This window comes from Hemitrygon akajei, chromosome 32 (genome assembly GCF_048418815.1).
Source record: "Hemitrygon akajei chromosome 32, sHemAka1.3, whole genome shotgun sequence".
Lineage (NCBI taxonomy): Eukaryota > Metazoa > Chordata > Chondrichthyes > Myliobatiformes > Dasyatidae > Hemitrygon > Hemitrygon akajei.
In genome coordinates, this window is record NC_133155.1 from 36,096,805 (window position 1) to 36,240,983 (window position 144,179).

Here is a 144,179-nt window from a genome sequence, read left to right on the forward strand (position 1 = left end):
TCTGATCCGTAGTCCAGGTGGCATCGCTGTGGTGCCGACCAAGGATCTGATATTTTGGCCATAGTGTGCATGAGGGGGTCTGTTGTCAATGAACACCGTGAAATGGCGACCCTCGAGAAGAAAACAAATAGAGATCGAGACCGAGAAGCTCACGGTCAATGGTGGGGACAGAGCTGCCGGTGACGAAGGTGAGCAGCTCCCACAGCATCGTCTGAAGCGTCAGTAATAATAGCCCTGGGTGCGTTGGGGAGGAGGGGTTGGAAAGAGCTTGTTTGGTTCCATCAAATGCTCCGGTCATGTCCGCTGACCAGTCAAGCGCGTGATGAGAGACGTTGCTTCAAGGGCACTATACAGGGGAAGCAGCTTTCAGAATGACACAGTGATAGAAAGTTGCCATACCTAAAAGCTCCTGCAGTTTGTTTGTAGTGTGTCGGTGGACATCCCGTAACAGCAGGGACTTTTAATGGGAGAGGTTTCACACCTTCTGCAGAGACGTAATGGTCAAAAAAGTCAACGGTTGACAACCCAAACTGGCATTTAACAGGATTAATAATCAACCTGTGCTGGCTTAAATGCTCAAAGTGTGTGTGGAGATGAGACACGTGTTTGGACTTGGATGCACTAGGGACAAGTATGTCATCCAAGTAAACAAAAAGAAAATCCAGGTCTTTGAATACAGAATCCATTGGTCTGTGCTGTATCTTTCAGCTCAAACAGCATGAACAGAAACTCGGGAGGGTAAACGGAGTTATCACAGTCATCACGAGGAAATCTGCAGATGCTGGAAATTCAAACAACAACACCCACAAAATGCTGGTGGAACACAGCAGGCCAGGCAGCATCTACAGGGAGAAGATCTGTAGATGCTGTCTGGCCTGCTGTGTTCCACCAGCATTTTGTGTGTGTTGTTATCACAGTCATTTTGGGATTGTCCTCTGAGCACACAGACACCTGATGGTAGCCCCTAACTCAGTCAACTTTAGAAAAAATGAACTTTCCGGCTAAATGCGCCGAAAAATCTTGGATGTATGGAACAGGATAACGATTAGGGTTGGTGACCTGTTAACGCGTCGGTAACCGCCTCGAAGATCCTCTGCCTTGTCCTGACCACGTCCCATCAAGGCCCGCCTACGACTCCTCACCACCCAATCATGTCCCGAATTCTCCTGCCCATCATCAGGTCACGTCCCATCAAGGCCCGCCTACGCCCCCCACATCACCCAATGACGCCCGGAAGGTTCTCCGACTGGTCCCGCCAAGCCCTGCCTACGACTCCTCACCACCCAATCCTGTCCCGATTTGTCCTGCCCATCATCAGGTCACGTCCCATCAAGACCCGCCTACGCCCCCCACATCACCCAATGACGCCCGGAAGGTTCGCCGACTGGTCCAGACAAGCCCTGCCTACAACTCCTCATTACCCAATCCTGTCCCGACGGTCCCGCCCACATCCCGGCCCTGACCCCCAGAGTCCCCGCCCCCCACATCCAAGTCGCCGCAATGGCCACGCTGTCGTCGTTGGGCCGTTCGGTGCCGCTGGTGGTGATCCTCGGCGCTACCGGCACTGGCAAGTCGAGGTTGGCGCTGGAATTAGGCCGGAGGCTTCGCGGGGAGATTGTCAGCGCTGATTCCATGCAGGTAACGGAGTCAGGCGGTGGGTGATTAGAGAGAGCCGGGATGAGGGAGTGAGTGGCTGGGATAAGTGGTAGGATGGGAGATATAGGGGTGAGGAGTGAGATGAGGGAGTGAGCGGGTGGTAGGACAGGAGATGTAGGGGTGAGGGATGAGGAGTAAGGAGAAATGAGTGTGTGAGGGGAATGAGTGAGGGAGTAGGATGGGGTTAGGGGAATCGGATTGAGAATGACGTAGGGTGAGAGATGGGTGAGATGGAGTAGGGTGAGGGTTAAGGGGAATTAATGTGTGAGGGGAATGAGTGGGGGAGTAGGATGGGGTTACAGGAATCGGGTTGAGAATGAGAAAGGTAGGGTGGGATGGAGTAGGCTGGGGGTAAGGGGAATTGATGAGTGAGGGAGTAGGATGGGGTTATGGGAATCGGTTTAAGAATGAGGAGGTAGGCTGGGGGGAAAGGGAGGAAGGTTGTGAGAGATTAAAGATTAGCTTTAGTTTTCACTTGTACATTGAAACATGCAGTGAATCAAATCAAATCAGAGAGGATTTCGCTGAGCAGCGGCAAATGTTATCACGCTTCTAGCTCCGACATAGCCTGCCCACCACTTACTAATCCAAACCTTAAGTCTTTAGAACGTGGGAGGAAACTGGAACACTCGGAGGAAACCTGCGTGGTCATGGGGAGAATGTACAAACTCTTTCTACAGACCGAGTGAGGAATTGATCCCTGATCTTCCTGCTGGTGTGGAATAGAGTTAGGCTAACCACTACACTACAGTGAGAGGTGGGAAGAACAGTTTGGGGATGCAGTTCTGGTGCATTGGAAGAGAGTTGAAAATAAAACATTGTTGTTGAGGTGGGTGACTGCAACTTCTGTTGGTGACAGAAACCTTGGAGATGAACACTGGGGAAGGCACCACCTGTGGCGGGGGGGGGAGGGGAGCGCTGGAATGGGCACAGGGGGTTGAATAGCTTCCTATTAACTCTTCAATTACTGGCAAGGATTTGGAGGTTTGGATTCTATTTAGGGTTGGAAGGCGAGCAGTGATGTCATGAAGGGTTGTGACAAATGTCAGCTTCAGGAGACAAGCGAAGAGATACCATGAGCTGGAGCTGTACAGCGATGCCGGTATGGTTGATGTGTGTATTGCAGGTTTACAGAGGTCTGGACATCATCACAAACAAGGTGACAGCCGAGGAGCAGCGGCTCTGCACTCATCACATGATCAGCTTCCTCGACCCGCTGGTCTCTTCCTATTCGGTGGTGGATTTCAGGAATAAGGCACTGTCCATAATATCCTTCATGCTGTGCAGGCAGAGAGTTGTGATGTTATCTGTAGTGGGAATGTCTAGTGATTTCAGTTGCTATGCTGTGGGAGGTTTATTTAGCATTTTAAATCCAGATTCGTTCAAGATTCCTCTTCTGTAGCCAGGTGAACAAAATGATTTGTTACTCCAGATCTAACGTAGCATGAAAAACACAAGAAATATAAATATCAGAATCAGAATCAGACTTTAATCGCCAAGTACCTATGCACATACAAGGAATTTACTTCCGGCAGATGTTGTCGCTCTGCTCATAACAATAATAATGATAAATATAAATGAAAATATAGATTATACATACAGGTAGTGCAATCCAAGTAATAGTTAGCCGACAGTTAACCGGCAGTTAACTGTTCAGCAAAGTGACCGCAGTAGGGAAAAAACTTCTCCGGTGCCTATTAGTCTTAGTCTGGAGGGATCTGAAGCGCCTACCAGACGGAAGCAGATCAAACAGTCCATGCGCAGGATGGGAGGAGTCCTTTATGATGTTCCCCGCCCTCTTCTTCAACCTGGAAGAGTACAGGTCCACAATAGAGGGCAGGGAGGCTCCAATGATGTGCTCGGCAGTCCTCACTGTGCGCTGTAGTCTGGTTCTATCCTGCTTGATGGCGGCTCCAAACCACACAATGATGGAGGTGCACAGGACAGACTCAATGACTGCAGTGTAGAAGTCGTACAAAAGCAGTCGTACAAAACACTGCAGCAATAACTGAGTGAAGCCTGAAATACATAACAGACTGAGTGTACATGAAGTGACAGGAGCTTCAGCAATATCTGTACCGAAGGTGACGTGAGTGACTCTTGGCAAGCGGAGCTCTTCTGGGTGGTAGCAGGATGGTGAACACAGTCGGACAGTGACTGTCGGTGTAGATATGAGGTGTGGAGTGTAAGGGTAATGTGGTAGTGCCAGAGGGGGAAGGGCGCTGAGGGTCTGGAGAGGAGTGACTGATATGGATGGAGTGGTGGTGGGGTGGAGGTATTGATTAGCGTGACGGTTTAGGGGAAGTATCTTCCTGAGATCAGTGGTCCTGGCACGGATACTTGTAGCCTCTTCCCTGACAGGAATGGGACAAACAGACCATAACAGGTTGGGCGGTTTGACCTTTTTCTCACACGTTATATATCCCTGATGGTGGGTAGGTTAGTGTCCGTGATGTGTTGGGCTGTTTAAACTCCGTGCAGTTTCCCTACCGCGCAGTGATGCAGAGCATATTAGGATGCTCTCAATTGCACATCTATAGAAGGCTGGGCATATGATGTGCATAGTCCAGCTCTTTTCAGCCTCCTCAGAAAGGAAAGGCATTGCTGAGCTTTTTCAACGTGGCCGATATGTCCATGAAAGGGTGTGTGAGATGTGCACGCCCAGGAATTTGAAACTGATGCAAAGAGGGATGTGAGTGATGTGGGTTCTCCTGAACTTGATGACCATCTCCCTTGTGTTGTTAACATTGAGGAAGTGACTGTCAGCCTGTCACCAGGCCTCGAGCTCTCTAAGCAGTCTCATTGTTGTTTCTGAGCCCCAAGCAGCGTCGTGTCATCGGTGAACTTACAGTGTGATTGATTCCTTGGCTGTTCGGCCGTGCTTTTTGACAGGAACCAAATGTCCTTATAGTTTCTAAAATCAATCAGATTTTGATATGAGATACTGCTCTGTGTTATCAGAAGTTTGTAAATTTTGGAAAGATGTTTGGAAGCTGACATTTTGAGAGCAATTCCCGAGGACGCTGTGGCTCTGGGAGGCACAGATGCTGATGATGCATCTGCTTGGCCTTTGAAATTATTTGGGATATTCTGGAGCCCACTTACAGAAAATTGGAGATGAATTTTCACGGGAAAAGACTGGCACAACAATGGAGGAATTGAAAACAAGGATGAGGGTTTTAACATAGTATTACAGAACCAGGAGTCATTAAAGATTTTTAACACAAGAAATTCTGCAGATGTTAGAAATCCAAAGCAACACACACAAAGTACTGGAGGAACTCATTAGGCCAGGCAGCGTCTATGGAATGAGCAAACAGTTGACGTTTTGGGCTGAGACTCTACTTCACGACTGGAAGATGCCAGAATAAACTGCTGGGCAGAGTGGAAGTTGGATAGCTAGAAGGTGATGAGTGAAACCAGGTGGACGGAAAAAGTAAAGGGCTGGAGAGGAAGGAATCTGATGGGAGAGGAGAGTGGACCATAGGAGAAAGGGAAGAGGAGCAGCATCGGGGTAGGTGATAGGCAGGTGAGAAGAGGTAAGAGGCCAGAGTGGGAAATAGAAGGGGGTGGAGGAAAATTCTTTTTCCAGAAGAAGAGATTTATATTCATGCCATCAGGCTGTAGGTTACACAAATGGAATATGAGGTGTTCCTCCTCCACTCTGAGGGTGGCTGCATTGTAGCACAACAGGAGGTCATGGATCGACACGTTAGAGTAGGAATGGGAATTAGAATGTTGGGTCAATGGGAAGTTCCACATTTGGCGGATGGAGCAGAGCTGCTCCTGTCAGATTCCGTCATTTTCAGCCCTTTACCTTTCCCACCCACCTGGCTTCACCTATCATCTCCTCCTTCCCCTCCCCCCACCATTTTATTCTGGCGTTTTCCTCCTTCCTTTCCAGTCCCGAAGAAGGGTCTCGGCCAGAGATGTCGACTGTTCATTCCATAGATGCTGCCTAACCTGCTCAGTTCCTCCAGCTTTTTGTGTGTGTCATCATCGATCCGTGGACACAGGTGTGAAGTTACAAGTAAAGTATTGGTTGGAGACTCATTCATGGAAGGTGGGAGGCCATCACCTGGAGATAGGTAAGACATAGATGTAGCAATAAGCTGAGGTGAGGATGTTTGGGGGGTGGGTGGAGGTAATTTGGGTGATGGTGCAGATACGTGGGTAAGAAAGACCCATTGGGACCATATACAGAATATGTCGCCAAACAATCAGAGTCATCCTCACAGTTGCCAGGAAGATGGGGGTATATTTACTCAATGTTTACTTGAAAGAAACATGAACAGAACAATTGAGAATACGTTTTTGACTTGAAGCAAATGCATTGAGTTTCATGATCTGAATATTTAGTTTGGGAAGGCCTCTGCTCATCCCTTTCTGATGTCAGGCAGTGTAATAAACCGGAGATAATGGGGTCAAAAGAGGTATTAATGAGTTAAAACTGGATGTTCTCTGAAAACCAATGTCCATTCAAGGAGTGTTCTGTTTTGAAAATATTAGTTAACAAACTAAACTCAAAGAAGTGAAGTCAAATGGCAAATCAGTCCTCAGCTTGCATCCCTCTGAAGGGATGTTGCAGATCAGGAATCCCCTGTGGTTGGTTGAGAGTGATCTAGGTTTCATATGTAGGGGTGTGGATTCAAATCTGCTCCAGACACCTCAGTATAAACCTTCCAGACTGAATTGCCAGTGCAGCAATTGCGAAGAGGCAGACGGTTCGAAGTGCTGTCGTTTGAAGGCAGTACCCTGGTTATCTTATTCAGGTTAGTTCATGGCACCCTTTTGAAGAGGGCAGCGTTTCATTATCTGAAGATTTAGTTCGAGAAGGCCTCTGTTCATCCAGTTACTATCACATATTTTAAAAAAGCAGATTAGCTGCTCATCGTTGGAATCAGGGTCAAGTTTAATATCACCGGCATACATCATGAAATTTGTTTTTGTATGGCAACAAATTTGTATTCCACTGAAATTTGTTAAGATTTGTATTTGCAGCTGTTTGCTCATTGTAAATTGACTGTCATGTTTCATTGTGTGGAAAGCTCTTCGGGAGGTTGTGAAAGGAATGTGAAAACTTTTTTGTCATAGTGGAAGCTCTGGTCTGTGGTTTGTAACGAGGATATGAATTGTCTCACCTGGTTGTTTCTTCTTCAGTGCTGGTAATTTTAAACATGACAATCCTCTGGCTGCAATGCCTGGTGTGCTGTACTTGCTGGGTTTGACAGATCTGGTCCAATCCATCTGTGAGTTTAGTCATGTAGCTTCTGATATTTATGTCAATTCCAGTCACCAAACTTGAATTAGTGTAACTTTCCATTAACTTTACACATTGAAGATATCATGAACAGAGAAAAGATCCCGATTATAGTAGGAGGAACCAATTACTACATTGAATCGTTGCTGTGGAAAGTGCTCGTGGACACAAAGGTATGGAGAAGGCTATCACTCAGCTTCGTAGAGGCGGATTGATGATGGACGATGGGGTGGGGATGTGCAAATGAAGACACAACACAATGTTATATGACACTCGTGATAAAGGGGTATGTTAAGCTGTGCTATTGCTCGTTGTTAAAAGATGGGGAAATGCAGTGGGTAAGTGACAGATACAAAGTCAAGCCAGTCAGTCTCTCTAAGGGAGGGTAGCCTATCGAGTTTTGTTATTGAGACACATGATTCTGATGTTTTCTACACATTCAGATACCATTTGGAAAATATACCACAATGATCCATTTTTAGCTTTCTTAGCAGTTGTTCAACATGTCTGAAAAATTTATAGAGGATAAACATATGAAAGTCTGCAGGTGCTGGAAATCCAAAGCAACACACACACAATGCTGGAGGAACTCAGCAGGTCAGGCAGCATTTGTGGAAATTAATAAGCAGGTCGGAGTTTTGGGGCGAGACCCTTCTTCAGGACTCTGGGACTATGGGAGAATCAGAAAGCATAGAATGGGCTCCTGGTGCAACTTCTCTGCATTGTGCAAGGACTGGAGACAGTGTGATTAATGCCCATATGAGGTGATGGCAATGATTGACACTGCTGAAGTCGTGAAATTTTTAAAGCTTGAGAATTCTGAACACTGGCTCTTGATTGGTGTCCTCACTATGTGACATTTTCACTGTCTCCCTGCCGCTGTTTGATTTCTGGCATTCATTTACTTGATGGGTTTAATTTGTCCTGCTGTCTGTGCTGCAGGAAGGGACTGTTTGCTCTGCTGCAGATGGAGACTTCGTGACTTCATCAACCACAAGGAAAGAAGAACTAGAAAAACTTGACTTCCAAGAGCTGTACGCACGACTGGTTGAAGTGGATCCTGAAATGGCCGAAAAGTTACACCCACACGATAAAAGGAAAGTGGCAAGGTAGGCCAAATGTGAGTGACGTTTAACCAGTTGTTTATCGGTGGAATTTATATAGAATGAAAATATTTAAAAGTTAGCTCTGTGACCTTTTCTGATTCAGCAAAGAACCTTTGCGTACAGTACTGTGCACAAGTCTAAGGCACATATATATAGCTAGGATGCCTAAGACCTTGGCACAGCACCGTAGTTTTGTGTATTGTGCTTTACTGCTGCTGCTGCAAAGCATTTCATGACGTGAATGATGATAAAATGATCTGGGTCTCTGTGAATACATTCACAAACAAAGGAGTCACTGTAAGTGTTGAACCATAAAAAATCACTTTATTAGTGATATAAAACATGCAATCCAAGAAGGAAAGCAAATGGTTAATGAAGCAGCAGTGCAGAATAGAAAAAATATACTTATCAGCCACTAAATGAGCTGGTCTGCAGAGTGCCAGAGGGAGCCACAGATCCGACAAACTTTGACACGGCTTTCTCTTTCACTCGATGTCCTTGTCTCCATTTCCAATCTTCAGCACTAATCATGACTCCGCATAAGAGAAGATTCCCTTTGCACAAAGAAAGTGCCCCTTTTTATACCCTTCAAGATCCCTTCAAAACTCAAAAATAATTCTTACCTCTGTACTTTGAGACATAAAACATCGTTTGGTCCCTGCACCTGCACAGTGACCTTCTCTAGACAAACACGTACATCTACCCTCAAGGCTGTAGACTTGTAGTCCTTTAATATTCTTAATACAATCACATTCCCAGGCGAACACTACTTTGTCTTACAGACTTTCATTTCATTATAGCATGTACCAAGGAGAAATCATATTTAACTCTTTCCTTATAAATACGTAATTTGATCCATTGTGCATCCCACTGTCATGCTTTCATTGAATTACGAGGCCTGTCCATGGGTCAGAGCTGACATGGAAAAAGTAAAATGCAGTGCCAGATGGACTGTCAGGTATGACCTGAGTTGGAAGCTTTGAAAACACAGTCCTGGCTGCCACTCAAAGTCAAAGTGCCTTTATTATCAAAGTATGAATTCTTTATACAACCTTGAGGCTTGTCATCTTACAGGCAGCTGCAAAACAAAGAAACTCAACAGAACCCATTAAGACAAAACACTGTAAAGCACCCAATGTGCAGAGAGGAAAAAAAGAAAGAAATGAAATGTGAGAACGATAGAAGTAAGCAAATAACATTAAGAACTGAAGTTCCCAAAAGTGAGTCCACAGTGATAGTTGCAGGTGATGGTCACAGTTTGGTGCAGAGATTAGTAAACTTCGCAGAGTAAAGAGTTGAAGTTCAGCACAGAGACGATTTGAACTGACCCATGCCTAGCCTCTGGTCCCAACACCCCATCTTTTCAATCTTGCCCCGCTGCTTAAATTGTCCAAACCTTGCACAGACCCAGACCCTGCCACTTTGGTATGTTCTCGGGCCAGTGCCAGTACCCAACTTTTCAATTTGACTTGGCAGTTAAATTGATGAAACCTGGGGTCTTTCCTTGCTCTCAGGCCCAGGTCTCGACTCTGCATCCCCTCGGCTCTGTCAAATTGAATTGCCTCCAAGTTCGTTCCAGGAATGGCCAAACATTGGCTCATTCCCCGCTCTCCAGCCAGTACCCCACTGCCTTGATTCAATTGGCACACACCAGCCCGCAGCCGTCCTGCACCTTCGAGACTTCAGTTCAGGTCGTACAGGAGGTTCAGAAGATCAACTCCACCAGGAAAGTTACAGTCTAATTTTTACAGTGATCGTTTAGCAGAAAAAGCTGTCATAATTGAAGTATTTAGTAGTTCTCTATGTTTTATTTGCCACCAACAAGCAGTCGTCGAGTTTCACCAGAGCCATCTTAAACCGGAAGTTCCAGTGGATATTCAGGAGAATAGATGAAAGAAGCCATCTTTTGGATGTCACATTATGTAGGGGAGGCATGTTATGCTGTCAGGTGCACTGATATTGTCATTTACTCTCTCATTCTTCAGCTGGTTGAGTGGAGTGCGGTGATAGGTCTGTGGGTCTCTCCTGAAGGCCTGACATGAAAAAGGCAGAAAAATGTTTCCTGAATTTAGCATTTGGAGCATTCCAAATGTTTCTGTGGCATCACCTTGCATGGCTTCTGTGAGAATGAATTGGTGCTTGGAATAGGGAAATGACAGGTATGGAAGGACTTTGGGAGTAAGATTATCTGTGTAAATGTTGAGTGGTTTGAGGAACCTTGGCTATGACTGTTACAGGCAGTACAAGTGAAGAGTGCTTCCAAGTGTTACAGCTCACATTTCTACTGTGAGGCAACATTCTGCGTGTCCATTAGCGAGAATTGCACAGTGGCTGCTCCTTCAGTTCAACCTTCAGGAAGGCCTTCTGGGCTCCCTAGCACAAAGACTTCCTTCTCCCCTCCACCATCTCGCCAGTCTCTGGTAAAACAGTGGTGATGGGGAAGGTGTGGGCACTCACTCTCTTATATTGCCTCCAGCTAGAAAATCGTAGATGTGTTGCAAGGCTCATGGAAAATGGGGTCTGATGTCAGCACGTGCAGTAAGTGCCAGCAATTGCTAATTGTCCTCTAACTTTAACTACGCAAGTTATCTGAGCCAGACTCCTTTTAAGTGCAGAGTCTGTTAATATTTCTGTAAGACTAAAGTGCTGTATTGTGATAGAGCATATTGTAAACCTGGTGCTGAGGAGTTACTGTAAGCTGCTACATGGAAGTTAATGCATTATTACTTTGCACAATGACTGAGGACTTGCCTTCAGCTCACTCTTTCCAGTCACACAGGGTCAGTGGACACCACCTGCTTCATGCAGCCTAATTATAATCACTCTGCTTTTTGTAAGCTAAAGTAAGTGTTGAATTCGTGGTGGAGAAACTGGCATTTGGTCCATTTGGATTGTGCCGATGTTGAAGTTCCTATGTGCTCCATTTAGCCTATCAACGTATCAAAGCTCTCCGCTTCTTTTTGGATTCCAGACCTAACCAATTCCCCTCTACCACCACTCTCCTCCATCTAGCTGAATTAGTTCTTACTCTCAATAATTTCTCCTTTGGCTCCTTCCACTTCCTCCAAACCAAAGGTGTAGCCATGGGCTCCCGCATGGGTCCCAGTTATGCCTGCCTTTTTGTTGGCTTTGTGGAACAGTCCATGTTCCAAGCCTATATGGGTATCCATCCCCCTCCCATCCCCCTCTTTTCCTTTGCTACATCGATGACTGCACGGCTGCTTCCTTCATGCATGCTGAGCTCGTCAATTTCATTAACTTTGCCCCTAACTTTCACCCTGCCCTCAAATTTACCTGGTCTATTTCTGACACCTCCCTCCCCTTTCTTGATCTTTCTGTCTCCATCTCTGGAGACGGCCTATCTACTGATATCTACTATAAGCCTACAGACTCTCACAGCTACCTGGACTATTCCTCTTCCCACCCTGTCTCTTGCAAAAATGCCATCCCCTTCTCACAATTCCTCCGTCTCCGCTGCATCTGCTCTCAGGATGAGGTTTTTCATTCCAGGATGAAGGAGATGTCTTCCTTTTTTAAACAAAGGGGCTTCCCTTCTTCCACCATCAACTCTGCTCTCAAATGCATCTCTCCCATTTCCTGCACATCTGCTCTCACCCCATCTGCCTGCCACCCCACTCGGGATAGGATTCCCCTTGTCCTCACCTACCACCCCACCAGCCTCCGGATCCAACGTATAATTCTCCGTAACTTCCGCCACCTCCAATGGGATCCCACTACCAAGCACATCTTTCCCTACCCCCTCTTTCTGCTTTCTGCAGAGATCGCTCCCTTTGCAGCTCCCTTGTCCATTCATCCCCCCCATCCCCTCCCACCGATCTCCCTCCTGGCACTTACCCTTGCAAGCGGAACAAGTGCTACACCTGCCCTTACACTTCCTCCCTCACCACCATTCAGGGCCCCAGACAGTCCTTCCAGGTGAGGTGACACTTCACCTGTGAGTCGGCTGGTGTGGTATACTGCATCCGGTGCTCCCGGTGTGGCCTTTTATGTATTGGTGAGACCTGACGCAGACTGGGAGACTGTTTCGCTGAACACCTACGCTCTGTCTGCCAGAGAAAGCAGGATCTCCTAGTGGCCACACATTTTAATTCCATGTCCCATTCCCATTCTGATATGTCTATCCATGGCCTCTTCTACTGTCAAAATGAAGCCGCACTCAGGTTGGAGAAACAACATCTTTTATACTGGCTGGGTAGCCTCCAACCTGATGGCATGAACATTGACTTCTCTAACTTACGTTAATGCCTCCCCCCTTCTTACCCCATCCCTGATATATTTAGTTTTTTTTTCTCTCTCTGCACATCACTCTGTCTGTTCTCCATCTCCCTCTGGTGCTCCCCTCCCCCTTTCTTTCTCCCTAGGCCTCCCGTCCCATGATCCTTTGCCTTCTCTAGCTCTGTACCCCTTTTGCCAATCACCTTTCCAGCTCTTAGCTTCATCCCACCCCCTCCGGTCTTCTCTTATCATTTTGCATTTTCCCCTCCCCTTCCTACTTTCAAATCTCTTACTATCTTTCCTTTCAGTTAGTCCTGACGAAGGGTCTCGGCCCGAAACGTCAACAGCGCTTCTTCCAATAGATGCGGCCTGGCCTGCTGCGTTCCACCATCATTTTGTGTGTGTTGCTGTAACAATTTCTTTCTACTTTGTCAGTTGGGATTTGCTGCAGGATAGAGTCTTCCACACTTAATTATGTAAGCTATAGGATTCTCCTTGAAATCTCGTGTACTTTTGTTTGTGACACTGAGCACTGGACTCCATGGATGATGAAGATGTTTTAACATCTTGGCGCGTGGCCAAGTGGTTAAGGCTTTGGGCTGGCAATCTGAAGGTCGTTAGTTAAAGCCTGGCTGGAGACAGCGTGTGTGTCCTTGAGTGAGGCACTTAACCACACACTGCTCCTGCACGTTTATACGCCAGCGGCGGCGGTTGGTGCAGTATAAACAAGACAAGACACTTGGTGGTTAGAAAAGGCTCCATGTTTGTTGTAGCCTGACTATCAGTACTTGGCTAACGCAAACTTTCCTTAAACAGGAGCCTGCAGATCTATGAGGAGACTGGAATTCCCCACAGCAAGCTCCTCCTGCAACAGCGGGAAGAAGAGGGTGGCGGTCCCCTCGGTGGCGCTTTGCGGTTCCCACAGCCCTGTATTTTTTGGTTACATGCTGACCTTTCAGGTAGGAGAAGGTGGTGAGTAAACAAAAATACTGGATCTCATTAGTGTTATAAGAGTTGCACTCTAGTAACTTCCGAAATTCCCTCAGCAGTGGGTATGGCTAGGAGCTTCTCGATCACATAGTTATTTTAGTAATGTGAGCTTTAGCTGTGGAGGTGACTAAACTTCGTATTCAATTCAGCTGCTTACGTTACAATTTAAAACTCTTCATGGATGGCACCCAAGGTCAGGATTAAACCTGGTTCCTTGCATCTGTGAGGCAGCTGAAACACGAGCTCCCAATATTCTGCTTTCAATTCTGCTAGAAACAATAACGTTGTTTGCTTAATGGATTACTTGGTGCACTGCCCACTAGCCTTTGGTAAATCGTGTGCAGAGAATACCCAGACCCCTCAGAATTTAAGAGCTTGGCAATTTCTCATGACTTGGATATTCTGCTTGTTTATTATTGCTACCACAGCCGGAAAGTTCCCATTTTCCCATATTTATTTCATGTTTTAGCTTTTTTTAATACCAGATTTATTTCATTACCCATATGTAAATTCCACAATTAATTTGTGGGGATTCAAATTTGTCTCTATTTGTCTCTAATTAATTTGTCTTTATTATCAATAGATCAGACTTCCAAACACTCATCTGGAAACTTAGCCATTATATTACAGTACTCAATCAGAATGCCAGAGCATTGGCATCTTGAGAATGTAGATATGGGTAGAAATTAAAAATAATTGGATGTACACCATGGCGGTGAGCAGAATGCTTTCAGATTCAGGTTTATTATCACTGGCATGTGTCATGAAATTTCTTAACCTTAGCAGCAGCAGTTCAATGCAATACATAATATAGACTAAGTAGAAATAATAATAAATCAATTACAGTATAAGTATATTGAATAGACTAAAAATTGTGCAAAAACAGAAATAATCTATATTAAAAAAGTGAGGTAGTGTTCATGGGTTCAGTGTCTATTTAGGAATCGAATGGCAGAGGGAAAGAAGCTGTTCCTGAATCGCTGAGTGTGAGCCTTCAGGCTTCTGTATCTCCTACGTGATAGTAACAGTGAGAAAAGGGCATGCCCTGGGTGCTAGAGGTTCTTAATAATCGACGCTGCCTTTCTGAGACACCACTTCTGGAAGATGTCCTGGGTACTTTGTAGGCTAGTGCCCAAGATGGAGCTGACTAAATTTACGACCCTCTGCAGCTTCTTTCGGTCCTGTGCAGTAGACCCCCCCCCCCCCACCCCCCAATACCAGACAATGATGCAGCCTGTCAGAATGCTCTCCACAGTACTTCTATAGAAGTTTTTGAGTGTATTTGTTGACATACCAAATCTCTTCAAACCCCTAAAGGAAGTACTGCCTCTGTCTTGCCTTCTTTATAACCGCATCGATATGTTGGGACTAGGTTAGGTCCTCAGAGATGTTGACACCCAGGAACTTGAAGCTGCTCACTCTCTCCACTTCTGATCCCTCTATGAGGATTGTTGTGTGTTTTTTCGTCTTACCCTTCCTGAAGTCCACAATCAGCTCTTTCGTCTTACTGACATTGAGTGCAAGGTTGTTGCTGTGACACCACTCCACTAGGTGGCGTATCTCGCTCCTGTACACCCCCTCGTCTCCATCTGAGATCTACAACAATGATTGTATCGTTAGCAAATTTATAGATGGTATTTATAGATGCCTAGCCACACAGTCATGTTTATACAGAGAGTAGAGCAGTGGGCTCCTGAGGTGTGCCAGTATTGATCGTCAGCAAGGAGGAGCCAGTGACCTGGGTTAATTCCACCGCTGTCTATAAAGTTTTTATTAATGTTTTGCCTGTGATCACTTGGGTTTCTTCTGGGTGCCTCAGTTTCCTTCCACGTTCCAAAGACGTACAGTTGAGGGTAGTAAGTTGTGGGTATGTTATGTTGGTGCCAGAACCCCCAGCACATTTCAGACTGTGTTGCTCGTTGATGCAAACAAGGCATTTCACTGTGTATTTCAACATACATGTGACAAACGAAACTAATCTTTAACCTTTTCTCTGAACCCTCTTCTCTGAATCTACAAAGTGATGCTATGAAGGATTTTCTTGGACGGTTGGCCGATTTGATCAGAAACGTTTCATCTACTTCTAATACTAAATTTTCTCCTGCCTTTGATATCTATTGCAGAATGTCCATTCTAAACACTTCATGTTGAAATCTGTTAAGTTTTATTGAACAATATATCCAATCTTGTAGCATTAAAAGATCGATGTCTTCTTATGACCTATTCAACTTGTACCATAAATATGACATTAACCTGAAATTTCAAGCTATCTGCCTTGCCTTCACCCTTTCACTGAACCTGTCTGTGTCCTCTGAATAACCTCAGCATCTCTTCACAGCCCAAGCTGAATCCCATTTTACTCTTATCAGCAAACTCAAAAATCCCATCTGCCAAATCTCTGCTTTGACTGTGAACAGTTCAGGCCCTAGTGCCACATAGTCACAGACCCTCAGCCTGAAAATAATCGGTTTATTCCGACTTTCTTTCTGCTTTGTTAATTAAGAATCGATTCTCACCAGTATAGTACTCCTCATCCCATTTGCTCTAATTTTGTTTAGTAATGTCTTCTGTTACAATTTATTGCAGATATTTATATCCACGTACACTTCCCCTGATCTGTTATGCTAGTCACAATCTCCTAAAAACCCAGCAAGTGGAAAAGGAAGGGCGATTTTGTTAGTAAAAGTGAAGGCAGCAATAATGAGAAGTTACTTTGATCCCCTGAGTCAAGAGGTCGAATCAGTTTGGGTGCAGCTATGAAACACCAAGGTATGGAAAATATGAGTCATCTGTAGGTCTCCAAACATTATTGACAATTTCAGGGATGGTAGAGGTCATAGAATAAACCTTTTTTTTTCATCTACACGTCCAATTTGCCATTATTAGGTCCTTATCCTTGACTATTCAAGTGTCTGTCTAAATGTTTCTTAAAAGTAGTGATTGCATCTGATTAACCCATTTTCTCTGGCAGGAAGTTCCAGATAACGACCGTTCACTGTGTTTTGAAAAACTTCCATCTTAACTTCAATCTACACCTTTTTATTGATACCCCTACCATAGGAAAAAGATTTTGACTTCCTTCTGTACCTGTGACTCCTAGTATTTTATATATTATTTTATCAGATCTCCCCTCTGCTCCAGGAGAAACAAGCCCAGGGTATCCAATTTCTCCCCATAACTAAGGTTGTCCAAATCCAGGGCAACACCTGTGCATTCTCTCCAGTGCAACCATGTTCTTTTAATACTGTGGGGACCAGAACTGAACACACCATTACAGGTGCTGTTTAACACCCAACTTTATGCTGAATTGGGGAAAGGCGATTACAGTGTTAATAGACAGAAGCTGGGGAGAGTAGATTGAGAGTAGGCAAGTTCACATCTGATGTGGGAGGCATTTCAAGGCCAGCTGGCCCAAATTCAGGATTAGCATCTTCTAGTGTGGAAGAAGAACAAGGAAGGCCAAGTTCAAAAACCTTGGATGATGAGAAATATGATTTTAATAAAAAAGATAAAGGAAGTATCTGAGTGTAGGAAGCTGAAATCAGTCAGGAATATGAAGGAAATAGGAAAGAACTTAAACAGGGAGTCAGGTGGGCAAAAAGGGCCTGCAAAATGTCCGTAATCCCACCCATGAAAGACACTCCCAAAGGCAATTTAAGCACACGTTAAAAACAAGAGGGTAGCTGGGGAGAGAGTATGACAACTCAAGGATATAGGAGGAAATTATCCATGGAGCCAGAGGAAGTGATCATGATACCAGATGAGTACTTTGCATCACTGTTTACCAAGCAGAAGGATAAAGACAATGGTAAGATCAGGGAGGTTTGATAGTCTAGGGTAATTTGATATCAAGGAGGAAGAGATATTGGGTCTCTTGGAAAAAAACTGAGCTGGATGTCGCTGGGAGGTTATTTACGGAGGCAAGAGAGAAGATTACTGGGGCGTTGACAGAGAGTTTGTATACAGTAGCCACAGGCAAAGGACCAGAGACTAGCCAGAATTGTTCTTCTGTTTGAGAAGGGCAACGTAAACAAACCAGAAATAGTCAGGTGAATCTTAAGTCAGTGGTAAGGAAATTATTGGAGAAGATTCTGGGTATAGGGTTTACACACAGTTGAAAGATGGATAGTCAGCATGTCATTTGCAAGGGAGGTCATGTCTTTTAAACTTGATTGAGTCAAAGTTGAGTCAAAGATTGAGGTTCAGACAGTGAAGTGGTTTTCATGCACTTTTGTAAAGCAGTCAACAAAATCTCTCATGGTAGGCTAATCTGGGTGATTGAGGCACAGGGTCCATGATGTTTGCTTGGTGCACTGGATTCTAAATAGCTCCCACTTTCCCCTGTATTGATGTGAGGGCTCCATGAATTAGCACCCATTTCTCAGACAGTAATCTTTGAAATGCTTATCCAACTTTGGATAACTTTGGAAAATTGTGCCCAAGAGGAAGCCATCAAGAAATTGTGTCCAAGTTGCAGAATCAACTTGGACACCTCATGATGCTATCCAATGATGCTATCATTTGGTCAGTCCCATTCAGCTTAAAAACATCTAACACTGTCAGCTTTCTCTTTTGAAATATTTGAAACTTCAAGCCTAATCCTGGTTAAAATGACATGTCCCTTTCAGCCAGTGAATTCTAGATTGCAGGCTTGTAATTGGGTGGTCAATAGTTTGCTAAGGAGATTGGAGGCACAACTATATTTCATGGGGGTACATCTGTTGAGTGTTGTATAATGTGAGGGTGCTGGAGACAGGACAGCGAGTGAATGGAAGACTTAGTTGAGAGAGTGGCCTTGATATGCAAATATACAAGTCTGTATGAATTCCCTGGATCTGGACCAAGTGATGAGTATGGAGAGAAGTAGATGAAGGTTGGGTGTTAAAGTTGAAGAAGTTGGATGTTCCTATTTCTGAGCGTAAGAGGACATGAAGTTGAGATGAAATTGGAACATTTGAGGTAGAAATTTTGATTTTAGACTTTGAGGCACTGAAGTTTAGATGTGTCTGTTTTCATCTGGGGCTAGTTCTGATTAATGTGTGCTGAGAAATTAAACATTTCACTTGTTAACTTCAGGTAGTCATGGCTGGTCAGTGATGTGTCATGTGCACCTTCAATAAGTGGGAATGCTGTATGCAGCATGCCCCTGCATCTTTAGTAAGTGCATCTTCAGTAAGTGGGAATGCTGTCTCCAGTATGTCCCTGGATCTTTAGGATCTTCAGCTGAGGATTTGCTGCAATTTGTGATTCACACTCATTGACACACCAGGGAGGAGAAAAGACTAAGAAATGCAAATTAATGTTACTTAGTGTTGGAAAACTGTTAACTCTTGGATGTCTTTTGTCTAGTTCTGGACGAGCGCTTGGACCACCGAGTTGACGAGATGCTTGCTGCTGGTCTTCTGGAAGAACTGAATAGTTTTCATAAACAGTACAACCAACAGAAAATAGCCAAGAACAGGTCAGATGTTGTCCTCTCATGGATATAATTAAGTAGCAAATTTATCCTATTGGGAAGTCAGACACAAAGTTTTTAGAATCTTAGTGAATCGTACAGAATGAAAACAGGCCCTTCATCACATCACGTTCAAGCTAGCTCGTAGTTGGGTGCTGAGGATGTAACTATGAACTATGAGGATGTAACTAACATGGATAGAAAATTGGTTGGCAGACAGGAAACAAAGAGTAGAGATTAACGGGTCCTTTTCAGAATGGCAGGCAGTGACTCGTGGGGTACCGCAAGGCTCGGTGCTGGGACCGCAGCTATTTACAATATACATTGATGATTTAGATGAAGGGATTAAAAGTAACATTAACAAATTTGCAGATGATATAAAGCTGAGTGGCAGTGTGAAATATGAGGAGGAAGTTAGGAGAATGCAGGGTGACTTGGACAGGTTGGGTGAGTGGGCAGATGCAGTTTAATGTGGATAAATGTGAGGTTATCTACTTTGGTGGCAAAAGCAGGAAGGCAGATTACTATCTGAATGAGAAAACCACTGAAATATAGTTGGAGGATTAATTTCTTTCCAATTCAATAAAATAGATCTTCTAGCCATTAATGTAACAAATGCAATCATTCATCGAGATGAAGAGGATAAATGACTATTATCCACCATTGGAAAAACAAAAATTGCAGTAATAGGATGCGGTTGGAAATTGATATTCAGAACTCTTGAAATAATACTGAAAATATCTTTCCAGTAATTTTGCAAACAAGGGCAAGACCAAAACATATGGGTCAATGAAGCAACATCAGAATGACATCTGTCACAGGTTGGATTAACATGAGAATAAAATCGAGCAATTTTATCCTTAGACATATGAGCTCTATGTACAACCTTAAATTGTATTAGGGCATGTTTAGCACAAATAGAGGACGAATTGACTAATAGTAAAATTTTCTCCCACTGCTCAGTGGATATAAGACAATGAAGTTCTTCTTCCCATTCCTTCTTAATTTCTTAATCCTCCAACTATATTTCACTGGTTTTCTCAAACTATCTCTTGTTTGAGCTTAGAAAAAATTAGAAGTGTTGTTTTTGATCCTTCAGTTAAATTTGAAGAAACTTGGAGACCATTTATTCAACATTTTCATATGAGTTAAATTGTCTTTTCCTAAACCTCACTTTTATTATCCTTAATTATTTGGATGGAGTTTTGGAGTTATTGGCACTACTATATATATCTAATATTATGCAATGGCCCATGTTAGTTAGTGGGTTTTTTTCTTCTCTTTTTTTGGGGTTTTTTTCTTTTTATTTCTTTTGTTCATAAATACTATGAGTTTGGGAGGCTATATATATTGATTATTATATATCTGAATGTCTACTTAAACTATTAACTATGTACTCTCAAACACTTTGTATTCATGTTTCATTTATGTTTGCTTAAAAATTAATAAAAAGATTTAAAAAGAAAAGAAAGATTACTATCTGAACGGTGTCAAGTTAGGAAAAGGGGAAGTACAACGAGATCTAGGTGTCCTTGTTCATCAGTCACTGAAAGTAAGCATGCAGGTACAGCAGGCAGTGAAGAAAGCTAATGGCATGTTGGCCTTCATAACAAGGTGAGTTGAGTATAGGAGCAAAGAGGTCCTTCTGCAGTTGTACAGGGCCCTGGTGAGACCAAACCTGGAGTATTGTGTTCAGTTTTGGTCTCCAAATTTGAGGAAGGACATTCTTGCTGTTGAGGGAGCACAGTGTAGGTTCACAAGGTTAATTCCCGGGATGGCGGGACTGTCATATGTTGAAAGGTTGGAGCGACTGGGCTCGTATACACTGGAATTTAGAAGGATGAGAGGGGATCTGATTGAAGCATATAAGATTATTAAGGGATTGGGCACGCTAGAGGCAGGAAACATGTTCCTGATGTTGGGGGAGACCAGAACCAGAGGCCACAGTTTAAGAATAAGGGGTAGGCCATTTAGAATGCAGTTCAGGAAAAACTTTTTCACCCAGAGAATTGTGGATCTATGGAATGCTCTGCCTCAGAAGGCAGTGGAGGCCAATTCTCTGGATGCTTTCAAGAAAGAGTTAGATAGAACTCTTAAAGATAACAGAGTCAAGGGAAATGGGGAGAAGGCAGGAACGAGGTACTGATTGTGGATGATCAGCCATGATCATATTGAATGGCGGTGCTGGCTTGAAGGGCCGAACGGGGTGCTCCTGCATCTATTGTCTGATGTTTTTGTGATCCGGAGGCTCTTTGGAAGTCAAGAATGAGACATAAAATTTATTTCTTGACATTTTATTAAGTGTTACATAAACAAATGGAAAAGTAGTCCTGGTCATCTGGTACTCAAACTAGAGATAACTAGTGATAACAATTAACCAATAAAATAGCCTGCTTCAAATGGTGTGACAGCTGCTGCTGAAAACTAAGAAGTTTCTACAGAAATGCAGAAGAAACTGTAGCACATTACTGAAAAAAAAACTCCACTGAATATAGGAGATAATATAAAATTACAAGCAAGCCTAGCTAAGTTAAACTACAAGAAAAGTAACATTCTACACCCCAATTGATGTATACTAATTCTGTGTACCAACATTCCCCTCTTTGCAACAGGAATTTGGGTGCATTCAAATACTTATTAATTGTTGTAAGAGTACCTGCCTCCACCAGCCACTCAGGCAGGGTATTCCAGAAACCAGCCACCTTGTGAGTGAAAAAGTTATTCTTCAAATCTACTCTTACCATTAACCTGAACTTCCACCCTGTCATTTGAGAGACCTGTCTTATGGGGAAAGGTTGTTTACTGTCTGTTCTATAATAATTTTGTCGACCTTTATCTGGTTGTTGCTTATTGTCCTTTGTTCCAAGGGAAACAGATTTAACTGGTCCAGTCTCTCCTCACAACTGAAATACTCCATCCTAGGTTACATCTTGATGGTTTATCTCTTCACCCTTTTGGTAAAATTATATCCTCCTTATACTTACAACAAGAAACCCCAACAGTACAGTATTTGTGGCCGAACTGATATTTTACAGAGTTGTACTAGAACCTCCCTGTCCCATATTCTCTGCCTGTCTAATAAATGCAATTATCCTCTAGCTTTGGAAAAAAAAATTAAAAATGCTGAAAGTACTCTGGTCAGAGAAACAGTTAATATTTTAAATTTAATGTTCTTCGTCAGAACTGGGAGGGAGACAAAAGAAGCTAACTGAGTTGCAGGGAGGATAAGGGGAGGGAAATTTCTCTACTGGCTTGGAACCCAGGGATAAGCTGTAAACAAGTTGATCGGGTCATTGCGTTAATGGGAGCAGTTCTAGTGAGAACGTAAAAATAATGCAGAAGGTAGGAAATACGAAGTTGGAAGCTATGCTTTGCAGGAGAGTGGGGGAGGGCTGGGAGGTAGGAGCAAAAACAAACAAGCTGAGCTAATACCACAGGTGGATGACTGATACAGAGAAATCAAGTTATCCGAACTTGTAAAATTAAATGAGTCCAGAAGGCTGCGACATGCTCAGGTGGAGGATGAGGATGAGGTGCTGTTCCTCAAATTTGTGTTGTAGCAATACAAGAGACTACAGACTGAGGTGACAGTGGAATGGAAAATTAAGATGGCGGACAACAGGAAGCTTCAGGGTCGTCCTGCAGAGCGAACGTGCAAAATGGTCACCTAATATTTAGTTGTTTTTTTCCCAGTGTAGAGGAGACCACCTTGTGAAGTATGCTATGTTGGAGGATATGCAGATGAATCACTGCTTGACCTGGAAAGACTACCTGGGGCCCTGGGTGGTGGGAAGGGAAAAGGTGAAAGGAAGTGTTGTGTTACCCGTAGTTGCAAAGGAGTGTGCTGTAAAAAGTGGTGGTGAGTGGGAATGGAGGAGTGGACCAAGATGTTGTGAAGGAAATTGTTCCTCTGAAATCCTGAAAGGGAAGAGAAAGGTGTGTCTGGTGCTGGAATCTCCTTGAAATTGCAGAGAATGATCTGTTGAATAGAGAGGCTGGTTGGGTGGACCAGTGTAATTGTAGCACTGTTGAAGAGCAGAGACACGAGAAATGGAGAAGATGCAACCAAGAGTGTTGTCAGTGGGTGAGGAGAAGCCACAGGAAGAAAGAAGGCATTTGATTGGAAGATTTCATCTTCAGAACAAATATGACAAAGTCCTGTCAGGAGTGAAGTGGGATGAAAATAGATGTGGGAGCTGTAGGCTTATGATGGATGTTAGTTGTTTGGCTTTCACCAGCCATGGGGGCGTGGAGACAGCCAGACAGCCAGCCAACAATGGATGTGAATATCTAAATGGAAGGCACTCCTGGCCATGTGCCCTGACTCATTGGATTGCTTTAAGTGGAGTATTCAACAGATCACAGTGAATATTACGTGGTTCCATTGTTTAAAAAGGGTTCTAAGAGTAAACCTAGCAATTATCAGCCTGTAAGTTTGACGTCAGTGGTGGGTAAATTAATGGAAAGTATTCTTGAGATGGTATATATAATTATCTGGATAGACAGGTTCTGATTAGGAACAGTCAGCATGGATTTGTGTGTGGAAGGTCATGTTTGACAAAACTTAGTGAATTTTTTAAAGAGGTTATGAGGGTAAAGCAGTGGATGTTGTCTGTATGGACTTCAGTAAGGCCTTTGACAAGGTTCCACATGGAAGTTAGTTAGGAAGGTTCAATCGTTAGGTATTAATATTGAAGTAGTAAAATGGATTCAATAGTGGCTGGATGGGAGATGCCAGAAAGTAGTGGTGGATAACTGTTTGTCAGGTTGGACGCTGGTGACTAGTGGTGTGCCTCAGGGATCTGTACTGGGTCCAATGTTGTTTGTCATATACATGAATGATCTGGATGATGGGGTGGTAAATTGGATTAGTAAGTATGCAGTTGATACTAAGATAGGTGGCATTGTGGATAATGAAGTAGATTTTCAAAGCTTGTAGAGAGATTTAGGCCAGTTAGAAGAGTGGGCTGAAAGATGGTAGATGGAGCTTAATGCTGATAAGTGTGAGGTGCTACACTTTGGTAGGACTGATCAAAATAGGACATACATGGTAAATGGTAGGGCATTGAGGAATGCAGTAGAACACTGTGACCTAGGAATAATGGTGCATAGTCCCTAAAGGTAGAATCTCATGCGGATAGGGTGGTGAAGAAAGCTTTTGGTATGCTGGTCTTTATAAATCAGAGCATTGAGTATAGGAGTTGGGATGTAATGTTAAAATTGTACAAGGCATTGGTGAGGCCAAATTTGGAATATTGTGTACAGTTCTGGTCACCGAATTATAGGAAAGATGTCAACAAAATAGAAAGAGTACAAAGGAGATTTACTAGAATGTTACCTGGGTTTCAGCACCTAAGTTACAGAAAAAGGTTGAACAAGTTAGGTATTTATTCTTTGGAGCGTAGAAGGTTGAGAGGGGACTTGATAGAGGTATTTAAAATTATGAGGGGGATAGATTGAGTTGACATGGATAGGCTTTTTCCATTGAGAGTAGGGGAGATTCAAACAAGAGGACATGAGTTGAGAGTTAGGGGCAAAAGTTTAGGGGTAACACGAGGGGGAACTACTTTACTCAGATACTGGTAGCTGCGTGGAACAAGCTTCCAGTAGGAGTGGTAGAGGCAGGTTTGATATTGTCATTTAAAAAAAAAATTGGATAGGTATATAGACAGGAAAAGAATGGAGGGTTATGGGCTGAGTGCAGGTCGGTGGGACTAGGTGGGAGTAAGCGATCGGCACGGACTAGAAGGGCCAAGATGGCCTGTTTCCGTGCTGTAATTGTTATATGGTTATATATATCTCTTTGAAGTGCTGCCATGGAACTTTATTGGACCTAATTGAAAGAGATATTGGCCTTAATTTATCGTCCCTTCTGAAAAGTGGCCTTGCTTGTATTGTAACAAATTTCTAATAGTTTCATGTAGTTTTTTGTGCAGCAGGTTCAATTTTCCAATATCTCATGAATGGTGCTTCTACTTTTATGGCCCCCACTTACATTTTTTGGGTTAAGATTATAGTGAAGTACTGTAGCAGCTTTGTCATTCACTGATTCTAAAGCAACATGATTTTGGGAGGACATTTTTACATGATTCTAAAGCAACACCATCATCTGGTAAGCTGATATCCTGTACAGCTGGCCTTACTAGAATTCCAAAATGGACCGTTCTAGCTTACATCCTCAAATGCTTTTGTCTATGTCAGAGTGATGGATGTATCCCCTCGGCATAGACTAAGTGCTCCATCCATGAGATGTCATAGGAATCGTGTAGGAGCTGAGTCATTCATTCCATCCTGTCCTTTGTTTTCATTAATTGGTGATGTTTGTATCTTTTTTACTTTGGGATACAGCCAGGACTATCAGCATGGCATTTTCCAATCGATTGGGTTCAAAGAATTCCATGAATATCTGATCTCGGAAACTAGCTCCAGTGAAATAAGAGAAAAGCTACTGACCCAAGGTACATTCCTGTGCTTCTGTATTGAAAGAGTAATGTTCAGCTGCACTTGGCTAAGCAATACATGAAAGCTCCCTTCTGGGTGTACAAGGGAAAGAGATATATTTAACAAGTAGCGAATGTAGCATCCATGCTCCACCGAAGCTAGATACACAAGTGCACATATGTATCAGGAAGTTTCTACTGAGCTCCAAGGCAAACTGGGTATCTTTTCCTCTGGCACAGAGGGCATCAATAAGATCGGTTAATCTGCAATGTATGTTACGTTTCACCTTGTGAAATGTGAGCTTCAGTAACAAAATTAGCAATTATTACCCTTTCCAAATTGCTGTGGTGAGATGGCAGTGAACCTTTGGACCACAGCAATCCTCTAGGAACTCCCACTGCATCGTTGGCTAGTGAGTTTCATGGGATGGCGTTCAGACTCCTATTCTGAATATAAGAATGTCAGAAACGGAGGAGAAGTGAGTCATCCGATTGCTCCAAGTTGATTTTTTTCCCTCAACACTGTTTTCCGGTCTTTCCCCATGTCCCTTGATTCTCCTTGTGTTTGGAACTCAATTATCTGTCCTTTGAATAAAGATAACAGCCACAGCTGTCTAGAGTAGAGAATTCCCCTCTGATGGAAGACATTATTTAAGTCATGATAGCTTACTTTTTATTCTAAACTCATTCGCCCCTCATCTTAAACTCAGCAGCCATGGCAAGCATCCTCCCTGCATTACTATTATGTCAACACATACAAATAGCCGGCTGGTGGCACTGTGGCATCAGCGCCGGACTTCGGAAGTGAAGGCTCCCAAGTCGGCCCGCCCCGGGCACACTTTCTATCCGTGCCGGGTTGAGTGCTGAGCTAGCCACTCGGCCTCGTAAACAAAAAACAAGGGTCGAGTCAGGAGCGTTCATACTGTGACCCGGTTAACCCGAAAGGAGACCGGTCATGACACTACGCGCCAGGTAAGAATGGCTGACTGTCTGGTGTGACAAGCTATGAAATGAACACATACAATATGATGGAGGCACATAGCAGATCAGGCAACAGAGGAATACTCAGTCGACATTTCAGGACAAGGCCCTTCATCAGCACTGGAAAGGAGGGGGAAGAAGCCAGATTAAGGTGGTGGGAGGAGGGGAGGGAGTGCAAGCTGGCAGGGGATGTGTGAAAGCAGGTGAGGTGAGGAAGGGAGAAGCCGGGAGGTGATGGGTGGAAGAGGTAAAGGATTGAAAAGGAAGGAATTTGATTGAGGAGAGTGGACATTGGAAGAAAGGAAAGGAGCAGCAGCACCAGGGACCCCTCCTCATCCGAGCAGTTTTTGTCTGATTCTGTTGGAGTGGTGAGTTTTTGATCATTTACATGTTGTCTCACTCATGGCAGGAATCACAGCATTGAAACAAGTCACAAAGCGTTATGCCAGAAAACAAAACAAGTGGGTCCGGAATCGCTTCCTGAAGAGTAAGTAACGGAATGTTTGAGGAAGAAATGTAGAGACCAAGTATGTTTCTTAAACATCAAGTATGCCTTAGGACTTCTGTGAAGTTCTATATCACAACATCCCTATTTAAAACCTGCTCAAGCATCCAGGCTTCATCCAAATGTCACTGCTTCATGGGGCTCTAGAAACCTATTGAATAGTAACTTTGTAAAGGAAATTTGAAAATTAAATATGAATTATCTGTAAAACTGTGGGGAGCAGTAAATGGTTGGGATGAACTGAATGTGTCAGTCAAAGAGCCAGCACAAGCCATAACTCAGAATAAATCTGGTTTAACATCATTGACATAAATCATGAATTTTTTTGTTTTTTTATTGGCAGCAGAACATTGGAATACAGAATAATAAAAATTGTATACAGTACATTAAAAAAATATTCAGCTCCTAACCCTTTGTTCACATAAGTGAGTATTACAACCAGGGATATTGATCAATTTAACTGAGAATTGTTATTTGTGAATCCCATGCTCTTTTTTTTTCACCTGGAGCCCAAAACACAGGGCAGATTGGAAAGCATGGAAAAATTCAAAATTCAAAAACTGAAATATAAGCAGTTCAAAAGTATTCATCCATCTACGCTCTGTACTTGAACCACCTCTCTCGCAGCTTTTACAGCCGGTAGTCTTTTTGGATAAGTCTCTATTAGCTTTGCAAAATGTGATGGAGCAAGATTTGCCCATTCCTCTTAGTAAAATTGCTCAAGCTGTGTCCTGTTAATTGGGAAGTAGCAGTGGACAGCAATCTTGAGGACGTGCCAAGAGGTGTTTGATTGGGTTAAGGTCAGGACTCTGACTAGGCTACTTAGAGACATCAGTTTTCTTCATTTGAAGCCACTTCATCTTTGCTCTGGCAGTGTGCTGTGGGTCGTTGTCCTGCTGAAAGATGAACTTCCTCCCCAGTTTAAACTTTCTGGCAGAAGCTAGCAGGTTTTTATCTGCCATTTGCGATCTGTTGATTTTGAGTTTTGATAGATTTTTTTTTAAAGTCTTAAATGTTTCCTGAAGTAGCCATGGCTGTGACTGTGGACTTCAGCTGTAGTAGTCCTGATCAAAACTATTTGATGATTCCTGTGGGAGCTACATGCAAAGCTTTGCTGCTCATCAGCAGCATCTTAATCTTAACTCATGGAATTGGGAAAAGAGATTTTACTCATAGATGTGCTGTTGGATGTGCTGGTTTATCACTGTCACGTGCTGAGATACAGTGAAGAACTTAGTTTTGCAAGTCAGACAGAGATCATTTCAAAGTAAGTTCAGAGTACGAGGGAAAAGCAATAATGAAGTGCAGGTTATGGTGTTACAGTTACTGCCACAGAGAAAATGCAGCACAGGTAGACAATAAAATGCAAGAGCCATGATGAGGTAGATTGTCAGCTCATGAACCATGGAACACTACAGCACAGTACAGGCCCTTCAGCCCTCCATGTTGTGCTGACCCATATAATCCTTTTTTAAAAAAGTACTAAACCCACACTACCCCATAACCCTCCATTTTTCTTTCATCCATGTGCCTGTCCAAGAGGCTCTTAAATACCCCTAATGTTTTAGCCTCCACCACCATCCCTGGCAAGTCATTCCAGGCACTCACAACCCTCTGTGTGTAAAAAAAAAACACAAAAACAAAAAAAAAACAAACAAACAAACAACTTACCCCTGATGTCTCCCTTAAACTTTCCTCCCTTAATTTTGTACATATGCCCTCTGGTGTTTGCTATTGGTGCCCTGGGAAACAGGTACTGACTATCTACCCTATCTATGCCTCTCATAATCTTGTAGACCCCTCTCATTCTTCTACGTTCCAAAGAGAAAAGTCCCAGCTTTGCTAACCTTGCTTCATATGACTTGTTCTCCAAACCAGGCAACATCCTGGTAAGTCTCATCTGCACCCTCTCCATAGCTTCCACATCCTTCCTATAATGAGGTGACCAGAATTGAACACAATACTGTAAGTGCAGTCTCACCAGAGATTTGTAGAGTTGCAACATGACCTCTCTACTCTTGAACTCAATTCCCCTGTTAATGAAGCCTAGCATACCATAGGCCTTCTTGACTACCCTATCAACCTGTGCAGTGACCTTGAGGGATGTATGGATTTGAACCCCAAGGTCCCTCTGTTCATCCACACTTAAGTAACTGACCATTAATCCTGTACTCAGTCTTCTGGTTTGTCTTTCCAAAATGCATCACCTCACACTTGTCTGGATTGAACTCCATCTGCCATTTTTCTGCCCAACTCTGCAGCCTGTCTCTATCCTCTTGTAACCTTCGACAACCTACAGCTCCATCCACAACTCCTCCAATCTTCATGTCATCCGCAAACTTACTCACCCATCCTTTCGCCTCTGCATCCAGGTCATTTATAAAAATCACAAATAGCAGGGGTCCCAGGACAGATCCCTGCGGCACTCCACTAATCACCGACCTGGTGTCCTTCGTATATTGTCTTGTGTTTGGCGTTGTCGTATAAAAACCTGTCTGATCAGTATCAGTATGAGTAGAAACTCCTCTAATCGTTTGGCCATGATGGAGGTAAATAATCTATCATCTACATTAAGAACGGATATTGGTCTAAATGACCCGCATTCCATTTTATCCTTGCCTTCTTTCGCTATAGCTGAGATTATCGCTTCCTTCCAATTGGGTGGCATTTGTGCCTTTTTTAGAGCCCAGTACCTTCTGCTTTCTTCCTTTGAGCCAATCTTTTATCCAAACAACCAAGGTCCCACTTATCCCATGCCTCATGACTTTCTGGATGAGTCTCTCATGAGGGACCTTGTCAAATGCTTTGCTAATGTCCATGTAGACCACATCCACTGCCCTACCCTCATCAATTTCTTTTGTTATGTCTTCAAAAAACTCAATCAGACTCGTGAGGCACGATCTTCCCTTCACAAAGCCATGTTAACTATCCATGTGTAGACTGTACTTCTCCAAATGCTGGTAGATCCTATCCTTAAGAATCCTTTCCAGTAGTTTGCATACCACCGATGTAAGACTCACTGGTCTATAGTTCCCAGGTTTCTCCCTATTACCTTTTTTAAACAAGGGAACTACATTTGCCATTCTCTAGTCCTCCAGCACTTCCCCTGCAGCCAAAGAGAATTCAAAGGTCATAGCTAATGCTCCTGCAATCTCTTCTCTCAATTCCCACAACAACCTGGGGTGTATCATATCCAGCCCTGGGGATTTATCAATCTTAATGTTTTTAAGAAGATCCAGCACTATTTCTTCCTTAATCTCCACATTATAACACACAGGCCTGCTCTACTTCGACCTCATCCTGATCAAGATCCTTTTCACTTGTGAATACTGAAGCAAAGTATTCATTTAGGACCTTCCCAACCTCCTCCGCTTCCAGGCACACGTTGCCCTCTTTATCCTTTAGCAGTCCCACCTTCGTTCTCGTCATCCTCCTATTCTTCACATACGCATAGAACACCTTGGGGTTCTCCTTAATTCTACATGCCAAAGCCTTCTCATGCCCCCTTCGAGCTCTCCTAAGTCCTTTCTTTAGCTCCTTCCTAGCTACCCTATATTCCTCATGAGCCCCTACTTCCTGCTTCTTATATCTAACATGCTTCCTTTTTCCTCTTGATGAGTTTCTTTTCAAATTATGTAAGTGGGATAGAAGCTTGGTGCACGTTTTCAAGCCTTTGCCTGATGGAAGACTGGAGAAGAAAGACTAGGGTGTGAGGGGTTTTTGATTTGGCTGGTTCTTTCTCTGAGGCAGCAAATCGTGTTCAAAGGTTCACTTATCAAAATTAAGTATGCAGTATACAACTGAGATTCGTCTTTTCTAGATAGCCACAGAACAAATGAAGCATGGAAGTCATTCAAAGAGAAATATCAACACCCCCCCACCCACGCAGGAGAAAAACTAACAAAGCACAACAAGATCATTGACCCTTAAACCCCCTCCTCACACACAAAACAAACCTAACAGAACGCAGCACAAACATTGACCCACCCCAAACTCCCTCCCCACACACAGAACAAACCTAACAGAACGCAGCACGAATATCGACCTCCCCAAACCCCCTCCCCACACACAGAACAAACCTAACAGAACGCAGCACAAACATTGACCCACCCCAAACTCCCTCCCCACGCACAAAACAAACCTAACAGAACGCAGCACAAACATTGACCCACCCCAAACTCCCTCCCCACGCACAAAACAAACCTAACAGAACGCAGCACAAACATTGACCCACCCCAAACTCCCTCCCCACGCACAAAACAAACCTAACAGAACACAGCAAGAACATCGACCTCCCCAAACCCCCTTCCCACACACAAAACAAACTAACAGAACGCAGCACGAACATTGACCTCCCCAAACCCCCTTCTGACACGGAAAACAAACCTAACAGAACACAACAAGAACATCGACCCTTAAACCTCTTCCCCTGCACAACAAAACGAGAAAGAACAGGTGAAAGCACAGAACATAAAAATAATAAGAATGAAAACCACAGTCCATAAACTCAATTGACCAATCGATAAACAGAGGACCTCAGTGACATCCTCCAGCATCATTGAAAGAGAGAGACACCTCTCGAACGCAGAGGCCTACCCGCTGGCTGCGGCGAGCCGCCACACAGACTCATTCTCTCGCATCAGAGGGATCTCATAAGTGACCAAAAGGCAGGTAGTTAGCACGGAACCCTTGCTTGCCTTCCACATTCACGTCAACGTCCCAGACTTCCTCAGCGCATTATTTGGTGATTAATGGAGTAGAACATCAGTTTGTGTCTCTAAGTTTCTTCACCAAGAGACTGTTCGAGTTCGCGCTCGCTTCCCAATATGCAAAGTGCTGTATCTCTGAATGGATCTGCAAACTGTAAATCACAGGCCGCCAGCAGTCCTACAAGCCCATTTAAAATGAAGAAGAAATGTAAAATGAGCAGTTTTGTGGACTTTCTGGAAGATGTCGACTGGAAGAGCGTTGTATGCTGGTGCCATGTGGACTGAAAGTCAGTGTAGAAGCTATTAATTTATCTTTTAAAAGTGGAATCCGCAGGGTGAATAGCACACTTGGTCATTGTATGATAGTGAAATGATCGCAGTGGTAGGACACAAAGTCTTTGCACTCTATATTTAAGTAACTGGTATACTCTGCAGTAATCCATGGTTTTACTTTCATTTATGGAAGGTAAAGAAACAAGAATAATGTAAGTATACTTAAGCAAGTGATTGTGGCACTAAATTCAAACAAGAATAAAAACAATTTGAACTGAGGAGTTAAAGACATAAGATTGTATTCCTTCTCTTCTCCACCCCACCTTCTTATGCTGGCTTCTGCACCCTTCCTTTCTAGTCCTTATGTCACGGTTCGGCTTGTAGCATCAACTGACTATTCCCCTCCGTAGATTCAAGTTTTGAAAGCCTTGCCTGCTGCCCAATATGCCCCCAACCTTGATGCCATTCATAAATTTGCTGATTCAGTTTAGCACACTATCGTCCAAGTCATTAATATAGATTATGAACAGCAATGGAACTAGCAGCAATCCATGTGGCATGCCATTTGCTTATTTTGTTACGTATGCTGTATGTTTAGATAAGGATTTTTAATTTGAGACACAGGGAACTGCAGACGCTTTAATTTGAACCACAAACAATTTCCCTGATAACCCTCATCAAAGAGCCTTGGTTCGGAATGCTGTTGTTCGCTTCAACTGTTTGCGTAGTTTGTACTTTTTTTCTTGCGCATCAAGTGCTTGTCTTTTATTTTTACTTTTTATTCTTTATTTTCTTTAATTGTGTTCTTTCAGTTTCTTGCTTTGTGGCTACCTGTGAGCAAGCAAATCTCATGTTTGTATAATTCATACATTCTTTGATAATGTACTTGAATCTTGTTGCAGTAATGGATCCCACAACTCACCTGGGTCATAGAGGTGCTGTACGGACGAGTGCTGCACCAGTTTCCTCCATCTCTCACGGTTGTGGGCAAGTGCCTGGGCTGTAGCAAAGCTCTCTCCAGTCCACTCTGCAATGCTGTCTGCCCATCTCTTCCTCTGCCTTTTTCTTTTTTTTGCACTGTTCCCTGAAGAATGTTTGAGAGTCCACTTGATCTTGTTATGTGGCCATACCATATCAGTTTCCTCTTCTTTACTGTGGACATTAGATCTTTGTAGTGTCTTGTGCTGAGTGATGGTTCTTTGTACTTCTGTATCGGAGATGCTGAGGGGCCTTCTGACGCATCTCATTTTTACTGCCTGGATCTTGCAGTTCTGCTGTCAAAGTCCAAGATTTACAAGAAAATGGTGAGCACAATCAGAATCAGGTTTATTATCATCGGCATGTTAACTTTGCAGCAGCAGTTTGATGCAAAACATAATCTAGAAGAGAAAAAAAACAATAAATAAACAAGTAAATCAATTACAATATATGTATATTGAATAAATTTTAAAAAGTGTTAGAAAACAGAAATACTGTATATTTAATAAAAAGTAAGGTAGTGTTGTTACGTACCCCGTAACTGGGTGTCTTACCAGCAAAGATAGAAATGTCCGTTGGAGTCTGGTACTATTTTCCAAACAGTGTTTATTAGTAAAATATACAAATCAATATCAACAATGCAAATATACAGAGAATACACGTTAGTAATACTAAACCTAAAAGTGTGGGTATAATAATAATCAATAATAAACAAGCTCTATCGATGTCTAGGGGATAATGAATTGTCATATGTGAATATAAAGTTCAGTTCAGTTCATACAGGTTGAGGTAGTTGTTGGTTGATGTGTTGTAATTGTTGGAGAGAGAGAGAGAGAGAGAGAAAGGGCGAGTAAACAGTGACAGCTACAGTCATTCAAACCTTCCTTTACTTTCTTGATCCGTCGATGTGTTGTTGTGGCAATTCAGGTATGACCCCTCTGTCCTTTAGCTAGACCGTTCTTCTATGGTGGACTCGTCACCCAGGCAAGGGTGGACACACACACAAGCCCCCACCGGCCTCGCTACAAACACTGTGAGTTAAAATTGACCGATCCTTCGTTCGGTCTCCGATGCCCCACACTTTCTCATGGGTTCCGACACTTAAGCAGTGCTCACTAGTGCGTCTCTTGGTGTGTCTGAGGGGTGTCTCCCCAGACCTCACTTTTATCCCTACTCGGGGTCTCAGGTGTCAATCAGTTTTGAATGGCTTAGCCCATCAAACCAGCCCACTCCGGCTGTCCACTGAGGAATTTTAATGAACAGAATAGTACCAAGTAAACAGCCCTCTCCGGAGCCGTGAGTCTTACAGGAGTCATAATATGGTCTCTCTCCCCCGGTGTTATCTCGCCCTTGTCTGAAGCAAATGTTCCAGTCCCAGTATGTTTTGTTCCATCTCTTTCTCTCTCATTAGCAGCCTGGCAACAGTAACGGTTTGTAATTCTCCCAGGGGAGGGAGACATGGGCAACTTTGCACCCTTCTGCCCATCAGAGCTGTTCATCCTTCGTAACAGTGTTCACGGGTTCAATGTCCATTTAGGAATCAGATGGCAGAGGGGAAGAAGCTGTTCCTGAATTGCTAAGTGTGTGCCCTCAGGCTTCTGGCATGCCCTGGGTGCTGGAGGTCCTTAATATTGGACACTGCCTTTCTAAGACACTGCTCCCTGAAAGTGTCTTGGGTACTTTGTAGGCTAGTACCCAAGATGGAGCTGACTAGAATTACAACCCTCTGCAGCTTCTTTTGTTTCTGTGCAGTAGCCCCTCCGTACCAGACAGCGATGAGCCTGCCAGAATGCTCTCCACAGTACAACTATAGAAGTTTTGAGTGTATTTGTTGACATGTCAAATCTCTTCAAACTCCTAATGAAGTATAGCCACTGTCTTGCCTTCTTTATAACTGCATTGATATGTTGGGACCAGGTTAGATCTTCAGAGATCTTGAAACTGCTCACTCTCTCCATTTCTGATCCCTCTATGAGGATTGGTATGTGTTCCTTCGTCTTGTGAAGTCCACAGTCAGCTCTTTCGTTTTACTGATGTTGAGTGCCAGGTTGTTGCTGCGGCATCACTCCACTAGTTAGCATATCTCACTCATCACCACCTGAGATTCTAACAACAATGATCATCAGCAAATTTACAGATGGTATTTGAGCTACGCCTAGCCACACAGTCATGTGTATATAGAGCGTAGAGCTAAGCATGCACCCCTGAGGTGTGCTAGTGTTGATCGTCAGCGAGGAGGATATGTTATCACCAATCCACAAAGTATGTAATCGATGAGGCTATGATGTATTCCATTGGGCGCATGCCAGGACTAGCATCATGATTCATTGTGCTCTCCAAGAGTGTTCACAAGCACCATTTGTAGCTGGCGAACTCAAGAAAGCGTAATCCTCACTCATTGGTTATGGCATTACAGGAGGGCCTGCAGAATTCCTTCCAGTCTTTCAGTGTGTCTGCACCCATCTTGGTATTCTAGTCCCCCTGGATGATTAGAATATCCTTTTTGTCCACCCTGTCAATAGTGCCCTGGAGTTAGAAGTAGAATTCCTCCACTTGTCCATCTTCATAGTCCGTTGTTGGTGCATAGGCCTGTATTACTGTGACATTGAAAGGTGCTGCTCTAAGATGGATGGAAATAAGCTTACTGGAAACTGGGCAGCTTCTATGTACTGAGTTCTTGATGCTCTTGTTGACCAGAAATCCTGAATCCTGAAACTTGGCATGTTTGTCAAGTTCTCCACTGTATGTGGTCTCCTCAGTAAGATGTTCACGGAGGTTTCTCCATCTGACTTCAGAGCTCCACAGTGTGCTCATAGGTGAGTTCCTGCATTTTCCGTCCTTGGGCAAGTTCTCGCATTCCTTGTGGCTAATGATGTGTAGTCTCTCCCACGGATCCCAAAGTTAACAAATTTCACGTCACATGCCGGTGATTATAAGATTGATTCTGATCTTCTGTGGTGAGGTTTCACCAGTAGCATACTTAGCACCTCCGCCCTGGTGTGCAACTGATGGCGCAGTCCTTGGTGACCCAGGCAGCGACCAGTCTGGTATGGGGTCTGTTACTGTGTCCATCATGTATTGAAATTAAATTTTTCTGTTTCCTGGCAGTCCAAGAACAAGGAAACCTCATGTTCAGGCAATTTGATCTTTTAATCTTGACATGAGTACATCTTCAGTTTGATATAAGACCATGAAACATAGGAGCACAATTAGGCCATTCAGCTCATTGAGAATGCTCTGCCATTCCATCATGGCTGACTTTTCATCGCTCTCAACATTCTCCTGCCTTCTCCCAGTAACCGTTAACACCTGACTAACCAAGAATCTATTCAACGTCAGCTTTAAATATACCCATGACTTGCCTTTTACAGCTGTTTGTGGCAATGAATTCCACAGATTCAACACCCTCTGTCTAAAGAAAGTTCTCCCCGTTTCTGTACTAAGTGGATGTCCCTCTATTCTTAGGCTGTACTCTCTGGTCCTAGATTCCCCCACTTTAGGAAGCATCTTCATGTCCACTATAGTTAAGGCCTTTCATTATTCAGTGGGTTTTGATGAGCTCTTCCCTCATTCTTCTAAATTCCAGTGAGTACCGGCCCAGGGCCACCTTGCATGGTGCTTCATTCAGCCCTAGAATGCAAACTTCCATCATGAGAACAGGTGAAAAAGTACTTTAGCTGTAGTGTCTCAGTTAGTTTGAAAGGATCTTTGATGTTTTCTTGGCTTCCATTGGCCACAAGGAAAACTCCGAAAACAATAAATAGGCTTTGTTCCTTTAAATGAAACATTTGATGGTAGAAACATAGAGAACATAGAAAACCTACAGCACAATACAGGTCCTTCGGCCCACAATGCTGTGCCGAACATGTACACACTTTAGAAATTACTTATGGTTACCCATAGCCTCTATTTTTCTAAGCTCCATGTACCTACCCAGGAGTCTCTTAAAAGACCCTATCGTATCCACCTCCACCAATTGCCGGCAGCCCATTCCATGCACTCACCATTCTCTGAGTAAAAAACTTACCCCTGGCATCTCCTCTGTACCTACTTCCAAGCACCTTAAAACTGTGCCCTCTTGTGTTGGCCATTCCAGCCCTGGGAAAAAGATAGGAATGACTTGCTTTCTCTTTTGAGTGCCTTAAAAGTTAGCTTCACAGGCATGCTAAGTACAAACTGTCACAAACTAGAGAAAATCTGCAGATGCTGGAAATCCAAGCAACACACACAAAATACTGGAGGAACTCAGCAGGCCAGGCAGCATGTAGGCCGAGACCCTTCAGCAGGGTGAGTCAGAATTAGAAGGGAGGGGGAGGGGAGAGAGAAACGCAGGTGATGGATGAAAGCGAGAGGGGGCGGGGTGAAGCAAGGAGCTGGGAAGTTATTGCTGAAGAGATACAGGCTGGAGAAGGGGGGAATCTGATAGGGGAGGACACAAGGCCATGAAAGAAAGAAAAAGGCGGAGCAGCACCAGAGAAGTGATGGACAGGCAAGAGAGGAAAAGGGGCGGGAAATGGTGGGGGGTGGTGTGGGCATTACTGTGTTCGAGAAATTAATATTCACGCCTTCAGGTTGGAGGGATGAGACCACATTCAGGTTAGAGGGATGAGACCACACTCAGGTTAGAGGAGCAGCACCCTGTTTTCTGTCTGGGTAGCCTCCAACCTGATGGCATGAACATCAGTTTCTCAAACTTCCAGAAATAGAATTGTATTTATCTTCAGCTTCCTTTGTTCTACGTTTTAAGAATTTCTTATATAATACATTTTTCTTTTTACAAGCATTTTGTATTCCCTTTGTTAACCAAGGCTTATCAATATACTCTGTCAACTTTTTTAACTAGTTGGCAATGTTTATCATACAAATTAGTTATTACAGAAACACATACTTCATAGGCATTATCTACATATACTGTATTCCAATCTTGTTTAATTAACTCCTTAAGAGATTTAATGGTACCTTCTGTTATGTGTCAAATTAACCTACTAGTTTTCATTTCATTATTAATCATGATGCAGCTCTCAAAAGCTACAAAAACAGGCAGGTGATCGCTAACATCGTTTATGAGTAAACTCCTATTTTTCCATCAGTAATATTTGTAAATATGTTATTAATAAGTGTAGCGTTATTTACAGTTATCCTGCTTCGTTGTGTGATTGAAGGATATAAACTCATGCAAAACATTGTATTGATAAAATTTGTTATTTGTGTATGTCCATGAGGATTTAACAAGTCAATATTAAAATCCCCACAGACAAAAACCACCTTTTTGCCTTTTTGGTAATGTTATCATATAACCCAGCCAACTTATCTTTAAATGTATCTGTTGGATCCTGGGGTTCTATATATACAGCTTATAATTATATTTTTGACCTCTCAACTTTAATTTCTGCAGTCACACATTCCATAATATTGTCTAAGCAAAAGACATATTTTCAACGATTTCACTTTTGTAAGATGATTTGATATATAGTGCAACCCCCCTCCCCTTTTAATAAGCCTATTAATGAAAAATAAATCATATCCTTCAATCTCAACCTTGGCAATTTGCTCTTCTTTTAGCCAAGTCTCAGAAACAGCTATTACAGTAAAGTCCTTATGATATGAATTCAAACAATCCTGGATTTCTAAAAGATTCATGCAGAGGCTTCTACTACTAAAATGTATTATTGATATAGTTCCATCCATATTCACATTTCTTTTGAACTGCTCTTCAGTGTAGTAATTGCACTGTCGGTACATGCTGTGATAAAAATGATTGTCTGGATCAATGACATTTTCAATATTATAGAATCTATGCTCTCTGTAATCAAATGTTTTAAAATAGAGATCCTCCACCTCTATACTTCTGATTCAGCTGTATTTGTCCAAGTCAGAGAGTTCTCTTACCACGATGACTTTAGCTTTCTCTGTGCTCCATTCAGCTTAATCCGCACTTTACAGTTCCTTGTTCAGGTCGCTTGTATTCTGTTTTGTTTTCTGAGGGTCTGGGCCTGTCTGGCAATGTCGGCGTTCTTTGTTCGGTGTTCGTTCAGGTACACTTCAGTTCCCTTCTGTCTTCTGGCCTGTCGCAGTAAATCAGTCTTAAATTTCCTGTTTACAAACCAGATTGTAATAGCCGGTTTTGTCTTGCCGAAATAGCACTGCTTTCTATGCTAATATTGTTAGCTCCAAAAAACTGAAGCACCTGTTGCTCCAGGGAGATTAATTCACCTGGTGGAGCGTCCTCTCCCTCTCTACCTCTGGCTGTAATCCTCACACGAGTGGTGTCTGGTATCAAGTCCACTTACAATCACATCGTCCATTCTGGTGTACTGTTCCAGTTCATCTACTCGTCATTCTAAATCTAAAATTTTCTTGTCCTTCTACAGAATTATATTTTTAAGTTCATGAACTTCCTCCATTAGTTCAAGCAGTTTTGTTTGCTGTTTGGCCACTTTACTGATCTTTTCCGACAAGAAGTTAGGAGACTTCTTCAACTCCTCCATCTCGTCGTCATTCGGATGTATCTTGGGTGGCATTTTTTTACTGCAGTAACAAACAACAGCAAACACTCGACAGACCTTGGAAATTGAAATAAGTGCTTTCACAGTAGTGCGTGGTCTCGACAAGAGGATAAACACAGATAATGATAGGGCACAGAGGAGTGTTGTTAAACAAATAAATCTTGGAAAACAGTTCTATAATTCCTTGAGTAGCATTACAGGTAGATGCAATAGTAAGGAAAGTTTTTGGCATATTGCCCTTTATAAATCAGAGTATTGAGTACTGGAGTTGGTACATTACTTTGAAGTTGTATACGATTTTGGTGTAAAAGAATTTAGAGTATTGTGTACAGTTCTGCTTATATACCCACAAGAGAGATATCAATAATATTTAAAGAGTACAGAGACATTTTACAAGGAGTTGAGGACATGAGTTACGGGGAAAGGTTGAATAGGTTAGGACTTTATTCCCTGGAGCGTAGGAGAATGGGGGGGTATAGATAGGCTTTTTCTACTGAGACTAGGTGAGACTAAAACTAGAGGTCATAGGTTAAGGATGAAAGGTGAGATCTTTAAGGGGAGATTGAGGGGCACTTCTTCATTCAGTGTGGAACAAGCTACCAGTGGAAGTGGTAGATATGGGTTTGATTGCAACATTTAAGATAATTTTGGATAATATATGAAGGGCTATCATTCAGGTTGGACTAGGCAGAATAATAGTTTTGCATGATTTAGAAACTAAAACTTAATGTTACTTTTTCCAAAGAGAATTTGCTACGAATACAATTACAGTCTGTTACGCGTTTGAAGTGTTCATGTAAAGAACTGGAAACGTTTCAATGGAAGAAATGGGATTAGGAAATAAAATGGGAGAATTGACACAACATGGGAGATGGGAAGAAAGGCTCTTGTGTAAAGATAACAGTGTTTAATAACAGTAACATTTCTTCAATAAATATGTAGACATACAGAATCTATCCTCAGTCAACTCTCAGTAAAGTATTTACAGACATTTTATGACCATCGTCCTGTATGATTTTATTTCCAAAGGGCCAGGAGTGAACGTTCCATCAGTGTATGGCCTGGATGTGACTGTTGTCAGTCAGTGGGAGGAGATGGTGTTGCAACCTGCACTCCAGATCATTGAGAGCTTCTTAAAGGTATGGAACACTGTGTTAGTGTTTAATGAGGGAGATGTGAGGTGTATATCACAGTGATACAGACCAGGACAAGCTGTAAAGGTATGGAACACTGTGTTAGTGTTTAATGAGGGAGATGTGAGGTGTATATCACAGTGATACAGACCAGGACAAGCTGTAAAGGTGTGGAACACTGTGTTAGTGTTTAATGAGGGAGATGTGAGGTGTATATCACAGAGATACAGACCAGGACAAGCTGTAAAGGTATGGAACACTGTGTTAGTGTTTAATGAGGGAGATGTGAGGTGTATATCACAGTGATATAGACCAGGACAAGCTGTAAAGGTATGGAACACTGTGTTAGTGTTTAATGAGGGAGATGTGAGGTGTATATCACAGTGATATAGACCAGGACAAGCTGTAAAGGTATGGAACACTGTGTTAGTGTTTAATGAGGGAGATGTGAGGTGTATATCACAGTGATATAGACCAGGACAAGCTGTAAAGGTATGGAACACTGTGTTAGTGTTTAATGAGGGAGATGTGAGGTGTATATCACAGTGATATAGACCAGGACAAGCTGTAAAGGTATGGAACACTGTGTTAGTGTTTAATGAGGGAGATGTGAGGTGTATATCACAGTGATATAGACCAGGACAAGCTGTAAAGGTATGGAACACTGTGTTAGTGTTTAATGAGGGAGATGTGAGGTGTATATCACAGTGATATAGACCAGGACAAGCTGTAAAGGAGGAAGGCAGCAGAAAAGAAATTATAGACCAGTTAGCCTGACCTAGTGATTGGGAAGATGTTAGAGTCAGTTGTTAAGGATGAGGTGATGGAGTACTTGGTGACACAGGACAAGATAGTACAAAGTCAGCATGGTTTCCATCAGGGAAATTCCTGCCTGACGAACCTGTTGGAATTCTTTGAGGAGATTACAAGTAGGATAGATAAAGGGGAAGTAGTGGATGTTGTATATTTGGACTTTCAGAAGGCCTTTGATGTGCTGCCACACACGAGGCTGCTTACTAGGTTAAGAGCTCATGTTATTACAGGAAAGTTACTAACATGGTTAGAGCATTGGCTGATTGGTAGGAGGCAGCGAGTGGGAATAAGGGGGCCTTTTCTGGTTGGCTGCCAGTGACTAGTGGTGTTCCGCAGGAGTCAGTGTTGGGACCACGTCTTTTAGATGATGGAATAGATGGCTTTGTTGCCGAGTTTGCAGATGATATGAAGATTGGTGGAGGGGGGCATGTCGTGTTGAGGAAACAGGTAGGATAGAAAGAACTTAGACGGATGAGGAGAATGGGCAAAAAGGTGGCAAATGAAATACAATTTAGGCAAATGCATGGTCATGCACTTTGGTAGTAGAAATAAATGTGCGGACTATTTTCTAAACTGGGAGAAAATCCAGGAATCTGAGATGCAGAGGGACTTGGGACTCCTTGTGCAGAACACCCTGAAGCTTAACTTGCAGGTTGAGTCGGTGGTGAGGGAGGCAAATCACATGTTAGCATTCATTTCAAGAGGTCCAGAATACAAGAGCAAGGATGTGATGCTGAGGCTTTATAAAGCACTGGTGAAGCCTCACCTTGAGTATTGTGAACAGTTTTGGGTCCCTCATTTTAGAAAAGATGTGCTGGCATTGGAGAGGGTCCAGAGGAGGTTCACAAGGATAATTACAGGAATAAAAGGTTTTTCATACGAAAAACGTTTGATGGCTCTGGGTCTGTAGTCGCTGGAATTCAGAAGGATAAGGGGGGGATCTCATTGAAACCTTTCGAATGTTGAAAGGCCTGGACAGAGTAAATGTGGAAAGGATGTCTCCCATGGTAGGAGAGTCTAGACAAGATGGCACAGCCTCAGGATACAGTGGCGCCCTTTTAAAACAGAGATGCGGAGAAATTTCCTTAGCCAAAGGGTGGTGAATTTGTGGAATGTGTTTGCACATGCATCTGTGGAGGCCATGTCATTGGGTGTATTTAAGGCAGAGATTGATAGGTTCTTGATTGGATATGGCATCAAAGGTTATGGGGAGAAGGCCCAAAACTGGGGTGGAGAAGGAGATGTAAAAAAGGGTCAGCCATGATAGAATGGCGGAGCAGACTCGATGGGCCAGATGGTCTAATTCTGCTCCTATGTCTAATGGTCTTGTGGTAAAGACTGTAGCCTTCAGTAGCAAAACACATTGTGGTAGGAAAGCAAAATTCAGCATCTGATTAGAAAGGAAAAGGACGGAACCAAGCTTCACTCAGAGATCACATTTCCATTGAATTTTGGCAACTTGTGACAATTGTGTTCTGTAATTAATGGCACGACAAGCAGAGACGCTGCTTCAGGTCCGGCATCCCAGGTGTAATCCTGACCTTGGGTGCTGTCTGCCAGGAGTTTGCACACTTCTCCTGTTCCCAAAAGCACAGGGGTAAGTTAGCTGGATTCTGTTAATCATCTGTAGTGTGGGTGGATGGTAGGAGATTTGACAGGAGCTAGAGGGTGAACGAGAGAACAGGAGGCAAGGAAATATTTAATTTTAATTACAAACCCCATTTCCAGAAAAGTTGGGATATTTTCCAAAATGCAATAAAACCAAAAATCTGTGATATGTTAATTCACGTGAGCCTTTATTTAACTGACAAAAGTACAAAGAAAAGATTTTCAATAGTTTTACTGACCAACTTAATTGTATTTTGTAAATATACACAAATTTAGAATTTGATGGCTGCAACACACTCAACAAAAGTTGGGACAGAGTTAAAATAAGATTGAAAAGTGCACAGAATATTCAAGTAACACCAGTTTGGAAGACTCCACATTAAGCAGGCTAATTGGTAGCAGGTGAGGTATCATGACTGGGTATAAAAGTAGCGTCCATCAAAGGCTCAGTCTTTGCAAGCAAGGATGGGTCGTGGCTCACCCCTTTGTGCCAAAATTCATGAGAGAATTGTTAGTCAGTTCAAAAGGAACATTTCCCAATGCAAGATTGCAGAGAATTTAGGTCTTTCAACATCTACAGTACATAATATTGTGAAAAGATTCAGAGAATTCAGAGACATCTCAGTGCGTAAAGGGCAAGGATGGAAACCACTGCTGAATGCGCGTGATCTTCAAGCCCTCAGGCAGCACTGCCTAAGAAACCGTCATGCTACTGTGACAATTATAGCCACCTGGGCTCGGAAGTACTTCGGAAAACCATTGTCACTTAACACAGTCCGTCGCTGCATCCAGAAATGCAACTTCAAACTGTATTATGCAAGGAGGAAGCCATACATCAACTCTATGCAGAAACGCCGGCGAGTTCTCTGGGCCCGAGCTCATCTCAAATGGACCGAGGGACTCTGGAACAGTGTGCTGTGGTCAGATGAAACCACATTTCAGCTAGTTTTCGGAAAAAACGGGCGTTGAGTTCTCCGTGCTAAAGATCAAAATGACCATCCTGATTGTTTTCAGCGAAAGGTGCAAAAGCCAGCATCTGTGATGGTATGGGGGTGCATCAGTGCCCACGGCATGGGTGAGTTGCATGTATGTGAAGGTACCATTGACTCTGAGGCGTATATTAGGATTTTAGAGAGACATATGTTGCCATCAAGGCGACGTCTCTTCCCGGGACGTCCATGCTTATTTCAGCAGGACAATGCCAGACCACATTCTGCACGGGCTACAACAGCGTGGCTTTGTAGACACAGAGTGCGTGTGCTTGACTGGCCTGCTGCCAGTCCAGATCTATCTCCTATTGAAAATGTATGGTGCATCATGAAGAGGAAAATCAGACAATGGAGACTACGGACTGTTGAGCAGCTGAAGTCTTATATCAACAAGAATGGACAAAATTTCCAATTGCAAATCTACTACAATTAGTATCCTCAGTTCCAAAATGATTAAAAAGTGTTATTAAAAGGAAAGGTGATGTAACACAATGGTAAACTTGCCTCTGTCCCAACTTTTGTTGAGTGTGTTGCAGCCATCAAATTCTAAATTTGTGTATATTTACAAAATACAGTTAAGTTGGTCAGTAAAACTATTGAAAATCTTCTTTGTACTTTTGTCAGTTAAATAAAGGTTCATGTGAATTAACATATCACAGATTTTTGTTTTTATTGTATTTTGGAAAATATCCCAACTTTTCTGGAAATGGGGTTTGTATTTTTTATTTGGAGGGGTAAGAATATTAATATGATTGTTCTGAGACCTGGTAAAAACCCAATGACTGTATGTGATAGGTGTGAGACTGTACTTAAAGTAAAGTTGTCCTGAAGGTATTGGGTCAGTCTCTATTCAAGCCATCAGCAATTGTACTGAAGAAACACTGAACAAAGTGTTACCAATTATTTCTATAGAAATAGTGACTATTTTTTGTAAGAATATGTAAGCCTTGGTATTGTCAGTAGAATAATTACAAAAGTAAGGTTTCATTAAACCTTTATCAAATGCTGGTCACGTTTCAGCTGGAGTCTGCTGTTCATTCCAATGTCACACTTGGCCAGACTCGGATAGTGTCAAGGGGAAAGACTTGAGTTACTTGTGTAGATTGGAGAAGCTAGGGTTGTTTTTTTAGAATACGGAACAGGCCATTGAGCCCACGATGTTGTGCCAATCAATGCCAGGTTATGCTAACCATCCTGCTGTTTATCATCCACAGCTCTCTAATTCTCTCATTCATGTGTCTGTCTAAAGTCTCAACCAGACGGTTTGCTTTCACTACTACTCCTGATAGCCTATTTCAGGTACCTACCACGCTCTTTTAAATAAAATTAAACCTCTCATCCCCTTAAATCTCAGCTTAAAGTCATGTCCTCTGGTGTTTGACCTGTCCACCCTGGAGAGAAGATTCAGACTGTCTACCCTATCTATGTGTCTCACCTATTCCTCCAATGCTTAGAGAGAACAACCCAAGTTTGTCCAACCTTTCCTTGTAGTTTATACACTCTAATCCAGTCAGCATCCTGGTAAACCTCTTCTGCACCCCCTCCAATCCTTCCATGATGGATCATCCAGAACTACACCCAGTATTCCAAGTGTGGTGTCACTGGAGTTAGATAGATAGATAGATAGATAGATAGATAGATAGATAGATACTTTATTCATCCCCATGGGGAAAATCAACTTTTTTTCCAATGTCCCATACACTTGTTGTAGCAAAACTAATTACATACAATACTTAACTCAGTAAAAAAAATATGATATGCATCTAAATCACTTTCTCAAAAAGCATTAATAATAGCTTTTAAAAAGTTCTTAAGTCCTGGCGGTTGAATTGTAAAGCCTAATGGCATTGGGGAGTATTGACCTCTTCATCCTGTCTGAGGAGCATTGCATCGATAGTAACCTGTCGCTGAAACTGCTTCTCTGTCTCTGGATGGTGCTATGTAGAGGATGTTCAGAGTTTTCCATAATTGACCATAGCCTGCTCAGCGCCCTTCGCTCAGCTACCAATGTTAAACTCTCCAGTACTTTGCCCACGACAGAGCCCGCCTTCCTTACCAGCTTATTAAGACGTGAGGCGTCCCTCTTCTTAATGCTTCCTCCCCAACACGCCACCACAAAGAAGAGGGCGCTCTCCACAACTGACCTATAGAACATCTTCAGCATCTCACTACAGACATTGAATGACGCCAACCTTCTAAGGAAGTACAGTCGACTCTGTGCCTTCCTGCACAAGGCATCTGTGTTGGCAGTCCAGTCTAGCTTCTCGTCTAACTGTACTCCCAGATACTTGTAGGTCTTAACCTGCTCCACACATTCTCCATTAATGATCACTGGCTCCATATGAGACCTAGATCTCCTAAAGTCCACCACCATCTCCTTGGTCTTGGTGATATTGAGACGCAGGTAGTTTGAGTTGCACCATATCACAAAGTCCTGTATCAGTTTCCTATACTCCTCCTCCTGTCCGTTCCTGACACACCCCACTATGGCCGTGTCATCAGCGAACTTCTGCACATGGCAGGACTCCGAGTTATATTGGAAATCTGATGTGTACAGGGTGAACAGGACCGGAGAGAGTACGGTTCCCTGCGGCGCTCCTGTGCTGCTGACCACCGTGTCAGACCTACAGTCTCCCAACCGCACATACTGAGGTCTATCTGTCAAGTAGTCCACTATCCAATCCACCATGTGAGAGTCTACTCCCATCTCCGTTAGTTTGTGCCTTAAGATCTTGGGCTGGATGGTGTTAAAGGCACTAGAGAAGTCAAGGAATGTAATCCTCACAGCACAACTGTACAGCTGCAGAAATACTTTCTCACTCTTACACTCAATGTCCCTACCAATGAAGGCAAGCCTACCTTTACCACCTTCGCCACCTTCAGTGAACCATGGACCTGAACCGCAAGGTACCGCTGTATCTCATTGCTATTATAGTAAAGGAGAAATGGTACTTTCTCCTTTCATGTGACCTCACAAAGAGCAACATCTCACTCTGCCCAGTTTGTATATGTCACATTGAGATTCATTTTCTTGCAGGCATTTACAGGAAAATAAAGAAATACAATAGAATCAATTAAAAACTATAAATAGCAAAAACTGATAAGCAACCTATGTGCAAAAGACAACAATTCACACAAGCAATAAAACAGTAAGTAAATAATACTGAGGACGTGAGTGTAGAATCCTTGGAAGTGATTCTGTAGGTTGTGGAGTCAGTGAGTGAATTTATCCAGACTGGTTCAGGATGCTTGTTACAGAACGTTGGTCTCTGTAACAGCAACGACGTTGTCATTTCATGTACTGATCCAGGCTCGAAGTTCACCCTCATTACTCATAATACTTCTAACATTGAAGTAAACGCTTTCCAGCTCATCAATCCAATCTTCCCCTTGTTGTCCTTCCTTTCCATCTTGCTTGTCACACCATCTCTCTTGCCCTTAATACTACCACCTGCTGCCCTGCTGTTTTGGTTCCAGTCTCCCTGCTAGTATTGTTCAAAGCCTCCCATGTACCACAAGCAAACCTCCCTGCGAGGATATTGGTTCCCATCCAGTTCAGATTCAAACATTCTTGTTTGTACACATCTTGTCTGCCCTGGAAGAGAGCTCAATGATCCATAAATCTGAAGCCCTCACTTCTGCACCAGCTCCTTCGCCGTATATTGAACTGCACCATGTATTGCACGTGAGTTTTGAAATATTCTATCTAAGTGTCTAAAATGCCTGCCTGTCATTGGCACCAATATGGACCATGACCTCTGGCTGCATATCCTCCCCTCTCAGAATGTCCTGTACCCACTGCAATATCCTTGACCTGGAATCAAGGAGGCAATGCACCAGCCTAGAGTCTCGATTGCAGCCACAGCAACACTTATCTGCACCCCTTACTATTGAATCCCCTGTTGGTCTGTCCTTCCCTCCTCTGCCTCAGAGCCAGGCATGGTGCTACTAACCAGGCGACTGCTGCCGCTGCCGCCGTCTGTAAGGTCATCCACCCCAAACAATAACCAAGAGGTATGTATACTTGTCAGTGAGGGGAATGGCCACGGGGGATCTTGCACTGTCTGCCTATTCCCCTTACTTCTCCTGATGGTCACTCTATCTGTAACCTGTACCCCATTAAATCCTCATTAATGAGCTCCTTCCTGAGTACATCTATCTACACTTCCAGTTCCTTGACCCGATTTGTCACAAGCTGCGGTTGGGTGCACCTCCTCCTGATGGAGTTATTAAGGAGACCATGAGATTCTGACTTCCCACATCTTCCCGCATTCCACTGCCCTCGCTGCCATTTTCTTTATGGTAAATCAAAAGTCACAAGTCAACACAAAAATTAAAATTTTAGCAGTTCTTACCTGTTACTCACATGTCCCTTCTTGATGAAGCCTCTTGAGTCAAAGCCTCAGCTTCCAATTTTTACACTGGCCACTGTCACAATGACCACTCCAAAATGGCCATTCCACTTTACCTTGCCTGTTATTGGCAGATTGCCATACACAGCCAATACGATTTTTAAAAGCTGCAGGCTCTTCCCCTCTGCTGTTCTGGCTGCTGTAAGGTTTTTTAGGCAGTGAAGTTTCAAGAGCTTTAACAGGTGACCAAAATCAAAGTATTAGAATATTCAAATTAACATTTATTATCATAGAATGTATAAATTATACAGTAGAGTACAGAAGAGTTTTTTACTCAATGGCAGAGCGATTGGTAAGTTAGAAGTAGCATTCATGGTAATTCATAAAATCTGGGGGTAACAAGGTAATATTTTTCTACAGTGCAACTTGGAATGAAAATCAATAGAAGCTGGGAATCTAAACTAAAAAGAGAAAATACTGGGAATACCAAGTAGGCCAGGCAGGAAATAGAAGGAGAAATTGTCAAAGCTTTAGTTTGAAACCCTTCATAAGAGCTGAAAAGGGAACATAAGAAGCTTTGGTGGGAGGGAGCAAGGGTTGAGAATGCCTTTGATAGATTAAAATGGGTGAAGGTTACCTGGTCTATGTGTGAGTGGGACTGGATAGAGAGCAAGAATATAGACAAAAGAATGAAGCAGTTAAAAAATGTAGAGCAGGAGGACATGCCCAGCAATTCAGTGTACGTTTGAGCTCCATTGCCAGAGAGAAAACAAAAGGAAGAACAAAATAAGCTGAACCCGTTTTATAGACAGATGTCTGATACAGACAGAAATCAAATTCCCCAAGGGCAGAGAATTCAGTTTTGAGTCCAGAAGGCTACAAAATGCCAAAGTGGAAGACACACTGTTGTGCCTCAGGCTTGAGTTAGGTTCACTGTCACAGTGTGAGAGAGCACAGACAGAAGGTCAGAGTGGCTGGGAATTAAAGTGACAGGCAACAGTAATATCAAGAGTTCAGAGGAGGTTCATGAGAATAATTCCAGGAATGGTAGGGTGATCATATGAGGAGTGTTTGATGATTCTGGGCCTGTAGTCGCAAGAGTTTAGAAGAATAAGGTGCTATGTAATTGAAACATATTGAATATTGGAAGGCCTGGTTAGGGTGGATGTGAAAAGGATGTTTCCTGTAGTGGGCAAGTCTAGAACCAGAGAGCACAGCCTCAGAATAGAGGGTCAACTATTCAGAACAGAGATGAGGAGGAGTTTCTTTAGCCAGAAGGTGGTGAGTCTGTGGAACTTGTTCCAAAAGGTGGCTGTGTAGGGTAGGACATTGGGTGTATTAAAGGTAGTTTAATAGGTTCTTGATTATTCAGCATGTGAAAGGTTAAGGGGAGAAAGCAGGGGAATGCGGTTGAGAGGGAGTTGGATCAGCCATGTTGAAATGGTAGAGCAGACTCGATGGGCCAAATGGCCTTATTCTGCTATTATAGCTTATGGTTTTACGGTCAGCTTTGCAGGCAGAACATAACTGTTGTGCAAAGTGATCACCCAATCTGCATTTGGTACAATCACTTGCATTCCTTCCAATCTAATGGGCTTCTTTGGTGTTGACAGTGTGGTCTCCTCAACCCTGGAGAAATCAAAGGCAGAGTAGTGATCACCTTGGTACAGTGCAAATAAGGAAACTTGCTCCCACATCGAGTGGTAGATGTGAAAAATATAAGCATTTTTAAGGGAATGAACATGAGAACAAAGGAATGGGAGTCAGAGTACTACAACGCAGAAATGGGCCATTAGTAAATATTGTAAATAGTGATATAATTTGATGAGGTGCAGCAGCAGGAAATACTATAAAGAGCAGTTGGCTCTATGGCCTGACTGGTAGTTCTTTATAATCAAAATCCCTGCTTTCTTTCTACCCCTGTGCTTGTCCTTGCCTCACATTTGCCGCCATTTCTATGAGCTTGGCTGCATAATTCATTCTCTTTCTTTATAACCATTTCTGGCTCCATTGCTTAAAGTTTAACATTGGCTGCTGCTATTTGTTGTTCCTGAGTGCTGTAAATTTACATTGAACTCTTCAGTAATTTGATACAACACTGTTTTCTAAGCCTGATGCAAATGATCCAGTGGTACTCTTCAGTGTGCACCGATGTCCTGCTCAAACAATCTTACAACTAGAATCATTAAGCTGGTCTTTTATGCTTTTGCTGTTTGTCACTCTGCTGGCTTTTCTAACTCGTTATGCTTGTGGTGTAATGAAATTAGGACACCTTGAAATGCAGACAGTAAATTCCTTAAATGAAGAAATGCTAAAGCCTCAGTAAAAATGGTGGCAGAGAAATTGAGCATGCTTTGCTCCAGAGGACTCTTCAAAATGTATTGATACCTCCAGTGAATGAAAGCCAATTATTTAACTTGGTGTGCTGATCCCAATCTCCTCTTTGTTACTGGTCAACTATTTTGTGTTGACACAATGAATGGTGTTTGACAGCTGCTCTCCATGACCACAGGGAGAGACGCCTGTAGCACTGCCGCTAACCATGGCTCAGGACCAGAATGATGGGAAGAGGAATCGTCGAGTCTGCGAATTGTGTGACAAAATCATCCTTGGTGATCAGGAATGGAAGGGTAAGAATTACCTAACATGCATGATGAAACTCAGTGAAGGAAGGTTGGGGAACCGAGGGTGAGGAACTAGCTGGGTAACACTGTTCAATGAACTCTGAATGCTTACTTGCAGCTCACCTGAAATCCAAGAATCATCAGTACCACTTGAAGAGGAAGAGGAGGGCAGAGGCACAATTAAACACACACACTTACTCTGACTCTGAAAACACTGCATAAGAAGTGTAGAGGTTGTTTCCAATCTGCAGTTGAATCGCAAGAACTTGTCCAGGGTGTGAATCAATCGGTGTGAAAGGTGTGGACAGTATCCAGCCTGAACCTCTTGCCTTTTAGAGACTGAATGCAGAATGACTCCGGTATCAAAGGATATACAGTGCGGTCATTCCTCCGTACTTATAATCAACACCAAATTTGGTGTTGATATTCTGGGTTGTAATTCCTGAAGCTTCCTGGTGGATCAAATTTTGGGTAAATATTGCACAAACTTCTTTTGAAAGTTGGAGTTAATTGATACTGGCTTGATATATTCCTGGAGATTTTCTAACATCTCCCATCTCCAGCCTTGCCATTCACTCGAAACACTTTCTCACCACTCTACTATTATTTTAACTTGCAACAGTGTTGAAGAAAAGTTAAAAGATGCATTTTATTCGAGGAGGTCCAGAAGGTGAATCATTCATTTTGAAGAGTGACTAACCATAACTTGAAACTAATCAGCAGTAACTGATCAAATATGATAGAAGGAACAGATATTTGGAATTGTGGTATGCTCAGGACTTCCTTCCACATGCCTGTACCGATGAACTGTGTGAATAATGGCCAGTCATTAATATGAAAAATAATGCACATTGACTAAAGCTGAGTTCTCTCAGGGGGGTGGTATGTGTTATCATTTTGTGTCTAACCTGAAAAGAAGATGAAGGTAACAAGGACTGATAATGGAAATACTGAATTACTCTGAGCAATGCATCGTCTATTGGATTCAAGTGGAGAGTGATGCCTGTAACAGGGAATAGATTGTCAGATTGCACGAACATCAACTGAATTCTATAAATGGGACCAAGCGTACAGTCCAAGTCGAGGAAATTATTTCTATGGAATATTTTTGTTCTAATGCTCCATTTCTGTTCTGCATGTGCTGAACTTTTAACATCTCTTTTTTAAAAAAAAGATCCCACTAAGTTTAAGAAATTCCCATTAATGAAGAGGGCTGTCAGGTACACCCAAACAGCTCCAGAATCACAAGGTTTTCATACAAAGTTTAAATTGCCTCCATCTTAATTAGTGTACCTTGGAACTCAAGTCACATTTCGTTCTGTAAATCTGTACGATACTTCCTCCAAAGTCATTGCATCTTTCCTCGGATGTGATGACTAATATATTCATGGTACTCTTTGTGTTGTCTTACCAAGGCTGTTATAATCTGTCTATAAATTCTAACCATTTGAATTGTAGTTACATTTTCTGCACTTGTTCTAAACATTATATATATTTACATAAAATGGATTTCTTTATATCAACTTGTTGGGTTTTATATTTTGAGAGCAGTTTGCCCCAACCTTTGTAAATCCGATCTCACATTCGGCTGTGTTTTCCCCCTTTTTTTTCAATCATGCTAATATCTTTAGATATCTACTTGTACAGTGCTTTGTAATCCAGCTCTATTTGTGGCATTGATCAATTTATTTTCAACATACTCCCCAATGCTACAGTATGGACCAATACTACAGAGGTGTAGAGTTCAGCAGTCCATCCAGTACTGGGGTAATCCTCAATACCACAATATAGTTCATCTCGTAATTTGTTGATTTTTCCCAGTAATAAGAAAAATTAAGAAAACAAGTACACAAAGTGAACCAAACAAAAATCAAGAATTAAAAACTCTTCTCGTGTTGTGCTGCGGACTGGAGTCAGTGCAGGGCAAATAAATTAGACAGGATGCACCCAGACCCAAAGATTCTGGACAGACTGACTTCTAGCAAGAAGTCTCCCCATTGGAAGTCAGAATGATTACCGGTAATATTTGTTTTGCAATTAATCTGACTGAATCCTAAATGTCTTAACGAGTACACGAACATTTTTTATATAGTATAGAGAGGAGCTACAGGGAGATGGTAAACCTGAGTTGAAGTCCACAGGTAGTTGGGTTACTGTCAGGTAAGGAAAGAGAATAGACAGTGCAGAGTGCTCCTGTGGACATTCCCTGAATAATAATTATACCGCTTTGGATACTGTTGGGTGAAGTACGATCTACCGGGGGAGAGCTGCAGCAGCCAGGTCTTCTAAAGTGCAAAAGTTCAAAGTAAATTTATTATCAAAGTTTATATATGTCACCTTTTACAACCCTGAGATTCATTTTCTTGTGGGTACACTCAATAAATCCATAATAGAATAATTACTATAATAGAAACAACGAAAGCCCGCACAAACTTGGGCATTCAATCAAAATACAAAAGACACAAACTGTGCAAATACAAAGAGACAGGTTTGTGAGGGGCCTTCATGATAGAAGCTGCTTTCCAGCAGCAATGCTTCATGCAGATGTGCTCAATGTTGGGAGAGCTTTCCCTGTGATCCACTGCTTTTCACAGAACTCTGGATTCGTTCTCCTGACCCAAACTCCAAAATGGGATGTTGTTCTTGTTATATTTTAGTGTTGATATTATGCACCTTGAAGTGAGTGAAGGTCAACTATCATGGAAGATAGGGTGCCTGAATGGATTTCAAGCCAGGTTAAGGCATCGAGATACGAGGCTACCTCTTCAAGCACAATGTTGGTGAATGTACAGTCACTGGAGAAGAAGATAGAAGAGGACCTAATGGCAAGATTGCCATATTGGAGGGAAATAAGGGATTGCTTCCTTCTGTTTCACTGAGCCATGGCTCACTCCGGAAATGCTGGACATGGCAATCGAGCCTGAGGGATTTTCAATCCACTGGATGGACCACCGACTGCTGATTTGAAGAAGGCTGTGAAGAAGGTGGATGACTGTGTTTCATGATAAACACTTCGTGATGCTTTGACATTGCAGTCTTCTTGCACTCCTGTTATCCTGACCTGGAGCAGCTAATGATTAAGTGCTGACCATTCTACTGACCAAGAGAATTCTCTTTTGTGATTGTGACCCCAGATTACATCCCACCAAAGGCAGATATTAAGCAAGCATTTGATATGTTGGGTGCCATTATTAGCAAACAAGAAGCATCTATTGGATCACAGCCTAGCCCAACGTCTTGCACATCTTTGCCGTGGACTTCAATCAGGCTAGTTTGGAGAAATCTCTTCCCAGTTATGATCAGCATGCCAGCTGGCACATCAGGGGTCCCAACAACTTGACCACTGCTACACTACCAGCAGGAATGCCAACTGTTCCATCACTTGACTGCCTTTCAGGAGTCTGAACATCTGGCTATTCTCCTCCTACTTGTGTATAGGCAGAGGCTAAAGACTAAAGCACCAGAGATAAGATCAACAAAGAGGTGGTTGCAGGAGGCAGAGGAGTAGCTACGGGATTGCTTCGAGTCATGTTCAAGGACTCATCAGAGATTCTGAATGACAGTTGTCATGGACTGAAGGAGGAATAGGAAATCTGGGTAGGTAAAGTAGTTTATGGGACTAAAATCTCAAAAAAGAAAATTGGACTTGTCAGTTCCAGTTGACCAGGGATGAAAGCAATTCCATTTTATTTTACATTCTGCTTTGGCACAGATGATACCTTACAATAAAAAGTAGTTCTGAACTTTTGATATCCCTTTGAGCAGTTATATTTCAGATAGACTTCAGCAAGTTGGAAAACAGGGTAGGCAAGTCTATAAGAAATTCTGCTGTTGATGAAACTGAAGCTTAAGGTTACGTTGATAACCACTCCCCAAATAGATAATATTACACATGAAGACAAGCCTTCAATAATTATGTATTCAATTTGTTGGTATTATCATCAATGAGCATTTCACAATTTTCACAATATTTTAGAAAATATGAGTAAGGGCCCCTAGTTCTAGTTGTCCTGACACAGCTACCACTGATCTTGGTGATTGCAAGCAGATCTTAGGGATCGTTACTACCTCCTCATGCACCGAGCCCTGTGGTCTCTCACCCCTGGAGTGTGGGGTGTCACACCACCCTGATCCTGATTGCTGTGGGCTCCACAATACAGCCTTAATACTTCCCAAATCGAATTTGATGATCCCCGTATTCGTAATCCTGCAATCTCAATATTAACTAGTGCTTTAGCCCAGATACATGCTATCAAATTAGTTGTCACTTTTACTGATCAACATGCTACTGAAACTACAGATGAGTGATGCAGCTTGTTTCACTGGTTTCCTTTAAAGACCCATACCAAGCCCTGCTCCAGCTGAAACACTAGTTAAGCCATTCACATTGGTTACAAATTTGACTCTACAGCAGTAAGTGCCGTTTCCAGGTGGATCAGTGGTGTTCACGTGCACCACTGGGTAGGCCTCCAAGATCAATGTTGCTTGAGTATTGGAGAGGATATATTGGTCCAGGATACACTTCACTCATGGAGTGATTATTTCCACCATCAGCTTCCTGACCACATACTTTTGTCCAGATAAATTAGTGTTGGACCAGCTATATTCTAATTTGTGCCTCTCTGCTTGATAAGGTGCCTAAGGCCCCACAGCATTCTCCCATCTATAATCTGCAGCGTCCAGCCGAGGCAGAGGAATTTCGCAAGCAAGTTAGCGTCATGTTGAACCAAAACAGTGAACGTGGCTTTCGGCAGCGAGTTGTTGGTCACAGTCCCCATCTGCAAAAAGCCAACCAGGTAGGTTCTGAGGCAGGGTCTCCAACTGTGAACTCAGACTGTGGCACCAAGGCTGATAGCAGTGACTATGATGTTCTGCTAATGATGGGAGAGTGCTGGGACTGGACCACAGGAAGAGCCAGCAGTCTGGGAATTAATGAGGCAGTTTGGGCCGAAACTCCTGACTAGCCGACTAACTCTGGCATTTTGTTTTCACTGACAGTATTCGGAGAACTCAGTTCCAGTCTGGTGGGGAGAATTATTCAATTGGGAAGAGTGGAAGCAAGCTGTTCAATGTTTTGTGGTCATGGTCATATATAACATAGATGCCATTGGGTGAGGCTATACTATCCCAGTGGAGGTTATCTGCTGATTCACAATAGCATTTGAGGCAGGTGGTTGGGAATATTCACACAAACCTGTTCTCAAGTGTTGTTACAATCGTCACAGACCTGGGGTAATGAAACAGTCACGCCGGGCACAATTCCAATCAAAGGCTGAAGTTTGTTCCTTCAGGAGTGAAGGGCTCATCAGATGTTGATAAGGCCCTACAGTCACGGCTTTTTCCTCTGTATTGGTTCCCTTCCTGTTTACCCTGTATGCCTCAGACTTTCGATATAACACTGAGTCATGTCACCTGCAGAAATTCTTTGATGACTCAGTATAAAGGGAGGCCGAGAGGATGAATACAGGGCCCTGGTGGAGGATTTTGTCAAATGGTGCAAATTGCATCATTTGCAGCTCAGCATCAGTAAGACAAAGGAGGTGGTGATGGACTTTAGGAAGACTAAGCCTGCATTGCTCCCTGTTACTATTAATGATGAGGACCTACAAGTACCTGGGGGTGCACCTGGGTGACAGACTTGAGTGGAGCACCAACACAGAGGCTGTGTACAAGAAGGGTCAGAGTTGCCTCTACTTCCTCAGGAGACTGAGGTGCTTTGGAGTATGCAAGCCTCTCCACATGTTCTACTAGCTGTTGTTTACAATACAATTTTCTATGTGGCGGTGTGCTGGGGTAATGGGATCAACATGGGTGTTAAATCCTCTCAGTCCTGCTGAAGAGTCTCGACCTGAAACGTCGACTGTACTCTTTTCCACAGATGCTGTCTGGCCTGCTGAGTTCCTCCAGCATTTTGAATATCTCGATGTACTTCTCTCACTAGGAAGCTGTGGAGCATTTGTTCAATGTCTGCCATCACTGCAACAGACTCTGTTCTGAAGTGCATGAGGACCCGAGCAGGCTGTTAGTGAAGTCTGGACCCTGCGAGAACACATATGCCTTTGAACTGCATGCTTCTATCAAAGACAATTCATATTTGTGCAGGTTTCTGAGGGTGGTGAACACTGAAGTTTGGCAAATCCCAGTTTTCTTTGTTGGGATCTGGTGGAGGAGGTAGCGCAGTATGATTGTTCCTGAGGAGCCTTTCCATGAACTCCACGTAATGATTTTTCATTTCTGGTTCCCTTTTCAACATGTGACTGAGGGACATAAGTCTGCTTTCTGTTTTTTGATAGGGGTTGTGGAGAGTGAAAAGGAAGGAGAGCTATTCAAAGGGAACTACAGAGGCATGAGAGAGGAGCTAACCAAGTTGATTGGAATGGGATACTTGCAGGGCTGATGGCAGAATGGAGTTTTTGGGAGTAATTCAGAAAGCACAGGATAGATACATACCAAAGATGAATGTATTCTAAAGGGAGGATGAGACAACTACGGCTGATAAGAGAAATCAAAGACAGCATAAAAGCAAGAGAGGGCATAAAATATAATAGAAATTATTGGGAAGTTAGAAGATTGGAAAGCTTTTAAAAACCAGCAAAATGCAACTAAAAAAGTAATAAGGATAGGAAATTGAGAAGAGGAAAAGAGTGGGAATAAAGGGGACCTTTTCTGCTTGGCTGCTGATGATGTTCCACAGGGATTGGTGTTGGGACCATTTATTTTGATGTCAGTGATGGTTTTGTGGCCGTATTTGCGGAAAATACAAAGATAGGTAGAGGAGCAGATAGTGTGGAGGAAGCAGGGGGTCTGCAGAAGGACAAAAACAGGTTACAGCAATTGGCAAAGAAATAACAGATAGACTATAATATAGAGAAATGTATGGGCATAAACTCTGTTAGGAAAAATAAAGACAAAGACTATTTTTTAAGCAGAGAGCCAATTCAGAAATTGGAGGCAGAAAGGGACGGGAGTTCTTGTGCAGGATTCCCTGAGGTTAACTTGCAGGGTGAGTCAGTGGTAAGGAAGGCAAATGCAATGTTAGCATTCATTTCAAGGGGACGAGAATATAAAAGCAAGGATGTAATGCTGAATCTTTCTAAGGAAATGGTCAGAGTGAGTGGAGTATTGTGAGTAGTTTTCAGCCCCTTATCTAGGAAAGTTAGTGCTGGCGTTAGGGAGAGTCCAGAAGAGTTTCACGAGAATGATCCTAGGGATTAAATGATTAATGTATGAGGAGTGTCTGATGGCTCTGAGCCTGTACTCACTGGAGTTTAGAAGAGTGAGGGAGCTTCTTATTGAAACTTATTGAATATTGAAAGGCCTAACTAGAGTGGATGTGGAGAGAGTGTTTCCTAATGGAGGGAAGTCTAGGATCAGAGGGCACAGCCTGAGTAGAAGGATATCCCTTTAGAATGAGATAGGAGGGATTTCCTTAGCCAGAATCAGTGGAATTCACTGCCACAGATACCTGTGGAGGTTGATAGGTTCTTGATTAGTCAGAGCATCAAAGGTTATGGGGAGAAGGCAGGAGAATGTGGATGAGAGGGATAATAAATCAGCCACGGTGGAATAGCAGTGCAGACTCAATTGTACAAATGGCCTAATTCTCCTCCTATGTCTTACGGTCCAATGTAAAGTCTTACATTTTAGCAGTGACAGTGGGAAGTGAGAAACTGAAGAGAACAGGAATAAGGAGATTCAGGAGCAGAGGGATCTGGAGGCAAGTTTCCATTCAGCAGATGCGTTGAGAAAGTGGTTGAATAGCAAATGATATCCTGGGCCTTGTAATGAGTGGATCAGCAGAGAACACACACAAAATGCTGGTGGAACACAGCAGCCCAGGCAGCATCTATCTCCCTATAGATGCTGCCTGGCCTGCTGTGTTCCACCAGCATTTTGTGTGTGTTGTTTGAATTACCAGCATCTGCAGATTTCCTCGGATTAGCAGAGAGCAGCTTGCAATAAGTCACCACACTCCAGCTCCATCTTTCACAGAGTCCTGGTGTAGACAGAAATCTGTGAGGGCCCTTTATTCAATACAGGACCTGCCACCACACCGTCTGTGTGCAGTTCCGTCTACAATGTGGACGTAAAGGCTTGAGAGAGAGTGCGAAAGAGGTAAAGGGAATCTAGTAACTTGGTAACAAAGGGACGAGGGTTTGAGGAGAGAGGACTGGTGCGAGGAATAAGCTTGAGGTGGATGTGGAGAGGGTAAGTGTCTGGAGAGGTGTGGTTCAGGTCAGGGTGGGTACCAAGCTGCTTGAGGAAGTGGGAATGTTGGGATGGGTGGGGAAAGGACTGAGGGGAATGGTTGGAGAAGGCTGTTTTGGGGGATGATGGGGAAGTTGTGTGGGAACAGGAGGAGAGAAGGGTAGTGGGGTTAGGGGGAGGTAATGGGGGTGCCATTGACACCACTGGAACCCTCTTCTTCATGTCCCTCCAGCAAGGTATCCCAGGGGAACCAGGATATTAAGGTGCTCCCGGTAACCCGGGTGAGCCTGGAGCTCAGGGCTGGGCCGGACTGATTGGGTACCGGGGCTCCAATGGAGTGCAAGGAATTCCAGGAGCAACTGGGCAACAGGAACTCCCTGGGCAAAGCAAACCCCTGTCAAATGAAGGGGTGGAACTGGGCAGGGAAATGGGCACAGAAACCCGCACAGCCCACAGCTCCCTTGTGTCTGACCTCCTCCACCGTCTCCTGAGGGACAGGATGCTGAGGGTGCTGTTGCTGCAAAGAACTCCCATGTCTCTTAATTCACACACAGCCCTGGTAACTTCGGATGGTTCGCAGTGGTTTACTTTCTGCCCGTTCTCCTCTGTACTGTAAACCCACAGCGGTGTTAACTGACAGTCAATGAGCCACAGGGAATTGAAACGGGATGAACCCAGGCCATATCCGGATGGGAAGTATTTGATGGGATCATGCAGTGGAATCCTTACACTCCACCTGCTGAAGTCCAGGCCACAGTGTTAACAGGAGTGACCACAGGCTGTTCAAATTGTGTAAGAGCTGAGACAAAGCCCCACTCTCCCCTTTGGATCATCCACTTGTTTATCCCCACATTACTGCTGAGCTGTGAAAATGGCTGGTCTACTTTATGCATCAACTCTGTAACTTTGAGAGGAAGTTTTTTACACTGTGTCCAAAGTTCCTGAATTGTTGTAAGTAGCTGCATGGACACCGTCTGCCAGACGGTGGCAGTGCTGAGCAGTTACTAGTGTCTCATTCCCGAGCTCAAACTGAAACAAACCCTTCAGGATTTAAAGCAGAAACCGCCGGGCATTTTCAGTGAGTCATGTGCCAAAAATAGCTCTCAAATAAAATACTCCCATAAAATTGATGGGAATCATCAGTAGAAAGAAAAATGGTGTTAACGTTTCAGTGTGATTATTTGTTCTGATGTCATTGATCCGAAACATCATGTCTGATTTTTCCACCACAGATGCTGCCTGACCTGCGAATTATTTACAGCTTTTTCTATTTAACTTCAGATTTGCTCATCTGCAGTTACCACATCTCCATGACAGCAGTACCACTGCTGAATACCCCACCAGCACCAGCTATGGGTGAGAGGTCAGTGTCAATAGACCAGGGGCTCAGGTTAGGAATAATGCCATGAGTGACTCAGTCCCCAATGCCCCAGACTCTTCCTATTGTCTACAAGGCACAAGTCAAGAGTGTGATGGAAATCTCTCCTCTTGGATGAGGGTAACTCCAAGACTCTCAGCCGTGTCTGGGACAAAGGTATTCATTCAGAGTGTTCAGTCTCTTTGCTGCTGCAGTGTGGACCCACCAGGCACGTGGCCACCTGGCTTCATTGCCAGCATCCCCAAACCTGCTACCCTCTGCCATCAAGGATATGAAAACAGCAACTTCTGATCTCTCCCACATCACTCACCATCTCCATTGCTGACCCGTCATCATTGGCCGGTTTGATTCCTCTGTGGCCCTGCAGGAGAACATTACCAGCAGGCCTGAAGAGATTCATGGAGGAAGATCACCCCTCCTCCAGGGCAATTAGGGATGGGCAGTTGTTGCTGGCCCTGATGATGACATCCACATCCCTCAGAATAAAAATGTTAAAAAGTATGTCATAATTATATGTCACAGGGAGCAGTTGTTGGTGGGTTCATTTTCGACACTGACTGTAAGGGTGAGGTGAATTATAATCTGTGTGACCTCTCCGGACTGGGCAAGACTCCATCGTGACTGCTTCCATTTACTTTGACAGGGGCGAGATGCAGGAGATCAGCATATCGTTGAGGTGTGCCTGAAAATGATGCAAGGTCAGTACATTACTGAGCAGTGCCGTGTACAAGCACTGGGTCTCACTGAGGATTAGGTTGTGTGTCATGAAGTAACTGTCCTGGTAACACTGAGCATCAAACAGTCCACTGTATAAGATAGCAATTAGGAACAACCTAGGTGTAATAGTAAAGCAGAACCATGCCACACTGATCTCAATGGGCTGAGAACAGAACAAATAGACGATAGGTGCAAGAGTAGGCCATTCGGCCCTTCGAGCCAGCACCGCCATTCAATGTGATCATGGCTGATCACAATCAGTACCCCGTTCCTGCCTTCTCCCCATATCCCTTGACTCCACTATCTTTAAGAGCTCTATCTAACTCTTTCTTGAAAGCACCCAGGGAATTGGCCTCCACTGCCTTCTGAGGCAGAGCATTCCACAGATCCACAACTCTCTGGGTGAAAAAGATTTTCCTGAACTGCGTTCTAAATGGCCTACCCCTTATTCTTAAACTGTGGCCTCTGGTTCTGGACTCCCCCAACATCGGGAACATGTTCCCTGCCTCCAGCGTGTCCAATCCCTTAATAATCTTATATGTTTCAGTCAGATCTTCTCATCCTTCTAAATTCCAGTGTATACAAGCCCAGTCACTCCAATCTTTCAACATATGACAGTCCCACCATCCCAGGAATCAACCTCGTGAACCTACGCTGCACTCCCTCAATAGCAAGAATGTCCTTTCTCAAATTTGGAGACCAAAATTGAACACAATACTCCAGGTGTGGTCTCACCAGGGCCCTGTACAACTGTAGAAGGACTTCTTTGCTCCTATACTCAACTCCCCTTGTTATGAAGGCCAACATGCCATTAGCTTTCTTCATTTCTTCACTGTCTGCTGTACCTGCATGCTTACATTTCAGTGACTGATGTACCTTTTCCTAACTTGACACCATTCAGATAGTAATCTGCCTTCCTGTTCTTGCCACCAAAGTGGATAACCTCACATTTATACACATTAAACTGCATCTGCCATGTATCTGCCCACTCACCCAACCTGTCCAAGTCACCCTGCATTCTCCTAACATCCTCCTCATATTTCACACTGCCACCCACCTTTGTGTCATCTGCAAATTTGCTAATGTTACTTTTAATCCCGTCATCTAAATCATTAATGTATATTGTAAACAGCTGCTGTCCCAGCACAGCCTTGCGGTACCCCACTAGTCACAGCCTGCCATTCTGAAAAGGACCCGTTAATCCCTACTCTTTGTTTCCTGTCTGCCAACCAATTTTCTATCCATGTCAGTACCCTACCCCCAATACCATGTGCCCTAATTTTGCCCACTAATCTCCTAATTGGGACTTTATCAAAAGCTTTCTGGAAGTCCAGGTACACTACATCCACTGGCTCTCCCTTGTCCATTTTCATAGTTACATCCTCAAAAAACTCCAGAAGATTAGTCAAGCATGATTTCCCCTTCGTAAATCCATGCTGACTCGGACCGATCCTGTTACTGATCCACTAACTGTGCCGCTATTTCATCTTTTATAATTGACTCCAGCATCTTCCCCACCACTGATGTCAGGCTAACTGGTCCATAATTCCCTGTTTTCTCTCCCTCCTTTCTTAAAAAGTGGGATAACATTAGCTATCCTCCAGTCCTCAGGAACTGATCCTGAATCTATAGAACATTGGAAAATGATTACCAATTCGTCCACGATTTCTAGAGACACCTCCTTAAGTACCCTGGGTTGCAGACCATCAGGCCCTGGGGATTTATCAGCCTTCAGTCCCATCAGTCTACCAACACCATTTTCTGCCTAATGTGGACACCAACATAAGAGAATCTGCAGATGCTGGAAATCCAGAGGAACACACACAAAATTTCTCTGTTTCTCTGGGGTGAGGAGTGACCAATCAGCAAGAGGCAGTGCATAAGAAAGCTACCTTTCAGTGAGGTCTGCGTTCAAGATTTAAAAAGCAGAGCTTTGTGCATTTCTCTGAGTTGGACAGTCCACGTCTAAAAAGAGCTAGCTTTCAATGAGAACAGTGACTGGGATTTGAAAGGCAGAGCTTCACACCGGGAGCAACCAATCAGCAAGAGGGATTCGTTAGAAAGGGGCAATAAAAGTGCCTTGCGTGCAAGTGGAGCGACCATTCTTGGAGCTGCCATTGTTTTGAGTGTGCCGGTGTTTAGAGTGGATGTGGCTCATCAGGCTGAGGCGAGATCAGGTTTGGGTGAGATAAATTGTCCTGTAAGTTACTCTCTCTCAGATCATTCCTCATCTGTTCAGGCGTAGTAGTTTAGTGAGAACGGCTTGTTCTGTACTGTGTGTGGGATGTGGGAAGTCTGGGAGGCCTCCAGTCTCACAGATAAACACATCTGCACCAGGTACACTGAAAGGAAGTATTAAGGAACTGGAGCTGCAGCTCGATGGCCTTTAACTCATAATGGAGAATGGAGAAGTGATAGAAAGGAGCTACAAGGAGGTAGTCACGCTTAGGTTGTAGAACACAGGTAACTGGGTGTCTGTCAGAAGAAGGGGGAGGGGATGTACCAGTGCAGAGTACACTTGTGGTTGTTCCCCTCAATAATAAGTACACAACTTTAGATACTATTGTGGGGGTTGACCTACTGGAGGGTCTCTTGACACTGAGTCTGGTGCTGTGGCTCAAAAGAGCAGAGAGGTGAAGAGAACTGCAGTGTTGATAGTCAGTGGAACAGAGACACCCGGATGGTATGTTGCCTCCCTGGTGCCAGGATCAGGGATGTCGCAGATCAGGTCCATGGCATTCTCAAGGGTGAAGGTGAGCAGCCAGAATTCTTGGTGCATATTGGCACCAAAAACATAAGTAGACAAGGTGAAGAAGTCCTGAATGGAGATTTTAGGGAGCTAGGTAGGAAGTTGAGAAGCAGGACCTCCAGCGTAGTAATTTCTGGATTGCTGCCTGTACACGTGCCATTGAGGGTAAGAATTGGATGGATTGTTAGGTGAATACATGGCTGAGGAACTGGGGCACAAGGCAGGGATTCAGATTTAGGGACCACTGGGATCTCTTCTGGGGAAGGCATGACCTGTACAAAAGGACAGGTTACACCTGAACCTGAGGGGGTCCAATATCCTTGTGGGTAGATTGGCTAGAGTTGTTTGGGTGGGTTTAAACTAATTTAGCAGGGGGAGGAACCCAGAGTGATAGTGCTGAAGATGAGGTAGCTGGTTGACAAACATAGGCACAATGTAGTGAGACTCCTAGCAAAGAGAGGCTGATGACAGGACATAGTTGCAGTCAGCAGGATGAGTTGCAATGTAAAAGACAGACAGATTTGATAAGGGTTAATAGCAGATAGAAGGCATTATTTGAATGTGTATAGTATATAAAACAAGGTAGATAAACTTGTAGCACAGTTACAGATTGGCAGATATGATGTAGGCATCACTGAATCATGGCTGAAAGAAGATTATAGTTGGGAACTTAATGTCCAAGGATAGAAATGGTATCAAAAGGACAAGCAGGAAGGCAGAGAGGGTGGCGTTGCTCTGTTGTTAAAAAATTTGTCAGAAATGAGCCACGCTCCCGAATAATGGCTTCAAGACAAATTCAAGGAAACAAAGTTTATTAACAGTTCTGCAGAGCTGGGTGCCTTCAGAGAAGGGAACCCTGAACCTTACAGGGCAGCAGGTTTTATCCTTCTTCCTTACCCCTCCCCTCCCTGACTCGGGACGTACACAGTGTTTTCCCATTCCATATTTGGAGTTGTTTTTTTATACATTTCTGTAAAACAATAGTCCATATCTCAGGACTTCAATGATTCCACAAACAGTTAATCTTGTCAGGGCTTCTGCATTCATAATTAAATCACATTTGTTTTCTGACTTTAACCCAGACATAATTAAATCACATTTGTCCTCTGACTTTAACCCAGACATAATTAAATCACATTTGTCCTCTGACTTTAACCCAGACCTCTTTCAGAAACGCACATCTTAATTTTGAATCTTACAAAATTTATATCAAATCATTAAAAAGGTGACATAGTATCATTGTGAATAGACCAAAGGAACTGCAAGGGTAAAAATTCCCTAATGGGGGTTATATACAATGCTTCAAACAGTAGTAAGGATGTGGTCCACAACTTAACGAGAGATAGAAAATGCATGCCAAAAGGGCAATGTTACAACAGTCATGGGGGATTTCAATATGCAGGTAGATTGGGAAAATCGGGTTGGTGCTGGATTCCAAGAGGGGGAATTTCTAGTGTGCCTACCAAATGTTTTTTCTGAGCACTTGTGGTTGAGCCTACTAGGGGATCAGCTATTCTGGATTCAGTGTTGTGCAATGAACCAGAATTGATTAGAGAGCTTAAGGTTAAAAAAAAAGCCCTTAGGGGCAAGTGATCATAATATGATTGAATTCACCCTGAAATTTGAGAAGGAGAAGCTAAGGTCAGACGTATCAGTATTACAGTGGAGTGAAGAGAATTAAGAGATGTGAGAGTGGAGTTGCCCAGAATTTATTGGGAAAAGGACACTGGCAGGGATGATGGCAGAGCAGCAATGGCTGGAATTTCTGGAAGGAATTTGGAAGGCACAGGATATACAGTGTCTATAAAAAGTATTTTTATGATTTTGTAAGTATTTGGAAGTTTTCATCTTTTATTATTTTACAACATTGAATCATAGTGGATTTAATTTGACTTTTTTGACACCGATCTGCAGAAAAAAATCTTTTGTGTCGAAGTGAAAACAGATATCTACAAAGTGATCTAACTTACAAATATAAATATAAAATAATTGATTGCATAAATATTCACCCCCTTTGTCAGTATTTAGTAGATGCACCTTTGGCAGCAATAACAGCCTCGAGTCTCTATCAGCTTTGAACATCTGGACACTGCAATTTTTTCCCATTCTTTACAAAACTGCTCAAGCCCTATCAGATTGCATGGGGTTTGTGAGTGAACAGCACTTTTCCAGTCCAACCACAAATTCTCAATTGGATTGGGGTCTGGACTCTGACTTGGCCACTCCAGGGCATTAACTTTGTTGTTCTTAAACCATTCTGTGTAACTTTGGCTTTACGCTGGGGCTTTCTGGAAAACAAATCTTCTCCTGAGTTGCATTTCTCTTACAGACTGCATCAGGTTTTCCTCCAGGATTTTCCTGTATTTTGCTGCATTAATTTTACTCTCTACCTTCACAAGCCTTCCAGGTCCTGCTGCAGTGAAGCATCCCCACAGCATGATGCAGCCACCACCGTGCTTCATGGTAGGGATGCTGTGTTTTTGATGATGTGCAGTGTTCGGTTTATGCCAAACATAGTGTTTAGTCTGGTGGCCAGAAAGCTCAATTTTGGTTTCTTCAGACCATAGAATCTTCTTCCAGCTGACTTCAGAGTCCCACATGCTTTCTGGCAAGCTCTAGCCAAGATTTCATGTGAATTTTTTTTCAACAGTGGCTTTCTCCTTTCCACTTTCCCATAAAGGTGCGACTGGTGAAGCACCCAGGCAACAGTTGTATGTGGGGTCACTCCCACCTCAGCTACTGAAGCTTGTAACTCCTCCAGAGTTGTCATAGGTCACTTCCACCCTTCTTGCATGGTCATTCCATTTTTGAGGACAGCCTGTTCTAGGCAGATTTACAGCTGTACCATATTCTTTCTGATGATTAACTTAATTGTTTTCCAAGGGATATTTAGTGACTTGGAAATGTTCTTGTATTCATCTCCTGACTTGTGCTTTTCAATAATCTTTTCATAGAGTGGCTTGGAGTGTTCTTTTGTCTTCATAGTGTAGTTTTTGCCAGGATGTTGTCTCACCAGTTGCTGGACCTTCCAAATATAGGTGTTTCTTACTGCAGTCAATTGAAACATCCTGACTGCACACAGTGCTCTCCATTTAATTAATTATGTGACTTCTAAAACCAATTGTTGCATCAGTGATGATCATATTAAAAGGGAGTGATACTCACACAATCAATTATTTTGTGTTTTATATTGGTAATTAATTTAGATCAATTTGTAGAGATCTGTTTTCACTCTGACATAAAAGAGTCTTTTTCTGTTGATCATGTCAAAAAAGCCAAATTAAATCCACTGTGATTCAATGTTCTAAAACAATAAAACATGAAAACATCCAAGGGGGTACTTTTTTATAGACACTGTATACATCCCAATGAGGAAGGAGTATTCTAAAGGAAAGATGACACAACCGTGATTAACAGGGGAAGTCAAAGCCAACATAAAAGCCAAAGAGAGGACAGATAATAAAGCAAAACTTAGTGGGAAGTTAGAGAATTGTGAAGCCTTTAAATACCAACAGAAGATTACTAAGAAAGTAATTAAGAAGGTAAAGATGGAATACAAAAATAAGCTAGCCAGTCATATTAAAGAGCATACCAAAAGTTTCTTCAGATACATAAAGTGTAAAAGAGATGTGAGTGGATATTGGATCGCTGGAAAATGATGATGGAGAGGTAGTAATGGGGGATAAGGAAATAGCGGATGGACCAGCAAGTATTTTGTAGAAATCTTCACTCTGGAAGGTGGAAGGAAAGACCAGTATTGTGGAAGTTCCAGGAGTCAGGTCATGAAGTGTGTGTGAAGTTACCATTACTTGGGAGAAGGTTCTTGGGAAACTGAAAGGTCAGAAGGTAGATAAGTCACCTGGACCAGATGGTCTACACCCAGGGTTCTGAAAGAAGTGGCTGAAGAGATTGTGGAGACATTGGTAATGATCTTTTGAGAATCACTAGATTCCAGAATGGTTCCAAAAGACTGTAAATTGCCAGTGTCACTCCACTCTTTGAGAAGGGAGAGAGGCAGAAGAAAGGAAATTATAGGCCAATTAGTGTGACTTTAATGGTTGGGAAGATGCTGGAGTCAGTTGTTAAGGATGTGATTTTGAGGCACTTGGAGGCACACAATTAAATAGGCTGTAGTCAGCGTGGTTTCCTCAAGGGAAAAACTTGCTTGACAAATCTGTTGGAACTTTTTGAAGAAATAACAAGCAGCATAGACAAAGGAAAATGGGTTGATGTTGGATTTTCAGAAGGCCTTTGACAAGGTGCCACTCATGAGACTGCTTAGCAATCTACAAGCCCATGGTATTACAGGAAAGTAGTATGGATGAAGCAGTGGTTGATTGGCAGGAGGCAAAGTGTGGGGGAAAAAAGAGCACTTTCTGGTTGGCTGCCAAATCATTGACATGTAAAAAAATAGGGACCGATTCTTTTTACATAATATGTCAATGATTTGGATGATGGAATTGGCTTTGTTGCAATGTTTGCAGAGAATATGAAGATAGGTGGAGGGGCAAATAGTTTTGTGGAAGTAGCAAGGTGACAGAAGGACAGACAAATTAGAAGAATGTGCAAAGAAATGGCCAATGGAATACAGTGTTGTGAAGTCATGCACTTTAGTAGAAGAAATGAAAGGGTTAACTATTTTGTAAATGGAGAGAAAAAAAAACTGAAGTCCAATGGGATCTGGGAGTCCTTGTGTAGGATTCTCTAAAGGTTAATTTACAGGTTGAGTCTGTGGTGAGGAAGGCAAATGCAATGTTAGCATTCACTTCAAGAGGACTAAAATATAAAAGCAAGGATGTAATGTTGAGACTTTATAAAGCACTGGCGAGGCCTCACTTGGAGTATTGTGAGCAGTTTTGGGCCCCTCATCTTGAAAGGATGTGCTGAAACTGGAACGGATTCAAAGGAGGTTCGTGAAAAGGATTGAATGTCTAGCCAGATGAAGAGCGTTTTTGATGGCTCTGGGCCTATACTCACTAGAATTCAGAAAAATGAGGGAATACCTCATTGAAACCTATCAAATGGTGAAAGACTTTGAAAGAGTGGTTGTGGAGATGATTTTTCCTGTGGTGGGAGAGTCTAGACCAGAGAACACAGAGAACAGATGGGCTTCCTTTTAGAACAGAGATGAGGAGGATTTTCTTTAGCCAGAAAGTGTTGAATCTGGAATTCATTGCCACAGGCAGCTTTGGAGGCCGAGTCTTTATGTATATTTAAGGCAGAGGTTGATAGCTTCTTGATTGGTCAGGGCATAAAGGGATATGGGTAGAAGGCAGGAGATTGGGGCTTGGAGGAAAATTGGATGAGCCATGATGAAATGGCAGAGCAGACTTGATGGGCCAAATGGCCTAATTCTGCTCCCATGTCTTGTGGTCTTGCGGAATAATGTAGATGAAATTGTAGCACAGTTACAGATGGTCATGTATGATTTTGTGGGCATCACTAAATCGTGGCTGAAAAAAGAATATGGCAGTGAGCTTAACACCCAGAGATACAAATTGTATCGAAAGGACAGACAGGTTCATAGAGGAAGTGGTGTGGCTGTGTTGGTAAAAACAAAATGAAATCAAATCATTAAAAAGAGGTGATATAGGGTCAGAAGGTGTTGAATAGTTGTGGGCATGGCTAAGAAACTTCAAGGGTATAAAGTCCATGATGGGAGTTGTCTACACACCCACAAACAGTAGAAACGATGTGCTCTACAAATTACAACGGGAAAATCCTGGGAACTATACACTGGTGAGTCTCACATTAGTTGCAGAGAAATTGCTGGAGAAAATCTTTAGGGATTGGATACATGAGCATTTGGAAACCCATGGCCTAATTAGAGAGAACCTGCATGGCTTGGTGCGTGGTACGTCATGACTTATCACCTTGTCAAAAAACTCAAGTTGTTGAGAGTGATTGATGAGGGTAGGGCAGTGCATGTCCTTGCATGGACTTTAGTAAGGCATTCGACAAAGTCCATCATGGGAGGCGAACTCAGAAGATTAAGAAGACCATAAGACGTAGGAGCAGTATTAGGCCATTTGGCCCATCGAGTCTGCTCTGCCATTCAATCAGTCTGATCCTTTTTTCCCCTCCTCAGCCCTATTCCCCAGCCTTCTCACCGTAACTTTTGATGCCATGTCCAATCAAGAACCTATCAATCCCTGGCCTTCGCAGCTGCCTGTGGTAACAATTTCCACAAATTCACCGCTGTCTGGCTAAATAAATTCTGCCGCATCTCTGTTTTAAATGGATGTCCCTCTATCTTTCTTCTGGCATACTGCTAGCATCTTCCACAGTAAAGGCTGATGTAAGATACTCATTTAGTTCATCTGCCTTCTCCTTGTCCCTTGTTATTATTTCACCGACCTCATTTTCCAGCAGTCCTATATCCAATTCATCTCTTTTATTGTTTATATAGTTGAAAAAGCTTTTACTATCCACTTTGATATTGTTTGCTAGTTTGCTTTCATATTTTATCTTTTCCGTTCTAATGATGCTTTTAGTTACTCTCTGTAGATTTTAAAAACTTCCCAATCCTCTGTCTTCTCACTAATTTTTGTTTTGTTGCATGTCCTCGCTTTTGCTTTTACAATAGCCTTGACGTCCCTTGTCAGCCATGGTTGTATATTTTGCCATTTGAGTATTTCTTCATTTTTGGAATACGTGTCCTGCACCTTCCTTATTTTTCCCAGAAACTCATGCCATTGCTGTGCTGTCATCCCTGCTCACATCTCCTTCCCATTTACTTTCGCCAGCTCCTCTCTCATACTGCTGTAATTTCCCTTACTCCACTGAAATACTGCTGTGTCATACTTTACTTTCTCCCTATCGAATTTATCACTCTCTCACCTAGAGGGGGTCAGTTGTGCTGTGAGGATTACATTCCTTGACTTCTCTAGTGCCTTTAACACCATCCAGCCCAAGATCTTAAGGCACAAACTAATGGAGATGGGAGTAGACTCTCACATGGTGGATTGGATAGTGGACTACTTGACAGATAGACCTCAGTATGTGCGGTTGGGAGACTGTAGGTCTGACACGGTGGTCAGCAGCACAGGGGCGCCGCAGGGAACCGTACTCTCTCCGGTCCTGTTCACCCTGTACACATCAGACTTCCAATATAACTCAGAGTCCTGCCATGTGCAGAAGTTCGCTGATGACACGGCCATAGTGGGGTGTGTCAGGAATGGACAGGAGGAGGAGTATAGGAAACTGATACAGGACTTTGTGATATGGTGCAACTCAAACTACCTGCGTCTCAATATCACCAAGACCAAGGAGATGGTGGTGGACTTTAGGAGATCTAGGCCCCATATGGAGCCAGTGATCATTAATGGAGAACGTGTGGAGTAGGTTAAGACCTACAAGTATCTGGGAGTACAGTTAGACGAGAAGCTTGACTGGACTGCCAACACAGATGCCTTGTGCAGGAAGGCACAGAGTCGAATGTACTTCCTAAGAAGGTTGGCGTCATTCAATGTCTGCAGTGAGATGCTGAAGATGTTCTATAGGTCAGTTGTGGAGAGCGCCCTCTTCTTTGTGGTGGCGTGTTGGGGAGGAAGCATTAAGAAGAGGGACGCCTCACGTCTTAATAAGCTGGTAAGGAAGGCGGGCTCTGTCGTGGGCAAAGTACTGGAGAGTTTAACATCGGTAGCTGAGCGAAGGGCGCTGAGTAGGCTACGGTCAATTATGGATAACTCTGAACATCCTCTACATAGCACCATCCAGAGACAGAGAAGCAGTTTCAGTGACAGGTTACTATTGATGCAATGCTCCTCAGACAGGATGAAGAGGTCAATACTCCCCAATGCCATTAGGCTTTACAATTCTACCTCCAGGACTTAAGAACTTTTTAAAAGCTATTATGTTTTTTGAGACGGTGATTTAGATGCATATCATATTTTTTTTTTACTGAGTTAAGTATTGTATGTAATTAGTTTTGCTACAGCAAGTGTATGGGACATTGGAAAAAAAAAGTTGAATTTCCCCATGGGGATGAATAAAGTATCTATCTATCTATCTATCTATCTATCTATCATATTGTGATCACTGGCTCCTAAGGGGTCTTTTATCGTACTCACTCTCTTGAGATCCATTTTCAATCAGATTTTCCCAATCGACCTGCAGGTTAAAATCTCCCATGAGTATCGTAACATTGGCCTTTTGACTTGCCTCTTCTATTTCCTGTTGTAATCTGTAGTCTACAACCCAGCTACTGTTGGGAGGCCTGTATATAACTGCCATCAATGTCCATTTACCCTTGGAGTTCCCTAACTCAACCCACGAGGATTCAATATCTTCTGATCCTATGTCACATCTTTCTCCTGATTTGATGCCATTCTTTACCAGCAGAGCTACGCCAACTCCTCTGCCTACCTTCCTATCCCTCCGATACAATGTGTAACCTTGGATATTCAGCTCCCAACTACAACCATCCTTCAGCCATGGTTCAGTGATGGCCACAACAGCATACCTAACAATCTGTAATAGTGCAACAAGTTCATCCACCTTGCATTGAGATGTGACACTCTGAGTGCTGTATTTGCTACCCTTTCTGATTTTGCATCCTTAATGTGCTGATACTCACCTGCAATTTTGTCCCATCATCTGCCTGCCCTTCCTGACAGTCTGACTGTACACTATCTTTGCTTTTTTTTTAACCATCTGTCCTATCCTGAGTCCCTTCACTCCAGTTCCCACCACCCTCCCCTACAGCTCTAACAAACCTGCCCGCACGAATATTGGTCCCACTCAGGTTCAGGTGCAACCTGTCACTTTTGAACAGGTTATACCTCCCCCAGAAGAGATTCCAGTGATCCAAGAACCTGAAGCCCTGCCCCCTGCACCAGATCCTCAGCCATGCATTTATCTGCCAAACCATCCTGTTTCTACCCTCACTAGCATGTGGCACAGATAGCAATCCAGTAATTGCTATCCTGGAGGTCCTGCTTCTTGGCCTTCTACCTAGCTCTCTAAATTCTCTCTTCAGGACCTCATTGCTTTTCCTTCCTATGTCATTGGTGTCTATATTTACCAAGATATCTGGCTCCCTCTCTAAAATGCTGTGGATGCGATCCAAAATGTCTCTGACCCTGGCACCCGGAGGGGCAACATAGCATCAAAAGTCCCATTCATGTCTACAGAATCTCCTGTCTGTTCTCCTCACTACTGAGTCTCCTATCACTACCACTCCTTTCTCTCTCTTTCCCTTCTACACATGGACCCATTCTCAGTGCCAGTAACCCAGCCTCCTTGGCAGTCCTGCAGGAGGTCAACCCCCACAACAGAATTCAAAACTGTATACTTAATCTTGAGGGGAATGGCCACAGGGGTGTTCTGTGCTAACTGTCTATTCACATTTCCATTTCTCCTGACAGTCACCCAGCTACTCGCCTCCTGCAACTTTGGGGTAACTACTTCCCTGTAACTCTGATCGATGATCTCCTCGCTCTCCCGTGGTTCGAAGGTCATCTACTACTGTCTTCAAGGAGCTGCAGCCGGATGCACTTCACGCAGATGTAGTTCCCTGGGAGACTCTGGGTCTCCAAGGACTCCGACATCCGGCATGAAGAACACACAATGGCTATTTACTACACTAAGCTCAGTAAGAGAAAGAAAGGAACCTCAGCAGAAAGTTACCCAGAGTCAATGCTTCTTCTGAGCCGAAACCTGACAATCCTTCTCCCAACAATGGCCACCCTGCTTGTCCCTTCTGTACTTTTATTTAATTCACTGTGCTCTGCTCCTGACTGGGCCTGCGGAATGTCCGAATGCCTGCAAGGCTCTACTTTTAAACAAAAGTCGCTGTCCTGCATGAAACCTCGTCGCTGTGCTTTGCTCCCTCTGCTGATTGGGCCTCCGGAATGGGATGGGTGGGGTCCGTGGAAAATTAGCAGTTTGGCTTGAGAACTGGCTCGTGCACAGAAAACAGAGGGTAGTGGTTTAAGGGACTGCTGCGAACTGGAGGTCTGTAATTAGTGGAGTTCCGTGGGGATTTGTGCTGGGACCTCTGCTCTCTGTAATGTATGAGATGATCCAGATGGAAATGTAGATGGGTGGGGGAGTTGGTAAGTTTGTGGATGTCTGTTGTCTGAGTGGACAGAGTCAGAGTGGTGATCTCGAAGGTTCTTCGAGATTCAGTGAAGAGGAGCTTCAGTCAGAGAAAGCAAAAAAAGAAAATTTCTTTCCCTTTATATCTGCTCAGTTAGGGCAGTAGAAATGGGAGGCAGCATAGTTGACTGCTCCTCTTGTGGGATGTGGGGAAAGTGGAGAGACCTACAAATGTGAGAAATGCATCCAGCTCTGGCTTCCAACAATCCACATTAAGGAGTTGGAGCTCAAACTGGATGAACTCTGGATCATTTGGGAGGCTGAAGGGGTGATAGCTAGGACATATAGAGAGGCAGTTACACTCAAGGTGCAGGACACAGGAAACTGGATGACAGGAAGGGGAAAGGGGTGAAGGAGCCAGTGCAGAGTATCCCTGTGGCCACCCCACTCAACAACAGGTATATCACTTTGAATACTGTTGGGGGGATGACCTAACAGAGGAAAGTCAGTGGTTGGGTCTCTGTGACTGAGAAGGGAAGTGGGGAGAAGAGGCACCCTGTGGTGATAGGGATTTGCTAGTTAGGGGAAGAGATGGGAGGTTCTTTGAGTGAGAATGAGATTTCCGAATGCTATGCTGCCTCCCAGTTGGCAGAGTCTTCTTCAATTATGTGAAGAACAAAAGGATGACAGGAGTGAAGGTAGGACCGATTAGAGTTAAAGGTGGGAAGATGTGCGTGGAGGTTGTGGAAGTGAGCAAGGTCCTCAATGAATACTTCTCTTCGGTATTCACCAATAAGAGGGAACTTGATGACAGTGAGGACAACATGAGTGAAGTTGATGTTCTGGAGCATGTTAATATTAAGGGAGAGGAGGTTCTGGAGTTGTTAAAATAGATTAGGATGGATAAGTCCCCAGGGCCTGACGGAATATTCCCCAGGCTGCTCCACGAGGTGAGGGAAGAGATTGCTGAGCCTCTGGCTAGGATCTTTATGTCCTTGTTGTCCACAGGAATGGTACCAGAGGATTGGAGGGAGCTGAATGTTGTCCCCTTGTTCAAAAAAGGAAGTAGGGATAGTTTGGGTAATTATAGACCAGTGAGCCTTATGTCTGTGGTGGGAAAGCTGTTGGAAAAGATTCTTAAAGATAGGATCTATGGGCATTTAGAGAATCGTGGTCTGATCAGGGACAGTCAGCATGGCTTTGTGAAGGGCAGATCGTGTCTAACAAGCCTGATAGAATTCTTTGAGGAGGTGACCAGGCATATAGATGAGGGTAGTGCAGTGGATGTGATCTACATGGATTTTAGTAAGATTTGACAAGATTCCACACGGTAGGTTTATTCAGAAAGTCAGAAGGCATGGGATCCAGGGAAGTTTAGCCAGGTGGGTTCAGAATTAGCTTGCCTGCAGAAGGCAGAGGGTCGTGGTGGAGGGAGTACATTTGGATTGGAGGGTTGTGACTAGTGGTGTCCCACAAGGATCGGTTCTGGGACCTCTACTTTTTGTGATTTTTTATTAACTACCTGGATGTGGGGGTAGAAGTGTGGGTTGGCAAGTTTGCAGACGACACAAAGGTTGGTGGTGTTGTCGATAGTGTAGAGGATTGTTGAAGATTGCAGAGAGACATTGATAGGATGCAGAAGTGGGCTGAGAAGTGGCAGATGGAGTTCAACCCGGAGAAGTGTGAGGTGGTACACTTTGGAAGGACAAACTCCAAGGCAGAGTACAAAGTAAATGGCAGGATACTTGGTAGTGTGGAGGGATCTGGGGGTACATGCCCACAGATCCATGAAAGTTGCCTCACAGGTAGATTGGGTAGTTAAGAAAGCTTATGGTCTGTTTACTTTCATCAGTCGAGGGATAGAGTTTAAGAGTTGCAGGGTAATGATGCAGCTCTACAAAACTCTGGTTCAGCCACACTTGGAGTACTGTGTCCAGTTCTGGTCGCCTCACTATAGGAAGGATGTGGAAGCATTGGAAAGGGTACAGAGGAGATTTACCAGGATGCTGCCTGGTTTAGAGAGTATGGGTTATGATCAGAGATTAAGGGAGCTAGGGCTTTACCCTTTGGAGAGAGGAGACATGATATAGGTGTACAAGATATTAAGAGGAATAGATAGAGTGGATAGCCAGCACCTCTTCCCCAGGGCACCACTGCTCAGTACAAGAGGACATGGCTTTAAGGTAAGGGGTGGGAAGTTCAAAGGGGATATTAGAGAAAGGTTTTTCACTCAGAGAGTGGTTGGTGCGTGGAATGCACTGCTTGAGTCTGCGGTGGAGGCAAATACACTAGTGAAGTTTAAGAGACTACGAGACAGGTATATGGAGGAATTTAAGGTGGGGAGTTATGAGGGAGGCAGGGCTTAAGAGTCAGCACAGCATTGTGGGCCGAAGGGCCTGTACTGTGCTGTACTATTCCATGTTCTATGTTATTCTATGTCTGGGACATTATTGATCGAGTCCTCAATATTCTTATGTGGGAGGGTGAAGAACAAGAGGTTGTGGTTTATGTAGGTACCGATGACATGGGTAGGACGAGTGACGAGGTTCTTCATAGGGAGTTCAGGGAGCTGGGTGCTAAGTTAAAGGGGAGGACTCCCAGAATTTGATGTCAGGATTGCTCCCCGTGCCATGTGCTAGTGAGGCCGGAACTCGTAAGATTGTGCAGTTTAACACATGGCTAAGGAGTTGGTGTAGGAGAGAGGGCATAAGATGTTTGGATCATTGGGCTCTCTTCCAGGAAACGTGGGACCTGTACAGAAGGGAACTGTTTGCACCTGAAATGGAGGGGAACTAATAACCCCGTGGGAAATTTTGTTAATGCTGCATGGGGGGTTTAAACTAGGCTGGCAGTGGGATGGGAACTAGAGTGCCAGAATAGATGGTGGAGAGGTTGTGGAGGCAAATGTTGGTAAGACCTCAAAGTCAGGAATCAAAAGGTTGTGTGTGGAAGAAAAATATTCCACACATTGGAATATTTTCCACACAAGAAAAACATTGTGACGAATGTTAAGGGGTTAATGACCTTCTAGTATGTGAATTCAAAGTCTCTAATCACTTACCTGCGACTAATGTACACTGTGACTGGAATGTGCTTTGTAGATGGGATGTGAAAATAACTATGTCTGTGCTTCCTTGTTCTAAGAATCATCACATGCCTGCGCTTGGGAAGGTCTGAGTACTAACACTTAAGAAAATGTATAACCGCTCAAGGACATATAGTGCAACTTTGCTATTCTAACGAGTTGTAGTTGAAGTTCCCTCCTTTTTCAGATTGAAGTGCTTCTTGTCACGTACACCTGGGGTATAAATAAGAGTGTAATCCATTGTTGAGCAGAGTCTCAGAACTCCGCTTTCGGAGTCTGGGCTCTCCATGATATCATGTAATAAAACCCCTTCGTCTGAAACAATTCTCTGAGTCGGCCTGATCTATTCTGTCTGCTGCTCCTGAGATTTTTTTCCCACAACATTGAGCATGGTGTGACTAGTGTCCTGAGCTGTGTATATTTCAATGCCAGAAGTATCGTGAGGATCTGTAAAAAGATTGCAGACTGTTGCAAGAAACATAGGCGTGCTATAGTATGTGATTTTAACTTTCCACATACTGACTGGGAATCCAATTCTGTAAAAGGACTAAATGGGATAGAATGTGTCAGATGTGTTCAGGGAAATTTCCTTCATCAGTTTGTAGGAGTTCCAACAAGGGTGTGTATGATACTGGATCAACTATTAGGGAATGAGGCAGGACAGCTGACAGAAGTTTGTGTAGGGAAACATTTTGCATTCAGTGACCACAATGCCAATAGTTTCAAAGTAAATATGCAAACAGATAGGTCTGGCCCACAACTTGAGATTCTAAATTGGAGAAAAGCTGATTTTGATGGTACAAAGCCTGTATGTGCCTGTCAGAATAAAAGGTAAAGATAACAAGTGAAGGGAACCTTGGTTTTCAAGAGAGATTGAGGCCCTGGTTAAGAAAACAAGGGGTGCATTGCAGGTATAGGCAGATAGGATCAAATGAGGTGCTTATGAAGTACAAGAAATACAAGGGAACACTTCAGAAAGAAAACAGGAAGGCTGAAAGAAGGTATGACGTTGCTCTAGCAGACAAGGTGAAGGGGGAATCTGAAGGGATTCTGCAGATATGTGAAAGGTAAAAATATTGCTGAGGACAACATTGGTCCTCTGGAGGGCCAGACTGGTCATCGTTATGTGAAGTCAAAACAGAGGGGGGATCTGAAACAAATTCGTTGCATCTGTATTTCCTTGGGAGACCGATAACAGAGTCTATAGAAATGAGGCAAAGCAGCATCAACTTATGGGCCCTGTACAGATTACAAAGGAAGAGGTGTTTGCTACCCTGAGACAAGTCAGGGTGGATTAATCCCCATGGACTGACAGAGTGTACCCTTGGACTATGGGAGGCAAGTGCAGAAATTCCTGTGGCCCTAGAAGAGAGATTAAAATATCCTTCACGACAGGAGAGGTACCGGTGGATTGGAGGATAGCTAATGTTATTCTGCTGCTTAAAAAAGGCTCTGAACATAAACCAGGGAATTGTAGGCTGCTGAGTTTGGCATCAGTTGTGGGAAAGCTATTGGAAGGTATTCTAAGGGACCGGATATAGAAGTATTTGGATAGACAAGGAATGATCAAGGATATTAAGCATATCCAACCAATCTTAGCGAGTTTTTTGAGGAAATTACCAGGAAAGTGGATGAAGGCAAAGCAGTAGATGGTGTCTCCGTGGACTTTAGTAAGGCATTTGAAAAGGTCCTGCATGGGAGGCTGGTCAAGAAGGTTCAGTCGCTCAGCATTCAGGATGAGGTAGTAAATTGAATTAGACATTGTCTTTGTTGGAGAAACCAGAGAGCTGTAGTAGAGGGCTGCCTCTCTGACTAGAGGCCTGTAACTAATGATGTGCTGCAGGGATCGGTGCTGCATCCTTTGTTGTTTGTCATCTATACCAATGATCTGGATGATAATAGGACCGTAGGACAGGCGCAGAATTAGGCCATTCAGCCCATCGAGTCTGCTCCGCCATTCTGTTGTATCTGATCCCGGACCCACTCAGCCCCATTCACACTTGCCTTCTCGCCATATCCTTTGATGTCCTGAGGTTGTGCCCTCTGGTTCTGGACACCCCCACCACAGGAAACATCCTCTCTACATCCACCTTATCTAGTCCATTCCACATTCAGTAGGTTTCAATGAGACACCCCTGCATTCTTCTAAAGTCCAGTGACTACAGACACCAGGTTGCCCAACGCTCCTTATATGTTAACCCTTTCATTCCTGGAATTATCTTCATGAACCTCCTCTAGACTCTCTCCAACGACAGCACACCCTTTCTGAGATATGGGGCCTAAAACTGTTGACAATAATTCAAGTGCAGCCTGACTAGTGTCCTATAAAGCCTCAGCATTATCTCCTTGTTTTTATATTCTATTCCCCTTGAAATGAATATCAGCATTGTATTTGCCTTCTTTACCACAGACTCGAGCTGTAACTTAACCTTCTGGGAGTCCTGCACGAGGACTCCCAAGTCCCTCTGCACCTCTGATGTTTGAATTTTCTCCACATTTAGATAATAATCTGCAGATCTGTTCCTTTTACTAAAATGCATTATTATGCATTTCCCAACACTGTATTCCATCTGCCACTTTTTTGCCCATTCTTCTGAAACCCCCGGTTTCTTTTTCCGGTCCCGCTAAACTCAAGAGATTGAGACAGCTGTGCCACCCCAAACCCTGGTTTGTGTGGATGCTGTGTAATTTGCTGCACTGTTACAAATTAGTGCCACGAAATAACAGACAGTACACACATACAATTAAAGGAATCGTATTTATGAATCTTAACTAAAGGGTTCGTAAAGAAGAACAAAAAGAAAAGGGCCCGTTTTAATTAAACAAAGTTGGAGCTCATCTCGAACTTCTCCGTCACTCACTCGCTGGCCCCCCAACTTCCAAATGTCGTTTGCAATCCATCTCGAACAAAAGGGTTTCCCACCGGATCGTATCATACAACCAGTCCTCCCCAGCCTCTTCTTTCTTCATCTCCCACCGACAAAAGCCCCAAGACCAACCTTATTGTCCCTCACCAAGAAAACCTCCCCCTTATTGGATGGCACAGATTCCACATCATCCCTCATCTTCAACAATAACCCAAACAGGCTGAAGGCAGAACAGACTGCTCTGACAAAACTGCTAAATGAAATTCCTACAGCATAACAGTAAAGATGTGAACCAGGGCATTACACTTCCAATTTGTCTAAGTCCTTCTGCAATCGCATTGCTTCCCCAGCACTACCTACCCCTCCACTTATCTTCATATCATCTGCAAACTTTGCCACAAAGCCATCAATTTCATTATCCAAATTATTGACAAACAATATGAAAAACAGTGGTCCCCAGTAGTCATTGGCAGCCAACCAGAAAAGGTCCCCTTTATTCCCACTTGCTGCCTCCTGTCTGTCAGACATTCCTCTGTCCATGTCAGTATCTTTCTTGTAATGCCACAAGGTTTTATCTTGTTAAGCACCCTCATGTGTGGCACCTTATCAAATGCCTTCTGAAAACCCAAGAATATGACATCCACTGCCTCTCCTTTGTCCACCCTGCTTATTACTTCCTCAAAGAACTCTAACAGATTTGTCAGGGAAGATTTCCCTTCACAGAAACCATGCTGACTTTGACTTATTATATCATTAGTCTCCAAGTACCCCAAAACCTCATCCTTAATAATAGACTCCAACACTCTCCCAACCACTGAGGTTAGGCTAACTGGCCTATAATTTCCTTTCTTTTGCCTTCCTCCCTTCTTAAAGAGTGGAGAGACATTTGCAATTTTCCAGTCCTCTGGAATCATGCCAGAATCAAGTGATTCTTGAAAGACCATGACCAATGCATCCGATATCTCTTCAGCAACCTCTCTCAGGATTCTGGGATGTAGTCCATCTTGTCCAGGTGACTTAGCCACCTTCAGACCTTTGAGTTTGTCTAGCATATTTTCCTTTGTAATAGTAATGGCACTCACTGCTGCTTCCTGACACTTTCAGACCTCTGGCACACTGCTAGTGTCTTCCACAGTGAAGAATGTAACAAAATACTTATTAATTTCATCTGCCATTTCTTTACCCCTCATTACTACCTCACCAGCTTCATTTTCTAGTGGTCCAGTGTCAACTCTCACCTCCTTTTACTCTTTATTAACTGAGAAAACTTTTAGTGTCCTGCTTTATACTATTAAATTGTTTGTCCTCATATTTCATCTTTTCTCTTATGGCATTTCTAGTTACCTTTTGTTGGATTTTAAAACCTTCCCAATCATCCAACTTCCCGCTTACTTTTGCTATGCTATATGCCCTTTCCTTGGCTTTTATGTGTTCCTTAAATTCCCTTATCAGCCTCAGTTGCCTACCCCTGCCATTTGAGAACAACTTCTTCTCTAGGACATATCTATTCTGTGCATTGTGAACTATTCCCAGAAACTTCAGCCACCTCTGCTTTGCTGTCATCCCCACCAGTATCCTCCTCCAATCCTCTGGGCAAGCTCCTCTCTCATGCTCTGTAATTCCCTTTATTCCATTGCAATACTGATAGATCGGACGTGTTTTTCCCTCTCAACTTGCAGTTGGAATTCAATCATATTATGATCACTGTTTCCTAAAGGTTCCTTTACCTTAAACTCCCTAATAAAATCTGGATTATTACACAACACTCAATCTAAGATACCCTTTCCCCTAGTAGGCTCAAGCACAAGCTGCCCTAAAAAGCCATCTCATAGGCATTCAACAAATTCCCTCTCTTGCCATCCAAAACCAACCCGATTTTCCAAATCACCTTGCATATTGAAGCCCCCCCCCCCATTACAATTGTGACATTACCCTTATTACATGCCCTTTCCAGCTCCCTTTGCAATCTCAACTCCACATCTTGGCTACTATTTGGAGGCCTGTATATGATTCCCATAATGTTTTTTATTACCCTTGCAGTTTCTTAACTCCACCCATGATGATACAACATTCTTTGACCCTATGTCCCCTCTTTCTAAAGATGTAGTTCCATCTCTTACCAACAGAGCCACACCACTGCCTATTCTTTACTGCCTGTCCATTCGATACAAAGTATATCCTTTGACATTAAGCTCCCAACTAAGCCCTTTTAGCCACAACTCTGTGATTTCCACAATGTCATACCGACCAATTTCCAAATGCGCCACCAGTTCATCCACCTTATTCTGAATACTACTTGCATTTAAATACAGCACCTTCAGTTCTGCATTCTTTGTCCTTTTGAATATTGCCTCTATGGTACAATATAACTCTTTGCTCTGTCTGTATTTGTATCCAATCATTGGCTTACCCTTCCTTGTATTCATGTTACACCCATCATCTACTTGTAAACCTGTTGGCTCATCCTCAGCTCTATCATACTGGTTCCCATCCCCCTGCCATATTAGTTTAATTCACTCCCAACAGCTGTAGTAAACCTACCTGTATGAATGTTGGTCCCCCTCAGATTCAACTGCAAACCATCCCTTTTGTACAGGTCCCAGGAGAGTTTCCAATGATCCAAATATCTGAATCCCTGCCCCTTGCTCCAGTTCCTCACTCTATTCCTATCCTCACTGTCACGTGACACAGACAGTAACCCCAAGATTACTACCTCAAGGTCCTGCTTCTCAGCTTCCTTCCTAACTCCCTGTGGTCTGTTTTCAGGATCTCCTCCCTTTTCCTACCAATGTAGTTACCAATATGTTCCATGACTTCTGGCTCCTGACCCTCCCTTTCCAGGGTATTGTGGAAGAACATCACGAACCCTGGCACCTGGAAAGCAAACTACCAGCTGTGTTTCCTTCTCACATCCATAGAATCGCCTATCTGTCCCACCAACTGTAGAGTCTCTTATTACTGCTCACCCTTCTGAGCCACAGGGCCAGACTCAGTACCAGAGGCATGGCTGCTGTTGCTTCCTCCAAGTAGACTATCCCCCCACAACAGTAATCAAAATGGAGTGCAGATTGTTGAGGGGTGCTCTCCACTATCTGATGTTCTCCCTTCCCTCTCCTGACTGTCACCTATTTATCAGTCTCCTGTAGCCTTGAGATGACTACCTCCCTGTAGCTCCTGTCTATCACCTCCTCACTGTCCCTAATAAGCCTAAGGTCATCGAGCTGCAGCTCCAGTTCCCTAAAGGGCTACGTCTCGATGCACCTGGTGCAGATGTGGCCATCGGAGAGGCAAGTAGTCTCCACGAAATCCCACATCTGACACCCAGCACAGAACACTGGCCCTGCAGACATATCCCCTATTCCTTCAAGAGTTTAATAAGAAAAAGAAATAAAAAATAAACATACCTACTTACCTTGCCTCTGCCTGATCTCGTTGAAGCCTGTTGAGTCAAAGCCTTACCACTCTGACTCAGACCACTCCGACAGTGACCGCTCCATTAGACGGTACCCTTCTTTAATGGAGACTGGGTTTTTCAAGCTCCACTCCAGACTTGCACGGGAATGCTTCTATTGTCTCTGTGCCACTTTCCAATCAGAGACTCCCCCTGAAAACTAACTATTTTTTAAACTCCGCTCCAAACTTGCGTGGGAACACTTCTGCACCTGCGCCACTTTCCAATAATGTTGTCAATTGGTTCAGCAATTTTACGGATGACAGCAAGATTGAGGGTGTAATGGACATTGAAGAGGGCCATCATGGCTTGCAGAGAGATCTGCATCAGCTAGAAGAATGGGCTGAAAAATGGCAAATGAAATTTAATGCAGACAAATGCGAGGTTTTGCATTTCAGTATGACCAAGCAGGGTAGATTTCACACAGTGAATGGTAGGGCACTGAGGAGTGTGGTAGAATGAAGCTATCTGGAATACAAGACCATAATTCATTGAAAGTGGAGTCACGGGTAGCTAGGGTTGTAAAGAAAACTTTTGGCATATTGGCCTTCATAAATCAATGTATTGAGTAAAGAAAATGGAATGTTATGTTGAAGTTGTATAAGACTCTGGTGAGGCCTAATTTGGAGTATTGTGATCACAAACAAGAGAAAATCTGCAGATGCTGGAAATCTGAACAACACACACAGAATACTGGAGGGACTCAGCAGGCCAGGCAACATCTATGGAAAAGAGTACAGTCGACTTTTCGGTCTGAAACCCTTCTACAGGACTGGAGAGAAAAAGCTGAGGAGTAGATTTAAAAGGTGGGGCGAGGGCAGAGAGAAAAACAAGGTGATAGGTGAAACTTGGAGGGGGATGGATGAAGCAAAGAGCTAGGAAGTTGATTGGTGAAAGAGACAGAAGGCCAGGTAAGAAAGAAAAGGGTGGAGGAGATGGGTGGGCAAGGAGAGTAGGTGAGAGAGGGAAAAGGGGACGGGAAATCATGAAGGAGAGGTGGGGTGGGGGGGGCATTATTAGAAGTTCTAGAAATCGATGTTCATGCCATCAGGTTGGAGTCTACCCAAATGGAATATAAGGTGCTGTTCTTCCAACCTAAGTGTGGCCTCATCATGACAATGGAGGAGGCCATGGATAGATATACCAGAATAGGAATGGGAAGTGGAATTAAAATGGGTGGCCACTGGGAGATCCCTCTTTTTCTGGCAGACGGAGCATAGGTGCTCGGCAAAATGGTCTCCCAATCTACGTCAGGTCTCACCAATATACAGGAGGCCACACCGGGAGCATCAGACACAGCATATGATCCCAACAGACTCACAGGTGAAGTGTCACCTCACCTGGAAGGACTGTTTACAACCCTAAATGATAGTGAGGGAGGAGGGGTAGGGGCAGGTATAGCACTTGTTCTGCTTCCAAGGATAAGTGCCAGGAGGGAGATCAGTGGAGCAAGATGAATGGACAAGGGAGTCATATAGGGAGCGATCCTTGTGGAAAGCAGAAAGTTGTGTGCAGTTTTGGTCACCTATCTACAGGAAATAGGATTGAAAGATTGCAGAGAAAATTTACAGGGATGTTGCCAGGTCTGGAGAACATGAGTCATATGGAAAAATTGAATAGATTTGGACTGTATTCTTTAGAATGTAGGCAATTTGATAGAAGTATACAAAATGATGACAGGTATAAATAGGGTATGTGCAAGCAGGTCTTTCCCACTGAGGTTGGGTGGGAATACAACCAGAGGGCATGGGTTAAGGGTAAAAGGTGAGGAATACGGGAAAACTTCTTCACTCAGAGGGTTGTGAGTGCGGGATGAGCTGCCAGCACAAGTGGTGATTGTGAACTTGATTCCAAATTTGAAGAGAAGTTTGGATGTGATAAGGAGGGCTATGGTCCCGGAGCAGGGCAATGGGAATAGGTAGTTTTAATGTTTTCACCATGGACTAAATGGGCTGAAGGGCCTGTTTATGTTCTGTGCTTCCCTATGGCTCTATGATACCAAGATTGGTAGAGTTGTGGAGAGTGTAGAAGACTGGCAAAGAACACAGCATGATGTAGAACAGTTGCAGATATGGGCTGAGAAATGGCAGATCGAGTTTAACCCAGATAAATCTGAGGTTATGTGCCTCGGTAGGGCAGATACAAGGAGACAGTACTCTTTTCAGGGCAAGATCTTTAACAGTGTTGCTGAGCAGAGAGATCTTGGGATCCAAGTTCATAGCTCCTTGAAAGTGGCTACACAGTTGGATAAGGTGGTTAAGAAGGCTTATAGAATGCTTGCATTTACTAGGCAAGGCATTGAGTCCAAAAGTCAGAAAGTTATGTTGCAACTTTCTCAAACTCTGGTTAGGCCTCATCTGGAGTATTGTGCACAGTTCTGGTTGCCCAGAAGGAAGGATGATGAGGTTTTGGAGAGGATGGACAAGAGTTTTACCAGGATGCTGCCTGGTTTAGAGAGCATGTGCTATATGAGAGGCTGGATAAACTTGCGTTGTTTTCTCTGGAGCATCAGAGGCTGAGGGGAGATCTGACAGAGGTTTATATTATGAGAGGCAGAGATAGAGTGGACAGGGAGTACTTGTTTCCCAGGGTTGTAGTGTCTAATTTCAACACCCATTGAAGGTGAGAGGGGTAAGTTTTTTTACTCAGTGAGTGGTGAATGCCTGGACTGTGCTGCCTAGTATGGTGGCTGAGACAATCCATTAGAGGCTCTTAAGAAACGTTTGGATAGGCACATGAATGTAAGGAAGATGGAGGGATATGGACATGGGTAGGTGAAGGTTTTTGATTTGGGTTTTAGCTATTATGACACAACACTGGGCTGAAAGGCTTGTTCTGTGCTGTACTCTTCTGTGTTCTAGATATTTATTGCCTATTTATTATTATTATTTTGCTTCTTGTACTTGCACAGTTTGGTGTAATTTGCATGTTGGTTGGGGATTGTCCTTCATTCATTGTATTGTGTTTCTTGTATTCTTTATGAATAACTGCAAGAAAATGACTCTCAGGGTTGTACATGGTGACGTATATGCACTTTGATAATAAATTCACTTTGAACTTGAACACCTTCAGGTCCATGAACAGATATTACCCGACAATGTCAAATCCTGAATTGATTCCACAACCAATGGACTCTCTTTCAAGGACTTCGACAATTCACGTCCTCAATATTATTTATTTATTTATTTATTTATCACAGTTTATCGTCTTTTGCTCATTGATTGCTTGTTAGTCTTTGTAGTTTCTCATTTATTCTATTGTATTTGTTTTCCTGTGAATGCCTGCAAGACAATGTATCTTGAGATAGTATATGGAGATATAGACATAGTTTGATAAAAACATTCTTTGAACGCTGAATGAACTGCTGTGTGTGCTCAGTGTTGTAGGAGTTGCTTTAGAAACAATAGAATTGATGGCAGGAATGGGGCTTATCTACTGCAAGGAAGGGTACGGCTTTGCTTAAATTGAACTCCCTCAAAGTTCCTTCAGAACCTTTGATTGCACAATGAGATGTTTGTAGTTTATTATAGCTCAACTTTCTGTGTAACAATATGTGGAATGCCTGCTCCCAACTCAGCTGATGTAATAAGGCTGCAGTGTAAAAGGTGATCTGGGTCTCGCAGCCGATGCTGCGGGAACAGGTCACACTGCATACTGCAATCTCTGCAGGTTCCACTCACACAAAACCCTACTCTCCACATATTCCCACTTCACTCTGCTCTGCACACTTTGCAGTCTATGTGCTGTATTGTTACAGTTCCAGTTCACACAGCCCGAGGTAACTCTGCTGTCTATGTGGTCCCTGTACACTGCACTCCCCACCATTCCTGATCACTCAGTAAGCTACACTTTCTGTTGTCTCAGCTCACCTTTTGCAGTCATAGGTCACTCTGAATTCCAGCTCAACGTGCACTCTGCACTGCTCGAACTGACTCTGCACTGTACGGTTCCAGCTCACTTCACGGACCGTAGACCCAGCTCACTCTACACGTTTCCAGCTCACACTCTACTCTATGCAGTAACCGATCCCTGTACTCCACAGTCCCAGCTCACTCTGCAGATTCTGCACTAGGCTCCCTGCTCACTCTCTGCACTGTTTAGAGTCCCAGTCCTGCCCAATTCCAGCCCACTCGACACACTCCAGTCTTCAGTCCCAGCTCACTTTGACCCTTCACTCTGCAGAGCCCCAGCTCACTCTGACCCTTGACCCCTCCACTGGTCCCCATCTCTCATTGTAACTCAGGGGTTCCCAACCTGGGACTCCTTCCTTAATGGTATTGGTCCATGGCATTAAAAAAAACATTGGGAACCTCTGCTAACTTACAGCAACTTCTCTTGTCTCCCAGTTCTGATGAAGGAACTGTGACCTGAGCATGAACTCTGCTGCCTGACGAGCCGACTAACTCTGGCATTTTGTTTTCACTGACAGTATTCGGAGAACTCAGTTCCAGTCTGGTGGGGAGAATTATTCAATCAGGGGAAGAGCGGGAGCAAGCTGTTCAATGTTTTGTGGTCATGGTCATATGTAACATAAGGGTCTTATGGATACCATTGGGCGAGGCTATACTATCCCAGTGGAGGTTATCTGCTGATTCACAATAGCATTTGAGGCAGGTGGTTGGGAATATTCACACAAACCTGTTCTCAAGTGTTGTTACAATCGTCACAGACCTGGGGTAATGAAACAGTCACGCCGGGCACAATTCCAATCAAAGGCTGAAGTTTGTTCCTTCAGGAGTGAAGGGCTCATCAGATGTTAAGGCCCTACAGTCACGGCCTCTTCCTCTGTTTGCCTAACAGTGTGTTGAAGGTCACAAGTGGAACCATGGGGATTTTTCATGAGGCCATCAGTAACAAGGAAAATCTGATGAAAATCAACACTGCTCACCCACAGGGCTTCACACAAGCCATCCGTTCTGCCAGCTGCTTTCTCATCAGCCAAAACACCTTTTACAATTCAGCTGTTAAATCCACCCAGTGGCAGAGTCATATAACCCATAAACAGGCCCTTTGGCCCATTGTCTGCCCCATCAGGCACTCATTTACTCCAATCCTACATCAATCCCATCGCTTACTCTCGCCACATTCTCAGCTGTTTAAGGTCACTCACACTGAGTTCCGGGTGTATTGTTTTAAGGTCAAAGGGGTTGGTGCAGAATCCCATTTTGCATTTGAGTTGGTGACAGGGAGAGGGTGAGTGAGTAACTGTGGGTCCACTTCATGCACCCTCCACTTCCTTCGGAGCCGACCCACATGTGGACAAACTGGCGAGCTCACTGACTGGTGCTGACAAATTTGTCCTTTTACCTGTTTCATCAGGAAGGTTGCAACGGGCCAGAGCTAACCCTCTCCTTTCCACAGGCTGGGCCACACTCTGTAACCCTCTCCTTTCCACAGGCTGATCCACACTCTGTAACCCTCTCCTTTCCACAGGCTGGGCCACACTCTGTAACCCTCTCCTTTCCACAGGCTGGGCCACACTCTGTAACCCTCTCCTTTCCACAGGCTGGGCCACACCCTCTCCTTTCCACAGGCTGGGCCACACTCTGTAATCCTCTCCTTTCCACAGGCTGGGCCACACTCTGTAACCCTCTCCTTTCCACAGGCTGGGCCACACTCTGTAACCCTCTCCTTTCCACAGGCTGGGCCACACTCTGTAACCCTCTCCTTTCCACAGGCTGGGCCACACTCTGTAACCCTCTCCTTTCCACAGGCTGGGCCACACTCTGTAAACCTCTCCTTTCCACAGGCTGGGCCACACTCTAACCCTCTCCTTTCCACAGGCTGGGCCACACTCTGTAACCCTCTCCTTTCCACGGGCTGGGCCACACTCTGTAACCCTCTCCTTTCCACAGGCTGGGCCACACTCTGTAACCCTCTCCTTTCCACAGGCTGGGCCACACTCTGTAACCCTCTCCTTTCCACAGGCTGGGCCACACTCTGTAACCCTCTCCTTTCCACAGGCTGGGCCACACTCTGTAAACCTCTCCTTTCCACAGGCTGGGCCACACTCTAACCCTCTCCTTTCCACAGGCTGGGCCACACTCTGTAACCCTCTCCTTTCCACGGGCTGGGCCACACTCTGTAACCCTCTCCTTTCCACAGGCTGGGCCACACTCTGTAACCCTCTCCTTTCCACGGGCTGGGCCACACTCTAACCCTCTCCTTTCCACAGGCTGGGCCACACTCTGTAACCCTCTCCTTTCCATGGGCTGGGCCACACTCTGTAACCCTCTCCTTTCCACGGGCTGGGCCACACTCTGTAACCCTCTCCTTTCCACAGGCTGGGCCACACTCTGCAACCCTCTCCTTTCCACAGGCTGGGCCACACTCTGTAACCCTGTCCTTTCCACAGGCTGGGCCACACTCTGTAACCCTCTCCTTTCCACAGGCTGGGCCATACTCCATGAATCAGGGTCTCCTCTCCAAATGGCAGAAACACCTGCTGCTTGCCCTCAGTGTGGTACGAGTTGTTTCATCAACTGTGTAATTGATGCCAGGAATGGGATTTTTCCACTACAGGGAAATTCATAAACTTTGTTCCTGACATCAATCATGTATTGTGTAACTTATACTCCTTCAAAATTCCTTGAATATCTTTCATTTACTTAGAAACACAGAAACATAGAAAACCTACAGCACAATACAGGCCCTTCGGCTCACAATGTTATGCCGAACATGTCCCTACTTTAGAAATTACTAGGGTTACCCATAGCCCTCTATTTGTAAAATGAAATGTTTATTTATAGTTGAAAATCAATGCCTTATTTGAGTATCTCTTGCTGATTCCCCAGCCTTCAGTGCCCCCACTGTCTGGGAGAGGAGCAGAGACCGTCCTGGCATTCCTGCCCTGTGAGGGAGGCCATCTGCCACCATGTGGGAGAAGGTCCATCACAGCTGGTGACTACCTGATGGAACTCACAGATGGGGACATATCCCAGTCCTCACACCTTCTCCCTGTCCCAGTCCACAGACCTTCTCCCATATCCCAGTCCGCACACCTTCTCCCATATCCCAGTCCACACACCTTCTCCCATATCCCAGTCCACACACCTTCTCCCATATCCCAGTCCTCACACCTTCTCCCGTATCCTAGTCCACACACCTTCTCCCATCTCCCAGTCCACACACCTTCTCCCATCTCCCAGTCCACACACCTTCTCCCATATCCCAGTCCTCACACCTTCTCCCGTATCCTAGTCCACACACCTTCTCCCGTATCCCAGTCCACACACCTTCTCCCATCTCCCAGTCCACACACCTTCTCCCATCTCCCAGTCCGCACACCTTCTCCCGTATCCTAGTCCACACACCTTCTCCCATATCCCAGTCCACACACCTTCTCCCATGTCCCAGTCCACACACCTTCTCCCATATCCCAGTCCACACACCTTCTCCCATATCCCAGTCCACACACCTTCTCCCATGTCCCAGTCCTCACACCTTCTCCCATGTCCCAGTCCACACACCTTCTCCCATATCCCAGTCCACACACCTTCTCCCATATCCCAGTCCACACACCTTCTCCCATATCCCAGTCCGCACACCTTCTCCCATATCCCAGTCCGCACACCTTCGCCCATATCCCAGTCCACACACCTTCTCCTATATCCCAGTCCGCACACCTTCTCCTATATCCCAGTCCGCACACCTTCTCCTATATCCCAGTCCTCACACCTTCTCCCATGTCCCAGTGCACACACCTTCTCCCGTATCCCAGTCCACACACCTTCTCCCGTATCCCAGTCCACACACCTTCTCCTGTATCCCAGTCCACACACCTTCTCCCATATCCCAGTCCACACACCTTCTCCCATGTCCCAGTCCACACACCTTCTCCCATGTCCCAGTCCACACACCTTCTCCCATATCCCAGTCCACACACCTTCTCCCATGTCCCAGTCCTCACACCTTCTCCCATGTCCCAGTCCACACACCTTCTCCCATGTCCCAGTCCACACACCTTCTCCCATGTCCCAGTCCACACACCTTCTCCCATATCCCAGTCCACACACCTTCTCCCATATCCCAGTCCACACACCTTCTCCCATGTCCCAGTCCACACACCTTCTCCCATGTCCCAGTCCACACACCTTCTCCCATATCCCAGTCCACACACCTTCTCCCATATCCCAGTCCACACACCTTCTCCCATATCCCAGTCCGCACACCTTCTCCCATATCCCAGTCCGCACACCTTCTCCCATATCCCAGTCCGCACACCTTCGCCCATATCCCAGTCCGCACACCTTCTCCTATATCCCAGTCCGCACACCTTCTCCTATATCCCAGTCCGCACACCTTCTCCTATATCCCAGTCCTCACACCTTCTCCCATGTCCCAGTCCACACACCTTCTCCCGTATCCCAGTCCACACACCTTCTCCCGTATCCCAGTCCACACACCTTCTCCTGTATCCCAGTCCACACACCTTCTCCCATATCCCAGTCCACACACCTTCTCCCATGTCCCAGTCCACACACCTTCTCCCATGTCCCAGTCCACACACCTTCTCCCATATCCCAGTCCACACACCTTCTCCCATGTCCCAGTCCTCACACCTTCTCCCATGTCCCAGTCCACACACCTTCTCCCATGTCCCAGTCCACACACCTTCTCCCGTATCACAGTCCACACACCTCCCATATCCCAGTCCACACACCTTCTCCGATATCCCAGTCCACACACCTTCTCCCATATCCCAGTCCGCACACCTTCTCCCATATCCCAGTCCACACACCTTCTCCCATATCCCAGTCCGCACACCTTCTCCCGTATCCCAGTCCACACACCTTCTCCCGTATCCCAGTCCACACACCTTCTCCCATGTCCCAGTCCACACACCTTCTCCCATGTCCCAGTCCACACACCTTCTCCCATGTCCCAGTTCGCACACCTTCTCCCATGTCCCAGTCCACACACCTTCTCCCATGTCCCAGTCCGCACACCTTCTCCCATATCCCAGTCCACACACCTTCTCCCATGTCCTAGTCCTCACACCTTCTCCCGTATCACAGTCCACACACTTTCTCCCGTATCCCAGTCCACACACCTTCTCCCATATCCCAGTCCACACACCTTCTCCCATGTCCCAGTCCACACACCTTCTCCCATATCCCAGTCCACACACCTTCTCCCATCTCCCAGTCCACACACCTTCTCCCATATCCCAGTCCACACACCTTCTCCCATGTCCCAGTCCTCACTCCTTCTCCCATGTCCCAGTCCACACACCTTCTCCCATGTCCCAGTCCACACACCTTCTCCCGTATCACAGTCCACACACCTCCCATATCCCAGTCCACACACCTTCTCCGATATCCCAGTCCGCACACCTTCTCCCATATCCCAGTCCGCACACCTTCTCCCATATCCCAGTCCACACACCTTCTCCCATATCCCAGTCCGCACACCTTCTCCCGTATCCCAGTCCACACACCTTCTCCCGTATCCCAGTCCACACACCTTCTCCCATGTCCCAGTCCACACACCTTCTCCCATGTCCCAGTCCACACACCTTCTCCCATGTCCCAGTCCACACACCTTCTCCCATGTCCCTGTCCACACACCTTCTCCCATGTCCCAGTCCGCACACCTTCTCCCATATCCCAGTCCACACACCTTCTCCCATGTCCCAGTCCTCACACCTTCTCCTGTATCACAGTCCACACACTTTCTCCTGTATCCCAGTCCACACACCTTCTCCCATGTCCCAGTCCGCACACCTTCTCCGATATCCCAGTCCGCACACCTTCTCCCATATCCCAGTCCGCACACCTTCTCCCATATCCCAGTCCACACACCTTCTCCCATATCCCAGTCCGCACACCTTCTCCCGTATCCCAGTCCACACACCTTCTCCCGTATCCCAGTCCACACACCTTCTCCCATGTCCCAGTCCACACACCTTCTCCCATGTCCCAGTCCACACACCTTCTCCCATGTCCCAGTCCACACACCTTCTCCCATGTCCCTGTCCACACACCTTCTCCCATGTCCCAGTCCGCACACCTTCTCCCATATCCCAGTCCACACACCTTCTCCCATGTCCCAGTCCTCACACCTTCTCCTGTATCACAGTCCACACACTTTCTCCTGTATCCCAGTCCACACACTTTCTCCTGTATCCCAGTCCACACACCTTCTCCCATATCCCAGTCCACACACCTTCTCCCATATCCCAGTCCACACACCTTCTCCCATGTCCCAGTCCACACACCTTCTCCCATATCCCAGTCCACACACCTTCTCCCATATCCCAGTCCACACTCCTTCTCCCATCTCCCAGTCCACACACCTTCTCCCATGTCCCAGTCCACACACCTTCTCCCATATCCCAGTTCACACACCTTCTCCCGTATCCCAGTCTGCACACCTTCTCCCATATCCCAATCCGCACACCTTCTCCCGTAGCCCAGTACCCGCACCGTCGCCCACGTCCTAGACCGTGCATCGTCGCCTGTAACCCAGCCAGTGCACCGTCGCCCGTATCCCAGCCATTGCACCGTCGCCCGTATCCCAGCCAGTGCACCGTCGCCCATATCCCAGCCATTGCACCGTCGCCCGTATCCCAGCCATTGCACCGTCGCCCGTATCCCAGCCAGTGCACCGTCGCCCATATCCCAGCCTGCCCGGGGAGAGCTGCAGCAGCCAGGTCTTCTAAAGTGCAAAAGTTCAAAGTAAATTTATTGTCAAAGTTTATAAATGTCACCTTTTACAACCCTGAGATTCATTCGCTTGTGGGTACACTCAATAAAATCCATAATAGAATCAGTGAAAGACCACACCAACTGGATGTTCAATCAGTGTACAAAAGACAACAATTGTACATAAACAAAAAGAAAGAATCATAATAAATTAGCAATAATTATCAACAACATGAGATGAAGAGTCCTTGAAAGTGAGTCCATTGTTTGTGGAAACATTTCAATGAAGGGGTAAGTGAAGCTGAGAGAAGTTATCCCCTTTGGTTCAAGAACCTGACGGCTGAGGGCTAATAACTGTTCCTGAACCTGGTCGTGTGAGTCCTGAGGCTCCTGTACTTGGGAGTCCTGGTGCAGAACAACCTAAAGATTAATTTGCAGTTATAGTCAGTGGTGAGGAAGACAAATAGCAATCTCTTCAAACAGTCTAGAATATAAGAGCAGGGATGTGATGCTGAGGCTTTATAAGGCGTTGGTGAGACCTCACCTTGAGTATTGTGAAGAGTTTTGGGCTTTATTTAAGAAAAGATGTGCTGGCAATGGAGAGGGTCTGGAGGAGGTTCACAAGAATGATTCCAGGAATGAAAGGGTTATCATACGAGGAACGTTTGATGGCTCTGGATCTGTACTCACTGAATTTTAGAAGGGTGAGGAGGATCTCATTGAAACCTTTTGAATGTTGAAAGGCCTAGACAGAGTTGAGGTGGAAAGAATGTTTTCCATGGTGGGGGAGTCTAGGACAAGAGGACACAGCCTCAGGGTAGAGGGACGTCTGTTTAAAATAGAAATGCAGAGACATTTCTTTAGCCAGAGGAGATGAATTTGTGGAATTTATCACTACAGGCAGCTGTGGAGGCCAGGTAATTGGGTGTATTTAAGGCAGAACTTCTTAGGTTCTTGACTGGACATGGCATCAAAGATTACTGGGAGTAGGCCAAGGAATAGGGCTGAGGAGGGGAAATAAGGATCAGCCATGATTGAATGAATTACAAGGCATTAATGAGGCCAAATTTGGACTATTGTGTACAAGGCATTGGTGAGGCCAAATTTGGAGTATTGTGTACAGTTCTGGTCACTGAATTATAAGAAAGATGTCAACAAATTAGAGAGAGTACAGAGGAGATTTACTAGAATGTTACCTGGGTTTCAGCACCTAAGTTAAAAAGAAAGGTTGAACAAGTTAGGTCTTTATTCTTTGGAGCAGAGAAGGTTGAGGGGGGACTTGATAGAGGTATTTAAAATTATGAGAGGGATAGATAGAGTTGACGTGGATAGGCTTTTTCCATTGAGAGTAGGGGAGATTCAAACAAGAGGACATGAGTTGAGAGTTAGGGGGCAAAAGTTTAGGGGAACACGAGGGGGAACTTCTTTATTTGGAGGGTGGTAGCTGTGTGGAATGAGCTTCCAGTAGAAGTTGTAGAGGCAGGTTCGATGTTGTCATTTAAAAAACAATTGGATAGGTGTATAGACAGGAAATGAATGGAGGGTTATGGGCTGAGTGTAGGTCGGTGGGACTAGGTGAGAGTGAACGTTTGGCACAGACTAGAAGGGCTGAGATGGCCTGTTTCTGTGCTGTAATTGTTATATGGTTATAATTGTGGAGCAGACTCACCGAACCAAATGGCCTAATTCTGCTCCTATGTCTAATGGTCTTATCGTCTTATTAAGCCTTGCAAAAGGATATTCCAGAGACTGGTCTTAAAAACAGTCTTATTATACAGTCTTTAACTGTTCTCACGATGAAATTCTGGCCTTTGATGATGTTTCTGGAGGAGATCAGCAGGATATATTGTTCCAGATAACCATGAGGAGAGGGTGAGCTGCAAAAGCTTGGAAACCTCTTATGGCATGATCAGCCAGGTTGAGATCAGTATGAACATAGTTCCACTGGATCTTCTGAGTTTCTCACTTTCTACATTGGATCCTATTAGAAACATGTAACCCTCTCCCCAGGGCTCGTATGAAAACCTGGCTCATTTATCGTTTTGTATGTTGGATCCTATTAGAAACATGTAACCCTCTCACTGGGGCTCGTATGAAAACCTGTCTCATTTCTCGCTTTGTATGTTGGATCTTATTAGAAACATGTAACCCTCTCCCCAGGGCTCGTATGAAAACCTGTCTCATTTCTCGCTTTGTATGTTGGATCCTATTATAAAAAAAGGGTGTACAAGATGATGAGAGGCTTTGATTGTGTGGGTAGTCAGAGGCTTTTTCCCAGGGCTAAAATAGTTGCCACAAGAGGACACAGGTTTAAGGTGCTGGGGAGTAGGTACGGAGGAGATGTCGGGTAAGTTTTTTACTCAGAGTGTGGTGAGTGCATGGAATGGGCAGCCAGCAACGGTGGTGGAGGCGGATACAATAGGGTCTTTTAAGAGGCTTTTAGATAGGTACATAGAGCTTAGTAAAATAGAGGGCTATATGTAAGCTGAGGAATTTCTAAGGTAGGGACATGTTCGGCACAACTTTATGGGCCGAAGGGCCTGTATTGTGCTGTAGGTTTTCTATGTTTCTAAACATGTAACCCTCTCACCAGAGCTCGTATGCAAACCTGGCTCATTTATCACTTAGTACGTTGGATCCTGTTAGAAACATGTAACCCTCTCCCCAGGGCTCGTATGCGAACCTAGCTCATTTATCGCTTTGTACGTTGGATCCTGTTAGAAACATGTAACCCTCTCCCCAGGGCTCGTATGCAAACTTGGCTCATGAGCTAACTTTGCTAATGGCCACGTGACTCAGTGGTTTCTGAGGGTGGTGAACACTGAAGTTTGGCAAATCCCAGTTTTCTTTGTTGGGATCTGGTAGAGGAGGTAGCACAGTATGATTGTTCCTGAGGAGCCTTTCCATGAACTCCACGTAATGATTTTTCATTTCTGGTTCCCTTTTCAACGTGTGACTGAGGGACATAATTGAACTGAGAACCTGCTTCCTGTTGTTTGGTACGGGTTGTTGTGGAGAATGAAAACAAAGGGAAGTTACTCAACTGTTCGACTTGCTTTTGCTAAACTCTTTGTTCATGTTTGAAGGAAGACCTCATCTTCGATGGAAAGTGCCAGCTTATCTTCCAAGTGACAGACCAATGTCTCAGTGACTCTCAGTTTATTTGCCTACGATCTTCTTTTTCATAGAGGTTCCTCTCTCACAGGGTCTGAAATGACTTGAGCATCCGTTCTCCAGGACAGTTGTAAATGTGCTGACCGTAGGCTGATGAGCACTATCGAGTCAGATTTCACCCACTACGACCCAACCCGGGTCAAGTCATTGGGTATAAGTTGCATTGTGCTGACCATTGCTCTGTCCATGTACCCTGTGTGCATGGATGGTGTCTCTGCCAAGCAACAGGGGAATCTCAGCAGATGAGTCCAGTTGGGGGATCTTGTTCACTATTGCCTTAGGATGTGAATGACCAGGTGCAACTTCAGAAGTTGTGATTTAATCGCTTTGATTGGGAATATGGTCACACTCAGTGAGTGTAAGCAGACCTCACCTCCTAATGGCTCCATGACAAATCCACTGACTCTTCTTCCAGCAACTTCTGATGTTCCAGATCATGTATTTGGAGTGTATGGGCAAACAGAACTTCCATGACACATTGCTCTCATCATCCAAATGCTTTTATCTTTTGCTCAAGATGTCCTTAGACCGTAAATCCATAAGACATAGGAGCAGAATTAGACCATTCTGCCCATTGAGTCCACTCTGCCATTACATCCCATGGCTGTTCCTGGATCACATTCAACCCCATACACCTGCCCTCTCACCGTATCCCTTGATGCCCTGACCAATTAGGAATTTATAAACTTCTGCTTTGAATATACCCACTGACTTGGAGTCTGTGGCGGAGCATTCCATTGATTCACCACTCCTTGGCTAAAAACATTCTTATTTACTTCTGTTCTAAAAGATCGCCCCTCCATTTTGACACTGTTATATGGTTATATGGTTCTAGTTCTGGATAGCCCGACCAGAGGGAACATCCTCTCCACATCGACCTTACCTAGTCCTTTCAACATTTGGTAGGTTTCAATAATATCACCCTGCATTCTTCTAAATTATGGAGAGTACAGGCCCAAAGCTGCCAAATGCTGCTCATATGTTAACCCCTTAATTCCCAGAATAGTCCTTATGAATATCCTCGGGACTCTCTCCAATGATAATACATCCTCTCTGATATTAGGGACCCAAAACTACTCCAAGTGCACTGTGACTAGACATATTTTAGAGCAATATTTGCCTTGGAAGCCTTTCCCGCATATTTCTGTGCATGAGGAAGTAGATAAAGTACATAAATAAGTAGGATGGATTCTCAGCTGGCTCCTGGCCGTGATCTGCAGTGTGTGTGCTGGAACCAGTGGTAGCGAAGGTGGGACCCTGAATGAAGTGCTGATATGTGCTGGTCGCTGTTGCACGCATTGCAGTGTGTGGGAGCATTACAGTCTTTTGTTTGGTGTGATGTTGAAGCACAATATTTGAAACATTGAGTGCTCCTTTAGAAAGCGTCTTTGGTCTGCAAGTGGTGTGTCTCTGAACCCTCTGCATTTCCTGAATGGTAAAGGTTTCCTATGGACAGGGCATTTCTATTGAGGCTCATGAGAGTTTTCTTCTGCAGTTTTGTTGACGTAATAGGGTTCTGGTTTTCCATGCTCTTGCTGGAGATCTCTCTTTGAATGACCTGTTACTGGAACTGGAAAGCATAAAAGTAGGGACATTTGGCATTTCTGTGTGGCAACAGGCGAATTGTACAAAGAATGAAAATGGCTGATAGTGGACATGATGTTTCATTTTATACTTGAACTCTTCAGTTATCCACTTTCCTGCATATTCACTTGTTTCTCCACTATAGCATTTATTTCTCTTGCTCTGTCCATGAAACTCAGTCCTTGTCAGTAACCCTCAGTTTTTGTTACTTGCAGTTCCAACAGATCTTCAAGCTCCTAGAGCTAAAACAGCTTGACAAGAGAATCTTTCTTCAGTAGACTCAATCATTTTCCAAAGCTGTCTGATTACCTCTGGAGAGTCATAGCCTTTGTCCAGCCTCTGCCACAGTACTTGTGAACCCTGAGCTGTATTATTAATGTGAACTGACCGAACTCTTCTCGCACGTTGCAGTGATTCCCCACCAAGCCATTTACTGAGGAGGTCGAGCTCTTTGCTGGGTTTGAGATTTAGACCTTCCAGGACAGATAACCAGCAGATTGATTGTCAAGCTGTTTTAGTCCTGCTGTAACTTGATCGTGATGAGTCAGATACCAAGCCACATCTAATGCACCTGTGGCTCCTGAATGAGTGTCCTGAGTTGTGGAGACTGGTTTGCCAGATGTGTGTCCTGGGATGGATGGAAGTTCAGTCTGTCCATGTCAGTGCAGATGGGATTGGCATTAGTAGCAACTCTTCACTGAGGTCTTTGCTGTGCTGGGACTGCAGAAGGGGGTGTTGTGGTCTTTGCTGCTGTAGACCTTGACTGTCAATACCTGGACACTGTGTCAGACATAGTGGTTGAGCTCTCCTTGTTGAGCTGGAGCACTGACTTCAAACAGCCAAAATGCATTTGGACATACTCTTTAGTAAGATGTTTGGCTGTTGTGATGGCAAAGCATGACTGGGGTTAGTCTGGAGTGTGGATGCTTCCCAGGCAATCACTGTGTAAAGATTCTTCTTCTGGACAATGGATTTGATCATAAGAGTTCAATTTCAACTGACAGACAAAATCGCCCAGTGGTAGTTTAAAATGCTTCACTTTGTCAACCTGCCCACATGTCAATCCCTATTCAGATGTTTTATATTTATTTCACTGAATTAAAAAAAGGCAATGTCTTGTTAGCTAATTTTGTAATATTTCATCTCTTGTAAGCTTCTGCATTCCTGGCAATAAGTTGTACAACTGGGAGGGCTGGTATTTTCACCACTGAATAGAGATCCTGTTGTACTTGAGGAAGGATATACTGGCTTTGGAAGCAGTGCAGAGATGGTTCACCAGGTTGGTTCCAGAGATGGAGGGGTTAACTTATGAGACGAGATTGAGTCGCCTGGGACTATACTCTCTGGAATTCAGAAGAACGAAAGGGGATCTTGTAGAAACATGCAAAATTTTGAAAGGGATAGATAAGATAGAAGTAGGAATGTTGTTTCCATTGATAGGTGAGACTACAACTAGGGGACATTGCCTCAAGATTTAGGGGAGAAGATTTAGGATGGAGATGAGGAGAAACTGTTTTTCCCAGAGAGTGGTGAATCTGTGGAATTCTCTGCCCAGGGAAGCAGTTGAGGCTTCTTCACTAAATATATTTAAGACACAGTAGGATAGATTTTTATATAGTAGAGGAAAGTAAGGGTTATGGGGAAAAGGCAGGTAGATGGAGCTGAGTTTACGGACAGATCAGCCATGATCTTATTGAATGGCGGGGCAGGCTGAATGGGCCGGATGGCTGACTGCTGATCCCATTTCTTATGTACTTCACTCTGAAACTTGTCTCGTTTTACCCAACTGCACAGTATCAGCTGAACTCGGGAAACAGGTGATGACTATGTAGAAAGGTGTAAAACAAGCAAGATTTGTTCACCAGTCCCCAGACTTGTATTCAAACAGATGGTGATAGAGAGGGAGTATTGACCAGGCTCCAAGATGCACAGAGTCTGGCATTAGGACCTCTGTTGTTGGGGAGAAACTCCAGTACCCACCTGTATACAGCAGACAACTAACCCATCATTTTGCCTTTGGGATGTTGAGCAGAAACCAATCATTCACAATGACAATGTGCAAACTACACAGACTGTATTGGAGGGTGGCATCAAACCAGGGTGTTTGCAGCTGTGAGGCTGGAGCTCGACTGCTCGTGTTCAAGTGTTGAGGCAGAACAGAGAGCAGCCTTCTGAGTGTCAGGAGAAATGTGGCCTTTTCACTCTCACTGGAGATATGTGGGAGGTGATCTGATCAAAGGACATGCAACAGGTGAGGAAATGAGAATGGTGTCCCAGCCCATCACTACTGATTCACGGGCAGTGAATCAACCAGGTTAAGGACTGAAGATGAAAGGGAAAGGCTAAGATCAGGAGTGAGTGAGCAGAATCTGTGATGTGCTGCCAGATGGAGTCAGGGGATAGGGTTGGTGGAGTGGGGGGAAATCCTGTCTTTGGGGGAGTATGGAATTCAGCACCTCCCTCATTCTCAGGTGCTGACTGATAACGTCGTGCTGATGTAAACACTGAGGCCAGAGCCAGTTCTCTGAGTATTGAACGGCAGCAGAGTTTGCTCCGCCCCTCAGTTCCTCCCTACAGTTGACTGACCGAGCTCAGCAGAATATAAATTCCAGCCGTTCGTGCCCAGGGTACTGGATGCACCTGAGGTGAGGCTGGCCCGTTGGAGACGGATCACTGTGAGTACCAGAGGGACTATCTGGGTGTTGCTGACACACACGAATGGGAGTTAATTGGGGATGCTTTGTTTTAACAGGCTGGAGACAGGATGAATTACTTCATCCCCATTGTGTTCATGGTCTGCATTTACCTGCCGGGATCTGACAGTGCAGGTATGTACTTGTTCTGATATAAAATATTCCTGTGTGCAAACACCATTCAAGGTGCATCTTAGCACAGTGGTACTGAGGATCACGAGACATTGGAGCAGAATTAAACCATTCAGCACACCCATTCTGCTCTGTTACTCCATCATGGCTGATTTATTACCCCTCTCAACCCCATTCTCCAGGCTTCTCCCCATGTGGGGCAGCAGATCCCAGATTCCATTCCCAGTCTGACCTCATCTTGGGGTCCTGAGATTCCAGGTTCTCCCCCAGCCGGTTAGATACTACAGGAATGGGACACACACATTTCAAACCCTTGGTGGGTGTGAACCAGTGTTCTGGATAAACTCATCAGCAGGAAATGTTATTTGGTAATTTGAGAGAAGATGTATTGTATCCTGATCAAATGCTGAAACAGGCACTTAATTGTCTTCAAACCTTCTGGTCAGAACCTGTTTCTTCAGATTGATAAATGGATGGTACATAGAACAGTACAGTGCAGTAATCGGCCCTTCATCAGATCCACGGCTGATCTAAACTGATCACATCTGCCTGTGGAGGATGTGTATGTCTCTACTCCCTGCCTGTTGATGTGTCGGTCTGAATGCCTCTTAGCTTTGCTATTGTGTGTGTTTCCACTAAATCCCCCCACAGTGCATTCCTGGTATCAAACAGTCTGTGTAAGAAGAGAGTCTATCTCACAAGTCTTTAAAATGGTGGAGTGTTACTCTCCCACCCCAGACATTCTCTCTACCCCTCTCCCACCCCAGACATTCTCTCTTCCCCTCTCCCACCCCGGACATTCTCTCTTCCCCTCTCCCACCCCAGACATTCTCTCTACCCCTCTCCCATTCCAGACGTTCTCTCTACCCCCTCCCACCCCAGACATTCTCTCTTCCCCTCTCCCACCCCAGACATGCTCTCTACCCCTCTCCCACCCCAGACATTCTCTCTTCCCCTCTCCCACCCCAGACATTCTCTCTTCCCCTCTCCCACCCCAGACATTCTCCCTACCCCTCTCCCACCACAGACATTCTCTCTTCCCCTCTCCCACCCCAGACATTCTTTCTACCCCTCTCCCACCACAGACATTCTCTCTTCCCCTGTCCCGTCAGGCAGAAGATATAAAAGCCCAAGAGCACGTACCACCAGGCTCAAGGACAGCTTCTATCCCGCTGTGATAAGACTATCAAACAGTTCCCTACCATAATACAACAGACTCCTGACTTTACAATGTCCATCATCGTGGCCCTTGAGTGTCTAATTGTTACCTGTACTGCACTCTCTCTGTAACTGTTATACTTTATTCTGCATTGTGTTATTGTTTGACCTTGTTCTACCTCAATATACTGAACTGATGAATTGCTATGTAGGGACAGTATAAAACACAGTGAAGCTCAGTACATGTGACAGTAGAAGCTAATTTATCAATTTACAAATGACTCTGCCACCCGGAAGGAGAAGGGAAGTGAATACTTGTGAGCACCCTCAGCTCCCAGACCCCACAGTCCCCTTTGGGCTTCCTCCACCATCACTGGGTCAGAGTCATTGCCAGCGGAAGGCGTTCCTATATAACATATAACAATTACAGCATGGAAACAGGCCATCTCGGCCCTTCTAGTCCGTGCCAAACGCTTACTCTCACCTAGTCCCACCGACCTGCACTCAGCCCATAACCCTCCATTCCTTTCCTGTCCATATACCTATCCAATTTTTTTTTAAATGACAATACCGAACCTGCCTCTACCACTTCTACTGGAAGCTCGTTCCACACAGCTACCACTCTCTGAGTAAAGAAGTTCCCCCTCACGTTACCCCTAAACTTTTGCCCCTTAACTCTCAACTCATGTCCTCTTGTTTGAATCTCCCCTACTCTCAATGGAAAAAGCCTATCAACGTCAACTTTATCTATCCCCCTTATAATTTTAAATACCTCTATCAAGTCCCTCCTCAACCTTCTACGCTCAAAAGAATAAAGACCTAACTTGTTCAACCTTTCTCTGTAACTTAGATGCTGAAACCCAGGTTACATTCTAGTAAATCTCTTTTGTACTCTCTCTATTTTGTTGACATCTTTCCTATAATTCAGTGACCAGAACTGTACATAATACTCCAAATTTGGCCTCACCAATGCCTTGTACAATTTTAACATTACATCCCAACTCCTATACTCAATACTCTGATTTATAAAGACCAGCATACCAAAAGCTTTCTTCACCACCCTATCCACATGTGATTCCACCTTCAGGGAACTATGCACCATTATTCCTAGATCACTCTGTTCTACTGCATTCCTCATACCATGTATGTCCTATTTTGATTATTCCTACCAAAATGTAGCACCTCACACTTATCAGCATTAAATTCCATCTGCCATCGTTCTGCCCACTCTTCTAACCGGCCTAAATCTTTCTGCAAGCTTTGAAAACCTACTTCATTATCCACAACGCCACCTACCTTAGTATCATCTGCATACTTACTAATCCAATTTACCTCCCCATCATCCAGCTCATTAATGTATATGACAAACAACACTAGACCCAGTACAGATCCCTGAGGCACACCATTAGTCACCAGTGTCCAACCTGACAAACAGTTATCCACCACTACTCTCTAGCATCTCCTATCCAGCCACTGTTGAATCCATTTTATTACTTCAATATTAATACCTAACGATTGAACTTTCCGTGTGGAACCTTGTTAAAGGTTCCTGCCGGCTAGTCTCACCTGGTTTACCGGCCTGTTGAAATGGTGTACCGGAGAGTTGCTGCTGTGGCATGCAAAGAGCTACTTGGTGCCACAGCTGTGAACCGAGTGTCTGGTGGGGCAATGGAGAGTGAGCCCCTTCACCAGAAGTGTTACCCCTCCCTGCACACCTCATACACCCCTCTGAGGTCCTTACATCCATGCCATTAGAGACCACCCCTGTTGTGTTCCCTTCATTATCGCTTTCAGTTCTAGACTCAGCTCCCTATTGCACCATCAGATGGAATCTGCTCCCACTGCTACTTGTGATGATGCCTTTCCCACCCAGACTTCCCCATCCCAGGCTATTAAAGGATAATTGGGGAGAACATTCCCAAAACGTCAAAATTTCCGTGGTATACATGACATTATCTTCACCTGGTATTCAGTCTCTGTGTAACTTTAGGACATTTGGGTATGACTGCCAGGAGTTACTATGTGGACAAAAGACCACTGGGTTATTTAATTCAACAGACAGCTATGACAGTCCTTTCAATCATTGTTGACTCGATGGTTTGGGGTGTATCTAAATGAATGAACTCTCTGAGCCTCCCGGTGACACACACAAATTACTGGAGGAACTCAGCAGGCCAGGCAGCGTCCATGGAAAAGGTACAGTTGACATTTTGGGCTGAGACCCTTGGCATCCTTAAAAGTCTTCTCCTCACACAGCCCCACGTTACTTCCTCCGGACGGGGTTTCACTCCTTTGATTAAAACCTGTAAGAGAGCCACTGGGTCTAATAACCCTGGTATGAAATTACAGTAGGAATTAAATAGCCACATTATCTTCCTCACTCCCCTAACACTGACAGGATGGGGCATACAATTGATAGTTGAACATCTGTTATTGGTAATTCATTCACTCTCTGTGAGATTCCGTGCCCTGGGTACTGTGTATTTGTTTCCCGATGTGAGCCTGTGAGAGTTGATCTGAAACCCCTGCTCCGCAGTATTTCTCCAACACCCAGCTGTCATCCCTGAGTGACCTCCTTCATCCTCTGAAGCGACTGGTAGATCGTCTAAGCTTTTACTGTGTCGGGTGCCAGACTGACTTCCCCGAAGTGTGTGCCATGGCTTTATGGAATCTGATCCATGTATACTGTTGTGACTGTGACCTGAGTCACTGGAAAAACACTGAAAGGGTCAGTATTCATCACAACAACCAGGCACTCTCCTGGAGTCTGACTCAATGTATAGATACATCAGCTTTATATACCCTTAAGTCAAAGGTAACAGCACGTGATTCAATACGATTTCAGGAGTTACAATGACATTGTTTACTTCAATATTTTGGGTTGATAATGACTCATTTCAATTGTGTATTACAGTGGGATACTCCCCTAAATGCTCAAATATCTTTGCTGGGACAAATTAGTTCACACAGATGGTGTAAAAACTTCTGGAGACAGAAATCCCAGACACCCAAAATGAATGTTGTCAAGGGCTTCTCTGAGTACACAGCTATGCCAACTATTGAATGATGAGCTATACCTGTGGCCGTGTTTGTTGTGCTAAGTGACACCATCAGTCTGGTCTACCATCTTGAACTCAATCACAATGGTACAAAATAATGTAATAATAAACCATAATGTTGCCAGGTTTGACACAGGCAGATGAACATAACCCAATTGTTTTACATTTGCCTGATGGAGATGACAATGTCTCAGTCACTTCACTTTGGAAACTATACTTAGCATCCAGCCCCTGCTGTGGCCAGAAACCTATACTTTGTAGACAATGTTGTTTGAAAAGTTGTCCTTTTAACTCCAGACTGATTACTGCTTGCAATTGACATTAAGAACTCTAGACGGTTTCTATCTGGAACTAATATCTGCAATATTCACATAAATTCATAATTCCAGAATAATCCCTGACATATAAAGCAAATTGGGACTTGGGTGCTAATGGAACAATCCCCTAAAAGAAACACCAGTGACATTTAGGACTGTGAGCATTTTATGTTCCAGGGACAACTGTTCAGGACTGTGATGGAGAACTTGCCTTGTGTGCTAATGACTGGGACACCTAGCTAGGGACTGCTGGAACAGACATTGGGGTAAAGGAGATGGTGTTATAGCTGTGTCCTCTCAGGCCATGGCTGGAGGCAGAGATCTAAAAAGGGAAGAAGGTCTAATAGGAGGAGAATATTTAGTGTGAATTATAATCAAGATTAGCATACCAATGTGGGCTGAATGGCCTATCCAGATCTGTACTGTTCTCTGTTCTATGAAAGTGAAGACAGCTCAGACCCAAGGCTCTGCTTCTCTCCGAGGTGAAGGGTTTATGGATTGTAGTAATCAGTGTAAATGGCTGGCAGGGGTTGGCAAGATTCTGGGCTGGCTATTGTCTGACCATAGGCTGCTTGTTGGTCAGTACTGAGGGATTGATGGTGTTGAACTCAGTCACAATGGTGCAAAATCGCTTAAAGAGTGTTGGCCGGCTTGATGAAGACCATTTCACATCCCTCCATTGTCTTCTGTTTGGTTGATGCAGACAAGAACATCTCATGGTCACTCCACTTTGCAAACTATATCCCTTGTGCAACCAGCCCCCTGGTGTGGGACGCAGTGTGTGCCCTATAGACAGTACTCTTTATAAAAGCTGTTCTTTTGACTTCAGATCAATTAGTGCTTGCAATTTATATGAAGAATTGAAGACTGGCTCTTGTTTAAACTCGACTGCTTGCACCTGTAGTATATTCACATAACTCCATACCTCTGTGAGTCCCTAAAGGGGAGTCCAGCGCTTTGTCTATCATGCACAAAAATCCAGAGAAACTGAACAGGTCAGGCAGCATCAATGGAGGAAAATGAACCTTTCTGGCTGAGACCCTTCTTCAGGTCAAAATGGTGCCTGACCTGCAGAATTCCTCCAACATTTTCTGTGTGTTGCTCAAGATTTCCAGCATCTGTAGAATTACTTGTGTCTACTCTGGCCACAAACTCCAGTCGAGTACACGCCACAAACTCCAGTCGAGTACACATCACAAACTCCTGCCAGGTACACGTCACAAACTCCTGCTCTGAGTAAAGGGATTTGTCGTCCTGAATACTGGTCACCAGTTACTGCAGTGCCCCACCTCACAAACACAGATCATTGGTGATATTTCAAACTGTGACTTAACCACATCTAACTCTTTATGTTTTACAGGTCTGGGAGGGAAATCGCTGATATTTGAAAAGGAAACAAGCAACAGCTATGTCAGAGTTTTCCCATCGTCTTTCACCGATTTGACCGCCTTTACTGTCTGCCTCAGGGCAGCCTCTGAATTGACCCGCAGTTACAGTTTATTCTCCTATGCAACGTCAGGCCATGACAATGAACTGTTGATTTGGTACACAGCTAATGGACACATCACCCTGTATATATACAATGAGATTGCAGTGTTTTCCCTTCCAAAGATGGATGCCTTGCTGAGACACATCTGTGTAACCTGGGAGTCTAGAGAGGGTTTGGTTACCATCTGGGTAAATGGGAAACGCTCTCTACAGAAGATTGGTGGGAAGGGTAGGGTTGTGAAAGGTTCTGGTCAGTTTATTCTTGGTCAGGAGCAGGACAGGCCTGGTGGAGGTTTTGACATACAACAGTCATTTGTTGGGGAGATAACTGATGTTAACATGTGGAATTGTGTGCTCGAACCCAGTAAGATTGAGACAGCAAATGAGGGATGTTTCTTTACCGGAGGCAACATCATCAACTGGGGAACAACTTCCTACGTATCAAGAGGGACGGTGACAATCAAGGACAATAATGACTGCATATTTTAGTGCCTTGGCTACAAAAGGATACAAAAGTTCACAGGGAGCACTTTCTCCCCAAGGCAATCTTACTGAATATGACCTTTCATTCCGATCTTTTCTCTCTAAATCAGATGATCAGTAGATATAGTGAAGTTGATTCTCGAATAAAGGGCTGTTCATGTCTGGGTAAGGGACCACTCAGTGAGTCCTTCCAGTTGCTCATCGACCCTCACTGACTGGAGAATGGCTTCAGACTCAGTGTAGAAGAGTCTCGCTCATTCTCTGTCACACGTTGGGAGTTGGATGGGGTGCAGAGAGCAATGAAGGATGTTTACAGGGATCAGATGTAAACTCCAGAGTACTATCCCACTCACTGAGCCTCATTTAACACGAGGAAATTACAACAACTGCTCAGGACAGACGAGCCCTCCCTCTTTAACCAGACTCCTCTCCTCATCCTTTCTGCTGGCCCCTTCCTCAGATCCCACTGGGAATAGTTCATCCCGGTTAAAAGGTGCACCAGCACAGAGCAGTGGCAGGGACATTTTCTGCCCTCACCCTGACACCCACAGGCAGACAATGAAGTGTCTGGGGCAGGGGTGGTGATGGTGATGGGCAGACATGGACTCTGGGGAAATCCCTGTGGTGGAAGGTGATCCTGCCCTGGACTTTGTTTGTGCTGATGGGAATTATTAGTCTCTCTCTCTCTCTCTCTCTCTCTCTCTCTCTCTCTCTCTCTCTCTGTGTCACATTGTTTGTTACACCAGGCTTTGGAAAGCTCACAGAATGTACTGTGCCACATGTGACTGGGATTAAACTGTAACACTGCTGTTTTTCAGCTGAGTAAATTAGCATCAAAACAAAAATGATCTTGTGTGTGGTTATTACTCTGTGTGTGTGTCTGTGTGTGGTCTTCAGTGAAAATTCAGCTCACTCTCAGTTCCCATCATTAAATCAACACACAAGACCATAAGATATAGGAACAGAATTAGGCTATTCACCCCATTAAACCTGCTCCACCATTCCATTATGGGTGATTTATTATCCCTCTCAACCCCACTCTCCTGTCGTCTCCCCATAAGCTTTGATGCCCTTAGTAATCAAGAACCTATCAATCCAAGCTTTAATAATATCCAATGACTTAGCCTCCACAGCCGTGTGTAGCAACAAATTCCACAGTTTCACCACACTGGTTAAAGAAATTCCTCTTCATCTCTGTTCTAAAGGGATGTCCTTCTATTCTGAGGCTATGCCCTCTGGTCCTAGACTCCTCATCTCCAGGAAACATCCTCTCCACATCCACTCTATCGTGGCCTTTCAATATATAATACATTTCAGTCAGATTCCCCCTCAGTCTAAACTCCAGTCAGTACAGGCCCAGAGCCATCAAACACTCATCGTACATTAACCCTTTCATTACTGGGTTCATTCTTATGAACCTCCTCTGGACCCTCTCCAATGCCAGCACATCCTTTCTTAGATAAGGTGCCAAAACTGTTCACCATATTCCAAGAATGGTCTGACCAATGCCTTATAAAGCCTCAGCATTACATCCTGTGATGGTATTGGGTTCACTGTCCACAAACCCTAAACTCAAAATAAGATTTCACATCCTATCCAATATAGGTACCTACTGGTATACTCACTATCGGAGGTTATATTGTACCAACCTATTCTCCAAGGACTAGCAACTTCCCTGTCTAGTCTCTGCGGTGAGATCCAGCTGTCAATACCCACTGCTGAGTGATGGATCCCCCTCCCATCTCTCAGCTGCAGCTCCCCTCTGTGGGTTGCCAACCGTTCTGTAACACTACTGTTTGCAAAGCTGTGCTTTTAGCTTCAGACTGATTACTGCTTCCAGTTTAAATTGGGAACTGAAGACCAGTTCTTGTTTACAACAAAAAGCTGACCAAAGAATATTTCTTTGAAGTTCAACTTTGTCACCAACAATTCTGACCCACTGGAGAGGTCGTGCCACTGTGTTGGACATCTAGGGTCAGCAATAGGCCTCCTGGCCCCTGGAAAATGAATATCCATCGTGATTATCCATTTTATATTCTCGTCCTCTCGAAACGAACACTAACTTGTACTTGCCTTCCTTATTACCAGCTCAACATGCAAGTAAACTTTTAAGGAATCCTACACAAGGACTCCCAAGTGCCTTTGCACCTCTCATGTCTGGATTTTCTCCCCATTTAGAAAATAGTCTACACCTTTATTCCTTCTACCAAAATGCCTGACCATACACTCCCTTACACTGTATTCCATCTGCCACTTCTTTGCCCATTATCCTAATCTGTCCATTACCTCTGCAGACACTCTGCTTCCTCAACACTACCTGCCCCTCCACCTATATTTGTGTCATCTACAAAGCCATCAATTCCATCATCCAAATCATTGACATATAATGTGAAAATGTTCTGGTAAGATGGTGGCATGTTTGTTTGCAACAACTTCTACAGGGTCAACAAAAGCTGCTACTGTCCTGTGTAAACATACAGTGCCTATAGAAAGTATTCACCCTCCCTCTGAAAGTTTTCATGTTTTATTATTTTACAATATTGAACCTCAGTGGACTTAATTTTACACTGATCAACTAAAAAAAACATGTCAAAGTGAAAACAAAATGATATAAATAAAACACAAAATAGTTGATTGCACCCCTTTCAAGTCAGTATTTAGTAGATGCACCTCTGGCAGCAATTACAGCCTTGAGTCTGTGTAAAAAGGTCTCCATCAGCTTTGCACATCTGGACACTGCAATTTCTCCCCATTCTCCTTTACAGAACTGCTCAAGCTCTGTCAGATTACATGGGGATCATGAGTGAACAGCCCTTTTCAAGTCCAGCCACAAATTTTCAATTGCATTGAGATCCAGACCCTGACTTGGCCACCACTCCAGGACATTGACTTTGTTGTTTTTAAGCCATTCCTGTGTAGCTTCAGCTTTATGCTTGGGGTCATTTTCTTGCTAAAAACCAATCTTCTCCCAAGTCATAGTTCTCTTGCAGACTGCATCCGGTTTTCCTCCAGGATTTCCCTGTATTTGCTACATTTATTTTACCCCCTATCAGGGCCTGCTGCAGCGAAGCATCCCCACAGCCACCACAATACTTCACGGTAAGGATGGTGTGTTTTTGATGATGTGCAGTGTTTGGCTTACACCAAACCTAGTGATGGCCAAAAAGCTCAATTTTGGTTTTATCAGACAGTAGAACCTTCTTCCAGCTGACTTCAGAATCTCCCACAAGCCTTCATTCCATTTCTTGATGATGGATTTAACTATATTCCAAGGGATATTCAATGACTTGGAAATTTTCTTGCATCCATCTCCTGACTTGTGCTTTTCAACAACCTTTTCACAGAATTGCTTGGAGTGTTCTTTTGTCTTCATGGTGTCATTTTTGCCAGGACACGGACTCTCCAGCAGTTGGACCTTCCAGATACAGGTGTATTTTTACTACAATCAATTGAAACACCTTGACTGCACACACTCATCTCCATTTAACTAGTTATGTGACTTCTAAAACCAATAGGCTGCACCGGTGATGATTTGGTGTGTCATTAAATGGGGGGAGGGGTGAATACTTGTGCAATCAAATATTTTGTGTCTTATATTAATTTAAATTACTTTGTAGAAATCTGTTTCACTTTGACACAAAAAAGTCTTTTTTCTGTTGATCAGTCGAAAAAGCCAAATTAAATCCACTGTAATCCAGTGTTGTAAAACAATAAAACATGAAAACTCCTGTGAGGGGTGAATAATTTTTATACACACTACTTCTAAAGATCACAAGATCCTGCTGCACATTAACAACTTGTCTACACCATGCATGTCCACACCATCAGCGAGTTGCTCATTGGTGGAGAAGGTGAAAGAGCTGCACATCATGCTGCTGCCTGAGTTGTTGGAGGCTTACCGTCTAGTTGTGAACGTGATTCATGGTCACTTTTCCTGTGATTGCAAGATCCTTTTTGACATTGTTAATCTGGTAGGCTGCAAGTTTGATTCGCTGATCTATTGGCTGAGGGCAGGAGTGGATGGCAGGGGGGCTGCACGGCCACGGTCGTAGGGAGGACGAGCCGTTGCCTGTCTGCTGCCGCCTGGAAAGCGGTGAGAACAGTCGAAGCTCGTGTGCTCCACCAGGGGGCGGTGTGGTTCGGCATCCAGGATGGAGTCGGTGCTGCCCTCCCAGTGCTTCACTTGGTGGAAGACAAACCAGCATTGTTGGGTCGTGATTGGCTGAGACAACCACAACTTGATTGGAAATCCACTTGCCATTTGCATGCCACATCTCCTGCAGTGAGGTCATCTGAAAGTGAATTCAGAAAGGTACCGGTTGATGCCACAACTGTCTCCATAACAATCACCATGCCCAAAGGAGGACAAACAGGGACTGAAACAATCTCTGTGCCTCTGGTTGCAAAGCATATTGGACCAAGAAAGGACCATGCAGCTCAGAGGAAGCAGAAAAGTGATTAAAGCACTGGTCCAAATATCCAAATAGAACATAGAACATAGTACAGCACATTACAGGCCCTTCAGCCCACAATGTTGTGCTGACCCTCAAACCCTGCCTCACATATAACCCCCCCACCTTAAATTCCTCCATATACCTGTCTAGTAGTCTCTTAAACTTCACTGGTGTGTCTGCCTCCACCATTAACTCAGGCAGTGCATTCCATGCACCAATCACTCTGAGTGAAAAACCTTCCTCTAATATCCCCCTTGAACTTCCCTCCCCTTAACTTAAAGCCATGTCCTCTTGTACTGAGCAGTGGTGCCCTGGGGAAGAGGCAAAAATGCAACTGATTTTGTAGGCAACATTCTGAAAAAGCTTCTGATGTGTCTCTCAGACAGTTACATAGAACCATAGAACATTACAGCACAGAAACAGACCTTTCGGCCCTTCTTGGCTGTGCCGAACCATTTTTCTGCCTAGTCCCACTGACCTGCACCTGGCCCATAGCCCTCCATACACCTCTCATCCATGTACCTGTCCAAGTTTTTATTAAATTTTAAAAGTGAGCCTGCATTTACCACTTCAACTGGCAGCTCATTCCACATTCCCACCACTCTCTGTGTGAAGAAGACCCCCCCTCAATGTTCCTTTTAAATTTTTCCCCTTCACCCTTAACCCATGTCCTCTGTTTTTTTTTTCTCCCCTAGCCTCAGTGGAAAAAGCCTGCTTGCACTTACTCTATCTATACCCATCATAATTTTATATACCCCTATCAAGTCTCCTCTCATTCTTCGATGTTCCAGGGAATAAAGTCCTAACCTATTTAACCTTTCTCTGTAGCTCAGTTTCTCAAGTCCCGGCAACATCCTTGTAAACCTTCTCTGCACTCTTTCAACCTTATTAATGTCCTTCCTATAATTAGGTGACCAAAACTGCACACAATACTCCAAATTTGGCCTCACTAATGTCTTATACAACCTCACCATAACATTTCAATTCTTATACTCAATACTTTGATTTATAAAGGCCAATGTGTCAAAAGCTGTTTTTATGACCCTACCTACCTGTGCCGCCACTATTAGGGAATTATGTATCTGTATTCCCTGATCCCTCTGTTCTACTGCACTCCTCAGTGTCCTACCATTTACCTTGTATGTTCTACCTTGGTTTGTCCTTCCAAAGTGCAATACCTCACACTTGTCTGCATTAAACTCCATCTGCCTTTTGTCAGCCCATTTTTCCAGCTGGTCCAAATCCCTCTACAGGATTTGAAAACCTTCATCGCTGCCAACTACACCTCCAATCTTAGTATCATCAGCAAATTTGCTGATCCAATTTACCACATTATCATCCAGATCATTGATATAGATGACAAATAACAATGGACCCAGCACTGATCCCTGTAGCACACCACTAGTCACAGGCCTCCACTCAGAGAAGCAATCCTCCACTACCACTCTCTGACTTCTCCCATTGAGCCAATGCCTAATCTAATTTACTACCTCACCATGTATACCTAGTGACTGAATCTTCCTAACTAACCTCCCATTCGGGATCTTGTCAAAGGCCTTACTGAAGTCCATGTAGACAACATCCACTGCCTTCCCTTCATCCATTTTCCTGGTAATCTCCTCGAAAAACTCTAATAGATTTGTTAAACATGACCTACCATGCCCAAAGCCATGTTGACTCTCCCTAATAAGTCCCTGTCTATCCAAATACTTGTAGATCCTATCTCTTAGTACTCCTTCCAATAACTTACCTACTACTGACGTCAAACTTATCGGCCTATAATTTCCCGGATTACTTTTAGAGCCTTTTTTATACAATGGAACAACATGAGCTATCCTCCAATCCTCCAGCACCTCACCCATAGATACCGACATTTTAAATATATCTGCCAGGGCCTCTGCAATTTCAACACTAGTCTCCTTCAAGGTCCGAGGGAATACTCTGTCAGGTCCTGGGGATTTATCTACTCCGATTTGTCTCAAGATAGCAAGCACCTCCTCCTCTTCAATCTGTATAGGTTCCATGACCTCTCTACTTGTATGCCTTATTTCCATAGATTCCATTCCAGTTTCCTTAGTAAATACAGATGCAAAAAACCCATTTAAGATCTCCCCCATTTCTTTTGGTTCCATACATAGCCGACCACTCTGATCTTCAAGAGGACCAATTTTATCCCTTACTATCCTTTTGATCTTAATATACCTGTAGAAGCTCTTGGGATTATCCTTCACCTTGACTGCCAAAATTACCTCATGTCTTCTTTTAGTCCTCCTGATTTCTTTCTTAAGTATTTTCTTGCTCTCTTTATACTCCTGAAGCAGCTTGTTTGCTCCTTGTTGCCTATACCAGTCATACATCTCTCTCTTCTTCTTTATCAGATTTCCAATATCCCTCAAAAACCAAGGTTCCTTATTCTTATTCACTTTGCCTTTAATCCTGACAGGAACATACAAACTCTGCACTCTCAAAATTTCTCCTTTGAAGGTCTCCCACTTACCAACGACATCCTTGCCAGAGAACAACCTGTCCCAATCCACGCTCTTTAGATCCATTCTCATTTCTTCAAATTTGGCCTTCTTCCAGTTTAGAACCTCAACCCAAGGACCAAATCTATCTTTATCCATGATCAAGTTGAAACTAATGGTATTATGATTACTGGAACCAAAGTGTTCCCTGATACACACTTCTGTCAATTGTCCTAACTCGTTTCCTAATAGGAGATCTAATATTGCATCCTCTCTAGTTGGTACCTCTATATATTGATTTAGAAAACTTTCCTGAACACATTTTACAAACTCTAACCCATCTAGACCTTTAACAGTATGGGAGTCCCAATCAATATGTGGAAAATTAAAATCTCCTACAATCACAACTTTCTGTCTCCTGCAGTTGTCTGTTATCTCTCTGCAGATTTGCTCCTCCAATTCTCACTGACTATTGGGTGGTCTATAATACAGCCCCATTAATGTGGTCATACCTTTCCTGTTCCTCAGCTCCACCCATATGGCCTCGGTAGACAAGCTCTCTAATCTGTCCTGCCTGAGCACTGCTGTAACATTTTCCCTGACGATCAATGCCACCCCCCACCCACCCTTCATCCCTCTGCCTCTATCATGTCTGAAACATAGGAACCCTGGAACATTAAGCTGCCAGTCCTGCCCCTCCTGTAGCCAGGTTTCACTAATGGCTACAATGTCATAATTCCATGTGTCAATCCATGCCCTCAGCTCGTCAGCCTTCCCCACAATACACCTCACATGAAATAGACACACCTCAGAAGATTATTACCACCACTCACAACCCTTATATTTGTGACTTTGCATGAACATTTAACATCATTTATTTTCACCCCGCTCCACTAACTGCTCTAGCACTCTGGTTCTCACCCCCCTGCAAAATCTAGTTTATACCCCCCAATAGCACTAACAAACCTCCCTGCAAGGATATTGGTCCCCCTGTAGTTCAGGTGTAACCCGTCTCTCTTGTACATCCCACCTGCCCCAGAAGAGGTCCCAATGATCCTGAAATCTGAAACCCTGCCCCCTACACCAGTTCCACAGCCACGTGTTCATCCTCCAGAGCATCCTATTCTTACCCTCACTGACACGTGGCACGGGTAGTAATCCTGAGATTACCACCCTCGAGGTCCTGCTTTTTAACTTCCTACCAAGCTCTCTGTACTCACTCTTCAGGAACTCCTCACTCTTACTTCCTACGTCATTGGTACCGATGTTTACCATGACATCTGGCTGATCACCCTCCCACTTCAGAATTCTGTGCATGCGATCAGAGACATCCCTGACCCTGGCACCCGGGAGGCAACAAACCATCTGGGAGTCTCTGTCACAATCACAGAACCAACTGTCTGTACCCCTGACTATAGAGTCCCCTATCACTACCGCTCTCCTCTTTTTCCACCCTCCCTTCTGCACTGCAGAACCAGACTCAGTGCCAGAGATCCGGCTGCCACAGCTTGTCCTAGGTAAGTCATCCCCCGCAACAGTATCCAAATCGTTATACTTGTTGAGGGAAATGGCCACAGGGGAGCCCTGCTCTGCCTGCCCTTTCCCCTTCCCTCACCTGACGGTAACCCAATTACCTGTGCCCTGCTCCTTTGGCATAGCTACCTCCCTGAAACTACTATCTATAAACTCCTCATTCTCCCAAATGATCTGGAGGTCATCCAGCTCCTGCTCCAGTTCCCTGATGCGGTTTGTTAGGAGCTGCAGCTGGATGCACCTTTTGCAGGTGTTGTTGTCCCTGACTAACCACGTGCTGCAAGAGGAGCATTCCAACATCCTGCCTGGCATTCTCTCTAAACTTACTAGTTAAAAAAGAAATCGAATGAGAAAAACAACAACAGCTTACCGGAACCTACCCTCACCTCTACCTGTTCATGCCGAAGCCTGTTGAGCCAAAGCCATCCCACTCTGACTCAGTCCTCTCCGATGACAGCCGCTGTGATGATGGCTGCCTCGCTAGACGAAACTTCCTTTATAGTGTGCTAGCTGACCGGCTGTCTTCAGCTCCTCCGCTCCTAATTGGTTGGCCGTTTAAAAAACTGAAAAAGCCTGCAAATCCTCTCCTTCTCAAGCTCTGATGAAATGGGGCTTTGCTTTAAGCTGGAAGAGGGTTCAACAAGCTTCAGGAAGGTTGCAAAAGTTCGACTTCTGTGTGTATAAAGAACCCGAATTTCCTCTGTTTGCATTAATGATAGTGTATGAACTTCAAGAGGAACGTCAAAGCCCAGCTGGATAAATCGAAGGCCAAAAAGAAAGGTGTGAATGAAGATCAAAAACAGAGGATTCATCAGAAGATGTGGGTGTGGAAACCAGAAGGAGAGATCGTAAAGGGATAAATAGAAGGATTATGAAGAGAATACTCCAGGGAACTAAATGGATCTTCTCAACAGTAAGGTGCACAAATAAGAAGAGATGGGGTGAAGGAACGTGAGAAAGAAAAATAAAGGAATCAAAGTGGATCCAGAGAGAAAAGGAGAAGAAAGGAGTCCAGAGCTGACAGAGCCACTTCCTGCCGTCTCAGAGTCAACTCCGACAGCCAACACAGAGGAGGCCCCAGAACCTGAGATTGTATTCACGGCCATGAGTCTCACGTCCCAGAGTGATCCTCCTTGTCTGGAAAGACGTTATCCCACAAGAGTAAAAAATCCTCCACAGTGATTAAATCTTTAAGACTGATAGGGACAATGTAAAAGTTACTATGCTGTGGATGTCTGTACATACTGGCTGTGCTACACAATATATTGTGTATATAGATTGTAGATGCAGTCTATATTGAGATGGAGTTTAAAGCTAAGCAGGAGGAGGAGTGTTGTGCATTTAATATTTTAGTTATATTTATATAATAATTATATTTGAATAATCTTGCATATATATATTGGCCAATTGAGCATTTTTAGTCATTTAATTCATTACAGGTTCCGTGTAAAAATGTGTTAATTGCATACAACATCACGTTACCATGTGATATGTGTGTGCCTCGTTTAAAGCAAAGACAAAATCACACCCGCATTTTTCCCAAGCACGGTGATCCTCCTTGTCTGGAAAGACGTTATCCCACAAGAGTAAAAAATCCTCCACAGTGATTAATTCTCTAAGACTGAATGGGACAATGTAAAATTTACTGTGCTGTGGATGTCTGTAATGTGGCTGTGTTACACAATATATTATGTGTGTGTGTATACATATATAATATAGATGCACTCTATTGAGATGGAGTTTATAGCTAATCAGGGAGGAGCATTGAGAATTTAATATTTTAATTATATTTGAATTATCTTGTGTATATATTGGCAGATTAAGCATTCTTATTCATTTAAATAATTCATTACAGGTTCTATGTAAAAACATGTTAATTGCATACATCATCACGTTACCATGTGACACGTGCGTGCGCAACTCCTTTAAAGGCAAAGTCGCACCCGTATTTCTGACTCCCTGCATCTTCCTTAACGTTAATTTAGTGTTTTGTGTTACAGAACCTAACACCAAGTAAACAACATTCTCCTTTGTCTATCTTGCCTATCATTTCCTGAAAGAATTTTAAGAAATTTGCCAGCAAGATTTCTCCTTAAAAAACCATACTGGTCTATTTTATTATGCACTACCTAGTACCCCAACACATCATCGTTAGTAATAGACCCTGTACTGTATGGATCTGTTTCTTTTAGAGCAATGACTCTCCTTAGCACTACTCATGGATGATAACTTACCTATGTCCAGATGGTCTGCACCCTAGGGTACTAAAGGAGGTGGCCATGGAAACTGCGGATGCATTGGTAATCATTTTCCAATGTTCCTTAGATTCAGGATCAGTTCCTGAGGATTGGAGAATGGCTAATGTTATCCCACTTTTTAAGAAAGGAGGGAGGGAGAAAACAGAGAACTATCGACCTGTCAGCCTGACATCGGTGGTGGGAAAGATGCTAGAGTCCATTATTAAGGATGAAATAGTGGCATATCTAGATAGCAGTGATAGGATTGGGCCGAGCCAGCATGGATTTACCAAGGGTAAATCATGCTTGACTAATCTGTTGGAGTTTTTCGAGGATGTAACCAGGAAGTTAGACGGGGGAGATCCAGTGGATGTAGTGTACCTCGATTTTCAGAAGGCATTTGATAAGGTCCGACATAGAAGATTGGTGGGTAAAATCAAAGCTCAGGGCATCGGGGGGAAGGCATTGACATGGATAGAAAACTGGTTGGCAGATAGAAAGCAAAGGGTAGCGGTGAATGGGTGTTTCTCGGAATGGCAGGTGGTGACTAGTGGGGTGCCACAGGGCTCGGTATTGGGACCACAGCTGTTTACCATTTACGTTAACGATTTGGATGAAGGCATAGAAAATAACATCAGCAAATTTGCTGATGATACTAAGCTGGGTGGCAGTGTGACATGTGATGAGGATGTTAGGAGAATTCAGGGTGACTTGGATAGGTTGGGTGAGTGGGCAGATACTTGGCAGATGGCGTTTAATGTGAATAAGTGTGAGGTTATCCACTTTGGGAGTTAGAACAGGAAGGCAGATTATTATCTGAACAGTATAGAGTTGGGTAAGGGAGTAATACAAAGAGATCTCGGAGTCCTTGTTCATCAGTCACTGAAGGTGAATGAGCAAGTGCAGCAGGCAGTGAAGAAGGCTAATGGAATGTTGGCCTTTATTACAAAGGGAATTGAGTACAAGAGCAAGGAAATCCTCTTGCATTTGTACAGAGCCCTGGTGAGACCACACCTGGAGTATTGTGTACAGTTTTGGTATCCAGGGTTAAGGAAGGACATCCTGGCTGTAGAGGAAGTGCAGCGTAGATTCATGAGGTTAATTCCTGGGATGTCAGGACTGTCTTACGCAGAGAGGTTAGAGAGACTGGGCTTGTACACACTGGAATTAAGGAGATTGAGAGGGGATCTGATTGAAACATATAAGATTATTAAGGGATTGGACAAGATAGAGGCAGGAAATATGTTCCAGATGCTAGGAGAGTCCAGTACCAGAGGGCATGGTTTGAGAATAAGGGGTAGGTCATTTAGGACAGAGTTAAGGAAAAACTTCTTCTCCCAGAGAGTTGTGGGGGTCTGGAATGCACTGCCTCGGAAGGTAGTGGAGGCCAATTCTCTGGATGCTTTCAAGAAGGAGCTAGATAGGTATCTTATGGATAGGGTAATCAAGGGATATGGGGACAAGACAGGAACCGGGTATTGATAGTAATTGATCAGCCATGATCTCAAAATGGCGGTGCAGGCTCGAAGGGCCGAATGGTCTACTTCTGCACCTATTGTCTATTGTCTATTTGTGGTTTCTATGCACACGCATTCTGCTGTTCTCTCTCCCTCTCTGTAATGTGAATAAACCTGTTAAGCCACCTCCACATGCGTGCTTTTATTTAATGGACACTTACTGTACATACACAACAAATTGGTGAGGAGTACGAACCTGAATGTCCACAGATATCACCGGCTGCACTGACAGTTACGAGATTTGGAGGAAGGGAGAGAGACAGTGAGAGAAAAGAGTTTAACAGTACAGAGATGGTTGTCACAGATGCTAACAAAGGGATGCAGGAGTAATAGGGTATGGTGCATGGTGAGAAACACACAACTAGCAAAGTTATAGTGAAAATAACATGCTGGGCTTAGCCGGGAAAGTTGACGAATTTGATAGGGCTTATGAGGACTGGGAATTGTATATCGTGAGGATTGAACTGTATTGTAACACGGAAGAAGTGGATGAGGAAAAGAAAGCTTCCACGCTTATTAGCTTAATGGGTGCTAAAACTTGCAGGCTCTTATGCAACTTAGGACCTCCTGAGAAGTCAGCAAGCAAAACGTTCAACAAAGTTGTTGCAATTTTACAAAATCACTTGCACCCTCAACTGCTAGTAATAGCTGAAATCAAAAGGAATCAGTCAAAGGATGAAAGCATTTCTGAATACATTACAGAACTGTGCAAATTTTCCCCGTACTGTCACTTTGGAGATGGACTTTCTGATGCATTAAGGGACTGACTTGTATGTGGCATGCATAGTCAAAGCACTTGAAAGAGGCTGCTGTCAGAGAGACCTATCCTTAGAACAGGCATTGACCCTTACAATGTCATTGGAGATAGCAGAAAAGAATGTGTCAGAACTATAGAAAAAGAATTTTTAAAGTGATATGTACAAAATGTTCCTGAATGGTGGATAAAGCCAAAAATTCTATTGATGTGGCAAATCCTCCCACGATCCAAATGACTGTTGGTTAAAAGAAAAAGTTTCCAGAAAGTGTCACATAGAGTGTGCAAATCAGACAAAAAGAACAAAGAGAAAAACCACACAGAGTGAAAAGTTTCAAACACAAAACGAAACAAATGCAGAAAGTAATTGAATGTGAAACTGAATCAGACAACACAGAGTCTGACAAAGGTGAGCTGTCATGCCTAGCACTGCATAGCATTACTGAAGCTGATCATGAAATCATATAGATCACAACAGATGTGCCTAATGTAAAACTGAAGTTGGAGCTGGATACAGGGTCAGCTCTATCTATAATTTCAGAGGTTGACTACAACAGACCGTTTTGTAAGCTACCATTAAAAAAGACCTCAGGAATGCTAAAGACCTACACAGGTGAAAACGTGACTCCCAAAGGCAAACTGAAAGTAAATGTGACGTATGGAGGCAAAACACCGCAGTTAGAGACTTATTTGTTAAAAAGTGGAGGGTCAGCTCTTTTCGGAAGTGAATGGTTGAGAAGAATCCGACTGGACTGGCACTCAGTCAAGGCTCTCAATGTGTCTTCATCAGGCAATGGAGTCCAAGTGGTAGCTCTAACCAGAGACTGTCACAGTGTTTAATGCTAATGAGAAGGTATTTGAGAAAGGGGTTGATAAGCTCAAAGGAATGAAGGCCAGAATTGAACTGGATCAGCAACACGAGGATTCCATAAAGTACATCCAGTGCCTTACACATTACGTTCTAAAGTGGATGCCGAACTTCAGAGCTTGGAGGCATCTGGCATTCTGTCCTAGGTAGAGCGGAGTGATTGGGCCATGACCGTTGTCCCAGTGATCAAGAAAGGGAAGGCTGGAGCTGTTCGAGTATGCAGGGGCCTCAAAGTGAGCAGGAACTATACGCTGCATACTGTGCAGTATAACCTGCCACAAATAGAAGATATTTGCATCTTTGGCAGGAGGGGAGAGGTTTTCAGAGATTGACTTGTCACAAGCCTATCTGCAAATGGAGATTGAGGAGTTAAACGTAAGTACCTCACAATCAACATTCACAAGGGACTGTTCCAGTATAAATCATCTTGTCTTTGGCGCCGCTTCAGCCCAGCAATTTGGCAACAAACAACGGACCAAGTGCTCCAAGATATCCCAGGAACACAATGTTACCTTGATGGCATCATTGACTCTGGCAAGAATGGTGAAGAGCAGCTCCAGAACCTTGGTAAAGTGCTTCCTAGCTGAGTGAGTATGGACGGCCCGCAGAGAGAGAAATGTGAGTCTTTCAAGAATAAAATCTCATACTGTGGACAAGTCATCGACAAACATGGCTGGCATATGTCACAAGAGAAGACTGAAGCAGTGCTACAGACATCCAAACCAGAAAATGTGTCACAACCACTACCATCGGTTTCTCCCAAACACTGCTACAGTGCTGCATCCGTTGAACTTACTGTTACAAAGTGGGAATGGTCAGAAAGATTTCAAAGAGTATTCAAGAAAACAAGGAGATGAATAACATCAGATGAACTGCTCACCCATTATCACCCATCTCTACCCATCAGACTGTCCTGTGATACATCCCCTTATAACCATATAACAATTACAGCACAGAAACAGGCGATCTCAGCCCTTTTAGTCTGTGCCGAATGCTTAATCTCACCTAGACCCACTGACCTGCACTCAGCCCATAACCCTCCATTCCTTTCCTGTCCATATACCTATCCAATTTTACTTTAAATGACAATACCGAACATGCCTCTACCGTTTCTACTGGAAGCTCGTTCCACACAGCTACCACTCTCTGAGTAAAGAAATTCCCCTAGTGTTACCCCTAAACTTTTGTCCCCTAACTCTCAATAGACAATAGACAATAGGTGCAGAAGTAGACCATTCGGCCCTTCGAGCCTGCACCGCCATTTTGAGATCATGGTTGATCAATTACTATCAATACCCGGTTCCTGCCTTGTCCCCATATCCCTTGATTACCCTATCCATAAGATACCTATCTAGCTCCTTCTTGAAAGCATCCAGAGAATTGGCCTCCACTACCTTCCGAGGCAGTGCATTCCAGACCCCCACAACTCTCTGGGAGAAGAAGTTTTTCCTTAACTCTGTCCTAAATGACCTACCCCTTATTCTCAAACCATGCCCTCTGGTACTGGACTCTCCCAGCATCTGGAACATATTTCCTGCCTCTATCTTGTCCAATCCCTTAATAATCTTATATGTTTCAATCAGATCCCCTCTCAATCTCCTTAATTCCAGCGTGTACAAGCCCAGTCTCTCTAACCTCTCTGCATAAGACAGTCCAGACATCCCAGGAATTAACCTCGTGAATCTACGCTGCATATCCTCTACAGCTAGGATGTCCTTCCTTAACCCTGGATACCAAAACTGTACACAATACTCCAGGTGTGGTCTCACCAGGGCTCTGTACAAATGCAAGAGGATTTCCTTGCTCTTGTACTCAATTCCCTTTGTAATAAAGGCCAACATTCCATTAGCCTTCTTCACTGCCTGCTGCACTTGCTCATTCACCTTCAGTGACTGATGAACAAGGACTCCGAGATCTCTTTGTATTACTCCCTTACCCAACTCTATACCGTTCAGATAATAATCTGCCTTCCTGTTCTAACTCCCAAAGTGGATAACCTCACACTTATTCACATTAAACGCCATCTGCCAAGTATCTGCCCACTCACCCAACCTATCCAAGTCACCCTGAATTCTCCTAACATCCTCATCACATGTCACACTGCCACCCAGCTTAGTATCATCAGCAAATTTGCTGATGTTATTTTCTATGCCTTCATCCAAATTGTTAACGTAAATGGTAAACAGCTGTGGTCCCAATACCGAGCCCTGTGGCACCCCACTAGTCACCACCTGCCATTCCGAGAAACACCCATTCACCGCTACCCTTTGCTTTCTATCTGCCAACCAGTTTTCTATCCATGTCAATGCCTTCCCCCTGATGCCCTGAGCTTTGATTTTACCCACCAATCTTCTATGTGGGACCTTATCAAATGCCTTCTCAACTCATGTACTCTTGTTTGAATCTCCCCTACTGTCAATGGAAAAAGCCTATCCATGTCAACTCTATCTATCCCCCTCATAATTTTAAATACCTCTATCAAGTCCCGCCTCAACCTTCTATGCTCCAAAGAATAAAGACCTAACTTGTTCAACCTTTCTCTGTAACTTAGGTGCTGAAACCCGGGTAACATTCTAGTAAATCTCCTCTGTACTCTCTCTAATTTGTTGACATCATTCCTATAATTCGGTGACCAGAAATGTACACAATACTCCAAATTTGGCCTCACCAGTGCCTTGTACAATTTTAACATTACATCCCAACTCCTATACTCAATGCTCTGATTTATAAAGAACAGCATACCAAAAGCTTTCTTCACCACCCTATCCGCATGAGATTCCACCTTCAGGGAACTATGCACCATTATTCCTAGATCACAGTGTTCTACTGCATTCTTCAATGCCCCACCATTTACCATGTATGTCCTATTTGGATTATTCCTACCAAAATGTAGCACCTCACACTTATCAGCATTAAACTCCATCTGCCATCTTTCAGCCCACTCTTCTAACTGGCCTAAATCTTTCTGCAAGCTTTGAAAACCTGCTTCATTATCCACAACGCCACCTACCTTAGTATCATCTTCATACTTACTAATCCAATTTACCACCCCATCATCCAGATCATTAATGTATATGACAAACAACATTGGACTCAGTACAGATCCTTGAGGCACACCACCAGTCACCGGCCTCCAACCTGACAAACAGTTATCAACCACTACTCTCTGGCATCTCCCATCCAGCCACTGTTGAATCCATTTTACTACTTCAATATTAATACCTAACGATTGAACCTTCCTAACTAACCTTCCGTGTGGAACCTTGTCAAAGGCCTTACTGAAGTCCATATAGACAACATCCACTGCTTTACCCTCATCAACTTTCCTCGTATCCTCTTCAACAATTCAATAAGATTTGTCAAACATGACCTTCCACGCACAAATCCATGCTGACTGTTTCTAATCAGACCCTGTCTATCCAGATAATTATATATACCATCTCTAAGAATACTTTCCATTAATTTACCCATCACTGATGTCAAACTGACAGGCCTATAATTGCTAGGTTTACTCTTAGAACCCTTTTTAAACAATGGAACCACACAAGCAATATGCCAATCCTCTGGCATCATTCCCGTTTCTAAATGGCATTTGAAATATCTCTGTCAGAGCCCCTGCTATTTCTACACTAACTTCCCTCAAGGTCCTAGGGAATATCCTGCCAGGACCTGGAGATTTATCCACTTTTATATTCCTTTAAAGCGCCAGTACTTCCTCCTCTTTAATTGTCATAGTTTCCATAACTTCCCTACTTGTTTCCCTAACCTTACACAATTCAATATCCTTCTCCTTAGTGAATACCAAAGAAAAGAAATTGTTCTAATTCTCCCCCATCCCTTTCGGCTCCACACATAGCTGCCCACTCTATTCTCTAAGTGACCAATTTTATCCCTAACTATCCTTTTGCTATTAATATAACTGTAGAAACCCTTTGGATTTATTTTCACCTTACTTGCCAAAGCAACCTCATATCTTCTTTTAGCTTTTCTAATTTCTTTCTTAAGATTCTTCTTACATTCTTTATATTCCTCAAGCACCTCATTTATTCCATGCTGCCTATATTTATTGTAGATCTCTCTCCTTTTCCTAACCAAGTTTTTAATATCCCTTGAAAATCATGGATCTCTCAAACTTTTAACCTTTCCTTTCAACCTAACAGGAATATAAAGACTCTGTACCCTCAAAATTTCACCTTTAAATGACCTCCATTTTTCTATTACATCCTTCCCATAAAACAAATTGTCCCAATCCACTCCTTCTAAATCCTTTCGCATCTCCTCAAAGTTAGCCTTTCTCCAATCAAAAATCTCAACCCTGGGTCCAGTCCTATCCTTCTCCATAATTATATTGAAACTAATGACATTGTGATCACTGGACCCAAAGTGCTCCCCAACACATACCTCTGTCACCTGACCTATTTCATTCCCTAACAGAAGATCCAACACTGCCCCTTCTCTAGTTGGTACCTCTATGTATTGCTGCAAAAAACTATCCTGCATACATTTTACAAACTCCAAACCATCCAGCCCTTTTACAGTATGGGCTTCCCAGTCTATGTGTGGAAAATTAAAATCTCCTACAATCACAACCCTGTGCTTACTACAAATATCTACCATCTCCTTGCAAATTTGGTCCTGCAAATCTTGCTCCCCGTTAGGTGGTCTATATACACCCCTATAAGTGTTACTACACATTTCCCATTCCTCAATTCCACTCACATAGTCTCCCTAGACGTGCCCTGTAATCTATCCTGCCAGAGCACCGCAGTAATATTTTCTCTGACAAGCAACGCAACACCCACTCCCCCCGTCCCTCTGATTCTATCACACATGAAGCAACGAAATCCAGGAATATTTAGTTGCCAATCACAACCCTCCTGCAGCCATGTTTCACAAATAGCTACAACATCATATTTCCAGGTATCAATCCATGCTCTAAGCTCATCCACCTTTCTTACAATGCTCTTAGCATTAATATAGATGTATTTAAGAAATTCTCCACGTCTTACTCTCTGTTTACCTCTAACAATAGACAATAGGTGCAGAAGCAGACCATTCGGCCCTTCGAGCCTGCACCGCCATTCTGAGATCATGGCTGATCATCTACTATCAATACTCGGTTCCTGCCTTGTCCCCATATCCCTTGATTCCCCTATCCATAAGATACCTATCTAGCTCCTTCTTGAAAGCATCCAGAGAATTGGCCTCCACTGCCTTCTGAGGCAGTGCATTCCACACCCCCACAACTCTCTGGGAGAAGAAGTTTTTCCTTAACTCTTCCTTCTTCACTGCCTGCTGCACTTGCTCATTCACCTTCAGTGACTGATGAACAAGGACTCCTAGATCTCTTTGTATTTCTCCCTTACCTAACTCTACACCGTTCAGATAATAATCTGCCTTCCTGTTCTTACTCCCAAAGTGGATAACCTCACACTTATTCACATTAAACGTCATCTGCCAAGTATCTGCCCACTCACCCAACCTATCCAAGTCACCCTGAATTCTCCTAACATCCTCATCACATGTCACACTGCCACCCAGCTTAGTATCATCAGCAAACTTGCTGATGTTATTCTCAATGCCTTCATCTAAATCGTTGATGTAAATCATAAACAGCTGTGGTCCCAATACTGAGCCCTGTGGCACCCCAGTAGACACCACATGCCATTCTGAGAAACACCCATTCACCGCTACCCTTTGCTTTCTATCTGCCAAGCAGTTTTCTATCCATGTCAATATCTTCCCCCCAATGCCATGAGCTCTGATTTTACCCACCAATCTCCTATGTGGGACCTTATCAAATGCCTTCTGAAAATCGAGGTACACTACATCCACTGGATCTCCCCCATCTAACTTCCTGGCTACATCCTCAAAAAACTCCAGTAGATTAGTCAAGCATGATTTGCCCTTGGTAAATCCATGTTGGCTCGGCCCAATCTTATCATGCTATCTAGATATGCCACTATTTCATCTTTAATGATGGACTCTAGCATCTTCCCCACTACTGATGTTAGGCTGACAGGATGATAGTTCTCTGTTTTCTCCCTCCCTCCCTTCTTAAAAAGTGGGATAACATTAGACATTCTCCAATCCTCAGGAACTGATTCTGAATCTAAGAAACATTGGAAAATGATTACCAATGCATCCGCAATTTCCAGGGCCACCTCCTTTAGTACCCTAGGATGCAGACCATCTGGACCTGGGGACTTATTAGCCTTCAGTCCCATCAGTCTACTCATCACCGTTTCCTTCCTAATGTCAATTTGTTTCATTTCCTCTGTTACCCTATGTCCTTGGCCCATCCATACATCTGGGAGATTGCTTGTGTATTACCTAGTGAAGACAGATCTAAAGTACTTATTAAATTCTTCTGCCATTTCTCTGTTTCCCATAACAATTTCACTCAGTTCATTCTTCAAGGGCCCAACATTGTTCTTAACTATCCTCTTTTTCTTCACATACCTAAAAAAGCTTTTGCTATCCTCCTTTATATTCCTGGCTAGCTTGCGTTCGTACCTCATTTTTTCTCCCCGTATTGCCTTTTTAGTTAAGTTCTGTTGTTCCTTAAAGATTTCCCAATCATCTGTCTTCCAACTCACCTTAGCTCTGGCATACTTCTTTTTTTTTAATGCTATGCAATCTCTGACTTCCTTTGTCAATCACTGTGGCCCCTTTCCCCCCTTTGAATCCTTCCTTCTCTGGGGGATGAACTGATTTTGCACCTTGTGCGTTATTCCCAAGAATACCTGCTATTGCTGTTCCACTGTCTTTTCTGCTAGGCTATCCGTCCAGTCAACTTTGGCCAGCTCCTCCCTCATGGCTCCACAGTCTCCTTTGTTCAACTGCAACACTGACACCTCCGATCTGCCCTTATCCTTCTCAAATTGCAGATAAAAACTTATCATATTATGGTCACTACCTCCTAATGCCTCCTTTACTTCAAGATCGCTTATCAAATCCTGTTCATTACATAACACTAAATCCAGAATAGTCTTGTCCCTGGTCGGCTTTCGTACAAGCTGTTTCAAGAATGCATCCTGTAGGCACTCTACAAACTCCCTATCCTGTGGTCCAGCACCAACCTGATTCTCCCAGTTCACCTGCATGTTGAAATCCCCCATAACTACTGCGACATTACCTTTGCCACATGCCAATGTTAACTCCCTATTCAACTTGCACCCAATATCCATGCTACTGTTTGGTGGCCTGTAGACAACACCCATTTGGGTCCTTTTGCCCTTACTGTTCCTCAGTTCTATCCACACAAACTCTACTTCTCCTGATCCTATGTCCCCCCTTGCAAAGGACTGAATCTCATTCCTCACCAACAGGGCCACCCCACCCCCTCTGCCCACATTTCTGTCCCTACGATAGCACATATACCCTTGTACATTCATTTCCCAGGTCTGATCTCCCTGCAGCCATCTCTCCGTTATCCCAACAACATCATAGTTACCCATTCGCACCTGAGCTTCAAGCTCATCCGCCTTATTTCTGACACTTCGTGCATTCAGATACAGAATTTTTAGCCCATTTCTCCTCTCTCTGTTTAAATCGCTGCCTACTGTGCTTAACCCAGCTCCCCGAACTCCCATCGGGCTATAAGCCCCTTGAATTTTGTTGTCCTTCCTAAATTTACTTATTCTTTCTGCACATTTAACTCCATGTTCTGTCAGACCATCCCTCTGTACGTGTCCTCCTTATCACTTGTTCCGCCTCACCTTTCTCTACTACACACTTAATATTCCGGAACCGTGTAGTCCCCACCTGTCCTTTATTCTTCATCTCGCTATCCTTTCTCACATTTGGATCCCCGCCCCCTGCAAATTTAGTTTAAACCCCCCCGAGCAGCACTAGCAAACTTTCCTGCAAGAATGTTAGTACCGCTCCAGTTCAGGTGTAAACTGTCCCATTGGAACAGATCCCACCTTCCCTGGAGCAAAGCCCAATTATCTAAAAACCTGAAGCCCTCCCTCCTGCACCATCCTCTCAGCCACGTATTAATCTGTATAATCCTTCTGTTCCTTGCCTCACTTGCATGTGGCACAGGTAGCAATCCTGAGATTGTTACCCTGGAGGTCCTGCCCTTCAGCTTCACACCTAACTCCCTGAACTCACTACGCAGGACCCCCTCACTCATCCTACCCATGTCATTGGTCCCTACATGGACCACAACATCTGGGTTCTTGCCCTCCCTCTCGAGAATAACCTGCACCCGATCTGAGATGTCCCCGGACCCTGGCACCAGGGAGGCAACATACCATCTGAGACTCCCGATCTTCCCCACAAAATCTCCTATCCGCCCCCCCCGACTATAGAATCCCCTATCACTACCGCTTTCTTCTCTTCCCTCCTCCCCTTCCTAGTCGAGGGTCCAACCTCAGTGCCAGAGACAGGACCACTGCAACTTGTTCCTGGTAGGTCATCCCCACCAACAGTATCCAAAACGGTATACTTATTTTTGATGGGAATGGCCACAGGGGTGCTCTGCTCTCTCTGTCTGCTCCCCCTGCCTCTCGTGACTGTCACCCATTTGCCTACCCACTGTCTTTTCGGTGTGACTACCTCCCGATAACTCTTACCTATCTCTGTCTCTGCCTCCAGAATGATCCGTAGTTCATCCAGCTCCTGCTCCAATTCCCTAACTCGGTCTGATAGGAGCTGCAGCTGGATGCACCTATTGCAGGTGTGGTCATCAGGGACAACTGTGTTGACTCTGACCTCCCACATACTGCATACGGTGCACACCACTGCTCTAACTGTCTCCCTCGTTACCTGATCCCAGATTAGTCAGAATAAATGAAAAAAGTACCTACCGACCTTACCTTTTTACCTCAGCAAGCACGTACTCAGGCTCGCTGATTACCTCTCATCAAAGTCCCCTTGCGCCGAAACCCTCTGCACTCTGCTCCCACGCACTCCACTGCCTGCTCCTAAAAGTGGGCCTCTTTTTAAACTCCGCGCTCGCCACTGATGTCACCCGCGCCTGCGCAGTTTTACCTTCCTCCTCAGGTACTGTCCAGGTAGGTCCAACGGTCTCGGCCTACCTACCTACCTACCTAACAGTACAAAGAACTTTACTGGCTTCTTTTTCTTCCTTCTCCCATACATCTGTTCCTACACTCTGGTTCCCCTCCCACCTCATATCTAGTTTAAAACCACCGGAGCCTCTCTAGCAAACCTACCTGCAAGAATATTTGACCCCCCTCCAGTTCAGATGTAGACTGTCCCGCCAGAACAGGTCCCACCTTCCCTGGAAAACTGCCCAATTATCTATAAATCTGAAGCCCTCCCTCCTGCACCATGTCTTCAGCTACATGTTGATCTGCACTATCTTACTATTTCTAAACCCACCTGCACGTGGCACTGGTAGCAATCCTGAGATTGCTATCCTGGAGGTCCTGCCCTTTAACTTGGCACCTAGCTCCCTAAACTCACCTTTCAGGACCTCCTCACTCTTCCTACCCACGTCATTGGTCCTTACATGGATCACGACGTCCAGCTGCTCACCCTCCCTCTTGAGAATACTGAGAACTCGATCTGAGATATCTCGGACCCTGGCACCAGGGAGGCAACAGACCATCCGGGATTCTCGATCTCTTCCACAGAACCTCCTATCTGTCCCCCTAACTATCGATTCCCCTATCAATACTGCTCTCCTCTTTTCCCTCCTTCCCTTCTGAGCTGAGGGTCCAGTCTTGGTGCCAGAGATGCGACCACTGCAACTTGTCCCTGGTAGGTCGTCCCCACCAGCAGTATCCAAAATGGTATACTTATTGTTGATGGGAACGGCCACAGGGGTGTTCTACTCTTCCTGTCTAATCCCCTTCCCTCTCCTGACAGTCACCCAACTACCAGTCTCCTGACTCCTAGGGGTGACTATCTCCCTGAAACTCCTGTCTATTTTGCCCTCTGCCTCTCAAATGATCCGAAGTTCATCCAGCTCCAGCTCCAGTTCCCTAACACGGTTTTTCAGGAGCTGCAGCTGGATGCACCTTTTACAGGTGTAGTCATCAGGGACAGCTGTGCTCGCCCTGACTTCCTACATGCTGCAAACGGAGCACTCAACTGCCCTAACCACTGCCTCCAGAGTACCTACTCCTAAGCTAATTAGATTAATTAAAGGAGCTTACCTGGCCTTACTTCTCCTGGAGTGAAGCTCGTCCTCAGCCTCTGCTCACTTTTTAAATTCCCCCGCTGATCTCAGAGGCCGACTGTCACGCACTTGCGCAGTCATGCCCCGTTCAAACCTCACCTCTGCCTGTTCTCACTGAAGCCTGATTGAGCCAAAGCCGTCCCACTCTGCCTCAGTCCACTCCGACGATGGCCACTGTATATGGCGGTGTTTCTTTGGCACGCTACGTCACGCGCCGGCGCAGTCTAGCCTCTTTGCCCCGATCAGTCAGAAAAAACCAGCTTCTCTCTGAGCTTCTTTTATCTCTTCCCTCTCCGCATTTTGCTTCAATTTAAATTATGGCATTGGAGCTGCTTTCTCTCACACTATGAAAGATGAATCTGAACATCCAATTGCATTTGTTTCCAGATCACTGATGAGCGCAGAACGCAACTATGCACAGATCGACTGAGAGGCTCTTAGTCTGGTATGGGGAATAAAGTTCCACCAAAGGAAATTATAGGCCAGGTAGCCTGACTCCAGTGGTTGGGAAGATGTTGGAGTCTGTTGTATCTATACATCTACATATCAATTAAATAAAAGGTGGCTTGAACAGGTACATTTGCATTGCAAAGAGAGAGAGAGAGAGAGAGAGGACCTCAGAAGGTGCATGCACAGTAACTACAATCAATGGACAGTGGCAAGTTTTCAGTCCATATGTAGTGCTAAGGGGAGTCATTGCTCTAAAGGAAATAGATTACGTTTCCTTCTCCTTTACATTAATATAACATAAAACTGTACATGTAACAAAACATTCAATTTCCCTTTAACAAATCATATTCAAATAAGCATGCTTTCACAATAACAGTCCATAACTAACCAACCTATTCTCATAAGGTACGTTCTCCAGTCCAGGTGAAATCCTTGTAAATCTCCGCAATCTTCCTCTGCAGGAAGTATCAACACCCTTCCTGTAGTGAGGTGACTCAGTACTCCGAGTGGGGTCCGACCAGGGTCCTGTATCGCTGTAACTTTACCTCACAGCTCCTGAACTCAGTCCCACAGTTGACGATTGCCAACACACCATACCCCTTATTAAGAACATTGTTAACCTGCGCAGCAGCTTTGAGTGTCCTATCGACACAGACCCTAAGATCTCTCTGATCCTCCACGCTGTCAAAAATCTTACCATTTCTATTATATTCTGTCTTTAAATTGGACCTACCAAAATGAACCACTTCACACTTAACTGGGTAGATCACTGGACAGCTGCATCGGCCCACAACATTGTGACCACCTTTTAACCAACTCTAATATCGATCTGACGCTTCTCTCCCACACAGCCCTCCATTTTCCTATCATCCATGTGTCTATATTTGAATTTTGATGTTCAATCCCAACGTCCTCTGTAAGGTTTCCCTCTATGTCCTCCCCGTTGAATGTGTGGGTTTTCCCTGGTCCTCCGGTGTCACATCTACAGAGAAAATTACAACAAAATGTGTTACTTGTGTTAACAACCCACACCCAAGGATGACAACAGAGCATGCCATCAATTCTCAGCAGAACAAAATGGAGCGTAACTTCCCGCAGACTCGTGGCTTTGCAGACATTGTCCCTTCGATTTCCCCAATGGTCTCACAGAGAGCTGTCAGCAGATTCTGGAGTTTGAGTTCTATGCTGGCTGGAGGAACGAATAACCCCCTGGATTCGTCAACTGGTGAGAATGGAGTTCGATGCCCAGTGTTCACCACTGATGAGTCCAGAAGTCGAACGCCTGTTGTTTGGTGATCGCCCTTGGTTCGATGACAATGATTAAGTCCCGAGACAGAATCAGGGTTACAGAAGTTGAGAGCCAGAACTGGAGTATGTGGAGACAGCTTGGGCCTGTCCCCAGCACACCCTGAGGTGTGTCGGTTGTCAATGCACACAGTGCAGTTCACTGCATGTTTCAATGCACATGTTGCAAATCAACTTGGCATCAAGTTTTGGTGTTAATATCCCTATCGTGCATTCCAGAAGGAAACTTTTGAAAGAAGCAACTTGCTGCCTTCGTCAGTCAGGGAACCGAGTTTCGGAGGTGGGATGTTATGTCAGAGATGAGCTTTTTTCCCCGCATGTACATCAAAGCATACAGTGAAATTTCACATTTTGTGTCAAATCAGGAAAGATTGTGCAGTGCAGACCACAAATGTTACCACATTTCCAATACCAACATAGAATGTCCGCAGCTCACTAACCCTAACCCGTAGATTTGTTTTTTGGAATGTGAGGGGAAACCAGAGCACCCTGAGAAACCCATGCATTCTCATGGAGAAGGTGTAAACTCCTTACAACCAGCAGCAGAAATTGAACTCTGATCTTAGAGCTGATGCTGCATAGTGATTGCATGAACTGCTACACCACCATGAGGCGAAGTTAAGATTTTCCAGGAGACTGGAAATTTGCAAACATCACTCCACTCTTCAAGAAGGGAGAGAGGCAGAAGTAAGGAAATTATAGGCCATTTAGTCTGACCTCAGTGGTGTGAAGATGTTGGAGCTGACTGTTCAGAATGTGGTTTCAGGGTGCTTGGAGGCACATGATAAAATAGGCCGTAGTCAGCATGGTTTCCGAAAGGGAAAATCTTGCCTGACAAATCTGTTGGAATTCTTTGAAGAAGTAATAAGCAGATTTGACAAAGGAAAATCAGTTGATGTTGTGTATTTGGATTTTTAAAAGGCCTTTGACAAGGAGCCACACATGATGCTGCTTAACGAGTTAAGAGCCCATGGTATAACAGGAAAGATACTAGCATGGATAAAGCAGTATCTTTATCAGATCGGCAGAGACAAAGAGTGGAAATAAGTGAGCCTCTCTGGTTGGCTGCTGGTGGCTCGTGGTGTTCCACAGAAATCTGTGTTGGGACCACCTTTTCTTAAACTTCATACGTCAATGACTTGCATGAAGGAATTGATGGATTTGTGATCATGCACTTTGGTAGGAGAAATAAAAGGGAAGACTATATTATAACTGGAGAGAAACTTCAAAAATCTGAGGCGCAAAGGGACAGGAATCTATGGAATTCATTGCAGTAGGCAGCTGTGGAGGCCACGTCTTTACAGAAATTTAAGGAGAGTTTGATAGATTCTTGATTGCTCAGGGCATGAAGGGATATGGGAAGAAGGCAGGAGATTGTGTCCAGAGGGAAAATGATGAAGCGGTGGATCAGACTGGATGGGCCAAATGGCCTATTTCTACTCTTATTTCTTGTGGGCTTATCTCTCGTATTATTAAACTGGAAAGGGTGCAGAAGAGTTTTACCAGGATTCTGCTCGGACTTAGGGGCCAGAGTTACAATGAGAGATTGTATAAATAAATTTTACTCGCTGGAATGTATGAGATTAAGGGACGACCTGATGGAAGAGTTTAAGAACATAAGGGGTGTAGACAAAGAAAAATCACACTGTTTTTTTCCCCAAGGAGAGAGTGCTACAACAAGAGGGCGTATGTTTACGGTCAGAGCTGAGAGATTTATAAAGGACATCGGGGGCATCTTTTTCTTGCAATGAGTGGGGTGTATTCAGAATGAGCTACCCGATGTAGTGGTTGAGAAGAGGCATTAGCATCATTTAAAAGCGTCATGATAAATACATGGAAAGGAGAGATCTCGAGGGCCATAGATCAAACACAGACAGATAGGACTAGCTTGGACAAGATGGGCCAAAAGGCCTGTTTCCATGCATTTCAAATGTTCCAATAAGTAGTTCAATATTTGGCCAGAGCTGGAAATATGTGGAGATTGCAGGAGAGTTGAGGAAGCCTCAGAAGATCTTGTAGCAGGCTAAACCCCTGAGACAGGCACTCACTGGCCACCTCGATAAGGGACTCAGTTGGTCACAAGATTGATTTGCTCAGAATGGAAATCAGGTTTATGATCACTGTGTGGCAGGGGTTCTTAATGATGGATGCCACCTTCCTGAAACACTGCTGACCCCAAGGAGAGAACTGGTGTTTGTTCTCTCAATTTCCCGTTCTTGAAGTTCACTATCATTTTCTTGGTCTTACTGATATGGAAGGTTACTCAATGAACTGCGGCAGGCTAACCTGTGTGTCTGCTATCTCTTCCTTCCAGCGTGCAAGTGTCAAGCCACCTGATCTGCTCATGTATTGCAAGATCGTCCGCTGCAACAGGTTTGAAGGTGCCACGAGCAACCAGCTCATCTATGAGATAGTGTCCTTTGTGGAAACTACATTCAATAAACTGATGCAGGACTCAGATAGTTAGAAACTGGAAATGTATCAAAGTTCAAAGTCTTTACTCTGTCAATATCAAAGCTGTTCCATAAAGTTTCTCAGAAAAAGGGTCAACAACTGCAGAGCACTCTGTCGCAACTTGATAGTTGGGTGAGTTCTACAAATGGAGTTCTGGGACGGAATTAGCAGTTACTTGGAAACGTGGAGTGGTGGTGTACGTTTGTTAAAGTTAAACCTTACAGTAAAATAACAGCAAAGTTTGATGAGGGAAATGTAGGTTATGTGCTATATAAAGGTAAAGTTACAGGTGAATCAAGTCAAAGTAAATTTATCATCAAAGTACATATACGCACACCATGTACTACCTCACGCTCCCCCACTATCACCAACTCACAGGGAAGGGAGGCTTCTGTTAAATAATAACACCTCCAGTCGCTGGTTATGGACGGGACACTTGCCAGCCCTAATCCCCTGCATACCCACCCACAGTTTGCCTGCACATTCCCTATCCCGCTCCAACCGTCCTTGCCTAACACCAATGCATTTGTACCTCCTGCCTGATGGCAGCGTTGAGAAAAGGGAGCGGCCTGGATGGTGTGGACCTTGGTCCCTGATCTTGATCTTCCCTGGGGTTAGAGGTCAGATGAATCTATCAAATTCAGGGTGGACCCTTCTGGAGGCTTTTTCAGTGATCCTTCCCATCTCACACATCCTGTTACCTAAGGGGACAGACAAGTGTGAGCTAATGCAGTTTGCAGTTCAAATTATGACAGAATTTACAGAGTAAATGGCACAGACCTCAGGAGTGTTGATATACAGAGGGATGATGAGGTGCAAGTCCAGTGCTCCCTGATACAAGTGGAGAGGATGGTGCACATAAACAGATCTTTCTTGAGAAGAGCAGGCTCTGGCAGTAAGCTGCCTTTGTGTGTCTTTTTATAGGGCAAGGTACCTTTACAAGCCACATCTCCAATCTCATCTCATTGATTGGAATACTTGACTCCAAATAGCTTTAGTAGAAGGCATTACCCAGAGGTTCACATACTTTTTCCAACAAATACATGTAATATTGGATCATTTTTCTCAATAAATAAATGGATAAGTATAATTTTTATGTTATTTATTTAATTGGGTTCTCTTTATCTAGGTTTAGGACACGTGAAGATCTGATCATATTTTAGGTCATATTTATGCAGAAATAGTGAAAGTTCTACAGGGTTCACTAACTTTCTAGCACCACTGTATATTCCATTAGGAGTTTGAGGAGAATTAGTATGTCACCAAAGACACTTGCAGATGTCTACATATACCACGGAGAGCATTCTACCTGATCGTAACTCCATCTTGTATAGAGGGGCCACTGCACAAGATCAGAAAAAGCTGCAGAAAGTTGCAAACTTAGCCAGCTCCATCAAAGACACTGCCTCCCCAACATCCATAACATCTTCAAAAGGCGATGCATCAAAAAGTCAGCATCCATTATTAAAGCACCCAGGACAAACCCTCTTGTCATTGTTACCATCAAGGAGGAGCTACAGGAGCCTAAATGCACACACTCAAAGTTTCACAAACAGCTTCATCCCCTCCGCCATCAGTTTCTAAATGGACAAATGAACCCATGAACACTACCTGAGTAATTTTTCTTTTTTTCCCATCTCTTTTTGCCCTACTTATATAATCTATATCTATATGCATCTGTATGTATATACACACAGACATCATTAAAAACTATGAATTATATTCATAATATGTATTGTAATGTACTGCTGCCACAAAACAACATATTTCACAACATTTGCCGGTGATATTAAACCAGATTCTGATACTGCCTAAATCCAGAGAATCCTTATCCTGATACTTCTGTTCTTACACACTTGGCTTGGTTTGTTGTCTGTTTCCACGTCCCTTTTGATGAACTGTTAGCTCTTGTGTGTGTGTCTGACACCTGAATAATACTCAGTACCAAACAATGAAAGTCCACACCCAACAAGACAGACAAACACCAATGTACAAAAGACAATTGTTCAAAAAAAAAGTAATAAATAAGCAGGGGTAATAACTGTTCTTAAAGCTGGTGGTGTGGGTCTTGAGGCTCCTGAACCTCCTTCTTGATGGCAGCAGTGAGAAAAGAGCATGGCACTGATGGTGGGGGAGTTATTCACCGTCCAGTGCAAAGGGCCATACACTGTTTGAGTGTTCTGATTTAAATGAACATGTTTGATACTTAAGTCCTAAGGGCACCACACCTTAACGGAAATCAATCCGTTATTAATTTTGGACTTTTTCCTGTGAATTAATTTTTCACAGATTCAAAGTCTCTGTTTAGTTGCCCTTTCCTTCACATGTACTGCAGTATGTAAAACCATCAGAATTATTTGGGAAGTTAAAGCCCTTAATCATCCTGACTTTGCTAGCACCACCTTCATTCCAGAGTGAATTAAAAAAATATACATCACAGACTTGGGGTTGAAGGTTGAATGGCTGAAGCCCATTGATGACCTGACCACCCGGAATAACTATTGGAAGGAGCCACCAAGCCTATCTGGAGAGAGGAGGAGGCTGAGAAGGAATGTTGTCATCTTCTCATGAAACTACCGCTGAACTGGTGCGCTCTGAGCTGAAACAGTAAATGCCTCCAATAGGAGGTGGGGTTGTTGAGGAAGCAGAATGTAACAAGGAAGTTTAAACAAAATCGTGACACCATCTCCTAGAGTCTCAGCATTCACTGTCACAGATGCTGCAGCAGCTCCTAGAAAATGGACACTTCTGTCCAGGGGACTGAGCATTGGGAGGAGTGAGTGTGTGATGTGAAGATGGAGATGGTGGGGGAAAGCAAAGAGACATGGTTTTGGGAGCCATGTGGATCAGGTGGAGAGAGAAAAGGGACAGAGGGAGTTGGGAGTTACTGGGAGTTGGAGTTGGAGAATTCAATGTTCATGCCATCAGACATTGAGTTGCAATATTAAGTGCTGTTCCTCCAGTTTGTTTTCAGCTTCAACCTGGCAGTCGAGAATGTGGATAGACCTGTCAGTGTGGGTCCAGCAAGGAGAATCAAAACATCTGGCAAGCAGGATCTCAAGGCCGACCATATCTTTCCGTTTCTGCTTCCACATGGATCAGTCTGGCTGTGACTCCCTTGTAGCCATAGGAGCTCTCCCTACACCACCTCCCTCACCACCATCCGGGGCCCTAAACACCTATTTGAGGTGAAGCAGCCTTTCACATTCTGATCTCCCAGCATTACTTATTGTACTTGGTGCTCCCTTTGTTGCTTCCTCTAGATCAGTGAGACCAGACACAAACTGTGTAACTACCTACATACTGTCCACCATGGCCTTCTGGATTTCCTGTCCACTTTGCCAACCATTTTAATTCTCCACCCCATTTCCACGCCAACATGTCTGTCAACAGCCATCTCCACTGGCAAGCTTTGGCTAAATGTTAATTAAAGGAACAGCACCTCATTTTCTGCCTGAATAGCCGACAACCTAACAGCATGAACATTGAGTTCTCCATTTTCCAGTAGTTGCTCCCCCTTTGTCCCTTCCCCTCTCTCCTCCAACTCATATGGCCCCATCACCTTTCCAAATCTTTCCCCAGCCTCTCCATCTGCCCAATACGCACATACTCCTCCCACCAGTTCAGTTCAGTCCCACACTCCTAATATTTGGATACCTGGTGCAAGGTTGAAGTGGAGCAGGTTGAAGTTAGAGAACCTTGTTGTCAGTTTACAAATGAGCCTGACCCAAGTTGTTGATCGAGGACCAAGCAGCTGTTGCAAGCTGACTGCTTGTCCCTCTTCCCCCAAAGTATCCATACCTGAGAGTACTTGAGCAAGGTCCACAGCACGTCAGCTGGCTTGCTGGAAGCTTTCCGGGACTGGAAGGCATTGCAGGGTTTGGTGTGCTTACTGGGGTGCAAGGACTGCATTTTAATCAACAATATTTTTAAACAAGGTAAATAGTTTCAATAAAACCTATGAGGTAGGAAAAGTAAATTTGTGTTATGAAAATGTTAAGAATATTCTGCATTTAGATATTTTATATTATTTATGAATAAAGAATATTTTGCAATTAAAAAGATAAAATTCAAGGATAAAGTTCCAAATATGTGATTCTTTGGTCAGTCAATACTCAATAGCATTGAATGGCATAAACCTACATCAGAAGTGTAAATCGGGTTGAATGGAATTACTTATTTAAAACCTTAGAAAAATTTAATTTTGGACCAGATTTTATTCAATGGATTAAATTACTTCATCTATCTTCTTCTGCTCGGGTTGTTACTAATTTTCAAAATTCCAAACCATTTAAACTTCATCGCGGAACCAAACAAGGCTGTACGTTGAGCCCTTTGCTCTTTGACCTAGCTTTAGAACCCCTTGCCATTGCTTTTCGAGAATCTAATGATATCTGCGGTATTATAAGGAGAGGTATTACTCACAAAATTTTGCTTTACGCTGATGATATATTGCTGTTTATCGCTAATGTTGAGACCTTGTGTACTTTCTTTACTCTCCTGTTTTAGCCAGTTTTCAGGATATAAATTGAACCTACATAAGAGTGAATTATTTTCCTTAAATAATTTGGTATCTATTAATACTAATCTCCCTTTTAAAGTTGTAAGGAATTAATTTACTTATTTGGGTGTAACAGTCACTAAGAATTATAAACACCTGTTTAAAGAAAACTTTCTTACTTTATTGAATCATGTAAAAAGGATATCATTAAATTGGTCACCTCTTTCAATTTCATTGATTGGACGAATTAATTCTATTAAAATGAATATTCTACCTAAATTTATATATCTTTCTCAGGCTTTACCCGTTTTTATTCCTAAATCCTATTTTGACTCTCTTGATTCTATTTTATCCTCTTATATATGGAAAAATAAACGTCCTCATTTAAATAAAGTTCATCTTCAAAAATCTAAAATGTCTGGAGGTTTAGCCTTACCTAATTTTAGGTTTTATTACTGGGCAGTTAATATCCGATATCTTAGGTTTTGTTTATATTATATTAATCGTGTAGATTGTCCAGTATGGGTTTCTTTAGAAGCTAACTCTGTTAATAAATTTTCTATTATTTCTCTTCTTGGATCCTCACTTCCTTTATTTGTAAGTAAACTAACTGATAATTTAATAGTTAAACAGACTCTGAGGATCTGGATACAATTTAGAAAACACTTTGATTTATTGAGATTTTCCCTTTCGTCTCATTTATTCTAATTGTTTTTAAACCCTCCATGACTGATTTAGTTTTTAAAGAATGGGACAGGTTGGGTATTAAATGTTTTTGGAATCTGTTTGTTGGAGGAAACATTTTTTCATTTGAGCAATTGTCAGCTAAATATAGCTTACCCAAAACTCACTTTTTTAGATGTTTACAAATCAGAGACTTTTTAAGATCTCAGTTATGTACATGTACTATAAGCTCAGATAAGAACTTACTAGGCGTAATTTTTAGTTTGACACCTTTTCATAATGGTTCAATATCTAATATTTATGGTATGTTACTGGAGACGAGGAATGTTCCTTCAGACAAAATTAAGAATCTCTGGTAACAAGATTTACAGACATCAATATCTGAGGAAACTTGGAATGAAGTTTTTAAACTGGTTAATACTTCATCTCTATGTGTTCGTCATCCCCTCATACAATTTAAGGTGGTTCATAGAGCTCATATAGACAATAGACAATAGACAATAGGTGCAGAAGTAGACCATTCGGCCCTTCGAGCCTGCACCGCCATTTTGAGATCATGGCTGATCATCTACTATCAATACCCAGTTCCAGCCTTGTCCCCATATCCCTTGATTCCCCTATCCATAAGATACCTATCTAGCTCCTTCTTGAAAGCATCCAGAGAACTGGCCTCCACTGCCTTCCGAGGCAGTGCATTCCAGACCCCCACAACTCTCTGGGAGAAGAAGTTTTTCCTTAACTCTGTACATGCTGAAGATGTTCTATAGGTCAGTTGTGGAGAGCGCCCTCTTCTTTGTGGTGGCGTGTTGGGGAGGAAGCATTAAGAAGAGGGACGCCTCATGTCTTAATAAGCTGGTAAGGAAGGCGGGCTCTGTCGTGGGCAAAGTACTGGAGGGTTTAACATCGGTAGCTGAGCGAAGGGCGCTGAGTAGGCTACGGTCAATTATGGATAACTCTGAACATTCTCTACATAGCACCATCCAGAGACAGAGAAGCAGTTTCAGCGACAGGTTACTATCGATGCAATGCTCCTCAGACAGGATGAAGAGGTCAATACTCCCCAATGCCATTAGGCTTTACAATTCTACCGCCAGGACTTAAGAACTTTTTAAAAGCTATTATTAATGCTTTTTGAGATAGTGATTTAGATGCATATCATATTTTTTACTGAGTTAAGTATTGTATGTAATTAGTTTTGCTACAACAAGTGTATGGGACATTGGAAAAAAAGTTGAATTTCCCCATGGGGATGAATAAAGTATCTATCTATCTATCTATCTATCTATCTAAATGACCTACCCCTTATTCTCAAATCATGCCCTCTGGTACTGGACTCTCCCAGCATCTGGAACATATTTCCTGCCTCTATCTTGTCCAATCCCTTAATAATCTTATATGTTGCAATCAGATCCCCTCTCAATCTCCTTAATTCCAGTGAGTACAAGCCCAGTCTCTCTAACCTCTCTGCGTAAGACAGTCCGGACATCCCAGGAATTAACCTTGTGAATCTACGCTGCACTTCCTCTACAGCCAGGATGTCCTTCCTTAACCCTGGAGACCAAAACTGTACACAATACTCCAGGTGTGGTCTCACCAGGGCCCTGTACAACTGCAAGAGGATTTCCTTGCTCTTGTACTCAATTCCCTTTGTAATAAAGGCCAACATTCCATTAGCCTTCTTCACTGCCTGCTGCACTTGCTCATTCACCTTCAGTGACTGATGAACAAGGACTCCTAGATCTCTTTGTTTTTCTCCCTTACCTAACTCTACACCGTTCAGATAATAATCTGCCTTCCTGTTCTTACTCCCAAAGTGGATAACCTCACACTTATTCACATTAAACGTCATCTGCCAAGTATCTGCCCACTCACCCAGCCTATCCAAGTCACCCTGAATTCTCCTAACATCCTCATCACATGTCACACTGCCACCCAGCTTAGTATCATCAGCAAACTTGCTGATGTTATTCTCAATGCCTTCATCTAAATTGTTGATGTAAATCGTAAACAGCTGTGGTCCCAATACCGAGCCCTATGGCACCCCACTAGTCACCACCTGCCATTCCGAGAAACACCCATTCACCGCTACCCTTTGCTTTCTATCTGCCAACCAGTTTTCTATCCATGTCAATAACTTCCCCCCAATGTCATGAGCTCTGATTTTACCCACCAATCTCCTATGTGGGACCTTATCAAATGCCTTCTGAAAATCAAGGTACATTACATCCACTGGATCTCCCTTGTCTAACTTCCTGGTTACATCCTCGAAAAACTCCAATAGATTAGTCAAGCATGACTTGCCCTTGATAAATCCATGCTGGCTCGGCCCAATCCTATCACTGCTATCTAGATATGCCACTATTTCATCTTTAATAATAGACTCTAGCATCTTCCCCACTACTGATGTTAGGCTGACAGGATGATAGTTCTCTGTTTTCTCCCTCCCTCCTTTCTTAAAAAGTGGGATAACATTAGCCATTCTCCAATCCTCAGGAACTGATCCTGAATCTAAGGAACATTGGAAAATAGAAGACTCACATATCAAAGTTCAACAAAAGCTTCTTCCCCTTTGCCATCAGATTTGTGAACTGACCTCAAGAACCAGAATTCTACCTCAGGCTATATTTCCTTCAACGTCAACTGACATCTTAACATCTGAATTGTCATTGACAGCATTAATAATTGGACAAAACTAATCACAACTGCAATTCAGCAACACTATGACCACTCCAATCACTCTTATTTTCTGCTGTCCTGTGAAACCACTGCCAAGGATTGTTTCCACTGCTAATGGAGCCGGGCAGCACAGAAGCTGGAGTGCATCCTGGGTAATGCTGATAATATCTAATTCAAATTCAAAGTGGATTTTGTAAATATTCCTATGTAAGTATGACTGTAGCAATAACATGGTAGATAGTAGCAAGTTTGCCCATTAGTTGTCTGGGAAGGAATGATGA

At 44.0% G+C, this 144,179-nt stretch overlaps 2 protein-coding genes across 6 annotated transcripts; both read left to right on the forward strand.

Annotated features, from left to right (window-relative positions):
* The first annotated feature begins 1,452 nt into the window (after nucleotides 1-1,452).
* trit1 (tRNA isopentenyltransferase 1) lies at nucleotides 1,453-75,359 on the forward strand. 5 transcript variants are annotated; one of them, XR_012096972.1, is made up of 14 exons: nucleotides 1,453-1,638; nucleotides 2,783-2,923; nucleotides 6,991-7,089; nucleotides 7,859-8,025; nucleotides 13,075-13,217; nucleotides 18,598-18,709; nucleotides 25,052-25,161; nucleotides 26,534-26,611; nucleotides 40,125-40,234; nucleotides 50,503-50,620; nucleotides 55,249-55,410; nucleotides 60,104-60,185; nucleotides 60,844-60,898; nucleotides 73,035-75,359. XR_012096972.1 is itself a non-coding variant. In XM_073034411.1 (11 exons), exons 1-11 carry the CDS (start codon nucleotides 1,501-1,503, stop codon nucleotides 50,834-50,836), a joined length of 1,320 nt encoding a protein of 439 aa, XP_072890512.1. In that variant the 5' UTR covers nucleotides 1,453-1,500; the 3' UTR covers nucleotides 50,837-52,131. The 5 variants fall into 5 exon arrangements, 2 of the variants coding, with proteins under 2 accessions (XP_072890512.1, XP_072890513.1); XR_012096970.1 differs by lacking the exon at nucleotides 60,104-60,185; XR_012096971.1 differs by lacking the exons at nucleotides 60,844-60,898; nucleotides 73,035-75,359 and having other exon boundaries at nucleotides 60,055-60,804.
* A 25,739-nt stretch (nucleotides 75,360-101,098) lies between these two features.
* Nucleotides 101,099-108,673, forward strand: LOC140719651 (mucosal pentraxin-like). Its single transcript, XM_073034414.1, has 3 exons — nucleotides 101,099-101,189; nucleotides 101,267-101,342; nucleotides 107,234-108,673. The coding sequence occupies exons 2-3, from the start codon at nucleotides 101,279-101,281 to the stop codon at nucleotides 107,848-107,850; spliced, it is 681 nt and encodes a 226-aa protein (XP_072890515.1). The 5' UTR covers nucleotides 101,099-101,189; nucleotides 101,267-101,278; the 3' UTR covers nucleotides 107,851-108,673.
* The last annotated feature ends 35,506 nt before the right edge of the window (nucleotides 108,674-144,179 follow it).

Coding starts and splice junctions, on each gene's coding strand:
- LOC140719651 (XM_073034414.1), top strand. CDS start 101,279: ATGAATTACTTCATCCCCATTGTGTTCATGGTCTGCATTTACCTGCCG. Junction 101,343..107,233: donor GCCGGGATCTGACAGTGCAG/GTATGTACTTGT, acceptor TATGTTTTACAG/GTCTGGGAGGGAAATCGCTG.
- trit1 (XM_073034411.1), top strand. CDS start 1,501: ATGGCCACGCTGTCGTCGTTGGGCCGTTCGGTGCCGCTGGTGGTGATC. Junction 25,162..26,533: donor AGAAAAGCTACTGACCCAAG/GTACATTCCTGT, acceptor CACTCATGGCAG/GAATCACAGCATTGAAACAA. Junction 40,235..50,502: donor TCATTGAGAGCTTCTTAAAG/GTATGGAACACT, acceptor CCATGACCACAG/GGAGAGACGCCTGTAGCACT.